Source organism: Micromys minutus (assembly GCF_963924665.1).
Source record: "Micromys minutus genome assembly, chromosome: 25".
NCBI classification, from domain to species: Eukaryota; Metazoa; Chordata; class Mammalia; order Rodentia; family Muridae; genus Micromys; species Micromys minutus.
In genome coordinates, this window is record NC_137960.1 from 30686312 (window position 1) to 30830490 (window position 144179).

General features: G+C 38.2%; 4 protein-coding genes and 3 pseudogenes across 10 annotated transcripts in view; 5 read left to right on the forward strand and 2 right to left on the reverse strand.

Moving 5' to 3' along the window:
• Positions 1 to 2630: 2630 nt before the first annotated feature.
• On the forward strand, positions 2631 to 14981 carry RSPH4A (radial spoke head component 4A; the record flags this gene model as incomplete). Its single annotated transcript, XM_080937764.1, has 6 exons — positions 2631 to 3313; positions 5383 to 5617; positions 9281 to 10018; positions 11948 to 12086; positions 12772 to 12889; positions 14750 to 14981. 6 exons carry the CDS (start codon positions 2631 to 2633, stop codon positions 14979 to 14981), a joined length of 2145 nt encoding a protein of 714 aa, XP_080793890.1.
• Positions 14982 to 19889: 4908 nt separating this feature from the next.
• ZUP1 (zinc finger containing ubiquitin peptidase 1) lies at positions 19890 to 48514 on the reverse strand. 4 transcript variants are annotated; one of them, XM_080937836.1, is made up of 10 exons: positions 48241 to 48514; positions 46950 to 47507; positions 42336 to 42446; positions 39010 to 39131; positions 34664 to 34832; positions 25440 to 25628; positions 25126 to 25291; positions 23337 to 23488; positions 22704 to 22924; positions 19890 to 20044 (listed from the first exon to the last, which is right to left on the reverse strand). In XM_080937836.1, the coding sequence occupies exons 2-10, from the start codon at positions 47440 to 47442 to the stop codon at positions 19997 to 19999; spliced, it is 1671 nt and encodes a 556-aa protein (XP_080793962.1). In that variant the 5' UTR covers positions 47443 to 47507; positions 48241 to 48514; the 3' UTR covers positions 19890 to 19996. The 4 variants fall into 4 exon arrangements, with proteins under 4 accessions (XP_080793962.1, XP_080793963.1, XP_080793960.1 ...); XM_080937837.1 differs by having other exon boundaries at positions 34664 to 34829; positions 46950 to 47484; positions 48194 to 48514; XM_080937834.1 differs by having other exon boundaries at positions 46950 to 47484; positions 48194 to 48514.
• Positions 48515 to 60006: 11492 nt separating this feature from the next.
• Positions 60007 to 111134, forward strand: KPNA5 (karyopherin subunit alpha 5; the record flags this gene model as incomplete). The annotated part of the gene is made up of 13 exons (XM_080937538.1): positions 60007 to 60137; positions 64148 to 64281; positions 65684 to 65885; positions 69960 to 70054; positions 72469 to 72600; positions 74486 to 74574; positions 81452 to 81551; positions 84703 to 84866; positions 86842 to 86920; positions 88470 to 88595; positions 98728 to 98855; positions 110450 to 110628; positions 110947 to 111134. The coding sequence occupies exons 1-13, from the start codon at positions 60134 to 60136 to the stop codon at positions 111132 to 111134; spliced, it is 1620 nt and encodes a 539-aa protein (XP_080793664.1). The 5' UTR covers positions 60007 to 60133.
• Positions 111135 to 130644: 19510 nt separating this feature from the next.
• Positions 130645 to 131318, forward strand: LOC308437137 (hepatoma-derived growth factor-like; annotated as a pseudogene). The gene has a single exon. The product of its transcript is annotated as a hepatoma-derived growth factor-like (transcript).
• Positions 131319 to 138395: 7077 nt separating this feature from the next.
• On the forward strand, positions 138396 to 139108 carry LOC308437138 (large ribosomal subunit protein uL30-like; annotated as a pseudogene). The gene has a single exon. The product of its transcript is annotated as a large ribosomal subunit protein uL30-like (transcript).
• A 1337-nt stretch (positions 139109 to 140445) lies between these two features.
• On the reverse strand, positions 140446 to 141319 carry LOC308437139 (double homeobox protein 1-like; the record flags this gene model as incomplete). The annotated part of the gene is made up of 3 exons (XM_080938200.1): positions 140446 to 140699; positions 140820 to 141167; positions 141307 to 141319. The coding sequence occupies 3 exons, from the start codon at positions 141317 to 141319 to the stop codon at positions 140446 to 140448; spliced, it is 615 nt and encodes a 204-aa protein (XP_080794326.1).
• Positions 141320 to 141578: 259 nt separating this feature from the next.
• The window catches only part of LOC308437140 (B-cell CLL/lymphoma 7 protein family member A-like), a 9676-nt pseudogene continuing 7075 nt past the window's right edge, over positions 141579 to 144179 (forward strand). Inside the window, exon 1 of the transcript in view lies at positions 141579 to 141638. The product of the transcript in view is annotated as a B-cell CLL/lymphoma 7 protein family member A-like (transcript). The remainder of the gene's footprint in view (positions 141639 to 144179) is intronic.

Consider the following 144179-nt stretch of genomic DNA (forward strand, 5'->3'; position numbering starts at 1 on the left):
GGGGGTTGGAAGACATTTAATGATTGCTTAATGGTGTTCCTCAATGTTGTGCTTAATGCTGTGCCTTCATTTTTGTTAAACTCTAAAATGTCTTTATGTTTTCTTTATTTCTTCCCTGACCAAGTTATCATCGAGTAGAGAGTTGATACTAGATACACTTGAAATTGCTATCTCCAGGTTCACATTGGCCTCCCCAATCCCAGTGGACATGGCTAGAAGCCTGGAGCAATAGCAATCAGCGGAAGCAGGCCTGGCTGGCTCCAGTCTTGCAACAAAGCTTAGCGTGAATCAAAAGCCTCCTGGAAATCAAGGAATTTGGGATAAAATTTGATGCTGGGACTGTTCTTCATACACATTGACTGATTTGGAGAGACTAGAAAAATAACGGGCACTTCGTGACACTGGGTTTGCAAAGAGTGACAAAATCATGGTTCCTGTGCACCAGGCTCTAGCTAGCAGAGAGTTTGGTCCATTTCAGAGCAGTAAAAATTCATACAGCAATCTCTCCTTCAAAGAAGATTGCCAGATTGTGTTTTACAGTCATTTGTTAGAGGAAAAAAATACAGAGAAGATGGGAGAATGTGCCAGCTTCCCAGTCATTACAAATGAAAGACCCCAGACAAGAAACACAAGACCTGTAGGAATTGTAGGTATTGAAAGGAAACTCAAAGAAGAAAGTAAAAGAGAGATGGGGGGGTGAGAGGGAGAGAGGGGGAAGGTGGGGTGGGGAAGAAGAGGAGGAGGAGGAGAAGAAAGAGGGGGTAGGAAGGAAGGAATAAAGAAATAAAGAAACAAAAAAAAAAAAAAAACCCCAAGATACAAAGAAAGTGACAAAAACATTTTGAAGCCTTTGAATCCCTTCACAAGCTAATAATCAAAACTAAAGAAAGGGAAATGGTGGTGCTATCAAAATTGATCATCAATGAGATTCAAGAGAAGCAGGGTGAAATCTCAGAAGATGAGACCATCAGGTTTAAGCCCTAGTTGCTAAGTGTGGGAATAACCAACTTAGTTGGTGAAAAAGCTAATGCTTAGGCAGGTATTACCTCATGCAGCTAGTCAAACAGCTGACTGGAATATTACTTTGGTGCCATGGTAACTGAGCTTCAAATCTACAAGGAAGACGAAACCATGGCCTGTCTCACTCTAAAGACCATTTCAGAAAAGGATCCTTGACTTTGGAAGGGGTTGAGAATGTCTGTCTTCCTGACTAATGAAAGCATGTTTCTCAAAGAGAAGATGGCAACTCCATGGAAGGCTTTAGGGTTTCCTTAAATATATTTGTGACACAGAACTAACAATTTTGTATCTGAATAATTTTTATCTGAATACTTTTTATCTATACACTTGCATTATGTCTAGGTCATAATGACATTGATTTGAAGAGATAAACCCAAATAAACAAACAATTTGTTAGAGATTCACAATATAATATAAAACTTGTAATCTTTCCCTAAAATTATGGTCTCAGAAACTTATTGAGGGAACCTATAGGGAAATAGAGAAAAACAAATCTGCATATGCACTTAGAGTCATGCTACGGTTATGAAGGACTCCTATAAATTAACTTGAAACATGGTGTGTTTTAATTTAACCCATGAATTTAGGTCCTTGGGGGGGGGGGGAAGAAAAGTGAATCTGTATATTTTAATAGACTAGGTAATCATTTTGGTGTGACTAAACGTCCCTGAGTTATAAATGTCTTTCTCTACATCTGATGTGCTCATCTTTGGGGCATTCGTGAAGGAGGTAATAGGTACACTCTAGTTTAAGACCTGATAGCATTGAAATAAAGAAACCAATGTAAGAAATACTGTGCCAGGCTCATCCTTTGGTCTTCAGAAGCAGAGAGAGGTGTGTTTCCAACAGATCAAATAAAACTACCTTTGAAAAAGTAGAGTGCTACAGCATCATGTCCTATTAGGGAACGTCCCTAGAATGGAGAGGCCTTGGGCTTCATACCACCCAAATAACAGGGAAAAGAGAATGAGGAAATACTATTTGATTTTATGCATTTATCCCCCAATTGTTTTTATTTAAAACTTTTAACTAATTTATTTCTATGTATGAGTACTCTGGCTGCATATACACCTACATGTCAGAAGAGGACACCAAATCACATTATAGATGTTGTGAATCATTATGTGGTTGCTGCGAATTGAACTCAGAACCTCTAGGAAAGCAGCCAGTGTTCTTAACTCCTGAGCCACACGTTGCTCATACTTCATATCCATAACCTGGATTAAGCTGTCATACCCGTAAAGACCTCCAGCCTCGGATCACAGGTCCACCTTTGCTCTCATCTTGCAGGTCTTGGGTTCCCAAAACAAAACAAAGTAAAACAAAACAAAACCGAAAGGGTCGAGTTCAGATTGGCTGAGCTAGGAAGAGGGACAGAGACTTCACCAAATCACAAAGCTAGTCTCCTCCCTAAAACCCTAGCAACCGGGCTGTTTGATTTTACACAGAGATGGCTAGCCTGGGGTTGCTATGGAGACGGGACGCTTGCAACCTGTGGAGGCAGGTTGATCCAGAAACTGATCACGTAGAAGATCTCAAGAAAATCTCATATTGCTTCCTTTTATATCTTCACACTCCCTTCAGAGGATTTTTTTTATTTCTTGACTCCTATGGAAAACTCTACCTCTCTGAAACAAGAAAAAGAAAACCAAGAGCCAGAGGAAGCAGAGAGATCATGGCAAGGTGAGTCAGAAGCTTCTCTCCAGGATCCTGGTCCCCCATCACCTGAGTACCGGGAAGAGGAGCAAAGGTCAAACACCGAACCCTCACCCAGAATGAGCCCCTCTTGGGGCCACCAGTCTAGAGCCAGCCTGTCTCTGGGAGACTTCGCCACTGGACTAGGAGTGTCATCCTCCCCTCCCCCGCCTCCTCTGGAGTTTCATTCCACTCCTCCAAAGACTGCACCAACTCAGGATCCTGTGGCTGCATTACACGCAGAGAGGGCCCCTAGTCGGATTACTGACACTGGGACGCCTTATTCTGATCCTTGGGAACCATCTTCTGCTGCAAGACAATCGACTTCTCACTACACAAGCCATGCAGAGGAAAGTGCCTTGCCCCCGTCTCCGACACCCCTCCCTGACCTGTATGGGCTAAGGGATGCCAGCCAAAACAAGTCCAAGCACAAAGCACTAAGATTTGACCGTTTACAAGAGGAAGACTCAAACAGTAACTGTGATCCAGACCAGCCTGAGGTTGGAGCCAGTGAAGCAGCTCCCAGTAAGCTTGAGGTGGCCATTCAGAATGCAAAAGCATACCTGCTGAGTACCAGCAGCAAGTCTGGCTTAAACCTGTAAGTATTCCATGAGGGTGGGGGGTTGACAACGTGGGACAGGGACAGGGTAAGGTGAGTGTTTCTGTGAAAATATGTTGGAGGCACAAAGAAATAGAATTGGAAAGGATTTCATTTGAAAGTTACTGGGTATGGTTGCAGAGGCCTTTAATTTCAGGACCTAGCAGGGGAGGTAGAGGTCAGCCAGGTATGCACAGCAAGTTCCAGGTCACCTAGGGTAACACAGTGGGACCCTATATAAATGCAAATAGTTGATAGACAGACATACATATGTAAAAGAAGAAAAAATAAAATAAAAAGGAATTAGTGAGTTAACTGCATTTAACACTTAAAAACTGGGCCACTGGTGATAATTCTTTTAGGTCTTTAAAGACCCTAGGTCACAGTTTGGTTGATTGTTTGGAGGGTTGGGGTTGTTCTTTTGTTGTTTGTTTTGTTTATTCTTGACTTAGAAGAAATAGTAAAGTCACGAAATTTAAGCATGTTCCCAGGATGTTTGTACACTGTATAATTGCTGATAGTGACAGCATGTGTTCTTGTGACCACTGAGGACTTGTGTGGCTAGAGTGCCACGGTGACCTCCCATCCTCGCTTTCCTAAGACTGCCCTAAGATTTGAGCACTGAGAGTTCCACATCTACAGGAAAGCAGGAAACCTGGCTACTTTTAAAACATGCTTGTCCTTTTTTTTTAACCACAGCAACCAACCACCCAGGTATGTTCTTGACATCCGTGGCAGCTTTAACACGAGAACTCATAATAGTGTAGCTTTCTAGAAATTCTTGCTTCCAAACAACTGAACTGTGTGATTAGGGTCTTCAAAGACCTATAAATCTGGTGCTTAAGAAATACAGTGTCATTGGTGGAGGGTAAATGAAGTTCTACTAACTCAGTTGTAAAATACAAGAGAAGAAAAAGCTGCAATCACCACTCCAGAAGAAGGCCACACATCTAAGACAATTTGTGCAACACAAAAGGAGACAAAATTGGGTGGTGGAGGAGGGGCCATGATGGTGTTGGGAGAGGGAAGGTGATTCGGATCAAACACAAAGAATTCTAAAAGAACTAACAGACAGTTTGAAAAGGGGAGAGGGGAGTAAACAACTTGAAGACTTGTCTTAGTGTATGTGGGTAGATGGCAATATGAAATGCATTCTTTGGGGACCTAAAAACATTGAAGCAAATTGTTATTTTCAGAATATGATGTAGGGGCTGGAGAGAGGGCTCAGTGGTTAAGAGCACTGGTTCTTCTTGCAGATAAGGGTTCAGTAGGCAGCACCCACATGGTGTCTCACAACCAGCGGTCAACTCCAGTTCCAGGGGGCATAGGGGTTACAATAACATCCGGCCTCCCCGGGAACCAGCATGCAAAAGTTGCACACGTATACAAGGAAACGCAAAGGAAAACACATCAATTAAATAAATTTTTAAAAAAAAAGTTTAAAATAGAAGCTGGAGAAATGGCTCTGCAGTCATGAGTGTGTACTGTCCTTTCAGAGGACTGGAGTTTGGTTCCCAGCACCCGTTTCAGGCAGGTCACACACAACCGCAGCACAGATTCCAGGAGATCCGGCATGTTCTAGTCTCCATGGGCACTTGCTTTCACATGCATATACCCACATACATAGGCATAATTGGAAAAAATATTCTAAAATGTATAAGATGGTAAGGACATAGCTCTTAAAGTGTTAGCAGGATTTAGATATCTAATTATATTTGGTGTGGGCAAAGATTGGGAACAAAAAAAAGTTTAAGTAAGAGAATAAGAACTGTTCATCACTGATGGTATATAGGTTACAGCTAAGAAATTCCATTTTCAGAACTCAAATGTGAAAGTAACGGATGTGTACTGTGTATTGTGCTACTGTGTTTTGCTCTACTATCTTAAATATCTGCATTATAGTAGAGGATTTACTTAAGCAAATTCTAGGTACTATCTGGAGTGATAAACAACACCTTAAATTCTCCTAAGCATTCAACATTTTTAACTTCCCTAAAACCTAACTGGATTTGAAATCCATTTTACTTGTTCATGATGTATATGTTATCTGGAATTTTCTATTTGCATAGATATGATCATCTTTCTAAAGTGCTGACCAAGATACTAGATGAGCGTCCTGCAGATGCTGTTGACATCATTGAGAATATAAGCCAAGATGTGAAAATGGCACATTTCGATAAAAAGTTAGATACACTCCGCAATGAAAATGAGATGCTTCCAGCATATGAAATAGCAGAGACACAAAAGGCTCTTTTTCTCCAGGGACATTTGGAAGGAGCTGATTCAGAACTGGAGGAGGAAATTGTAAGTGATTAGCAACTCTCCGAATACTATTAATGAGCACTGGAATCTCAGAGATGAGTAGGGTTTGTCTCATGAACACACCATGTCTAACGAACACTGGCATCTCAAGGGGAGAGAAAATTTGCTTTATAAACATACCAGCTGTTTTTAAGCTCTGTAAATAGTATTTGAATCAGATTTTTTCTGACATCCCTTCAAGCCTTTAATAATCAATGCTTTTCACTATAATCATATGGCAACTTTTCTGTCCATAAATGTTACATTTTTTTTTGGTAATTTTATGGGACCTTTGCCATATATGATGTCTGTCATTTTCTAAAAAGTCACTAATAGGTGCATAATTAAATGTGACATCCAGTCTGTCTAGTCACTGGTGTATTGCTGAAGAGACACAAGACGCCTATAAAGGCAAACATTTAATAGGAGATGACTTACAGTTTCAGAAGTTTAATCCATTACCATCATGGCAGGAAGAATGGCAGCATGCAGACAGACATGGTGCTGGAGGAGTCAAGAGTTCTATATCTTGATCTGAAGGCAGCCAGAAAGAGATTGTCCTCACAGGCAGCTAGGAGGAGACTAAATTCCACACTGGACAGAGCCTAAACTTAGGATATCTCAAAGCCCACCTACACAGTGACACACTTTCTCCAACAAGGCCACATCTCCTTCAACGAGGCTACACTTCCTAATAGTACCTCTCCCTATGGCCAAGCATTCACAAGCATGAGTCTGTGGGGGCCAAAGCTATTCAAACTACCACAAGAAACTATGAACAATGTAACTCATAAAAGAAAGCCATTTAATAGAGGAGCTGCTTACAGTTTCAGAGTCTATCATCATGATGGTTGGAAGCACGGTAGCGGTGGGTAAGAACTATATTCTGATCCACAGGCAAGGAGAGCATAGGCCTGGCATGGGTTTTTGAAACTTCAAAGCCCACTCCCAGTGACATAGTTCCTCAAACTAGCCCACACCTCCTAATCATTCAAATCCTTAAGACTTTCACTCCCTGGTGACTAAGCATTCAAATATAGAAATTTATAGGGACTGTTCTTAATTCACACACTCATCATTAAGTGAGTACTTGATAAGTAGGTATAAACCCATATCTGCTCCTGGATATTTCAACAATAAAAAATGTAAATAAATAATTTTCATCAATATTAAGAAACTAGACCCCCCAAAACAGAACAAAATCTGAGCTTTGTAAAATGGGGGGAGAGGGGCAGGGGATGAGAGCCCACTATAGAAGGAGGTGCTATAAAATGAGGTGCAAACCTTGTGTGTTAGGTGGGTGGGGGGAGCACCCTCTTCGAGGCAAGGGGGTGTTAGGGGAGACCTGGAAAGCAGACATTTTAAATGTAAATAAATAAAATAATTAACTTTTAAAGTGGGTTCAAAGAATAAAAATATAAAAAAATAAACCCTTGTGTGTTTATGGTGATGGATCCATGAGCAAAAAAAAAAAAAAAAAAAGCAAAGCTAGAGCATACATTTAGTCCCAGCATGAGCCAGAGGCAGAGGCAGGCGTCTGAGGAAACAGGAGGCAGAGGTAGGGAAATCTGTATGAGTTCAAGACCAGCCTGGTCAATACAGTGAGCATCATACCAGCAATGGATTCACAGTGAGATTCTTTCCTTACAGTGGAGGTAGAAAGCTGGAGAGAAGGCTCAGTGGTTGTGAGCACTGGCTACACTTTCAGAGAACCTGGACTTGATCTCAAGCTTTGGCTTGGAGGTTCTCAACCATAAGTCTATTTCCAGACGATCTAACACAATGCATGTGGTACATAGATATACAGGCAGTCGACATACCCATACAGGTTAAAAATTAAAATTACCGTTAAAACAATTTAAAGTATACATAACTATGGACACTGAATATTTGGGAGGCTATGTCATCTGGGTTTGAAAAGATTTGCTCCATGATATTTCCAAGACCAACTTGCTGAATGAAATTTCTCCAAATGTATCAGTATAAAGTGATACATGACTGTAATTCAAAAATTTTAAATCATGTTACATATATTCTTTTAAATTTAGTACCAAACTTAAATGTACTTCGAATTTGTCTTCCAGAATATGTTTGTTCTTTTTTTTTTTTTTTTTTTTTTTTTTTTTGTGGTAACCTCCATTTGTCTTGATATTTAAATATAGGAAAGGGGCTCCCAGTTGTCTAAGGCAGCTTTACTAGGTCAGGGTCTGCATCCCAATCTAATCAGGTGGATCAGACTACACATAACCATTTTGAATCTGGAGCCTGACCACCCTTGACCATATTCCAATAATCTTCCAAATAAAGAAAGGTTCAGGTTAGCAGCCATGGGACAGGAGGGTTATTAGATGAAGAGTAAAACTTCCCTTCAGTGACCAGCAAGAGTAAAGGTTCCTGTTGTCATACTTAAAGGCCTAGCTGGGATCAATCCAGAACCTAATGCTTAAGGACAGAACCAACTCCAGAAAGTTGTTCGTTGACCCCCAGAGTTGTCCTTTTGACCCTACAGTGTTGTAGATAAGTGCACAGGGCTAAGAGCAAGTGATACCCTGCATGCCAAGGAAAGAATTTTACAATCCCATGTCACAGGAGAGGACTTTAAAAGGTATGATAATAGCCACGCCAGGGGAGTTTCAGTCCCAGTACTTGAAGGCAAAGGCAGTCAGATCTTTGTGAATTCAAGGTCATCCTGGTCTACATAGCTGAGTTCTAAGCCAGTTAGAGCTACATACTAAGACTTTGTCTTAAAAAAACAAAACCAAAAACCAAAACAAAACAAACACAAAGCCCCAATATTTTTATATTTATCTTGAGTCCACAGTGAGAAAAACATAAATAATACCAGGTCATTTATAAGAATAATAAGTATTCTCAACTGCTCTAGCCGGTGAGTTAAGACTGGGAAGCACCCCGCCTCAGTTGCCTTTGCTCTGGTAAATGTTATTCTATTGTCTACTAGGCGTTTTGTGTTCATTGTCCTGAACTTCTTTTATGGAATTATGTTTGTCTTTAGTATCTTAATTGTTATTTACTACAATGTCAAGTATTTATATTTATATTTTAAAGCATATGCTACACCAAGAACTCCCAAAAATATTTTCCTTTTTAGCCTTCACATTAGCTTATGTGTTACTATACAGATTGTTACCTGACATACATGTAGAACATGAATTTTATACTTGATTTTAATAGTATAACATAAATGTATATAAACATGTCTACAAGCTATACTACATTTTATTTCGGCATTAGTCACTTACTTTATGTGAAAAAAGTATTGTTTTTTTTTTTTTTATCAGTACAGTCTCACTATAGGGCTAGCCTGGAACTTGGTATTTAGGCCGGGTTGGTCTAAAATTCACAAAGATCTACCTGCTCTGCCTCCTGAGTGCTGGGATCAACTGTGTGAACCCCCATGCCTGGTTTGAATTTTTATTAGTAGTAATTATTAGTTCTTTCTAAGAGTCCTGTAAAATTGTCATATCAGCGAGTATAGTACACAATTGGTGTAAGAAGTTATATCTTCGAGGGAAAAACTGAATTTGAGGATTAACACAATTCGGTGCCTATCATGAAAGAAACAGCAGCGCTCGAATCAAGACACAGAAAACAGGCAAACATTCCCCTTATGAATGCAACTTTAACCATGGATATTTGTCTTCCTAGGCAGAAAGCCCTCTGCCCAATGTAATGGAATCAGCTTATTATTTTGAACAAGCTGGCGTTGGTTTGGGGACAGATGAGACTTATCGAGTATTTCTTGCCCTCAAGCAACTTACTGACACACACCCAATCCAAAGATGCCGCTTCTGGGGCAAGATCTTGGGTCTGGAAATGAACTATATTGTTGCTGAAGTGGAATTTCGTGATGGTGAAGATGAAGAGGAGGTGGAAGAGGAAGGGATAGCTGAAGAGAGGGACAATGGAGGAAGTGAAGCTGGTGAAGGCGAGGAGGATGAATTACCAAAGTCATTGTATAAGGCCCCACAGGCTGTACCTAAGGAAGAAAGAGGAACGGGTGCCAACAAGTATGTCTACTTTGTTTGCAACGAGCCTGGAAGGCCATGGGTAAGGTTACCATCAGTTACACCTGCACAAATTGTCACTGCAAGAAAAATCAAGAAATTTTTCACCGGACGACTGGATGCAGCCATTGTAAGCTATCCCCCCTTCCCAGGAAATGAGAGCAATTATTTAAGAGCACAAATTGCCCGAATTTCAGCAGGGACCCATGTCAGCCCTCTAGGGTTCTACCAGTTTGGGGAAGAAGAAGGAGAGGAAGAAGAGGTGGAAGGTGCTCGTGACAGCTATGAGGAAAACTCTGACTTTGAAGGCATCCAAGTGATCGACCTGGTGGAGTCTCTATCCAATTGGGTTCATCATGTGCAGTATATTCTTCCTCAGGTAATGGAGAATTCACATTTAGAAATAAATTCAACTGGGATCTAACATTACTCTATCTCTTATATTTTAAATATTGATGTGTATTAACTTTGTCAATAGTTTTTATCCTATTATACAAAATGTTTATGTAAGAAGACATTATGGCAGAAACAAACAACAGTTTTGTACAGTGCTATACAGACAGACCTTCTTGTACTAAGTATACTACATGTAATCTGTGTAATGCAAGCGATTCATTCCTCACCACAACCCAATGAGGGTTGCAGCACTACCTTTATTTTTATACGAAGGGGTTGAGGCAGACTTGTTGGGAGAAATGGTAAAGCAACCTTAGCCAATACATTCATTATAGAGTGAGATGAAAGACAACGGACTCAGAGCCATCTGAGACATCTGCTACACTTCTCCATCACAGTAGAAAATCTTCATCCCAAATCCATATAGATGAAAGCTGTTTCTGAATACTCCAAATAAGAGTTATTATCAGAGAAATTAGAACCCCAATCTTATCCCATTTAGAGTTTTATAACTGATAATTACCATTGGAAGGGGATACAAGAGAAGGTAATGGGCTAAATACCATCAAAATACATTATATAACTTTATAAAAAACAGCAAAATAAAACATTATTTTGTTCAGTTATTATCTGCTAATAAAAAACAAATACTAAAAAAAGTACCGTAAAGGCCATATATGTACCATTAGTAACCATTTCACTGGCGCTATCATGGCAATACTCCCCCCAAATCGTTTTAATTGAATATCCTCTGCATTTACATTTCAGATGTTATCCTCTTCCCACAGTCCCAGACCCTCTCCCCCTCCCATTGCCTCCATGAAGGTGCTTCCATCCCAACCACCCTCTCCCACCCCAGCACCCTGTTGTACCCCCACACTGGAAAAATGAGCCTTCACTGGACCAAAGGCCTCTCCTCCCATCAGTGTCAGAAAATGCCATCCTTTGCTGCACACATGGAAAGTCTTAAAACCGTTTATATTTTAGGAATATTTTATAAATAAGGAAGTATAGGAATTGGACATGAGTGTTCATCTGGTAAGAGTATTTTCTGCTTTCCTAGAAGACCCAAATTTGGTTCCTGGTATCCCTGCCAGACACCTCATTGCTTTAGGTTTGTAACTCCAGCTTCAGGATATCTGATATCTTCTTCTGAGCTACATGAACACCTGCACACATCACACACACACACACACACACACACACACACACACACACACACACACAAACCTTTAAAAAGGAGGGAATAATAATGAATCTTTTTATAGTCTGATTATGAATCTGTAGCTAGATTGGTACTTGCTATATAGATCAGACTAACCTTGAGCTAAGAGATCTACCTGCCTGTAGAATACGGGAATTAAGTGTGTGTACCATAACTTGATCTTAATGGTGAAATTTTACAATGTTTAATGGTCTTTAAATTTCTGATGATTTCTAATCTAAAATAATATATCAATAAAATCCTTAGAACATTTCAAAAGAAATGAAAAATGTATTTTTGGAAGTCATTTATTTCATTTATATAAAGAATTACAAACTAGTAAAATGGATTACTACCATTTCCACTAATTTTGTGCCCATTTTAAAACATGCACAGACCTTCAAGTTCTGTAACTCCAAGAATAGAAAATATTTGAAATAACTGGCTTAGGTTTGTTGTTTGTCCTGTAGTCACCTAAATGGAGTTAACACTTGGCAGAAGTATATAGAATGAATAAGCTGTGTGTGACGGTGTCAGCAGGCCTGCCACTCTAAAAGCTGAGGCAGGGAGATCATATAAAGCGACTCTTCAGAATAGATGACCCATTTCTCCCACAGAGAAATCTCATCTTGACAACTATGAATATGAATATTCTGAGATTTGTAACATTCTCCCTAATACATCAAACCTTGCAACATTTATCTCCAGGGTCGCTGTAATTGGTTCAACCCTATACAAAAAGATGAGGAAGAGGAAGAGGAAGAAGATGAAGAAAAAGGGGAAGAACCTGACTACATAGAGCAGGAAGTGGGGCCTCCTCTTTTGACACCAATCTCTGAAGACTTAGGTAAATTTACATGACTGTTAATGAGGGACTCATAAACTATGATACACACATTGTGTAGTAAGTATGCCATCATTGGAGACTCAAAAAAGAGGGCAGGGAGGTAGGTCTCATCCCTCTCCTCCTGGGTTCCAGTGGGTGGAGTAAAGAATGCTTTGGCTACAGTAGCATGCCTTGAAAGAGCTGAGGGGGTCATACACAGCAAACATGAATGGGCTGTGACTAACTGGAAAGGTTGGCACCACTCGTCTTGTATTGTGCATACCACACATAGCATAGCTACAGCAAAATGAGGTCTGTAGTTCCCTCTTAATGTACACTTGCTTCTATATTTCTCCCTATACTGATTTGCTTGCAACCCATTAGTCTCTTCCACAGTAAGGAATTGCCTTTCCTTTGGTTTTCACTCTTATCCCTGTCTGTACAAACCTTTTCTTTAGTAAAAATCTTTGTGTGTTATGCAAATTTGTTGTACATTTATACACAACATATACACATGTATATATGTGTACTACACGTGCATGCTTAAAATTATATTGATCCAGAATATTCATAAAGTACTCTTGGTTCTATATCAAGCTGTTTTTATAGCAAATGTTGATTGCTTCATATTTATAAGTCACTTCAGTTGCCAGTAGATTCTTAACTGTTTAAGAGTTAAGTCTGTAAATGTCTCTTTGGGTTCCAGAGATTCAGAATATACCCCCTTGGACCACACGGCTGTCCTCAACTCTCATCCCACAGTATGCCATCGCTGTCCTTCGATCCAATATTTGGCCTGGAGCATATGCCTTTTCCAATGGCAAGTAAGTATACGGCCACTTAGAAAGCCATTTGTAACAAAACTCAACAGCTTATATCTTGGTTGAGTGGAAACCCAGTGCAAGCTTCACCAGGACATAAAGTGGAAAAGGGTTACATTTACCCACAGCAGGTAAGCAGAACATCAAAATCCTTTTCCCTGATCAAATCTATTGACCACCTCCCTGGTCAAAGGACGGAAGGATAGTTTTGTTCAGGGAGCTCATTTCTTCATCCAGAGCAGGCACAGTCCTGAGTGTACTGAGTTGTAAGCAGCACATTCCCAACCATACTCAACTTGCAGTCATAATCAAAGAAGTAAAGATAACACATGTTGAGGCAAGTTTAGCTGAAGGTCACAAATCATGTGGTTTAAGATTAAGTCCTAGACAGAAATGACTTAGCATAGTCATAAACTTTAGATTGAAACAAAGGACACTCTTGTACATTCATATATGCATTTGGCTTTGAAAGTGCTTTCCTAGCTCAGTGTCTGGCAATTTGTGTAATGATTTAGGCTCTTAAAATTATGTTATTACAAGAATGTTAAGCCAAGTTTATCTCATCTATGATGAGTTAACTCTAACATCTTTGGCATGTTAGCTATATATCCTATCCCTTATTTAAATGACTTCTGTCATGTAGGAAAGCATGACATTCAGAGCTAGAGTAATTCAGGGTTGCACCCTTTCATTTTAATTATCCCATTTATCTACAATAGACACGATTTTACATTGACTTACTTACACTTGTGGACTAATGGAGAATTTAAGATACAATTGAATTAGATATTTTGGTTGACCGTTTTGATAAGTTGCTTTATTTATGCTATCACTTTCATGGGAATTAGGTTCAACAGACTACTAAATTCCTTTATCCCTTACTAAGAGCACTGTTGCATTTGTTTCTGTTTCTTTGTGTCAAAAAGCTCAGCTGAGCAGGTGAGAGCTAAACTACTAAAGCAAGCCTCATGCTCAGGAGTGTGGGGGTGTAGAAAATTGGGTTGGATGGATGGGTGGTGGATGAAAAAAAAAAACCAAAACCCACACAAAGACAGAAGTGAAAGCCAAGCTTTTAATTAGTTATCATGATACCATGAGGAAAAGAAAGTTTGACATTTTACCCTCATTGTTCTCCTCCCAGGATCAGACAGATTTGAAGAAATATGTATGTCACAGATATATATGTGGGTCTCATGAGGTCACCTCTTTGAGAGGAAATTCCATCACCTTGCATGCAGACAGAATCTTTGCTGAAACTCCCTTTAGCAAAGGGTGTGTGTCACTTGGTTATGCATTGTATCTGCTGTGGGATGGGGTGGGGCCTACAAGGTGAAGCCTCGGCCATTTCCTATGATCAGGCCTGAAACAATAACACGCCCGTTTTAAGCCACACCTCTTATTCTTCACCCACCCAAGAGATAATAACTTTTGGATTTTTGTGGAAAAATCTAAAAGATTAAATAATTGAAAAATTGGAGGCCCTTTTTTGAGGGTCTAGATGTAGGGTATAAATCTAGAAAGAACTTGGCCTTTTGTTTTCCACAATTTGATCAAAGAATTTCATGTAATTGGAAACTCTTTCACTTTAGCATTTTAAATGCCATTTTAAAAAATTATGGTTCCGGGCTGGAGAGATGGCTCAGTGGTTGGGGGCACTGACTGCTCTTCCAGAGGTTCTGAGTTCAGATCCCAGAAACCACATGGTGGCTCACAACCATCTCTGAAGACAACTATAGTGTGCTCATATAAATTAAATAAATAAATATTTTAAAAAATTATGGTTCCAATATATATTAACAACACATTATTACTATAATGAGGTCATTTTTGTAAGAAATATAACATGTTTTTTTTTACTTATAGGAAGTTTGAAAACTTCTATGTAGGCTGGGGTCATAAGTACACTGTGGAGAATTACACACCCCCGGGACCACCACCAGTTTTTCAAGAATATCCCAGTGGGCCAGAAATTACAGAAATGGATGATCCCAGTGTGGAGGAGGAACAGGCTTTCAGGATTACACAAGAGGCAGTTCTACTGTCAGCTGAGGAGAATGAAGAAACTCAAGATGAAGATGAGGACAATGATGATTAATACAAAAACTAGCTCAAACTTTTACAGCACTCACACAAATCTTTTATGAAAGACTGACTTTATATATATACTGGATATATAGACACACACATAATATATATATACACACACATATTTATACATACATATATATATATTTGAAAACAATGTTGCAAAATATTCCTTTAAAGTTACCGTGTGTGTGTGTGTGTGTGTGTGTGTGTGTGTGTGTGTGTGTGTGTGTGTGTGTGATAAACAAATGTCTCAAGTGTTTATAAAAATTTTGCTCTTTCTGAAGAGTTCAGTTACTAGGACCTACGTCAAGGGGGCTCTCTACTACCTGCAACTCCAGGTCTAGAAAATCTAATGCCCTCTTCTGTCTTCCACAGAAGCTGTACTTGTGCATGTGTGCTAACACAAGTAAATCTTAAAAGATATTTTAAAAGCTAGATGTGGGATCTTCAACCCCAACACTTGGGAGGCAGAGAAAGGAAAGATTCCTGAGTCCTAAGCTAGCCTGGTCTGGATAGCAAGCTCCAAGGAAGCCAACAAATTAAGAGAGAAAAAAAAGGACTTCATATATAGAACTGTCAGTATTTACAAAAAGTTGCCAGTGGATTTTCCAGAAACTCCTGATATGATCAGATCACCATTTTAATGACTACGGCTTATGTAATTAACACTTACATAATCCTGCCTTGAAAAGATCTCAATTTCTTTTTTCTTTGCTCCTTGCCAAGGGTCTCACTATATAGCTCTGGCTGTGCTGGAACTTACTGTGCAAACCAGGCTGGCCACAAAATTACAGATCCAACTGCCTCTGCCTCTCAAGTGCTAGGATTGAAGGTGTGAATGTTCAAAGTTAGTTTCTAACGTGGCAAGTATTGATTGCTGTAATTCACAATGCTTCTTGGAAACTTCCAGTTCTTGAGTGTCAAAACTTTGATAACCTGGACTAGAAAGATGATTGGTGGTTACAAGTACTTGTAACTATTGCAGCAGAGGACATGGGTTCAATTCCTATTGTGATCACTTGAAATCATCAGTTCTAGGGGATCCAACATCACTTTCTGACATCCATGTGTAACATACACACACACACACACACAGAGTATATGTGCATATATAGGCGAAATAGTCATACACATAATATAAATGCAAACAACAAACCTCTGATAACCTAAAGCATTTATTTTAGCCTCTCAGAACTAGATGGAGATGTATTAAATCTGTAGTTGCTTGTGCTAAAACCAATGATACTGTGTATAAATACTGTACATGCACACTCATTCTCTTTCCTGGGTGAGTGTTCACAATTTCATACGTGGAGTAAAATCTGCAAGGGCATTCAAATATTCAGTTTTTGTTTTCCCCACCTTCTCCCCAAACTCCTCATTCATCCTAAATTAGTTGGTAGAAACGAATTACACAGAGATGGGAGGTAGTGGTATCTAGACACTTCAGACTTACATTCTCTACCACTCAGAAAAAAAAGTCATTCACTAAAAAGGCACTGAAAATCATTGTATTACTTTATGTGTATGAGTGTTTTGCCTGCATCCATGTAAGTATACCACATGCATGCCTGAAAGATACCAAGATCAGAAGAGGGATCCCTGGAACTAGATGGTTGTGAGCCACCAAATGGGTAGTGGAAACTTAATCCAGGTCTTTCAGCAGCACAAGAAGTCTTCTTACTCACTGTGACCAACTCTTCATCCCTTACATTTTAAAATCTATATGTACTAGACATCATGAAATTGTGAATAAAACCTGGGGACAGCTCCTGAGTATCCTGTGTTTTTTAAGATTGATTGATTGATTGATTGATTGATTGATTTATTTATTTATTTTATATAAGTACACTGTAGCTGTCTTCAGACACAGCAGAAGAGGATATTAGATCTTATTACAGATGGTTGTGAGCCACCATGTGCTTGCTGGGATTTGAACTCAAGACCTCAGGAAGAACAGTCAGTCCTGAGTATTGCTTTAATTAAAGAGGAAATATAAAATTAAAGAGACTAAAATCTGATGAGTAGTGTGATACAACAAATTCAGAGTCGCACAAATCAGCACTTCTCAAACTCTGTACTAAAGGGTCAATTAAACACAATTCAATAGGGTGGAGAACTGGCTCAAAGGAGCACTTATCAGTCTTGCAGAGAACAAGAGTTCAGATCCCAGAACTCACATTAGGCAGATTGAATTACCTGTAACTCCAGATCCAGCAGATGTGATAACTCTTTTTAGCTTCCACCGAGTCAAGTGCACACAAACCCACAAATAAAATGTAAAAAAAAAAAAAAAAAGATTCAATTTTGTAACTTTTAGAAAACAATCATAGCAATTCACAATTTTCCATCTACCTTGTCATAGAATGGAACTTTGTAGATCACTGGTCTACATTTACTGATAGTGAGGTAAAGTAATTAGGTGTGTGTGCCCCATATATAAGTACCACCAGATGAACTGCTACAGGGGAAGGCCTCCCAGCATCAAGGGGTGCATTTTGGGAGAGACTTTAGGCTAAACACAACTTCCAGTAAACAGTGTGGGGCCAGTTGAACCTGTAGAGGCAAGGAGAGACTGGATAGTGTAGGAAGGTCATGCCCCAAGGACTGATCTGACAGGGGTGAGGGGTTGATGAAAAAAGATCATAAACACACAGAAAAGCTTAGACTCTGATAGACACCTCAGCAACCTGGAAACCTGGTGTCTTTATTACAGAGCTGAACAGGGAGGCAGGATTTTTCACAGAGCCAGAGGAGGCAGGGTTATTATATACACCTGAACAAGAGATCAAGTTTGACTAATCTTAGTGGGAAGGAAGGGAAGACTGAAGGATAACAGTCTTCAGACCATAAACATGGGGTGGCGGATGACAAAGCTACAGTGATAGTTTCTGCACTCACTGTCAATATTCTGAACCTAGGAAGGTTAGTCATGTCCTCTGAGCTTCATCAGGGCTTTGACATCCCAGTGGGGCTGAAGCACTGGTCCTGGATACACCATGCCCGTGTCAATACACATCCACTCAGGAACTCATGGGCCTCCTATAGACTAGATTTTACAAACCAAGAAAATGTGGTAAAGCAGTTCATATAAATACATGTAAAGGTTACAACACTTTAGCTTTAATGTTAAGGGCAAACTATAGAGAATTAAGACTGGGATACTCATTTGGAGGCTATCTGATAATCTAGGTGATGGAAACACAACTAATCAGTAATATAAAAGAGGAATTGGATGTCAGTCAGGACAGGTGGAAAGGGACCTCCCAGTGTTACATTTTTGTTCAGAGTCCAGTCTTTGCTGGGTAGCTGAACTTAATGTATCTTTAAGCAGGTTCTTGTTCTTTTTAGTAAACATCTTTTTAAATTGCTTAATATCTATTTTCTTTCAATTCCTTCTGAGAACTTCTGTTCTGCCCCAATCAGATGTACTCTTTGTAAGCTGAAATTTGAGTATTCTGCAACTTCTACCTTGGTTGTTCTTGCTATAATAATTGACACAAAATTGCCACCTCTAATTGACTTGGTTTTAACCATGTAAAGTAAATTATAGCCCCTTTATCTTCACAGTAAATAACATGGAGACTTGATATTTTTATTAAAAATTTCAGGCACTAAGCTGGGCATGTTCTGAGCTATTCTAACCCAATTACGCTGGCCTGGCCTACTTCCCAGTCATGTGCCCATTACTCAGCATCTTAGTCTTGCCCTGGCTGCTCCTGTGCCATCAGTGTCCTCATGGTGAACCTCTATCTCCCATCTGAGCACCTACCTACCGACCTTCCTTCCTTCCTTCCTTCCTTCCTTCCTTCCTTCCTTCCTTCCTTCCTTCCTTCATTACTCAGCATCTTAGTCTTGCCCTGGCTGCTCCTGTGCCATCAGTGTCCTCATGGTGAACCTCTATCTCCCATCTGAGCACCTACCTACCTTCCTCCCTTCCTTCGTCTCTCTGAGTACAGAAGTTTCACCTTCTCCTTTCCTGCCCAGATAGTCTGATCATTCTTTATTGACCAATCAGAAGATGATGGGGAACAATGTTTTACAAAACACTAAATCAGGAAATGCTTCATAATAATGACAATAACAAAACCCAGACTGCATCCAGATCTGAGTACAGAAATCAGAGATGTAAGGTAGTGGACATATTTAAAGAAGAGAACCCTTGATTTTAGAGTTTGTTACTTATTAAAGTGATTACTAAGCAGTGAGAAGGGAATCTCATGACACAGATAATAGAAGTGCCCCCCAAAACAGCTCATGTGTTCAAAGTCTGGACTCAATTGGTAGATCCAGTTATTGAGTTGATTGTTCCTAGTTAGTGGATTAGGCACTGGATGGGTTTACCTGACATGCCAACTGGAGAACCACGTGAGGAAGTAGGTCACCGTGGGCGTGCTCTAAGGAAGCTTCTCCCGGACACCTTGCTGCCTCTCTCTCTGCTCTGTGGTCACAGTGAATAAGTGTCTCTGCTCCAGCATCACCACTGGCCTAGTCTTACCACAGTGGGCCTACCAAGCACCGAAATCTCGGAAGCAAAATAAACCTTTCCTCCTTTAAACTGGCTCTCCTGTCCCTGTCACAGCAATAAAACCCTGGTTAACAAAACAGTAGACAATTCAGTGAGACAGCTGTGGGCCGCATCCTGGAGAATAGTTATATTCTTGGACAATCACTAATCTCTCAGAGATTCATTCAGCTTCCTCATGGGGCTAATCTTGCCTCAAACAACCATTCTAAAATAAACATGAATAGGCATTAACTACTAAGAGTAGCTCACACAAGTAACTCATATTAGCTCTTCACTATAAAACAAGTTTCTGAGACATGGACAAGAAACCCAAACCAACGATGCAAACAAGAAATTTTATTCAACTAATTATTAGACAATGAAATACTAAGAAGTATAACAGGCATTTATAACTTAAATAATATATCAAGGACTTAAGTGAAATCAAATTCTTCAACTGTATCAGAGTTCAATATCAGAAAAAAGATAATTACAAAATCACAAAAATATTTGTGTCAAGGAATCTTCTCTGCTGTAAACACTTGAGAAGCTTGTATCCTGGCCTTGAAAAAGAATAAGAAAGACAAAAAGGCTTTGAATTATAATCTAGAAATTAACTAATTATTCTATATTATCACTTTACAACATTTAGTATCATTTATTGTTCTCTCCCCGCCCCCCGGTGAGTGTGAGTGTGGTGTGTTCACATATGCCATAACATATGCAGGGAGCTCACAGCACAGCTGTGGAAGTCAGTTCTCTTTATACTGGGTGGGTGCTAAGGATCAAGTTTGCCAGGCTTGGTAAAGTACCTTTGACTGCTGAGCTATCTTGTCAACCTGTATCTTATTATTTTAACGTGGAAAATAAAACCCAGATATTTTCCAACATAGCAATGAAAAGTCCTAGTGAAAATTATAACCTAAAACTTAAAAAAATACAGTAAATATATTTTTAAAAGTTTAGTCATTAAAGAAAATTCTAGATAAAGAGAAAAGAATAAAACAAAATATTATGTGTCAATGGACTATATCAAATGTAAAAATATGGACACACAAAGAAATACAGATATGTGAAGGAAGCAAGACACACCAGGAACCAAAGAAGTAGCTAAAAGAAAGACAGAGCAAAGAGCTTTTTGAAAACTTGGGGTACCTCATTAGTACCCTAAACATGTCCCTTAAAACTTATTAAACCCTACCACTTGGGAGGCAGAGGCAGATGGATCTCTATGAGTTCAAGGCCAGCTTGAACTACATAGTGAGTTCCAGGTAGCCTGAGCCCCCTTTCCTGGCTGAGGAGCTAGCGACAGTTGGCTTTGGGGTGAGGGAGAGTCAGTTTTCTTTAAGAATATGGCTCTTGGTAGACTGACCATGCTCCAGTGGCTGGCTGGTCTCACACTCAGGAATGGCACACACTGGACTCCATGGGTTATAAGAAAAAGAAAGGACAAGATTGGGGTATGGTGGGAGCTGATGTGGGAGGAGTTTGTGGGACTAGGGGTAAAAACCACATGATCAAAACATATTGTATACATATATAAAAAAAGTCTTACAGAGTTAACAAATACTTTTTATAAAGGAAATTTTTACTGTTTCTGTTATTTCCAAAGTTTAGTTTATAAACTAAAGCATATTAAACTAAGCTGAACTGAACAAGATTAGGTTGAGTCCAGTTCAAAGTACTGGGGTAACACAATGAAAAACTAAGATAGAGGTAGTGAAAATAATCAGGACGTGTTATATACATGTAAGTTAATAAAACTTAATAAAAAGTATGAGAACTAGGGCTGAAGCGATGCCTCGGTTCCTCCAAGAGGCAACAAGTCAAAGCTCTGGATGACTGGCCAAACTGCAGGGCTGACTTTGCTACTTGGTATAAGCATCCCTTTTTATAACATGTTTGAGAGTAATGTTGTATGCACTGATATGTTTAAAGCGCTTTCAAGAGCTACAATTCTTAAAGGCACAGTTACCATCTAACACTCCCTCACCCCAAAAGAACAATGTCAAAAGTAAAGAAAAAAAAAAAAACATGTTTAATGTTCTAACAGCAATAGTGACCCACTTTCCAAAATGAGAACATTAAAGTCAGTTAACATTTTGTTCACTCAGAGCCCATGACAACATGTATGGGCTATACTCAAAACTTACTGTGTAAGCGAGCATCATAATACTCAACAATAATTAAAATGAGCCCTAACTTTATCTGGCCATACTTATTAAAGGATTGCAAAGAAGCCAGCCACATAGGATTAAACACATTGTAGAAAAATCTTTTAAAGCATAACTAAATAGAATAACCTAGTACACTGTCTTTCTGTTTCAAGCGAGTAGCTGTAGCTAGCTCCCATTTCACACGTTGGTTCTTTCCCCCAATTCCATTATTTCCAATGTCCCCCTCAAGTATTCTGCTTCATTTTTAGAGGGAAACAAAATGAGGTAACCAGTCCTTTTCCTTTTCCCATACAATCTCCAGACCCTGGCTGGAGAAGTACTCAATAGTTGAGGGCACAGTGCTCTTGAGAGGGCCCAAATGAGTTCCGCAGCACCCACAGCCAGCAGCTCACAACCACCTGTAACTACAAGCCCGTGGGATCTAATGCCTTTTCTGACTTCTGTGATCACAGCAGTCACATGCATAATCCAAATATAGGCATGTATAAGTACATACAATTAAAAATAAAACCAAAATGAAAACTTTTAAGATTCTGGGGTCCTATGTACTTGTAGGCTTCATGTGCTGTGATGTGCTGCAGCCTTTACCCTCAGTGGAGGTAATGCTAACCCCTAGAAATTCCTCAGGAATGGAACTCATCACTTCCCTACAGAGGATAAAGGCAAGAGTTATTCTAGAACTGAGCGTAACCAGAAGACCAAGACAGAAAATATCACTTCAGAACCTCATTTTAATAAACAGTAAGACCACATGAGTTAGGCTATGAACTATTTTTATAACCATGTTATTATTATTTATCACTCACTATGAAAATTTAAATTTAAATTATAAAATTGACGTTTTATGAAGATGAGTTAAACAACTGAAAGGCATTTAGATACCATCTAACTTTAAAAATGTCCATTCCAGAAACTCAGTGGTATTAAAGACAAATGTATTTGTCATTTCATGAAACAGAATGAGTTACGAGGAGATAAAATAAAAGACAACACTGATTTTTAACTAAAAATTTTGAACTACTTCACTCAATACAGAGGTACTTACAACTTTCTCCTCTGGGGAAAGAACACCTTCTACTGCTACTATCTGGTACTGCTTATGTTTTAGATTTCCCACCGACTTCCGCAGCTGCCTGAGACTACCAGCCTCCATATCCTGCTTTAACAGCTTCTGCATTTCTCGAGAAGGACATCCAGGATCAAATATTAGCAAACATAATGTTCGGTTTTTTCTTTCTTCAATTCCAACAACTGTCCGGCTGTGACCTATTTAATGCATAAATAGCAGTTAAAATGTCACACCTATACACAGACATTACTATATACATTCGATTTCTCTGTAGGCTTCTGTGTGCTTAGCACACGAGCACACACACACACACACACACACACACACACACACACACACACACACACACATACATGTTCACTTTTAAATAAGTGTGGTCTGAAAAGACTTAAGTGACAAATGGGCAAAAACTAGAGGAGGACAGGAATAAATAATCAAAGCAGTGAAGCAGAAACTGAGGACAGGAAATGCAAAGGCCTCAGGACGCTGGTCCCCAAAAGGGACCAGACGAGAAGTAGCTCTGACAATCACCACAACACTCTTTGTCCATGTGCAAGAGTCATCTGCTAACTTAAAAATACCACAGCTGTATATGGGACATCTACTAACCCTGATGCTGGAGATAGATAGGAGGTTTAGATGTACACACAACCTTAGGAGTCCCTTCTGTCTCTGAAGAATAGTAATTCAATATCCATTCAAATAAGCGAGGGTGTGTACCCGAAGGACCAGTTGACTTATGAAAATCAATAATTCGGCACCTAAACAATTGACAAAGCAGATCATTTAGTGAATACTTTACAAATTTTTGCATAAATGTAATTATTCTAACAAAAATGCTAATCTAGAACAAATTGTGTTGCTATTACTTCCTTTGAAGAAAAAAGTAAGCACAAATATTTACTCTTAATTAAGAGATCATTCTGTGGGAAAAATAATTATTCAAATCATCACAAATTTTCAAATCATTTGTAGTAAGACTGACAAATGAGCTAAAGGTTACAAGATTTCATAACATATCAAGTACTCCTTCCTGAATAGCAAATAAAGACTATACTTGACTTTTAAACCTCATATACAATAACCTGAGACATTATCACCTTTATTCTAATGTCTAGTTCTGATAATCAACTAGAAGCTGACAGTTTTGCTGGCAAGATGGGTCAACAAGTAAAGGTGTTTGCTGTGCAAGCTTGGTGACCTGAGTTCAGTCCCCAGAGCCCGCCTCAACGTGGGAGGAAAGAACAGCTCCACAACTTTGTCTTCACATACACAGGCAAACACACACAGTCAGAAAGTAAGGTGCTTAGGGAAATAGCTCAGTTGCTAAAAGCACATATACTCTGCAAAAGACCCACACTTAGTCAGAAATGCCTGATAACTCCAATGCCAGGGGATTCCAAAGGCACCTGCACTCGTACGCACATGCATCTCAACATGCATCTATACATATAACTTCAAAATAGTCAGTTTTTAAGTTAAAAAAACTGATTCTTGTAGGATTGTTCTGTACTCAGCAAATTTACAACAGTACAAACACAAAAACAGATTAAAAAGTCAATAAGTTTTTGTATATCTTTATTTAAAAGAAAAAATAAAGAAGCTAAATTCTGGTTTTAATCCCCAGAAATCATTTGTACTAGTCAAAATTATTCTAAATATTTTCTTCCATAAATAAATAAATAAACATAAGAAGAAATTCTGAATATGTTCCATTTTCTTCAATCCCACAGAGAAGAGCATAGGAAAGTGTGGCAATTCACATTTCTACATCCATGTATCCCCTATTGGCCCCAGGCTAAGGTGTAGTCATCTTGAATAAGTGAGATTGTTGAGCTCACTTCTGGTTACTCCAAAACTATTTTAAAGTATAACCAAAAACATTTAGTATTTTGATTACTACAAGCTTCTATGTACACAGCCCATTTTTGTCTCTAAGTTATGACATATAGAAAATATTACAGGTTTTTGCTGTAGTTTGAATGTGAAGTGCCCCTCTTAGGCGCACATGTTGGACTTGGTGAACTAGCAGTGCTGTTTGGGAAGGTTGTGGAAACTAGAAGGAGAAGCCACCTCGCTAGAGGGAGCAGGTCACTGGAGACAGGCCTTAAGCCTTTTTAGCAGGTTTACATTTCCTACTGAGGCACTGCTTCCTGACTACCAAAGCAATGTGAGTAACAGCCAGTCTCCTATTGTCTGCCACCATGTCTTCCCTGCTTCCCACACGATGGAATGTATCGGTTGAAACTGTAAGTCAAAAGAAACCCTTTCTCACTGAAGTTACTTTTATCAGCATGAAAATATAAGCTAAGACAGTTGCAACTTTAGTCACACTAAATTTAATGCTGACAATTTTCAATGAACACAATAATGTTAGCTGTAGTTTACAAGTACATACTTTACTCTCATTGAGGTCAGAAGTATATAAATCTCACATGCTCCAATCCAGGCCTTGGTTCCCTGTAATTTGTTATTAAGCTGAGAGGCCCCCTGAGGATCAAAACCTTCATTCCATGCATCTTCAATCATAGACTGAATTTTTGGAATACAAGGAACTGACATACCTGAAATTATGTAAGCAAATAGGTCACAAGGCAGGTACCAATACACTGAACAATAATATAATGTAATCACATATGAGTTTCTAAGGCATAAGTACTCCTAATACGTTCTATATATCATATGCTGAGATGGTAATTGTACTTTACATACCTTTCAAGCAGTCACCATACACATCATTTTGCAGTAATGATGAAAGCAGCATCTGGAAATTTCTATAACCGCAACCCCAACCTTTGTCCCCAAAAGATGAGTGAAAGTGGTCCACTACTGTAGAGAGCCACACACACCTCACATCTGTGGCAATGTTCTGATAATATCTATGGAGGGCTTCAATGATTCCTAAAATGTAAGAGATTTAAAACACTTCATTAGAAAGATTCATTTGTCATCATTAAATGGCTGCTTATATATCTCACATTGGCCTCAAGCTCCAAAGAAAAACTCTTGCAACTCAGCTTTAATTTACTTCTCATTGCTACAACCTTAGCTCATGTACTGTCCCCACAACCCAAGTGTTCAACACTAAAATAATACTTCCTGCATCTCTAAGTCCTTCGACTGCAAAGTCTAGGACACAAAAGTATATTTGTAGAATAAATACTCTTCTTATATTTCTATTGATTACATGCACTACTAGAGCTTGCTCAGTCTTAGCCGACCAGTTTCCACTTAAAAGAAAGTACCTCCTGACAACCTATAAGGTATTTATTAATCTACAGCTTATATATAGCCTGTTGCAATGTGGCCTCCATCTCTTTTAGCATTCTTCTTGACGTAAAATTGTTTGTGATCCAAAAAGCAAATTATGCCTATGGGTTTTAATTTAATTTCAGCATTACACTTTGCATACATAACAGGATAGTAAGCCATAAAAAGATAAGTGTGACAACATCCCTGGAAAACAACTCTAGAGCAAATGCTAGAATTTGATTAAGCAAGGTATTCAGACAAGTTACACATGATTCTTCCTTTTAGAATATTCCCCCATTTAGAATCCTAAAAACCCTTTAAGAACAAACACCATCTTTAACTACTTTTTCTGATTCTCAAGAATAAAGACTGCACTTAATTTTTTTATGTCCCCTTCTTATCTAGTCACACTTTGTCATAGCAGGTCATTACAGGGTTTTTGTGAATATTTGGTTTTCTTTAAAAACTCTGAAGTTACCCACTTCAGTGCAGTGATGTCTGTTAAGTAGTTCATGCTTTTTCAGACTATGTGGCATAAAAAAAGTCAATACATGTATTTTATTTGAATGAAACACACACACACAAAATGTCTTTAGGGAGATAGATAAAAAACAAAAACAAAAAACAATCATGTAACCAGTAGAGATAGCTATCCCTACTACCATAAAGAACAGAAATTAGTTATAAATTAAGAAAAAAACAAATAAAATTCACATCAAAGAAAAAGAAAAAGAAAAAAGAATAATGGAAATGACTCGTTACTGAGTACAAGTTTATATATGGAGAAAATAGTGAAGTGACATGCAGGAGTCTAAGTGTCTAAGTTACGCAGAGTAGGTAGGTACGTGGTAACAGAAAGATGAATGTCGACTTGGATGAGACAGTCCTTTAAGAAGGAAAGGGGGAACCTATAAGTAGTATATATTTGAGTGTGCTCTGCCATGCTTGTTACATGTACGACAGGAATAATTTCATTTCCTGGTAACCTTCATCTTAGCAATAATTCCACACAGCCACAGTTTCCTGGGGCCAGAGAGATGGCTCAGTGGTGAAGAGCACAGACTGCTCTTCCGAGGTCCTGAGTTCACTTCCCAGCACATGGTGGCTCACAACCATCTGTAATGGAATCTAATGCCGTTTTTTGGTGTGTCTTACAACAATGACAGTGTACAGTGTACTTACAGAAAGCAAATATATCTTTAAAAAGTAAGTTTTTATTTTTTTTTACAAAATGTTTTTCATAGAAGTATTTTTAATTCCTGAATTTCCTTAGATGTTTTCTAAATAAGCTACCTATTGTTAAATTATACGTTACTGTTTAAAATACAAGGCTATAAAATGACTATTCTAATAGACACCTGTATAATTAACAAAAATAAATAAAATCTTTGCCACAGAGCTGGTGAGATGGCTCAGCAGAAAGAGATCCTTGCTACTTTTACAAAGGACATGACCTCAGTTTCCAGTGTCCACACTGGGCAGCTCAAAAACAACACAAACTCCAGGGCCTTTGACAACTATGCAGAAGGAAAACAAACTCAACAACTGGTGTCAGGAAAAAAAAAACCCAAAAACTTGCATTAGTTAGATGTAAGTGCATACAAATATAACACTGGTATAAGTAAGGACCAAAAAAAAAAAAAAAAAAAACCCTAGATCTCCTCTTTCCTTCCAATCTCAGCCCCACTCTATCCCCATAAACAAAGAAACCAGGTAGATTAAAAATAAAAACATAGGGACACAGGCTCTATTCTCAGCACACATATAGTGGTTAAAACATCTATAACTCCATTTCTAGAGTATCTGATGCCCAGTTTTAGCCTCATGGGCACCAAGCATGTAAATAGTACAGACATATATGCAGGTGAAATTTAAATCAGCATATTTAAAGAAACGCACATTTGTGATCTAAAAAAAAAAAAAAAAATCAACAAATAAAATAAAAACAAACCTTCCACCTAAAACACACACGATAAAAACAAAAACTGAGAGATTTGCTGTGTGTGGTGGATTATAGATGTAATCCTAGCACTGAAAGTCTGAGGCAGAGGGCCGCTGAGAGTCTGAAGACAGCCAGGGCTAACCAATCAATTCCAGGTCAGCCTGTGCTACCGAGTCTCAAACTAGCCTCCAAAAACCATGAGACATTTAAAAAATATATTCAAATTTAAAACTTTTAAGTAAAGATACCATACACAAGTCTGGTACAGCAGTCCATGGATTTAAATCATAGAACGTGAGAGGCAGAGGTATATAGATCTCTGTGAGTTTAAGACCAGCTTAATCCACAAAGGGAGCTGTAGGACAGCCTGGGCTATCTAGTGAGATCATGTCTCTAAAACAACACACACACACACACACACACACACACACACACACACACACACACACACACACACACAAGATGTGTGTATTTATATGAATAAACATTCTTCATACCTTGGATCTGGAGTTAGAGACTGTGTTGAGCTACCAGGTGGGTGCTGGGAATTAAACCTGGGTTTTCTCCAAGAGCAAAAAGTGCTCTAAACCTCTTAGCTATCTCTCCATATCTAAGAGATCATATCTTTTTTTAAAAAAAAAAAAGTCTAGTCATAAAAATGCAACTGTTGCTGCACCCAGAGCTAACCCTGTGCCAAAGCTCTCCATACCCATATCTCAAGAGGAGTGAGCTAGTTTCCCAGGAGTGCTAAGACACATGAGAGCACACGTCAAACCACTATTTCTGCTCCAAAAGACCCCCAACCCAGAGCCCTCAGGACCCAGGAACCCAGGAGCTGACCCTGGGCCACAGCTCACCATACCCAAATCCCAAGAAGAGAGAGCTAGTTTCCCAGAGTGCTAACACATCTGAGAGCACAGGTCAGACCACCATCTCTGCTCAAATACCTGGCCAAAGAGGCAACCACCCAGAGTCCTCAGGACACAAAAATTAAGGAACAGCCTGGGACAGGAACCTTTCCGTTTCTGTCTGTACCCTGGAGTTGACCCTGAGCCACAGCTTTCCATACCCAAGAAAGAGCTCATCCCCCAGAAGTGCTGCCAAATGGGCTTAGAGGAGGAACAAGGCTGTACAGCAAGACCAGCAAACACCAGAAATGACCAGATGGCAAGAGGCAAGTGCAAGAACCTAAGCACAGGAAACCAAGGCCACATGGCATCATCAGAGCCCAGTTCTCCCACCACAGCAAGTCCTGGAGACCCCAACACAACAAAAGAGCAAGGTTCTGATTTAAATTTACAGGACTTTAAGAAGGACACAAATAACTCCCTTAAAGAAATAGAGGAGAACACAGGTAAACAGGTAGAAACCCTTAAAGAGGAAACACAAAACTCCTTTAAAGAATTACAGAAAAACACAATGAAAGAAGTGAAGAAATTAAATATAACCAAACAGGATCTAAAAATGGAAATAGAAACAATAAAGAAATCACAAAGGGAGACAACGCTGGAGATAGAACACGAAGGAAGGAAGTCAGGAGTCATAGATGCAAACATCACCAACAGAATAGAAGAGATGGAAGAGAGAATCTCAGGGGCAGAAGATACCATAGAAAACCTTGACATAACAGTCAGAGAAAATGTGAAGATCAAAAAGCTCCTAACCCCAAACATCTAGAAAATACAAGACACAATGAGAAGACTAAAGCTATGTATAAGAGGTACAGAAAAGAGAGAAGTTTCCCAACTTAAAGAACCAGTAAATATCTCCAACAAAACTATAGAAAAAAACTTCCATAACCTAAAGAAAGAGATGCCCACAAACATACAAAAAGCATACAGAACTCCAAATAGACTGGACCAGAATAGAAAATCCTCATTTCACATAGTAATCAAAACACCAAATGCACAAAACAAAGAAAGGATATTAAAAGCAGTACGAGAAAAGGTCAAGTAGCATATAAAGACAGACCTATCAGAAAGACACCAGACTTTTCACCAGAGACTCTAAAAGCCAGAAGAACCTGGGCAGAGGTCATATATAACCTAAGAGAACACAAATGTCAGCCCTATATCCAGTAAAACTCTCAATTATCATAGATGGAGAAACCAAGATATTCTTTGACAAAAACAAATGTACACAATATCTTTCCACAAATCCAGCTCTACAAAGAATATATGGGAAACTCAAACACAAAGAGAGAAACTACACCATAGGAAAAGCAAGAAAGTAATCTTGCAATAAACCCAGAAGAAGATACCCACACAAACATAATACTACCTCTAACAAAAATAACAGAAAGCCAAAATCACAGGTCCTTAATATCTCTTAACATCAACGGACTCAATTTCCCCCAAAAAAGATACAGACTAACAAACTGAATATGTAAACAGGTCCCAGCATTTTGTGCATACAGGAAACTCATACCTCAGTGGCAAAGACAGACACTACTTCAGAATAAAGGATTGGGAAAAAATTTTCCAACCAAATGATCTCAAGAAACAAGCCGAAATAGCCATTACAAAATCGAATAAAATCGACTTTCAATCTTATTAAAAAATATAAAGAAGGACACTTCATACTCTTTAAAGAAAAAATCTACTAAGATGAATGCTTATTTCTAAAGATCTATGCCCTAAATGCAAAAGCACTCACATTCATAAAAGAAACGTTACTAAAGTTCAAAGAACACATTGCACAACACACAATAATAGTAGGAGACTTCAACACACCATGCTTGTCAATGGACAGGTCATGGAAACAGAAACTAAACAAAGACACAGTGAAACTAACAAAAGTTATGAAACAAATGGATTTAACAGATATCTATAGAACATTTCATCCTACAACAAAAGAATATACTCTCTTCTCAGAAGAAGAAGGTATCTTCTCTAAAGTTAACCATATAATCAGACACAAAACAGGCCTTAACAAATATATGAAGATTGAAATAATCCCATGAATCCTATTAGATCACCATGGACTAAGGCTGGTCATTAATAACAACAAAAACAACAGAAAGGATACATACACACGGAAGCTGAACAATGCTCTACTCAATGATAACTTGGTCAAGGAAGAAATAAAGAAAGAAATTAAAGACTTTTAAGACTTTAATGAATATGCAGGCACAGCATATCCAAACTAATGGGACACAATGAAAACAGTACTAGGAGAAAAACTCATAGCTCTGAGTGCCTGCAAAGAGAAACTGGGAATACCATATACTAGCAGCTTGATAACACACCTAGAAGTTATAGAACAAAAAGAAGCAAATATACCCAAGAGGGGTAAATAGCAGGAAATGATTAAATTCAGGACTAAAATCCACCAAGTAGAAACAAAAGAACTATACAAAGAGTCAACAAAGCACAGAGCTGTTCTTTAAAAAAAAAAAATCAATAACATAGGTAAACTCTTAGCCAGACAAACTAGAGGGCATAGAGACAGTATCCAATTAACAAAACCAAAAATAAAAAGGAAGCACTAACAACAGAAACCGAGGAAACCCCCCACCAAAAAAAAATCAGATCCTGCTACCAAAGCCTATACTCAACAAAACTGGAAAATTTGGATGAAATAAAAAATTTTATAGACAGATACCAGGTACCAAAAATAAATCAGGATCATATAAACCATCTAAACAGTACCATAACCCATAAAGAAATAGAAGCACTCATTAAAAGTCTCCCAACCAAAAAAAAGTCCAGGGCCAGATAGGTTTATAGCAGAATTCTATCAGACCTTCAAAGACTAATACCAATACTCTTCAAACTATTCCACAAACTAAAAACAGAGGTAATATACTACCAAACTCATTCTTTGAAGCCACAATTACGCTTATTCCTAAACCACACAAAGACCCCACAAAGAAAGAGAACTTTAGACCAATTGGCCTCATGAACATTGACGCAAAAATACTCAATAAAATTCTTGCAAACCGAATCCAAGAACACATCAAAACACTCATTCACCATGATCAAGTAGGCTTCATCTCAGGGATGCAAGGATGCTTCAATATTCAAAATCCATCAGTCATCCACTATATAAACAAACTCAAAGAAAAAATCTCATGATTATCTCTTTAGATGCTAAGAAAGCATTTGATAAAATTCAACATCACTTCATGTTAAAAGTCGTAGAAAGGTCAGAAATTCAAGGCTCATACTTAAACATAGTAAAAGCAATATACAGCAAACCAGTAGACAACATCAAATTTAATGGTGAGAAACTTGAAGCAATCCCAGTAAAATTAGGGACTAGAAAAAACTGTCCACTCTCTCCCTAACTATTCAATATAGAACTGGAAGTCCTGGCCAGAGCAATAAGACAGCAAAAAGAGATTAAAGGGATACAAATTGGAAGGAAGAAGTCAAAATACCACTATTTGCAGATGGTAGGATAGTATACTTAAATGACCTCAAAAATTCCACCAGAGAAATCCTACAGCTGATAAACAACTTCAGCAAGTGGCTGGATATAAAATTATCACAAACAAATGGTAGCACTCTTCTACTCAAAAGATAAACAGGCAGAAAAAGAAATTAAAAAAATAACACCCTACACAAAAGTAAACAATAATATAAAATATCTTGGGTAAGTGGGGATGGAATAGGGGATTTGCAGAAGGGAACCTGGGAAAAGGGATAACATTTGAAATGTAAATAAATAAATTATTCAATTTTAAAAAAAGAACACAACTCTTTCCATATAAACTGTATTATCACCCTAAAGAGATACAAAACCATAATTGGATAAAAACAGGACAAGCAAACAAAACAGTAACCAGAAAAAATAGCATACCATCTTTAACAAGGCAGATCTGCTTATTAATACGGGCTGGTCCTATAACTAGCGAACTATGCAAGTCCCCAGAATGTTATATACACTCTAACTGTCAAGTACATAACAATCCTCATTTAGGCCCGAAGAAACACTATATAAAGCTTTTAGTATTAAAAATGAAATGAGTAATAGGGTGGCCATTATATACATGAGGCTAGTGTATATTTCAATTGTGGTGTTTCCAGTGTGATACAGATTTGGAAGATTATACAATGAACATAAAATGTTTCAATTAATAGTTTTTGTGAAGTGAAGATGATTACTGTATTATGGAAAAAACCCTCTTGATACTGACAATTTTTCAAAATGTACCATAGACACTGTGTTTAAATTTTTAGATGAAATTTAGACTCCTGATAGTTCAACAGGAGTTTTATAAATTTTACTGTCAAAGCAATACATTCATACTTTGTCTATTTAAGTGTTCCTGAGCTATGGAACACTGAGCTATAGTGCTTACAGTCAATCACCATATTAGGAAAGAACAATTTGCTAAGCTACAATGTTTAGTAGTTTAGATATATATAAAATACAATTTCAACTTATAATATTTTAACTTATAATGAATTTATCAACACATAATTCGGTATAAATGAAAATGCTTCTGCAATTTTATGTTAATTTTTACTTTATTGTGGCTCTAATAGATGTAAAATTCATGTAGTTTATACTATGTTTCTGTATTGTATTCAGTTAACCAATAATTTAGGCTAAAGGTTCAGCGACATGACTGCTTTGGCATAACTGAGCACTTTTTGCTTAGATTGAATGTGCATCCATAAGAGGGAAGAAGTCTTGTCTGCTACTGAAATATGGTCAAAATCCCCCTAGGAAAGTAACTCATGGGCCCCATAGGAAAGCTACTATATTATCACCAAATGGACATAATATGCCTATTAAACTCATGCCTTCTAACTGTTACGGTTACATCCATAGATTAGTATTGCTGTACATTTCATCAGAGAAGATTCTTTTGATAGTGAGTATCAGTAACTACTCAAAGAACTGAATGAGAATAAATGACCATTTGATAGTCAGTCCTAAATGGGTTATCTACATTAATCCCTCCAGGGCTCAAGAAAAATCGAGTTAAGAGGACATTGTTAAACAGCAGAGCCTGAGGAAGAGATAAAATGTGAAATGCTGTCTTCTAGGCATGGCACGGCATGCCTTAGTAAGTCTTACCTTACTAAGACTAAGCTTGCAAACACTGTCACAGAGATAAGAGGCATTCACAGGGATCCGCCCATCTCTGTGGATTTACAGACATTAAACCATGATTAGATGTGACCTAATAAGGTCCTTCCCCTTCCACAGAAGCTAGAGAAAGTTAAAGGTTACTGGGGGTGGAGAAACATCACTTTTCTTACCCATGTTCCTTTAAATACCCTTCATTCATGCTCTTGTAAGCAACCTGTAACTCAAACCAAATAAACCCAAACAAACAAAAACCATGTGAAAACAGGGATGAATGGGGTCAAGGGGCAATGGTGGATATGAGCTGGGAAGAGAAAAAGAGAGCAGCAGAAGTCGGAGGACAAAGGGGTAAGGAGGTGGTGGTAAGTATGGCCAAAATATATTACATACATGTATGAAAATATCATATTGAAACATTATTATATATAATTAATATATGCTAATAAAAATGAAAATAATCCAAAAGGGTCATTTTCCATTGTTATAAGTTAATATAATTGAAACCAAATTATTTTAAGTGAATTATTTACTATAAAAATAGTTTAGAAGTTTTAAAATGTTTTGTAAAAGATATGTGAACATACAATTTCACCTCAAATTATATGAACTGTTGATTGAAAATTCATTAAATTCAAGTGGTTTTGTTATTCTAGTGGTATATGCAATATTAAAACCATGGCTTGGATTTTTAAGCACTCACCAGAAGTTTTTGTTTTTCCATCATCAATACCAATAGCTATTGATTCCAACATGGCAGCTTTTCTGCTATGAAATTCAGATGGATGCATTCTTCCCCTATTTACTTCTAGCTCCATATGTCGTAGCTGCTGTTGTTTGTATCCTCCAGAATTATCTAAACCATACTGCTGCTATTGAACATAAAAACAAATAACTTATTTTTATGTCCCTGTACTTCAACCACATGGAAACTTAGAACTCTCATTTCTTTGGAAATGTATGTAGAAATATTTTGGTTAATGGATTTTTCATACAAGGTAAAGATTTAATGAAAATGAAACCATACACCCATAACAATAATTAGATATTTCTGTAAGCTTCTGTAATTCTTATAAATAATTAGTTGCTTTTCTTACAATATATAAATGAAAGACCCACCTTTCTGTTAAGGCATTAAGAAAAGCAAAATTCCAAAGATATTAATGGTTACAAAAGAACTTATGGGAACTTGGTATTTTATTCCAACGCTAAGTAAGATCTACTTAGTTCATACACCACTCAATCAAGCTACATCATAAATGAGCTGTGTTTTTGCAAAATGGACTAAGAAACTCAAGCCTACAAACTGCCTTTATGGATAAACTTCCTGAGATCTAAACCACTTACAGAGTTACATCATTGTCATGGTTAATCTTGATTACCAATTTGAAACAATTTTAAAATCATCATGAAAACAAACTTTTAGGCATGCCTGTGAGGTTGTGTGTTAGGCCTCTGGAAATGGTTTATGAGGACTGTGGAAGATTCAAACTTCAGGCTTAAAAAGCCCTTGAACACTGTAAGCAGAGCTTATAGGGCCATGCATGTAGAGTGTAAAGAGCACAATGCCAGGAAGAGTGTAAACAGTGGAAGCTGGGCTCAGTAGGTGTCAGAGACAAGGTGAATTCCCAGCTCCTGCTCTTAGCACCACCATGCCTTCAGGTATGTCCCCACACACTCTACCACAGGATAATGGACTAACTCTTTGAAACTGTAAGCAAGCCCAATTAGATGCTTTTTTTCATGAGAGTTGCCTTGGTATCATATCTCTTCACAATAATGGACGATTAAGATAATGTAAAAGAGATAAGCACTTTAGCAGAGATAATGGGTACTGTGCATCGAGATCAAAGGAACCTCTATTCTATCCACTATAGGCTCCATCTAATAAAAAAAAGGACAATTCATTTGAAAGGAGGAGGCCAAAAATGAGACTGCTATTAAAGGGCTGTCTAAATATAAACAAAAACAAAGAGCAACAACAAAAATCCTATCATATAGGAAAGAGTTTTCCCATCGTTGACACACTAGATTAATTTCGTCTGTGGTCCAAGGGGCAAGGCTCTATCCCAAGATGGTAGCAGAACTTGAATGTTGTCCAAGTGGAACTGATAGTGCAGGTAGGAAAGATGCAGGGTTCATTGGATTTTGCACTGTGGTTCGAGTGAGCCACTGAGGACATGAATGTGCAGAGTCCTCCCATAGCTGACTTCCTGCAAAAAGGCCCCAAGAGGTCAGGGAGTAAAGCTGTGAAGGTAAAGCAGAAGTTGTAATAGAGATCCTAGGATGCTGCCAATGACAGAACCATAGGCTATCTACGTAGGCATGGGTGAAAATGGTCCAAAAGAAGGCTACTTGTGCTACAGGCAGCAGAGCAGGAGAGGAAGGACTACCCAAGCCTCAAGCCCCAAATGCCTAACATGAAGCTACAGGTTTGGTGCTTGCTCTGCTGCACTGTGTGTTTGCATTGGTCTGATATTTCTTTTATGTCATCATTCTTTCGTTTTAGAATCAGAACACCCACTCAGCACCATCATATAGTAGAAGCACAGAATGTGTCTTATAACATTATACAGGTTAACAGTTAAGAGACTGGTTAAACCTCACAAGAGACTCTGCACTTACACTTTTCAAAAAGATCATGAAATCCTTTGAAGTCATGTACTTACATGCATAAAACAAGTAAATACATCTTTTGTAAAAATGATGTGTTTGGTGTCAAGGTGACAAATAGAGTTGAAATAGTACATTTTGACTGTTAACTTGATGGGTTTTTGGATAAGTTCGAACAGCTGGTGGAATAGTTCAGTGTGTAAAAGTATCTACCATGCAAGGCTAATGTACTGAATTAAATCTCTGAAACCCATAGTGGAGGGGCAGAACTGATTTCCACATATGGTCTATGGCACTGGGGAAGAAATACACACAAATGCACAGAAGTAGTAAATAAAATAAAATAAAAATCACATGGAAACAAACCCTGGGAAATGAATATGAGAGAGCTTATAAATTTGGTTAACTGAAGTGGGAAACCTGCCTTGAATATGTACTGGATAATCCCATGTGACCTACCAGACTGAATAAAAAGAACAAAGTGTACCCCGAGACCTGTAACCACTTTGTTGCTTCCTTAACTGAGGATGCAGAAAAACCAGCCACCTCCTATTCCTCCTGCCATGTCTTCCCTGCGGTGACAGAGTGTATCCCCTCAAACTGCATGCCAAATGAGCATGCTCCACTTTATGTTGCTTTTTGTCAGACATTTGAACACAGCTACAAGTACCTAACACAATAACAAACCTCTTTAAATGTTAGGGACTTTCTGTATTGTGGAATTCAAAAGGCTTTTTATACTCTATGGTGCTGCATTTTACATGAAACCAGAGGCCCTGTTTTGAATACCTGTGTCTCAGACCAAGGTGCTATTTTGAGAGGCTTTTGTGGAACCTGTAAGAAGTTGTGCTTCCCTGGCAAAAGAGGCCAGTAAAGAGCAGGCCTAATTCCGGTCATACCATCGGCTTCCTATTTATTCCACTATAATGTGAATGGCCTCTCTATGTGTCTCCCACTATGATAGCCTGAAATTATGAGTCCTAATAAAAAATTCTTTCCTTTAGTTGTTTCTATAGACAAGTAGGATCATAGTACTGTATAAAACTAATACATATGACAAAAAAAAAAAAAACCTTAGGAAAAAACCATTTTTTTACTTTTGTGAATTCTGATATAAAAAACAATTTTTGGAAATAAATAAATAACCAATGAATTGTGAGGAGTGGGGGATCCTAAATTAGATCTTCCAAAACACATTTCAAGGAAAAACAATCATGAGTAAGATGTCTGAAAAAAAAATAGAATAAAATTATATATATAATACATAATACTAAAGGCTTTCAAAAAAAAAAACAAAAACAGAAGAATATGCTATGTATAATACACAATACCAAAGGCTTTCAGATGTACATAAATCTGGAGACATTTTTAGGTCTGTCCATAAACACTTTCTATTTATAGCACCCTGTTAACACATACAAATGACAGTATAAACTCTACAAGCATTATCAGCACAAATAACATAGTTCACAAATTAAAAAAGAAAAGGAAGAAACATTAAAAATTTTAATGCATTACAATCCCTCAGATGGTGTCACTTTATTCTACTAGATACTACAATCACATAAAGAAAATGTGTCCTCAAACCACTAAACTCTGAATAATCACTAAAATAAAAAGATGTCTTACCTGTATTCTTTAAAAAAAACTTCAGACTAAGGATATACAAAAGCTTTAAGTAAACAGGTTCTCAGTACAGTGACCAGCTTCACATCAACAACATTTGCATAGCTTTGCGGGGCACACTTTACTAACATTTGTCTAATCTGGGGGCTGGGGAATCACTAAATATTTATTTTCCAGGAAAGAAGAAAAAACAAAACCCTGTTTGTTTCACATAATTTACCTGCAAATGATTATTCTAATATCTGAACACTGTTTTTTTTTTTTTTGTGTTTGTAATGTGTCCCAGGTTAGTCTCAAACTGAAGAGCTTCACCTTCCTGTTTCCCCAGTGCTAGGAAGGATTAAAGGCATGTGCCACCAGTCAGAATGACAACTTTACTTTTTTATTTTTACTGTGTACCCATGTGTGTGTGTGTGTGTATGTGTGTGTGTGTGTGTTTGTGTGTGTACACGCATGTGTGGGTAACGATAAAAATGGAATTCCCTGCAGCTGGAATTACAAGCAGTTATAAGCTGCCTGAAGTAAGAAAATGAACTCAGGTCCTCTACCACAGCAGTAAGCACTCCTAACCACTGAGCCATCTCTCCAGCTTTGGAAATAGCTACTTTTAAATGCCCCCCCCCCCATAAACTATAATATCCAGAGGTAAAAATAAGTTTTACATAACATGGACAAACTAGTAGAAATCTTTTTGCCTGTGAACCTTAGTTTTTAATGGCAGACCCATATTTCTAAACCTTGGCAGACATCTCACAACTATATTTAGGAAACAAGAACTCTATTCAATAAAACTGTTACTAATCTTTGTACCTGCAATTTCTGAAACTCCTCCCTTTCTTGTCTTGACTCTTCAGATTTCCTCTTTCTGTCTTCTTCTTGCTGAAGCTGGTGAGCTAATTCTCTATCACTAGAACACTGGACTCTGTCCAAGCCTATTGGAGAGTAACAAACCAGATTCAGTCAGTGCTTAGGCTCTAACAAGCATTTCTCATTAACTAGCTAATGGGAACATCCTAACACCTTCACCTGCTGAGAAAGACAAAAGGTAAGAGGATGAGTGACCCTTGTCATTGACATCTCTGAACACAACTAACAGAGAGAAAGAAGAAAGTAATAAAAGAATATAAAATACACATTTACAACCTCCAACCTTTATTACAGTTACAGTTTTTACCTGAACAAGCTGAATAAATTTATAGCATAACGCCTTGCTTCCTCTCTCTCAGTGAAACTCAGATTCCTTAGTCAATGGCTTCTGTGTTGTACCTTGTTTGTTTCCTAAATTCTTTACTGGTTAGGGTCCTCCAGTAAAACAGGACTGAGGGCAAGATAAGGAAACACCACACACACATGCACCCAGACAGATATAGAGAGAACATCATTAAATATCATGAATCATATGGGAATGGATCACATAATGATACACACGAAAAGTTCTTGATAGCCTGAGAGACAGAGCAGTTTGGCAAAACCAGAGATCTCAGTATGAAGTCAAAGGCTCAAAATTTCTGGTGGAGATTATCACAAGAGTGCCAGAGTCCAAAAGCCAAATCCCTGGAGTATAATGGCAAGGAACAGCAGCAGGAAAAAGAAAAATCTCAGTCAAGAAGAAAGAGCCGAAGTGAGTTTGCCACTTCTTTAGCTTTCCTGGTCCATCTAGAATCCTAGTTACATAGGATGCTACCTGCCCACACTGAATGCAGATCTTCTTCATTCTGTTTGACAAAACACACATCAGTTTCACTTGGAAACTCCCTTATGGACACACCCAGAAGGTACAGTTAAGGAGTCTTCTAGGTATTCCTCAATTCATACGGTATAGTCCACAAACCTGTTGATTTAGTTCCAAAACTGAATATTCTCTTGCAAACAAACCTCTCAGCTGTTGTTACACCTTCCTACTAATTCTCCCTTTCATTCTTGGGCATGTAATTCACAACTGACTTTTAGCATGCCCTGAGACTATTTTCATTGGTTTATAGAATACCAAGCCTATTCATAAAGGAAGAATTACCAGACATTCTGCTTTGAAAAGATTGCCCCTTTTACAGCATCCTCTTATAATCTTACTCAAAGGAAGATAGTTATGCTGGCTAGTTTTATGTAACTTGACATAAGCTAGAGTTTACACATAGACAGCCAGAGCTACATAGTGAAACTCTGTCTCAAGAAACAAACAATAAGGAAAGACTGAGCATAGGCAAGTCTGCAGTGCATTTCATAGTGACTGGTGTTAGAAGACCCAGCCCTTGTGGATGATACTGCCCTGGGCTGATGGTCTTGGGTACTCTAAGAAGCACTTCCTGGCCTCTGCATCAGCTCCTGCCTACAGTTTCCTGCCTAGAGTTCCTGCCCTGACTACCCTCAATGATGAACTGTTACCTGGAAATGTTTAGGTAAAATAAACCGTTTTTGTTACCCAGGCTGCTTTTGTTGGTAGTGTTTTATTACGGAAACAGGAACCCTAAATAATGACAATGACATGTCAATTGGCGTAGACATAGAAAACCACTGACCTGAGACAATCCTCCATTAATGCTCTAGTAATTTTCCTCTTGTGGTTATGAGCAAGGGAAGTACATGATCACAGTTATTGGTAGTAAGTCACTGCACACTACAGTTTCTTACTTTACTAGGAGTTGCCTACATACTACCAAATACTGACAGAGTCATAAAAATATAAACAACTTCTCTATTTTTCAGTGGCCCTAGGTGAGTCATACAAGACCCTACCCCTTCTAGAGCTCTGTATGAAGTATTTAATATTATTTAAAAAGACAGACAACAGGCTCAGGACATAACTTAGTCAGGAAAGGGCTTTCCTCATAGACATAAGGACCTAAGTTCAGTGCCCAGAACCATGTAAAACATGTGGGTATGGTTGTTTGTGATTGTAATTCCAGCATTAGAGAGGTGGAGAAGGAAGCAAACCTGGAATCAGTCCTAATGGGTGTGCTCCAAGATAGTCAGAGACCCTTCTTAAAGGAGCTGTATAGCATTTCTGAGGATGATATCCAAGGCTGTCATAGGGTGTCCACATAGAAACATACCCACTCACAAGTACTTAGACACATATGAACAAACATACAATGTAAAATGAGAGAAAACAGGGAAACTGTTGTAAAGTCAATTTTACACTGATTATTTTAGAAGGCAACCAACTGGAAACATATATTGAGACTTTTAAATTACTACTATGAAACAGTTTCCTTGCGATTGAAACATTCCAGCCTGTACAGGAGCTCTTTTAACAGGAAAGTTAAAAAAAAAAAAAAAAAAAGCTTTAGGAAGTCCCTGAAACTTACCAGATTTACTAGGCTCCTCCCTGCTAGAATAAGTAACAAAAGCTGACATCCCTCTGACAGAAGGGAGAGCTAAAACTGCAAAAACTCTCAGACAAGCTCCTGTTGCCTAGAAAAGGTTTAGACCAACTGAGCACCTTAGAAAGAACTCTCCAACCACCTGAGCTGCTTGCAGGCTGTCAGTATGCTCCAGGTTTTGTGAGCTCTCCCCCATGACTGAGTGGGCCTTGGTAATACAGCTGTCTTTGAGAAATATGTACAGCTGTAAGTAACCCCTCACCCATACTCCTGTAAGTGATGCAAATAAAACTCATCAGTTCACCACAGTAGACTCTGGTGACCACTACTTTGGTTTACTGTGGGTTCCTGATCTGGGCTAAGTAGATGTGTGTGTTGTATCTCCCCAGGAATCATTTTGTCACACAATAGTTACAAGGTCCACATAAATTCAGTTTTTAAAATTGACAGCTTCTTACTTCAAAAGTTTTGCTGGCTAAATGCTAACTTCGTTACTTTAAACCAATGAGAAAACAGTCTTGGCTTGTCAATGAAAACTTTATAAGGACACACAGTTTAAAAAGTACTATCTTAAAGAGGAGCCCTCCACATATCGGAGCAAAACCCAGGATATATAAGCTTCACTGGGATGTTGTTACCACAGTTTATAATTCATAACTTTTCTGCAAAACAAATTCAAGGAAAGCAGTGCAGCTACATGAGAATTATCTAAAAAACAGATTTACTTTAAAACAGTATGACTCTATTCATGGTATTAACCTGAGAGATGTGTATTAAAAGAAGCAGAAGTTGAAATATTTTTAGACATAAATATACCTTGTTGAAAGCTGTTTTCTTCTAAGTGCAAGTCCACATGTTCTTGGAGAATATGGTAATTTGTACAGACAAGCCCACACATGGGACAGTCATAGAGTGGTTGATGGCAGTCTGTATTAGAAACAAAGGTAGGATAGTTTAATTTGCTGGATTTTCAGAGATTTCACCCTATGCCAAGGACTATCACTTTATGAGTAAAATGGTTTTTTTTGTAGTTAGCATTAAGCATATCACCAGGCATAGTGGTACACACTTCTAATCATGGCACCCAGGAGGCAGAGACAATCAGATTTCTGTTTGCTAAAGTCAGCCTAGACCCACATCAATCTGCAGCCAGCCAAGGCTATACTGAGACCCTGACTCAATAAATACATAATCCAAACACATCCAAGACTTTCTACTACTTTCTACCCTTGTTTTAAAAGCAAAACTCCTTATAATTGGATTTAAAAGCCACATCTCTGGGGCCAGTGATATTGGTGAGTACATAAAGGTGCTTGCCATTAAGCCTGACGACCTGAGCTTGATATCTGTGACCTTCACTGTGACGAAGGTAACTCCCAAATGTCACCCCCTGACCTCCATATGTGTGCTATGGCAAAAATACAACAGATGCAAAATAAATATACGCAACTTATATATAAAAAAAATACAAGAGATGCAAAATATATATATGCAAACGATGTTTGCATAGTTTCACAATATTGTTTGAACACTGTTGGTGCTTATGTTGGCCTTGGATGATGAGTACACTGGATGATGATAGCTCATCTGGGAGACTTAGGGTTTGGGTAGTAGAGTATACAGTGATGTGAGTAAGGCATAATGGGTTAAGGCCTAATTTTTGTAACTGACTAAAATTACTTCTCTGCTTCTACAGACTTAGTAATTGCATCTTTGGGAATTTATTTAAAAATTATTAAAATATCAATAAGTAGAATTACATGTTAAGAACACACATTATTACTGCTTAATAACACATACACACAGTTCCCCAAAATTACTGCAAACTGAAGAAGTTAATGGGAAGCTGTAAAGGAATATAACCTAATGTGTATAAAGCTGGGCAGAGTACTACATTACTGAAACGAAGGAGAGAGCTGAACATGTTCCCAAACAGCACTATGAGAGAAGAGTGGCTTCTATAAAGCAATGATGCTATAGGGGATGAGAGGTCTCAGAGCCAGTGCAAAGAACTCCTTGCTTCTCCCTGTGGTCATTGTTTTACAACAAACCAAGCTCTCATTATTTTCAGTTTGAATTGATCAGCCTTTTAACTTTTAACTCACGTACCTCTTCATTCCGTCCTATACTCTCTTTTGCCACCAGAAGTCTTCCAGGTTAGCCATCACTGTTCAACAGACTCATTCAAGGCTGACATAAGCACCAACACCATCCATGACTCAGTGGCCAGCGTCTGAGTCAGTGTTACACTGTAGGCATTCCTTTCACCCTTTCACATCCCCCACTTCCTCATGCCTCAAGCCCCAGAAATCACAGCATGCCACCATTCACCAGCAAGGTAGCGTTTGTTTATTTTCTCTGTATACTCCTCTTCTTGTGTTAACAGGCTCTGCTTTCCCCATTTTCTAACACAGAAAGAATTTCTAATTTGCATTTCAAGGTCCCAAACAAAAAACATGTCTCCTTTGCTCCCTTTCAAACCACTGGTTTTTCCTTCTTCAAAAGCCCCACTGCTCTGCTAGTTTCTGTCTCTACACTATGGAAACATAAGCCTCATTACCTAATCTTCTCTTAAATACTCAATACTTATTTTCATTTACCTGGACCAATGTCTTGCCCTAGCTCTTTTATGAATAGAAATGGGTGCTTATCTCGCCCCACTAATCTTTTCCTTTACTCCAATTTAACCAACAGATATCCCCAACCTATCATAACCAACATCTGTCAACCTCTGCAGTCTATTCATAACATCCACTTTCTATTTTACTCTACCACCACTCGCGATTCGATTCTTCCCCTCTAGCCACTGGCCTGATTACAGTCTGCTATATGAAATATATATATAGGCACTATACTTCTCATTATTCATCCATCTCTCGTTTTCCTGTGCCTAAATGTTAATTAAATTGAGCTGAGCACTCTACTCATGAGCAACAGGTTCTTTTTCACGACAAACCACACATCGAGGCTGAGAATCCAGCATAGCAAATGTCTGCTGTCTTTGTCAGTGGTGCTCCAGTATTGGTTCATGCAGTTTTCCTGTGTAGTGGGTAATGAATTATCTACAGAGATTACTGAGCTAAATCAATGGACAACTATCAAAATAAGAGTGGAACAAAACTAAACACCTTCATTATATGTGAAGGTTGACAATGCTCCTATAAATTTGCAAAAGTTAATTAAATAAAACAACAAGTATAATGAAAAATGTGAGAAATTTATATAGAGAGATAAGTGATAACCTGAATTAATGTAAAAATGGACAATAACTTAAGATCAAACAAACAGTTCACAGAATTTTCATGAAATTTAACAAAATGATTCTAGGAATTAAGCAAAAATAAATAAATAATGAAGGACTGGAGAGATGTCTCATCTCTTCCAGAAGACCACAGGGACTCTCTGGACACCTGCACACACACACACACACACACACACACACACACACACACACATGCACACACACACGCACACGCATACACACCAATAATAAAAACAAAATCTTAAAAATTAAATGAGAATGCCCAAGGAAACAATAAAAAGTAAAGTCAAAGAACTGTCCTCTCTAATATTGATGATATGTTACAAAAAAATCACAATTATAAAAATAGAAAAATAGTAAGAAATATCTAAGTAAATGGGAGCTGGAAGACCAGAAACTGACTCATACAGATGCAATAACTTAAAAAGTTGAATGAATCAATAATTCTTACATTCCAAATTCTCATGATACATGCTACACGCAACATATACATAGCCCAAACATATCAATCTATAGAAAAATGTAAGTTGTTATTTTATGACTTCAGAGGAAAACTCGCCACTGTAGTTAATATACAGAAAGCAAAGACAAATCAAATTTAAACCGTACAAAAATAAAAGGGTTTGCAATATTGGTGGATAACCACTTAAGTCAAGGATTACTACTGAGAATATATATGTTCAAAGCAACTGAATAAGATATGTCGACAAATAGATGGAAGAGAATATAAAAAATATAAATATGCAAAATATAGAAGAATGAACAAAAAAAGAGAATACAAAAAACATATACATTGCAATAGAGGAAATCAACTAAAATTACTGGTAATCATGGAAACAGACTTAAAAGAATAGACACTGGTGTTAGGCCCTTTTCCAAGGCTATTTGTAAATTTTTTTTTTTTTTTTGCAAAAATTCATTTAAAGAAGTCATTGTTCTAAGTACAAATTGCAAAATTCTAAAAACTTTTAGAAATTGTCGGTGAGTTTTCAAATACAACCATAAAAGGTCTATAAGGAAGAAATTAAAATAAACCTCAATAAAATTAAAATGTTTATTTTGGCAAAAAATAGTTAAAATAAAAATACAAGTCATACATACACAGGGAGAAAATATTTTTAAAGTACTTATCTGATAAAAGACTTATATCTAGACGTGTGTGGTGGCACACACCTTTAACCACAGCACTTTGGAGGCAAAGGCAGGTGGATCTTGTAGAGTGTGAAGCTATCCTGGTCTGCATAGGGAGTTCCAGGCCAGCCAAGGCCCCGTACGAAAACAAATAACCCTTATATACAAAAATACATGAAGCCCCCTAAAGCTTAACAATAAGAAAATGACTTAATATTCTCAACCTGTGTAGCGAACAAGTCTCAAAACACAAGAAGCTGCTGAGATGGCTCAGCAGTTAAAAGCACTTGCTGCTCTTGCAGAGAACCCAGGATCAGTTCCAGTAATTCTGGTTCTGGCCTCCCTGGGCAGCAGGCACAAGAGGACATCATGTACTTATGTAAGTATGTAAGCAAGGCAACACTCTTGCGCACATAAAAATAAAGACAAAAACAAAACTGAAAGAGCTAAAAGGAAAAAAAAAACCAACATTACAATTGTAAATGAGAATTCTAACACTCTCATAAAACACATTAAAAAACTACTAGATGGAAAATAACCACTGGAAATAGATGTGAACACAAACAGTATCCAAGTGATAGGTACTGAATGATAAGAAAACGAACACATTTTTCAGAGTCTCATGAACCACGATCCAACATAGACCTTATCTCTATCTCCAGCTATAAAATAAGTCTCAGCAATTCCAAACGGCTCAGCATCAGTGTGTTTTCAACACCATGGAGTATACACTAGAATTCATTGACACAAACCCAGAGTCTAGGGCAAACTAGATGTCCGAGGCTAGTGCAAGTGCGAAGGCTCTCTAGAAACTAGAAAGTTTCTAAAACTGTTCTCATCTTAGCTAAACTTTGTCTATACATCAAGATGCCGGTAATTTACTTTTATATTGGAATGACAGCAAATGAAAAATACTATGAATGTAAACTGGATCTTAAAAGCACATTTGTAGCAACTGAAGAGCTAAGTCTTTGGACATCACATATTAAACTGAGACTACTGCTTTCATGACAACGTAAATAAATCGAGTACTTTACCTTCTGCCGGACTTTCTAAAAGACTGGCATGCTTTGTTTTCACATGAATTTCCATATCTTGACTGTACCTCTCAATTTTTCCACAAAATGGACATTCAGGAAGACTGTATGTTGTTTCATAAATTGATCCTTGGGCCTCAGACAATGCAGACTGCTTTTCTCTGCCTTTCTGGTACTTTCTAGATTCAGTTATGTTCTCATGTTTTAAAGTCCTATCTTTAGGAAGGCTTTCAGATGACTCTTTTGGGAAGCTAGAAGCACAAGCTGAATGAATGTCGGAAGTAACTTCCACTGTGCACTGCAGGCTGGTGTTCTTTCGGTCTGACTTGTCATATTGCCCGGCACCTAGCTTCTCAAAGTTATTTTCTGGTGTATTTTGTTCAAAATGCGCAGTTTCAATATGAAAGCGCATTTCGTTGTAAGTTATACCCGACAACTTGCAAAATGGACAGATAATTTCGTTTTCCATGTGAACAATTAGGTGAGCCTTCATATCTGGTTCATATGTTGCAGGAAAGCATGGTGGGGCATGGACCTAGAATTAAAAGTAAAACAAAACTGAAAGTTTGAAAGTCAGAGTTGAAGAAAAGCACGTTTCATAAAATGATTCACGATTCTTCTGTGGAGTATTCAGAGCTATATTAGCTTCGGCAAAGAAATGTTCAATGTATTTATCATTCCTTAAATGTACATACTTATTTACAAGTTCCAAGAAAGACTAACTACAGATTCCTGATCCAAAAATCTAAACTCCATATACTCCAAAATCCAAAACTTCTGAGCTGATTTGTCACTAGTGGATCAATGCCTGATCTCATGTCAAAACACTGGCACACTTAAAAGTATAAATACACAGATAAATATGTATTAAAACACAAGTTATATATGACACAACCTTACAACAATACTTACTGCCTGAATCTAGGAAACTACGTTATAAACGCTGGTTTCATTATGTTAGCTAACGTAGAGTTATGCTGTAGATTTGATGGGCTAATGGGACATGGACTACTTATAAGCAGCTGCTAAAACAAAACCTTTTAAAGCAATCACAAACCCCTAGACTATCTTCACTTGTTTTAGTAATAGAAAGAGAGAGAGAGAGAGAGAGAGAGAGCAACTAACTAACTATTCCCTGCATCTAAATTCAGCTTTACAAAAATCCCTCTATATTTCCCTTTTCTTGTTTCTCTTCAGACAAGTAAAAATAAGTTTCTGTTTCTAGAAGGAAGTTCTCTTGATACCCTGTTTCGTTTCTTCCAAGGCCTGGGGCGCCGCTGTTAAAGGATACACGGCAAGTTAGCGGGAACCTTCGAAGGACTAGCCTGGGTCCGGGATGGCGACTGCGGTAAGGCCCCGACTCGGTGGGGAGCCGGAAACCGGACCTACCACCACCCGGAGGCGGCCCGCAGACCCGCGCCTGCACCGCCGCTCCTCCCCACCGCCCGCAAGCGCACCCCACACACCCCGCCCGACCGCCACGGGCCAGGCCTCCCGGGACTCTGCCCTGCCGCGACCCGGGTGAGAACCGGGGCCTCGGAGCCCTCCGCAGTACCGCAGTCACAACAGCCCTCTCTCACTGGCCGGGGACGAAAGAGATCCCAGCATGCCCCGCTGCAGATCCGTCCGAGTTGCGATGCATTCTGGGACTTGCGAGGGATTTTTGTAACTTTTGCCTGCCTGTTAGAGCATCACCGCCTCTCCCACCCTCCGGTCGCGTTTTCCACTCCAGATTTGCTGAAACAGTAACTCGGTTCTGAGTACATTTATCCGTTTGGGCCTGCGGCAATCACGTGTTCATGTTTACACAGTGTCTGGGCTCTAAATTAAGATCTGCAGGTTAATTAAGGCAGGTTCCTTTGTCAATATTACAAAGTTGCTTCTTAACAGTCTCTGTTTCTCCCTCTCTGCCGGATGGACCTATGAGGCAGCTACTGAAGTAAAATGTGAGGATGACATAATCTGACAAGTATAATATTTTAAATGATGAGGTATCATTGAACGTGGTATTTGGAGCAAATATATATATTGTTTCTCGTTCTACTAAAGGAAAGTAAAAAAAAAAAAAAACCAAATAGAAGTCATTCTAAGAGTGAAAGTATTTTTACAGAACATTGCAAGCTAGAAAAATGAGCACATTAGTAGTCATCAATTAGCTGCGAGGCCAGCAACAAAGTCATTTCTCCAGAGGGATAAAAATGTTCAGAAAACAGAACTTTGTGGACTGTCTAAACAAGGGGTAACTAAAACTCTGCTTCCAGATTTCCTCCAGTACTAGCTTCTCACGTGGCTCATCTTTTCCTCCAAGACAGGATTAGTTAACGAAGAAGGGTGACCAGGCCATCTTCTGTAACCAGACAAGGTTTCCAGTGGACGAGAGGAACACCAGTCCAGCTACAAAAGCTGCTACCTACAGCCTGCCGGTAAGACGTGCTGAAGCAAACGTGGCTCAGAACTCAGAACTTGAGGCCAATGACTGGTCTAATTTCAGGCCTAGGCCACTAGAGGGAGCACATTCCCGAAACTGCCTGGATGACCAGGAACCACAAGCTACCCAGGGACCTATGAAAGATTTAAAAAAAAAATCCTAATGATAATCTGCTATACTCATAGATCGGTGCCTAGCCCAATCATCATCTGAGAGGCGTCCTCCGGCAGCTGATGGGAGCAGATGCAGACACCCACAGCAGAACATTAGGCTGAAACAGAGCCCAAATTGGAAATCTCTATCTGGTTCCTCTTCCTTGGAGCTTGGGGAAGTTCCTGAAAGAGATCGGAAGACTTGTAGAAACCAGAGGGGATGAGAACCAAGAGGTCACGGGGCACAGAATCAACTAAACTAGCTTATAGGAGCCCACAGAGACGGAACAGGCAGCCACGGAGCCTGCATGGGTATCTGCTAGGTCTTCTATATACATGTTATGGTTATTAGCTTGGTGTTCTTGTGGGACTTCTAACAGTGGGAAATGGGGTTGTCTCTGACTCTTTTGCTACTCTTTGGACCCTTTTCCTCTCACTGAGTTACCTTGCCCAGACTTAATATGAGGGTTAGCGCCTGGTCTTATTGTATCTTGTTACACCATGTTTGGCTGAAATTCCTAAGAGGACTGTTGTTTTTCTGAAGAGAAATAAAGGAGTGGATCTGAGGAAGAGGAGAAGTGGGGCTTCTGAGGAGTCGGGGGAGGGGAAACTGGTCTAGATGTATTAAAAAACAATATATATATATATATATATATATATATATATATATATATATATATATATATAAAAGAAAAATGTTTTAAGAAAGAAAGAAAAGTTTAGAAACATGCAATTTGAAGAAAAGCTAAGTTTTTGTATTTACTTTATGTGTAGATTTTGACTAAAGGCACATAAATTCAGGTCAGACTCATCTTTCTCTCCAATACTGGATTAGTGAGGAAGTTAGCAGCAGGCCTTGACACAGGGGAAGGGATTACCCGGATGTGGGGGACGAGGGACTTGCAAATCTAAACCTTGTCCCTGAAGTGGCCTTGGAGGGTGGGGCTTAAGGTGTGGATACCCTAAGTTGAGTGTTGTGTGAGAAACACCCGTATATGTGTGCCACCAAAATTGGAGAAGCTGGCAGCTAGGCCATCAGTGTGTGGGTGGAGGGCAACCACTTCTACTGTGCTGCCTGGGGATGGGAAACATCAGGAAGCTCTTCATGGGATGTGATCACAGTGAGGAGGAACCATAAGGGGCCAGCCCCACTAAGAGCCAATGTGAAGAATATCAACAATCCTCAGGATTTAGTGACCAACCTAAGGGCACTTGGAAAGGAGAATACTCCTATCTGTCCCTCACCTGTAACCCTATTATTATCCAGTTTACTCAACATGGAAAGGAAACCCAGGAGTGGACCAAAGGGGCCTACAGTTCTACAAGGGATGGTATGATGATGGATTCCTTTTCACCGCCAGCATGAAATTAGAAGTTCTCTCCATATCACTGGGATCTAACCCAGTGCTGGCTCCCTGCCAGTCTGTTTCAGTCCAACCCACTGTTCTGCCCCTGATATCTGCCTCAGTCCTGGAAGGGGGTCCAGGTGACAGAGCAATCCCCCTGACCATGTTCATAAAAGAAGACCTTCCAGGTCCTCAGTGAAATCAACCCTAATACCACCCACTTCTTTTGGCTTTGCTATGCTGTGGCCTATGAAGGAATAGCTTTCAATGGCTCAGTGACCTCATCAACTAATGCCTCACGGTGCTGATGGCAGCAAAAGACCAAGCTGACCCTACAGGCTGTAACAGGGACAGGGCTTTGTGTGGGTAAGGTCCCACCAACCCACTGCCACCAATGTTCACAAATCGTAGCCACTAGTTACTCTCTTATCTACTACCTGTCCTCTCCTCCCAGTATGGACTGTGGGCTTGTGCCTCAGGTTTGGCTCCTTGTGTGTACTCTAACATCCTTAATAAGGCCTCTGATTTCTGTGTATTGGTCCAGTTGATCTCAAGGCTTGTTTACAACCCTTATGGAAGCTTCTAGGTAGATGGGACAGTTCCCTCTATTGAACAAGAAGGGAACCCTTCACAGTGCTTATGGTGTCATTGCTCTTGGGGACTGGCTGAAGTGGCTACTGGTACCTCTTCCTTGGTGCTACATGGTCACCAATACCAGAACCTCAGGGCCACCATAGATCTGGACATTGAAAGGATGGAAACATCGATCTTCCACCTGCAGGAGTTTCAGCCTCTCTGTTCAAAGTGATCCTAAGAATAGAAGAAGGTTAGATTTACTCTTCCCGCCCTCAGTGAAGAAATGTTGCTTTTACATAGACCATTCCGGGGTAATTAAGGATTCCATGGCAACCTAATCTCTACTTTATTGGGTCCATTTTTATTTTGCTGCTTGTGCTAACCTTTGGTTCTTGCATTATCAACAAGCTGATTGCTGTTGTAAAAGATAGAATACATACTGTGCAGCTGATGGTTTTAAGGCAACAATATGAGTCCCTAAAATCAAGAGAGGAAGAATATGAGCTAGCAGAGGTGTATTTAACCCAATGAGAAATACCTTTAAGTCTGTACTTAGAAGATAACCTGTTGGAATAATATTCTTGTATACTGTATAAAGGTTGCTATTGCATTATTTAAATGTTGATTTCTGTACCAGCAGAGAGCCGAAGATACTGTCTGAATTTTGGTATTGTTATTCTAATTGCTCAGCACCTTTCATCACATTTTGTAAGCATTCTTTTCCATCACCTTCTAATTGGTTTAATAAAGAGGTGATTACATCCAGCCAGAGATAGAAAACATGAGAAGAATTGAAAGGTACAGGATTTGCCAGACAGACACAGAGAAACTCAGATGTATGGAGACTAAATGAGAGGTAATGGGCCATGTGACAAATGTGGACTAATATAAATGGCTTATTAAGTTACAGACACTAATTGGGAACAAGCATGAACTGTAAGTGTTAGCATTCCTTTTAGGCTCTGCCCCACAGTTAACTGGCAGCAGCCAGGTATGTCTTACGCACTATAAAAGGGTTTTTTGTCCCCTCCTCCCTCTCTTACTTTCTTATCCTCTTACTCTGTCCCTTTTCACCCCATTTCCCTCCCCCACCCCCTCTCTCTCTCTCTACATGTCCTGGTTGGCTTCTTCCCTCTTCTCTCTCTCTCTCTGCTCACCCTCTTTCTCTTTCTGCCTTTCTCTGTCTCTACTACCCCTTCAAGTCTCCTCCCCATGCCCTAAATAAACTCTATTCCATACTATAACCATTGTATGGCTGGAACTCAGGGGTAAGGAATGCCTCAGCATGGGCCTACAGAGGTATCCCCTCCGCCACACCATACACATCCTTGGCTTCCTTTTCTTTTTTATAAAACACAACAATAAGGCCTAAGCTTTTGTAGATAATAAAAAGTCTCTATGTCATTACTGGGAGTTGGTGGATCAAGACAGTCTTAAAATAACAACCAAGGAAACTTTAAAATCTTGAGACTGTGATTGAATAATAAGTGGTCAGTGCTCTACTAACCAGCTTATCAAAATTCCATTAATCAATGTTAGAACCCTGAACTTTTGAAATCTAGTAAACAATAGCTTAGAAGGAGGTGTTTCCCATTTTTCATAGACATTAAATAATTTTAAACACTTTTTATTAATTCTCTGTGCATTTCATATCAAGTACCCTACTCACACTCATCTCCCTATCCCTCATATCCACCATTTGCTTTTGCAACCTCACCCCCAAAATATAAGACACCCCCCCCAAAAAAAACAAAGCTTAGAAAACGTCTCAACACGGAAGTTGTTGTATGTCACAATGTGTGTTCCACAGCATATTTCTTTGCCCACACATCTTTACTTGTAACGGTTTGTTGCAATGAGTCATTGGTCTGACTTCTGTGACACCATCAATATTGAATCCTCATTGGGACTCTTTCTGGTTATCCAGTTGTGTTGCCCTGTGTCATCGAGATCCTGCCATTTTGGATCAACAAGATTGGCACTTCCACACATCTGAAACCATTTGCAGACGATATAGATTTTGGGGGTGGGCCAACTCAGAGCCCTAGATCTGGGCCTGGGTTATAGCCGAGCTACTCAACAGACCAGCTCTCTCTTATCCACACCACCAGGGTGAACTCTCCAGCACTGCCCTGGCTAGGTCACCCAGTGTCACCATCAGCAGAGGCAGAGCCAGCTCTTCTGTCCTCATGCCCTCCCAGCTCACCCACACCCATGCCTCCAGAGGCAGCTCCACTGTGCAGCGGAGTCAAGTATGGGGCTCACTCTCCCAAGTGCTGCAACCTTTGAGTGACAGAGACAGCTTTTCTGCTCTAGCACCTTCAGGGCGTTCTCACTCATGCCTTTGCATTCAGAGCTAGTTCCACTGTGTTGGCCAGAGGAGGTGCAGGCTAGCTCACCCAAGTGCTATAGCCAGCGAGAGGCCAGGGCTAGCTCTCACACACTCATGACCCCAGGGATAGCTCTTCCAACTTGTTGCAAGAAGTGAGGGGTTGGGGGAAGGGCATCACTCTTACACCAAAGCCACTTCACCATAGATGAGCTCTCATTATTGGGGCTAGCTTATCTGTACCCCCCTGACCAATATGGGGCCCCAGTATCCTGAATGCTGCCCCCAGTGAGAGGTGAGGTCAGCTCACCAGAGCACCACAATCAGTGAGGGATGGAGACATTGAGGTGGCCCTGTCGAATCTGCACATTTTAAATTATTTTCTTGGACCCTCAGAATTTACTTAAACTTTTGTATTTTCAAGACTTTATACAACTTAGAATACTTTTTTTTTTCAACTTTTAAAAATATTGGATATTCTCTGCATTTACATTTCAAATGTTATCCCTTTCCCACAATCCCATCCCCACTCCCCCTTGAATTGCCTCCATGAAGATGCTCCTTCTCCCAACCACCCTCTCCCACCTCAGCACCTTGGCATTCCCCTACACTGGGAAAATGAGCCTTCACTGGACCAAATGCCTCTCCTCCCACTGATGTCAGACAATGCTATCCTCTCCTGCATATCATCTGTGGCCATGGGTCTCTTCATGCGAACTCGTTGGTTGGTGTTTTAGTCCTTGGGAGCTATAGTGAGTTTGTTTAGTTGATCATTTTGTTTTTCCCATGGGGTTGCAGACCCTTTCAACTCCTTCAGTCCTTTCTCTAGCTCCTTCACTGGGGTCCTTCTGTTCAGTCTGATGGTTAGCTGCAAGCATCCTCCTCTGTATCTGTATGGCTCTGTATCAGGTTCTTGCCAGGAAGCACTACTTAGCATCAGCAATAGTATTTGGATTTGTTGAGTGCATGTGGGGTGTATCCTCAGGTGAGGCAGTCTCTGGATGATCTTTTCTCCAATCCCTGCTCCTCTATTTGTTCTTTTATTTCCTCCCATGAATGTTTTGTTCTTCCTTCTAAGAAAGACTGAGGCATCCACCTTCAGGCCTTCCTTCTCTTCGAGCTTCATAAGGTCTGTGGATGGTTTCTTGGGTATTCTGAGTTTTTTTTTTTTGGGGGGGGGGCTAGTACCTGCTTATAAGTTTACATACAATGAGTGTTATTTTGTAACTAGGTTACATCACTCAGGATAATAGCTTCAAGTTCCATCCATTTTTAATAGCTGAGAAATATTCCATTGTGTATATGTACCAGGATTTCTGTATTCATTCCTCTGTTGAAGAACATCTGGGTTCTTTCCAGCTCCTGGCTATTATAAATAAGGCTGCTGAAAACATGGTTGAGCATGTGTCCTTGCTAGATGGTGGAGATTTTTTTTTGGTATATGCCCAGGAGTGGTATAGCTGGGTCCTCAGGTAGTACTATGTCTAATTTTCTGAGGAACTGCTAGACTGATTTCTAGAGTGGTTGTACCAGTTTACAATCCCACAAACATTTGAAAAATGTTCCTCTTTCTCCACATCCTCCCCAGCATCTGCTGTCAAGTGAGTTTTTGGTCTTGGCCATTAGGAGTGGTGTCAGGTGGAATCTCAGGTTGTTTAGATTTGCATTTCCCTGATGACTAGGGATACTGAGCCTTTCTTTAGGTGCTTTTCAGCCATTCGATATTCGTCAGTTGAAATTTTTTTTTTGTTTAGCTCTGTACCCCATGTTTGAAATAGGGTTATTTGATTCTCTAGAGTCTAATTTCTTGAGTTCTTTGTATATATTGGATACTAGGCCTTTACCGGATGTAGGATTGGTAAAGATTTGACAGTCTGTTGGTTGCCCATTTGTCCTTTTGACAGTGTCTTTGTCTTACAGAAGCTTTGCAATTTTATGAGGTCCCATTTGTTGATTCTTGATCTTAGAGCATAAGGTATTGGTGTCCTTTTCAGTAAAATTTCCCCTGTGCCTATATGTTTTAAGCTCTTCCCCACTTTCTGTTCTATTAGTTTCAGTATAGCTGGATTTATGTGGAGGTCTTTGATACACTTGGACTTGAGCTTTGTACAAGGAGATAAGAAAGGATTGATTTGCATTCTTTTGCATGCTGTCTGCTAGTTGAACCAGCACCATTTGTTGAAAAGGCTGTCCTTTTTCCATCAAATGTTTTCAGCTTCTTTTTCAAAGATCAAGTGACCATAGGAGTGTGTGTGTTCCTTTCTGGGTCTTCAATTCTATTCCATTGATCTACCTGCCTTTCTCTGTACCAATACCAGGCAGTTTTTATCACAATTGATCTGTAATACAGTTTGAGGTCAGGGATGGTAATTCTTCCCAGAAGGTTTTTTATTGTTGAGAATGGTTTTTGCTTTCCTGGGTTTTTTATTATTACAAATGAATTTGCAAATTGCTTTTTCTAACTTTATGAAGAATTGAGTTGGAATTTTGATGGGGATTGCATTGAATTTGTAGATTGCCTTAGGCAAGATGGCCATTTTTACTATGTTGATCCTTCCAATCCATGAGCATGGGAATTATTTTCGCTTTCTGAGGTCTTCTTCAATTTTCTTCTTCAGAGACTTGAAGTTTTTGTCATAGAAATCCTTCACTTGCTTGGTTAGGGTCACATCAAGGTATTTTATATTCTCTGTGACTACTGTGAAAGGTGTCAATTTTTTATTTTTTTTCTCAGCCTGTTTATCCTTTGAGTAAAAGAAGGCTATTGATTTGTTCATGTTAATTTTATATCCAGCCACTTTGCTGAAATTGCTTATCAGCTGTAGAAGTTCTCTTGGGGTCACTTAAATATACTATCATACCATCTACAAATAGTGATATTTTGAGTTCTTCCTTTTCAATTTGTATTTCTTTTACCTCTTTTTGCTCTCTTATTACTCTGGCTAGTACTTCCAGTACTATATTAAATAGGTAGGGAGAGAGAGGGCAGCCTTGTCTAGTGTCTAATTTCAGTGGGATTGCTTCAAGTTTCTCACCATTAAGTTTGATGTTGGCTACTTGTTTGCTGTATATTGCTTTTAGTAATTTTAAGTATAAGCTTTGAATTCCTGACCTTTCCAAGACTTTTACACTAAGGGGTGTTGAATTTTGTCAAATGCTTTCTCAGCATCTAGAGAGATAACCATGTGGGTGTTTTCTTTGAGTTTATTTATATAGTGGGTGACATTGATGGATTTCTGTATTTGAACCATCCTTGCATCCTTGAATTGAAGCCTACTTGATCATGGTGAATGATCGTTTTGATGTGTTCTTGGATTCTGTTTGCAAGAATTTTATTGAGTATTTTTCATCAGTGTTCATGAGGGAGATTGGTCTGAAGTTGTCTTTCTTTGTAGAGTCTTTTTTGTGGTTTAGGAATGAGTGCATTGTGGCATTGAAGAATGAGTTGGGTAGTATTCCCTTTGTTTTTATTTTGTGGAATAGTTTGGAGAGTATTGGTATTAGGTATTCTATGAAGGTCTGATAGCGTTTTGCACTAAACCCATCAGGTCCTGGGTGATTTTTGGTTGGGAGGCTTTTGATGACTGCTATTTCTTTAGAGGTTATAGGACTATTTAGATGGTTTATCTGATCCTGACTTAATTTTGGTACCTGGTATTTGTCTAGAAAATTGTCCATTTCCTCTAGATTTTTCAGTTTGTTGAGTATATATAGACTTTTGTAGTAGGATCTGATGCTTTTCTGAATTTCCTCAGTTTCTGTTGTTATCTCTCCCCTTTCATTTCTGATTTTGTCAATTTGGACACTCTCTCTGTGTCCTCTAGTTAGTCTCGCTAAGGGTTTATCACTCTTGGTGATTTTCTCAAAGAACCAGCTCTTGGTTTTCTTGATGCTTTGTTTTTCTTTCTATTTGGTTGATTTCAGCACTAAGTTTGATTATTTTCTGTTGTCTGCTCCTCTTAGCTGTATCTGCTTCTTTTTGTAGAACACCTTCTTATGTCCTCAGGACTTGCATAGCCTTTTAACCTCTTCCCCCACATCTAATCATTTACCAGAGACACCAGTAGTTATTATTGAGAACAGTGATGGCAAAGTAAGCTGTTTTAAATAATGGGACAATAAAAACTTATATGTGAAACCTGTTTATTCTTTAGTATGAAGCCTGTAGCAGGACAAACTTTCAAATGAAGACCTCAAATTAGGGAACAACTTCTGTACACAATTTCCAAGCATGGAAGGAACATAAAGGGCTAGACATCTATAATTACATTTTTTCCATCCTAATTTTTATAAAAAGCCTTTTAAAAAAATGCAATGATATGAAATGTAACATTAACAAATAAATTGTTGTTAGAAATTTTTCCTAAGGGGTGTTAGATATTATCTAGAGCTCATGCCCACTCTATATAACAGCTTTTTTTTCTATTGTGTAGGTGGACCTTGTCCTTGTTTTTAGTTATTAACTTATATATGCTAGTTTTTCTAGAAAACCTTGAGACTTTATGCATTTGAGGCCTAATTGCATACAACCAGATACAAGGAATGACTGGATTCTTAGGTGAAGGTCCATCGACCTCAATTATTTCCTTCTTTTGAAGAAATATTAACTTTGAACAAGTTAAGCTCTTATTATTTTAAGCAAGAATATCTAAGAGTTAATATTGATAGACTTCACACAGAAGATTTTATTTTCTTTTATAACAAGTTTGTCTGTGTGTGTTCCAATAAAGGAAGACGAGCAGAAAAGTTTAAAGGTATTATTTCTTATAATAATTATTTCTGTTCTGTTCTCTTCTGTCAAATTAAGTGATTAAGGCAACTCAAAACCAATCTTTGGATATCTACATATGCAAGTTACAAAGAAGAAAAAGTAGCTAGTTATATCATAACAAGTAGTCATAGTTGTACATTTTTTGGGTAGATATCAGTGAGTCAGGGTTACTGGGAACATCCATGGACTAGAGTCAGAGACAAATGGGTGGTGGGTATCAAGATATGTATCTAGCATACAATGTAGCTTCTTTAGGTCTAACAAGTCATGGACAGTCCAAAAAATATCTTTTTATCCTTTATAATTTTACTTAGTGGACACAACAAACTTAGCTACTTTTTTTCTGGCAGGAATCATGTTGTTTACATTGTATATTCAGAGCTCAGCATTCCTCATGGCCTGAGTCTACCTCTACTACTGACTGTAACTCTTCAGAGTGGATCGTTAAACTTGTGTGAGTTTAGTATAATTTAGACCATTTCATCTGGAGTTAATCCTGGTCTTTATAGGAAAGTACATTTGTTGAAAAGCTTCAGGTGTAATATAAAATTAGTTAAAAAATGGCAAACTCAAAACTTCAAACAAGCATTCAAGCAGCGGAGGCAGGAGACTTGTAGGTTATTTTTTTCTACAAGATGAATTCTAGGCCAGCCAGGGCTACTTAGCAGACCGTGTCTCATGATTAAATTTGAAATCTGTTTTTTTAGGGTAAACAAACAAAAAAAAATCATAAGATCTTTGTAAAGCTGAAGAAGGCAAAAGACTGTGTGGCTTTCCTAAGTCTTGTGATTTTTGTTTTGCTTTTTAAAAACCAGTATGGGTTGCTTCCTGATAGTAAGTCCGTTCTTTGGTATGCACAGCACTTCCGATTTAATACTGTACTATAGAAAGGTAGATGGACTCACAAAAGGGAGCTGTGTTTGCAGGCACAGGGAGGACCAAGGACAAGTTTAGCAGGCAGTGACTACTCAGGGTTCTTAGGAGGGCAAGCTGCCCAACACTGCGGTTCCTTCATGGCCACCAGCAAAGCAGTCACGCACTCTCCGCGACCACGCTCGCTGTCACGCCCCATCCGCGATCACGCTCGTGTCACGCCCCCTCTGCGACCACGCTCGCTGCCACGCCCCATCCGCGATCACGCTCGTGTCACGCCCCCTCTGCGACCACGTTCGGTGTCACGCACTCTCCGTGGCCACGCTCCCTGCCACGCCCCCTCCGCGACCACGTTCGGTGTCACGCACTCTCCGCGGCCACGCTCGGTGTCACGCACTCTCCGCGGCTACGCTCGGTGTCACGCACTCTCCGCGGCCACGCTCGGTGTCACGCACTCTCCGCGGCCACGCTCGCTACCACGCTCCCTCCGCGACCACGCTCCCTGCCACGCCCCCTCCGTGGCCGCCACGCCTGCAAGGGCTTCTGGGAGCCGGCTTCGGGTCTGAGGAAGGGGCGCTGGAGGCCGCCATCTTGGGTTGCTTGGCTGCTCACCGCGGACAGGCTGGAGGCGGAGGGTCCACCCAGTGCTGTTTGCAGCTGAGGTCACAGCGGGGGACTGCGAGCTAGGGCTCGGGAGAGCACCGCGTGAATGGGTAAGTGCGGGGGATGCGGGCCGGCCGCGCCAGCGCGGGGCTGGGAGCTCCTGGTGCTGCCGGTGTGTACACCCCTTTTCTTAGGAAGGCATGAGACCAGGACTCCCAGAGGGCCACCGCTGCGGGGGCGTGGCAGCGATGACTCCGTCCTGCTCACGGTTCCTAGTCAATTTTCCCTATGTAGTTTTCTGGTCATCCCGGTGTGCTACGGGATGCCTTAAGGAATATCTCAGTGCCTACAGGGGAGACAGGACCTGAGGCGGGGGGGTGTCTCAGATCCAAAGCCAGCACCCCTGCCTGGGTTCCACTCTTCCTTCTGCCAGCTGCCTCCCTCCCCCTGGTTTTCAAAATAAAAATGTAATGCATAATAGTTGTAAGGACTGGGAAACTGTGAAAAGTCGTAGCGAGGGGGACGTCAAATATGACATTTACACGTGAGTTTATTCCGAGTTACTTTACATCATAAAAGAAGGGAAAAGACAGAGACTTATCTCTCAATGTCGGTACTCAATAACTGCTAATGCTTTGTAGGAAACAAGCTTGTTAAAGGTAAGCAAGGAACTCTTATGTTTTGGTTGTAGGGGATTAAAGTTGACGCTTCTCTTTCCCTGTACTGGCTTGTCATCTTCTAACAAGATGTCCAAGTGCAAAAAAATGAAGGCTTTCCTAAGCCTTGAGAAATTGCATTAACAAATATCAGAAAAACAAAACCCTTGGCAATTTAGATTCCAATTATGTGCCTCAGTTTATTCAATTTTTTTTCTAAGAACTGGCTAAGTAAATAAGTTTATGAATGGAAACAAACTAACATCTTAGTCTGACAACTTTAAAATGTCTGAATAGCATTTCTTATATTTTAAGTATTTTTTGTGAAATCCAAACCTTTGAATTCCAGTTCTTAAAAAAACTTACTTTTCAGCAAAGTAAGTTTCTTTGAGTGATACAGTGAAGTTACCAAGGTGCAGAAAGTTAGTGTCACTGAAGAAAAAGAAAGAAAATAAATACGTGTTTTGAGGACTGCATTTTATTTGGATTGCGAATTTAAGCCGAAATGTTTTAGTGTAATTGACAAAGTTAATAGTCTAAGAAGTAGCTAGAATGCAGTGGTGTGATGGGGTTGAAGGGCCCAAAGTGATCCAAGTAAATGTGAAGATAAAAGATTAGAACTTTTATTCTTGTACATTTTTAATTAATTTCTTGAAGAAAATGGCTATTCTTGTAAGTTTCACAGTGGAGTGACTACATTATGATGGTAATACATGTATAATAGTTGAAGCAACCAGGGAGTCCCACACTACTTACTAGGTAAGCATGAGGACCTTTGTAGTCCTCAGCACCCACATAAAGGACAGGGCTTGGGCATATGATGGTGCACACCTGCCTTTAATCCCAACACTTGAAAAGCATAGCTCTGTGAATTTAAGGCCAGCCAGGACTATACAGGGAGTTCTGAGCCAGCAGTTTCTCAAGGCTACTGCTGTGATAATACATTATGACCAAGGTAACTTACAATAGGAAATCACATCTTGAGACAAAGACAAGGCAGAAAGGGAGACACTAGCAATGGTCTATGTCTTTTGAAACCTCAGAGCTTGCCCCTTCCTCCTGATCCTTCCCAATTAGTTTTACCAACTGGGAGCCAAGAATTCAAACATCTGAGCCTATGGTGGCCAGTCTCTTTGAAACTACCACTTAGGCATATACTAAATGCATTGAATATATTAACATTGGATTTTGAATAGCTATACATGTGTCATATATTCTGAAATTGTTCTCTTGTCATAACCAGCTGAACGCTTTTCTACATTCTTGAGTCCTTAGCCCATTAGGTTGTAATCCAAACTCCAGTAGTAGTGAGCTTTGTTTCACTGTCTTTACCAGCGATGTATGATTACCAAATCTGATACCTGGCTTGATACTTGCCTTAATTTCCTGATAACTCAATGAAAGAATAAAATAAATGTAGGCTATGTTGTTAAAGCCAGTACAACTCAGATACTTCTCCCCCTCATTCCCTTGATTTGTCTTCCCCGCTTCTTTCTCCTATTTTGGTTTCTTTTTCTTGTGCCCCTTTTCATGAATATATGAATACTATCAAGAGTTTACCTGGTCACCTTTCTTTTTGTGACTCTCCATGATGTAGGATGATCAAGTCAGGACCCTTGTTCTATGTTTTGACCTTTATTTTAACCATCTATATAGTGAAAAACAGTTTCCTAAAGTCAGTGCTCATCTAATAAAATGACTACAGTGGACATCAACAACATTCTTATTGAATGCACTTTTTTCCCTTTAATTTCTTTAGTTCTTTTCTATAGGATCAACTTTGAATTTCACCTGGATTTGGTAGCTATATTTGTTTTATGTTAATAGCCTCAGTGTCTGCCTCTTTCCCTTTAGTGAAACATACCTTATTTCTTACTGCTCTGACTTCCTTCAAATCTTTTGTCTTTATATCTTTATATGTTCTCTTTGTTTGAAATACTTGTCTTTTACCCCCCTTTTCTATTCTTTAACACAGATTAACAGTGAAGCCTTTCTGAGCTTCCTAAGGTCCACTTGATTAATTGCCTTACTGTGATCTCACAAGACTTTATATTTTACTGTACTTCATTGCTTTTACACCTACAAACTAGTGTCTTATATCAGATGTGACAGATGAAAGTATCTTCCGTTTACTTTGTAAGCCAACAGTAGTCTCTGGTCAGACCCAGGTATGTTCCTTAATATTGTAAGAGTGTATGAAGTAATCACTAATCATACATCTTGTTTAACTTACCATTGAAGAACTGCTTTAGACTGCTATTCAGTCTTCAGCCAACATAAACATATAATTCATATTGTCTACTGATACCATGTTGCTATATTAAAAGGTTAAAAATTTTACAAATGTAAAACTAATATGTATATTTCAAACATGATATTTCATATTTATGTTTTAAAAATATTTGTGTATGTGTTTGTTTGTTTGTTTTGAGACAGGATCTCACTGTGTAACATCTCTGTGGCCTAGAACTCTCAACATAGATTTAGCTGGCCTTGAACTGACAGAGATTCAACTGCCCTGTCTCCCAAGTGTTGGCCTTAAAGGCATGTGCCAAGACACCTGGTTTTGTGTTGTCATTTTAAAATACATTTGTAATACAAATAAAATCTACAAACACTTCATTGCTTTGAAAGAACTAATTATAGTAGAAGACTAAAAACTGACACAATGACCTTCATGACCTTGGGAATATTTAAGTGAAAGAAGCCAGACTCCAATAAATCCTTGAAGTATGCTGCATACTGATGCTAATAACATATTTTATTGAAAACAGGACTGTATAATACTGTCTCTTTCTTGATTTTGCCAGCAGAAAAAGAGTTTCAAGAGTTTCTTTTACCCAGATGGTTGATGAATTTCATGAAAGTGATGTATGTCCTCCAGAAATGTTAACATACCACAAAGGGCAAAGATGTTGCATATGGGGTTCTTTTAGACCCAAATTTGTTACTCATTTAATATTGTTAAAGCATAGATTTGGTTTGTTCCTGCCAAATTTTGTATCCACATTTTATTGGCAATATAGAAGCCCTTTCATGGGGTAGCATCTTTGTTCCCCTCATCTTTTCTATAAATGCCTGCTGGCTTGCCCTTCTGCTTCTCTGCTGTGTGAATCAGCCTAAGGCTTCATTGCAAGTGGGATATCTGCTGGCACCTTCTTGACCTTGATATCTGTGAACTAACTAAACCTTTTTTTTTTTAATTTATTTTTATTTTTTTTTAAAGGAAGTTGCTTGGGTCTCAGTGGTCTTTAAAGCATCAGGAAATGTTCTATGACTAAGAAGTTATTACTAATATATGTGTTCATTTTACTCCAGTGTATAGAGGAGTGAGAAAATGTATTTTTTGTCTGTAAGTTTAAAGTGGTTTTAGTGGTCTGTTTCAGTGAGCTTAAGTTTAGTTGCCTAGAGTAAGCCTCTTATGTTGTTTTGAGGATTATCCCTGTCTGTTTTCTTCCCCTAAGATTCAATGGCTAGTCCTGGGAAGGATAACTACAGAATGAAAAGTTACAAGAACAAAGCCTTAAATCCTCAAGAGATGCGAAGGCGAAGAGAAGAAGAAGGAATACAGCTTCGAAAACAAAAAAGAGAAGAACAGGTAGGTGTTCTTAGACACTTAGTTTTGCTTAGCAGCAACAGATCCATCAGTATCTTGTGTGGAGATTTGCAACTTTAATTATCATTGCTGTATGTTAGAAAATTTAAATGCTAAGTGTTTGGGAAAGCTTGATTTGCTAAATCTATTCTTTAATTAAGTTTCTGGAATAATATTTATAAATTAATTAATTAGAATTCTGTACTATTTTAGTCACTGACTGGAGAGATTTTTCTCTTGTGTCAATAAACATTTTCTTCTCACTGCTAAAATGTTTACTTTGAGAAATTTAGACCACCTCCAGTTTGCAGTATAGAATTTGTCTTCAGAAAACACATTATATGTCTGTGGATTTCATAAGTCTTAAGGTACTTAGTCATCTTTCTATGTCTTATTCTGTGCTTTTTATATTTCTTAACATATGTCTATTTTTCATACCCTCTATTTATACTTTGCATATACAACATAAACAATATAAAGTCATTTAAGAGCACTTGTCAGAATTTTCCATTCCAATGTATATTTGGAAATATTTATAACTAACCAGTCCTTATGATAACAGGTTAAAAGTAATATATGAAAGGGACTAGTGAAAAAAGTTCAAAAAGGCCAGTGTAGAAATATAATAATTTTGTTTGTAAGCTCCTATATGTAGTATCTTGCAGGACTTAGCATCCAAAGAGGAATAACAAAAAAAAAAAAAAAAGGTATTGACTAAGCAAAGTTCATACAGACTGAGGAAAAGCTGTGTTAGTCATCAAAGCACAAGGAACTTTTGTTGCTTGGGTTGTTTTGTCTTTAGATTTTTATGAATGATGGAACTAGCAAATATAGGGCTATCTTTCCTGAAATTTTTTCCTGTTGCTTGTTTTACTTTGTTTCAGCGTCTTATGTTGTTTAGGGTGATTTAAGGTTTTCTTGCAGCTGAGCATCCCTTTGAGTTCTAGATCCTCCTGCATCTACATCTGGTGTTAGGAATACATCCATGCGCCACCGCACGCAGCTTCCTCTCTAGCTTGTCATTTCTTCTGTGTGATTTACTTTGTAATCAAGATTTCCCTTTTTAGGAGTTTTTATTTTACTTATGCGTATGTTATGTGTTTGTTTGAGGGCATATGCACATGGTCACGGTTGCTGGAATCTAGCTCTGGTTCTCTGCAAGAGCTGTGTGTACTTTTAACCATTGAAGCATCACTCCAGTCCACAATGAAGATGTTCTAAGAAACATCTTCAATGATTAGTAATTTAATAAAGAAATACGCCTTTTCAAATCCTATAAAATATGTGTCTGTTTTAAGGTTTTTGAATAAAAACATTTTTTTTTACTTTCATGATAGAAGGAATCCTCTGACAGGTGACTGTTCTTTGAAAACTGTGTGTATAAAATAATTTCTCTTTGTTGCAGTTGTTCAAACGCAGAAATGTCTGTTTGCCCAGAAATGATGACTGTATGTTGGAGAGTCCTATCCAGGACCCAGACATTAGTTCCACTGTGCCCATCCCAGAGGAAGACATGATCACGGCAGATATGATTCAGATGATTTTCTCGAATAGTGCTGAACAGCAGCTGACTGCAACACAGAAGTTTAGAAAGCTGCTTTCTAAAGGCAAGAGTTATTTTCAATGTCTTATTTGAGCTTAAGGATTTTTATAGTAGAGATTTCTACTTTTTAAATTTTTGAGGCATTTTTTTCCCTTCTTCTCTCTCTCTCTCTCTCTCTCTCTCTCTCTCTCTCTCTCTCTCTCTCTCTCTCACACTGTCTTTTTTTTTTTTTTTTTTTTCCAGAGACACGTCTTAATTTTTCTTTAATCCATATTGTCCTGGTATGGTTGTATACACTTTATTTTGTTTTGCTTTTTGATCTTTGAGAGGGGTTCTTTTTATTTAATCTTGGCTGGCCTGGAGTCCACTTGGTAATTCAAACTGGCCTTTAACTCATAATGGTAGGCCCACTTGCCTAAGCAACCAGGACGTGTATAAGTTTTATTCCAGTACTTGGCAGACAGAAGCAGGCAGATCTCTGTGAGTTAAAAGCCAGTCTGGTCTAAGTCTTTGAGTTCTAAGCCATCCAAGCCTATATAGTGTGATCCCTGTCTCCAAAAAAAAAAAAAAAAAAAAAAAATACCCAAAACAAAAAACCTAATTTAAAGTAAATTGTTAAGTAATTGTAGAAAAGTATAAATTGTAGAAGAATTTTAAAGAAGCAAATACAAAAATAATTTTGCTACCAACCAATAAGGCTATAGTTCCTTATAGAAATAGTTTTTAGACATACTATTTGCTTGCTCACTTTTGACTTGGAGACAAGGTTTTACAGTGTAGCTAATGCTGGTCCCAAACTCTTTGTGGTACTGTCACACCTTACCAAGTGCTGGGAGTTCGGATATGTGACACTGTACTCCACTCTTTCATTATTTACTAACCATTTGTAATTCATAATGGACAATGGATCCAATTAATTTTAATATTGCTTCAGAAAGGAATTTTGAACCTGTTAAGATTTTGCAGATGAGAGCAGCAAGAGTGCCCAGTGGGTAAAGAAGTTTACCACCAAACTCTGCGATCTGAGGTTGATGGTTGAAGAAGAGAATTAACTCTCCCAAAAGTTGTCCTCTGTCCTCCACACTTGCACAGTGACATACAGTCCTATGTAAACATGTATACATAACCATGTAAAATAAGTGTAAGAACATTTAATAAAAGAAAAAAATCACATAGATTTTACTTTTTAATACTTTTAACTTTATTTATCTTTCAATAGCTCAGCATTTTAAGAAATTTTTATACAATCAAGAACAGCTTCTTTGTATCTCAGTATTTTAGTATGTTTTTACAATTGATTTTTAATTTTCCTGATTCAGTTTTTTCATTAGATTCTCTTTAAAGATTTTTTTTGACAAATGTATAGTATCATATCAGATTGGTAGGATTTCTGTAGATTATGTTTGATGATTTTAAAGTTGCATTCCTCATTTTTCTACCACATCTTTATCAAGTTTATTTTGATTCTTGAAAGTAAAAAGTTAGTTTGAAAGAAGTTAAAAAGTCTGTTATCTATGACTTCATTGTCTGAGCTGAGGCGGTTTTAGAACGAAGACTTTATTTTCTGTTTCTATTACCAAACTATTCTGCTTCCATCTTCCTTTATTAAATCATAAACAACCATCTTCACTGTTTCTTAATAGTTGGATTTGTTAGCCTAGATCGGACATAAAACAGGAATTATAAATATTTCCTTGTACTGATTGGCATGATCCCTGCCAGATGTATCAGGGCTAGAAGAATATTAGAGCTACTATACTTTTATCTGATCCATCAGTATAGAAAACAAGCAGTAAATAGAACTATTAGCAAAATCAGCTGGAAACTTGTATTTCTTCATCACTAAGTAGTAGTCTAACTGTTGGTACTAGGAAGACAACTTACATCCCTGGCTACTGCATAGCCTGCCATTAACTCCGGCATGTCCTGGTGTTTTACGTCAGGTAAAAACCTTTCACTGGAACCCTATTCTCTGTCTCCCATCATGACCACTTTTATAATATAAGTCGCTAGTCACACTTCTTCAATCCCAGTTTTACAGAAATTTCTCCAAAGCTTTTTTGTTTTGTGTTATTCCTTATTTTTGCTGCTGAAGCATATAGTTTGTTGTTTTGCTTATTTTTAAATTGCCAAAGTAACTATGAGTCTTATTTATGACAGCTCATTACCTTTGTACGGTTTTACAGACTATGTTATTATGTACTATTCATAACAGTTCATGGGATGTGTTAAATTAGCTGATAGTTCTAGTCACTTTAGTTGGTTCCTTTTAGATGCAGTGATAAAAATGTGTTGCTTTAACTTTGCTAGGAGAAACTGCATTTGTGTTCTTACCTAAATGACAGATCTGTGTGTGTGCTGACCTGTAGATACTAATGTAGCTGAAGTTCAGTGTCCATTTCTCGTGGACTTCTGACCACATAACCTATTTCTTCTCCCACTTTATCACCTTTGTCCCCAAAAGAAAAAGCAACTTAGAATTTTTGTCTTTTAAATTAAAACATAGGACAGTTTAGAGTTTTTTTTTTCAGAAAAAGAAAGATGGTGAACCTGGTGACTATACTTCAGAAATTCTGACCTTTTGAAAGGTAGTGGGTGAGCTGGAGAGATGGCTCAGCACTGACTGCTTTTCTGGAGGTCCTGAGTTCAAATCTCAGCAACCACATGGTGGCTCACAACCATCTGTAATAAGATCAGATGCCCTCTTCTGGTGTGTCTGAAGACAGCTAAAGTGTACTTATATATATAATAAATAAATAAATTTTAAAAAAATTTAAACAAAAAGGGTAGCAGGTAAAGGGGGCTAAACATCTGCTGAGGCTTTGTGACTAGAGCAGTTGTTTAAGGTGGAGGATGGAAGGAACATTTTACAAAGTTACTTTCATTTAGAATACTTGGAAAAATTTAATGAATATAATTTTGTCATCTGTACAGAAGTCACAGGGGAGAACAAGACTCTTCTCTTGTGTTAACACCTACTTTAGTACCAGTCAGAGCCAAGAGCGATAGTGATTTGTAGTTGGTTTGGCTGTGCTGTACACACACACACACACACACACACACACACACACACACATACACACAACACATCTAATAAAAACACAAACGTGTGGTGTGGAACATTGGAGAAAATTCAGTTAAGAATGTCTGTGAAGTTTTATAATTAATAATAATGAATGACTAATGAATTTAACAAAATAGGTACATTTTTTTATGAAGACAATAGAAGACTGGTAGGAACACCAGCTCAGAAACTATTGAGCCACTGAAAGCACTTTTTACTGAAGCAGAGGTAGTAGAAAGATTTCCTTGTATTTAGTTGGTTAGTATTGAAATATGTTTGTTTAAATTTTATATGAATTTTAAGAGGATTTGTGATTCTCAAAGTAGGCTTTTCATTAAAAAATGAAGGTTTTTAGATAGTCTAATAGCAATTTCATAAATAATAAATGATCTCTAGACAGAGTAAAGTCTTGAATAGTCACAGTGAGGAAGCAGCCTTAGGAATGGAGGACAGTGCTATAAGGGAGGACGTCCTCAGGTGGTGGTGTGGATGTTGGGCCTGTATCCTCTCCATCATGTAAGAGTGATCTCTCCAGTTTAGGAAATACATTTTTATTTTCCATCATTACAGTTACTGAAGAGGTAGAGTTTGCTTGTAAAAAGTATTGTGGTAATGACACCATTTATCTGTAGTTACATCCAGGTAAGAGTTTAAGCTTAGAGAAATCTAGGGAAACTGTTTCCCGTGCCGTGTATGAGAGGTACATTACTTGCCAATCTGTTAAACTCTAGAATCACCTGAAGACAGTTCTCTGGTCATGCCTGTGAGGCAGTGTCTTAATTACTGAGATGAGAAGACCTGCCCACGGCAGTCTTGGACTGTATGAATGAAGAGGGGCATGGTTATAGGCAGGCATTTGCTGCTCTCTGTGGATGCCCAGTTGCTTCAATCTCCTGCCAATGGGACTTCTTCCTTATAATGGACTGTAACACTTCTTTGTTAAGTTTCTTTTGTCAGGATATTTTATCACAACAAAAGGAGAAGGAAAAGGAAGTAACGTGCCATGTTGCATAAAACAGGAATAGGTTAATTGTTTTTTGTGTGTATGTAACAGCCTTTCTTTTTAAACCTTAGAACCCAATCCGCCAATAGATCAAGTTATACAGAAACCAGGAGTTGTACAGAGATTTGTGAAGTTTCTTGAAAAAAATGAAAATTGTACTTTACAAGTGAGTGAAGTTTTTTTAAAAAATTATTTTCTAGAAATGACTGAATTTCTTAGTGAAAATGACTTCTTAAAATGGCAACTATATTGTAAGCATTCATTAAATACATAATAAAGGAAAAGTAGGTACCACTCTTGGCTAAGGCATGGCTATAGTGCTAGTTTCTGAAAGCATGAACTGACAGCTGATACTAATGATGTTCTACAGTTGTCAGCCTTCATTAACCGTTTTCTTTTAGAAAACTCCAAAGTGTTAATCTCATTATTAAACTTACTTCTTACACAGGAACTATGTACCCTTCCCCAGTAATGTAGAGTTAAAGCATGAGGTACCATATCCAACTATGTTGGTTCTTAAATTACTACTTAAAATATTTTCAGCTCACTATTTTTTTAAAAAAGAATTGTTATAATCTACAGAAAATATGACCAAACTTAGATTTTGTTTTTCTAAAGAGCATTATCTTTCAAACTTGATATGGTTACAGTCTCCCAAATAATTACCTAGTGATGTTAACGTTCTGGAGTTTGGTAACATTCTAATGTTATAAAACACTCTTCCACTCCAATATCTGTGTACTCTAGAATCAGATGTCAGGAATTGGAGAAGTCCTGTGTCTAACATCAGCGCTGTAGATGAAATGAAAGACTGTGAAGAAGAAACACTTGATGAAATTGCCGCTGAGAGTAATGGTCTACTTTTTTGAGCATTTTGGGAAAGGCACCCATTTTAGGCATATGTAGTACATGTGAATCTGAAACAAAATTTTAGAATTCTGATCAGTCTCTGAGGAAAGGGCTGTTTTATTCAGGTCAATTATTTTGGATTCAAAGCCATAGGATTTAATTTCTGCTTTATTTAAGCTGTGAGTACAAACTAAAACTCTTGGTCTCTGATAATCTATAATTATGTGGCTCTTTACTTCCTGTGAATAAAAGAATAAGTGAATGGCTATGAATAAATAAAATTGAGTGCTAATTCGAGAGCCAGGTATTATATAAGATAATATAGTTCTAAAATTAAGACATTGTTTCTGCTTTGAGAAGTTCTTCAACTATCTTGCAGTAGGTAAATATACCAAAAGAAAAGAAGTAACAGTGTGCTTAGCACTGTAACTGAACTAGAAAAAAGTTCTCTGGGGACATATAATATGTAACATATTGATTCTGTATGTGAAGTAAGGAGTATTTAATGAAGGTATTTTTGATTTTCCAAAGTGAAAACAGAAATTTTAATTTTAGATTGAGAGTACAGTATATGTGCATTGTGTGTTGTGCTAAAAAACATTGGGAACTTGAATCTTTTTCCATCCTGATGAAATTTGCTAGTGTCGTATGGGGATAACTCCAGGCTATGGTTGTTACCCAAATGGGTATTGATCTAGTAGTTCAGACTAGCAGTCTTAGTTCAAACTATGTTCCTGTGGAACAAATTGTTCTGTAAGCAATTTTTATAAGGCATGCACACATTTTAAAACGTGAAGTAGTTATGAGACTTTTAAAAACTGGAGGATTTCAAATGAATATGCTGTTACTTTACATTTTTAATAAATCAAAACAATTGTCATTACTATCACATAATATAGTTGTGTATATGTGTGTAGATATGTTGCACATGGATGCCAGTGCCCTCAGAGGTCAGAGGCATCACATCTGCAGTTACTGGGAGTTTGAGCCCCATAGTTTAGTATTGGGACTCAAATCTGCTATAAGAGGATATGTGCTCTTCACCATTGAATGATCACTCTAGCTCCCCCTGTCTTGAAAATCATAACTGCATTCCAAGTTTTGATATGTTTGTGGCTTTACTGGTCTTCATTGATACATTCTCCTAGAGAATAGCAAGGAGAAATTTGTAAACTTGTAGTTTTCTATTTATATCCTTATTTAGAATTGGTGAGGGTTACCTCCATTGATGTTAAATATAAGTTATTTCCTCGGGTTTTTCTTCTTAGTCTATCAGAGATTCTGTTATATGAAAGATTAGCAAACATGTATTCCACATATGTTAGTAATAAAACCTCCATGTTAAACAAATACTTAAGTATCTGGCATTGCAAATTACTTTCTTAAGTAAGGTTGGGAAGTCAGTACTGTCACGACTCTTTTCATTTCCTTTTGAACATCTTGCTTTACAATACTGTTCAGAAATAGTGAACCTTAGGAGTTATGTGAGTTAAGTTGTATTTTTATTATTTGGCATTATAAAATATATGCTCTTTTGGGTTTTGTTTATATAGTCAGAAGAAGAATCTGTTTGCTTTCTTAAATAAGGTTCCCTATCTATAAGGCTTACTTGTAAATGAGTTTTCAGAATCATAAGTCAGCTTTCCTTTCAGATTTGATTAACTGTTTCTTCCTTCTCCTCCTCTATGAGAGCTCCTCCATGCTTTCATTCATTTCCCTTTCTTTCCCTAGTTTGAAGCTGCTTGGGCATTAACTAATATAGCATCTGGAACTTTTCTGCATACCAAGGTAGTGATTGAAACTGGGGCTGTTCCAATTTTTATTAAACTTCTCACTTCAGAACATGAAGATGTACAGGAACAGGTAAGTTTCTAACTTGTGCAGCGTGTTGTATATAGAGATTTTAATTTTCTCCTGAAAGTATTACTTGTAACTTTGACCTCTACTTCATTTTATATGCATAATTTGCCTAACATTCATTTATTAAAACACATTAGCTTCTTTTCAGTTTCTGATTAGAAGTGGGAAAGATAAGCCACTTTTGGCATGGTTCTGGGTTTCTAATGGGAATATTCTCAGCACAGGATTCACTGTTGTATTTATGAAAGAGCACAGTGAGGCATAAGAGGGCATATACCTGAAGTCACTGTGGGTAGCTCCAGGTTTAACATCTGGGATGCTCTGATTGTTTAGGGTTGTGGAACCTGTGTCCACTCAGCCACTGGGCATGGCTTCTCGGAGAGATGGAATGCAAGAGTTGACTGCGCTTACCCCAAGCTGTCGCTGAGTGTTGGGCCATAGGAAGCTCCGGGATACAGCTTCAAGGGTAGGGAAGTGCAGTTTGAGGCGCAGGACAGCCAGAGCTGGTTCAGGCATCCTGGGGCCTGCCAGGCGGGGACCAGGGACCATCTCAGGTGCTAGGACATCCAGGTGCCACTGGAAGCCTCTGAAGAGTTGAGAATGAAGTTGGGGGCTCCTGGGCTGGACCTAACTTGGGAGGAGGGAAGGGGGGCAGGGAGCTCTGTCTGGTCCCTTGGGGAATGAGTCCTTGGCTTGACATCTGTAGACTTGAGCTTGACTTGATAGCAGTCCTGGCTGGGAGCACAGAGAGGACTTCTATGGGAGATTAGACGGTGGTTCTATAGGCAAAAGCCTTCTCCATGGCTCCTCACGGTTGATCCCGATGAAAAGAGACAGTTCATGGTTCTAAGGCATTTATTGTTATAGCAGAAGGTGGATATGTAAAACTATACCGGACTTCTCAAGATGGGCTTGAGATTAAATACCTTATCTGGGAGGAATGTTTGGGAAGGAAAGCTTATTGGTTAAGCCTCCAGGCTTTTAGGTACCTCATTAAAATGGAGATCTGTCTTGAGCCTAAGTGACATCCTCTACAAGTGGAGGGGCTTGGGGCATTGTCCTGATGCAACTGATGGCCACAAATCTATGGGGGGCGGGGCTGTGGCTAGTGACAGGGGCCTGGTACCCAAGAACAGGCAAAACTCTTACCATCCCTTCAGGGTCTCCCAGGCTTTTAGCCTTAGCTCAACCAGGGACCACATTACCTTTCACGGTCCCACAGTTTAAGGCAAACAATTTTGTTTCTTAAAAAAAAAAAAGTGTTATTTTGAATTGAGTCATTTTAATAGAGTTCAGGAGTAAAGTTTCAAAGTCTTGTTCTAAGAGGGACCATTTGATAACATGATTAAACCATAGAAAGAAACTCAAGTCTTGAGTACTTTTGTTTTATCTGTTGATCTCCTGTTTCATTCATCATTTGGTTTTGTGACATTTTGTATTTACTTTATCATTAATATCAGAAGGCTTTCATATAGTATTAGTTTTCCAAAAAATTGTGGCTAATTAACACAAATGTTTTCATATTTTTCAATAATTCATTGTTTCTTAATTGTACATTTGCTATTCTAGCTTACTGGTATTAATAATATGGTTGTGAACATCATTGTATATTGGTTTCTATGTGCTTTTGTATTACATGGTTATTTTATTATGGGAAAAAGACTATCATTCATTAGAATGTAAGGGAAAGCTTTTAAATGTCCTTGTTTTAAAATATTGTAGAATTTCACTTAATATTTTTCTTCCCCATTTCCTTGCTTTTGTTTTTTCACATGTTCTTGACACTCGTTTTTCTTTCTTTCTTTTTTTTTAATAGTAAAAGTCTCTTAACACAGAGTGTCTGTCTGGTTTAGGATATTGTCTTAGGAGAACTGTTGAATTTTTTCAGGCTGTTTGGGCACTTGGTAACATTGCTGGTGACAATGCGGAATGCAGGGATTTTGTTTTGAATTGTGAAATACTTCCACCTCTTTTAGAGTAAGTATTTTGTTTCAGTTTATCATAATTGAGTTAATTTTACATTTGGAAAGGAAAAATATATGCTTTTACATTTCTGTATAACAATTAAATTCCCTAGTAATATTTTGCAGCTTTTGCCTATGTTGGCCAGGCCTAAAATTACCTGAAAGCAGGTAAAACCAGGGGGGAAAAACAGTCAAATTGTATTCTTTTTAAAAAATGTCTTTTATGTTCTTTTAATCTGTTCTTATTGGTATTCATCACTTACTTGATACGCTAAAATAATTCTAACAGGAACATGTACTACTTTATAATATAATAACACTTAAGTGTTCTCATAGTGTGAAATCATTTTTCTGTAAGATTAAAAATGTTGTGAGTATATTATGTGTGTGTTTGGGAATAAGGTGTGTGCACTTGACTGCAGGAGTCCACAGAGGCCAAAGAGGCTGTCAGGTTCCCTGAAACTAGAGTTACATGCACTTGTGATCCATTCAAAATGTGGGTGCTTAGATCTGAACTGAGGTCCTCTGTAAGCACAGCCACCACTCTGTTCTACAGAACCTCACAGCACAGAATCTTTAAGAAACAAATTGTGTATTTATGATGTCTGCAGAAGTTTTTATTTGATTTAGAAATGTCCACATAAGAGATTTTTCTTTCAGTGCTTGGAATTTACTTTTTACTTAAAGCAATTGAGCAAGAGACTTCTCCTCTGGCTGCTTTACTTATAAGATTTACTTATTTATGTTTATTGTCTGTGCTGGGAGTATGTTCAACTGAGTGTAGGAGAGCAAAAGAGGGTGTTAGAACTTCTGGAACTAGAGTTGCAGTGGTTGACTGATGGGAGGACTGGGAAAGGAACTCCAGTCTTCTGGACGAACAGCAAGTGTTCTTAGATGCTGAACCTCTTAGCTGCTTCACAGTTAAAAATCAGTTATACTATGACTAAGGACCTTTAAAGAAACAGCAGAAAGTAGTTTGAAAAAGAGTTTTCCTTATACAGTGCCATTAGCATTCACTGAAAGTACATTTAGAGCAGGTGTCCGTTACAAGTATGAACGAAAAATAAGACTAATCAAAGAGATGGTTGGAAGAAAATAAACTATCACTCTTTGTCATTCTCCATCCTTTTCAGGGTAGGAGTTAAATAAAAAAATGTAAACATTTAGACTGTAGTTTGCAACCCTTTGTTCTAGTAGACAATAATATAGAAATGATTTCTTGGCATGACTTAATACTATTAAACTTAATTAAGAATCAGTTGCATGCGGTCCACTGAACTGTTGCTCCAGTTTTACTGTTTTGTGCCTTCTTGTTTGCCATTGTCCTTTCTAGGTGACCTTTCTCTGATCTGATTATTTGATTTGTAGATAAATTATGTAGTTTGGTTTTTTTTTTTTTATGTTTTTGGTGCTATTTTTCTAGGTAATTTTGTCAGATTGGCAGGGGTTTATGTAGGAAGTAGTAAGCTTTTGTTAGCCTCTGATCTCTTTTCAGTGTTCTACAAAGGTCTTTGTTGGTAACTGAGCAAACCTAAGTTAACAGAGGAGAAAAAAAGCCAGTGCATAGCTGTGTACTGCTAGGTGTTCACATAACACATTTTAGAAGGAATGTTAGAAAATACCAGTTTCATTATAAAACCTGACTGTAAAACATTGAAACTTGTATTGAAAATTTGAAAAGTGTGCATCGAACAGTGAGGCACACCTGTAATTCCCTCACTGGGGAGACTGAGGCAGGAAGACCAGAGACTCAAGATCATCCTCTATTGCGTGAGTCCCTGTCCTGGTCGGGAGCAAGAGGGGAAGAGAACCAAAGAAAATATTGAAAAGTTGAAAAAAAGAAGTAAAGCAGGCTAGCTACCAGCCATTGTCACTTTAAAGGAAGCTGCTAGCTTTAAAATGATGGTGAGTTATCTGTCTTATTACATTGAAATTCACTCAGCTAAAGTAAATAAACATTTTCTAGTAACGTCATGTGATCATTTCTGGTTGAAGTTTTATTATGTTGCTAATTTGACTCAGTATATGTAAATCTTTCAGTTCTATAGACTATATGTTAATGCAACTTTATATAACTGTAATTTAACTTCACTTTATAATTTTGTATTGTTGCCCTGTATTCTTCTGCTGTACATTGTATTAGTAGAATTAAGTCTAAACCACTTGTTGAAAAAAACTTCCAAATCATAGTATGCAATATAGACAAAAGAAAACAGTTTTATCTGTTTGTTTTAAAATGAAATGTATTTTTTAGAGGTTTCATCTGTTTACAGTAAAATCTTGAGAACAGAGTTTTAGTTCTTTCTCAAACACAGATAAAATAAAATTCATGATGTGTGGTGGTGAATACTGGTTAACCTGAGAAGATGCAGAATAACCTAGGAGACAAACTTCTGTGCGTGTTTGTGATGGTCTTTCTAAATTGCTTTAATTGATCCTGGAAAACTTTGTTGAGGTGTGGCACTGTTCCGTAGGCTGGAATTTTATTCAGGCCTGGGCTCAGTACAACTGATAAATGAGGCGAGTGCCAGTATTCACCACCGTCTGCTCCCTGTGAACAGGGATTTACCACGTGCGCTTGCCGCCCACTCTTACCACCAGGCCTTCCCACCATGCTGGGCTTTACCTTCAAGTTATGGCCTAATATAGACTCTTTCTTCCTACATTTTTTTCTTTTTTTAGATAGCATCTTACACTTGATTAGCTTACTTGGAACTTTTGTATTTCCTGGGATGGCCTCATGGCAGTCCTCCTTCCTCAGCCCCTTTTGCTGGGGTTACAGGATGAATGAGCTCCTGTGCCCAGCTCATTTTAACCATTTTATGTTCTTCTGTTCAGTAGCACCAAGGATAGTGTTAAACAGTTTCAACACTAGGGACTTTCTGAACCTTTTATTCAATTCAGAGACCTAGTACTATAACACGGCCTTTGTGTCTGGCTTGTTTCTCTTTCAGTATCGTTTCCAGACTTCACCTATTTTGTTTCATGTATTAGCACTTCATGTTATGTCTGAATAACATTTTGTTTTTGCAAAAAAAGTAATTACCACTTTAAATCTGTAAATTGTATTTTTAACAATAGAAAACATGGGTTGCAATATAATTTATTTAGATCTTTAATTTAGATGTTTTCTAGGTTTTAGCAAACAGTCTTATACCTTGATTAAATTTTTAAGGCAGTCTCCAGTTTACATTTGGTTGAACATATGATTGGTTTGATGGTTTAACGGTGAAATCCATTTCATAGAAGCTGTTTTTTGACTTTTGGCCTTTTCCTGGATTAGCAGTATGTGAGTGATACTCTTGTGATTCCAGGAAGTAGTGGCAAACCGCAGCTTCTAGTCAGCCATAGATGAGAGCAAAACAGCTGATCCCATGTAAAGAACTGTATTGTTATGCTCTTTTGGGAGGCATGTACAACCCTGGGCTTTTCTATGCCTGCTCAGTTCTGAATAATGACACTGAGACTATATGTATTTATATCCTTTTGGCCTTATAACTACGCATTGTTTTCTACTAGCTTCTAACTAAACTATCCAGTTTATACTAAGCTAAGTTCTGCCACATGGATGGTTAATTACAGCTTCTTCCTTCCTGGTCTGCCCTCCCCCTAACCACACTCTTTGCCACATTCCAACCTTACTATTCTGCTTTTTGCTGTAGGCCATAGGCCTTTTTAATCAGTAAGAAGGTGATGGAGAGCACTGTTTACAAAATACTAAGGCAGGAGATGCTGAACAATACCAGACTGATCTGTAATCAGATCTCTGTTGGTTCAGCAATTAGCATTTCTATAGTAGAAACATGATTCATACACAGTGCACACAAATATTACTCCAACATCTATGCTTGTTTTCTATCATTGTTACAAATTTGTAGGGAGGAAAGGCTGACTTTGAGTTTGGCTCACAATTTTGGAGGCTTCAGTATATGATTACTTGGCAGAGTTACTTTGATAACACAAGAGATACAACATCATTGCAGGGAAGTGTGATAGGGTAACCCTGTCAACTTTCCTTTCAGTGGTCAAGAAACAAAATTAACATGCAGAAAGGACCAAAGTCCCCAAATCTTGAAATCATTCCTTCAGTGAGTTAATTTACTTCTACTGTGTATCACCTTTTACAGGTTCTATTATTCTTTGTATCATTAGCATGACATTTGGAGACTGTTTAAGATCCAAACTTGTAATAGGTTAGATGAATTATGTATGTGTTTTTTCTTTCAAGGTTTTAAACTTGTGATAGATTTGTTCATATTTAACCCTACCATAACCAAAGGATTTATTCATATTTAACCCTGCCATAACCAAAGGAACATATTTTTATTATAAATAAAAGTTTCCTTAATTTAAAAAAGTGTATTTATAGGAAATGTCTGGGGATTCCATTAATTTGAGGTGTTGATCTTAAACCTAGCAACTTTGTGAATTTACTTCTATAACTAGTAGCTTTCTTTTTCCTTTTTGAGACTGGGTATTACTCTGTGTCTTTGCTTTATAGATTATTAGATTTCTGTATATGAGATTATATCATAAATATGATGGTAGCTTTATTTTCTGTTCTCCAGTTAGGGTGTTGTCTTAGTTAGGGTTTTATTGCTGTAAAGAGACACCATGACCAAGGCAACTCGTATACATAAAACATTTAATTGGGGCTGGCTTACAGTTTCAAAGGTTCATGTAGATCCTGAGACTGAAACCTGGGTCCTCGAATGAACAAGTGCTCTTAGCAGGCAACTTTCCAGCCCTCTAAAAGAGATGTTTTAAAAACTGTTCTGTTGTTACCCTTGTGGCACTTAGTTAAGTCAACTTCTATGACTCAGCCTTATACTTTGTTTATGCTAAGCTTGAAGGTGGGGTCTTCCCAGGTGTTTTCCTGAGGGTATACTCTGACCTGATGATGTGGATGGCTATTTAGATGTCTGGTACATGAAACTGTTCAAATGGCTTACTCCTCCAAAGTATTCCACTACCCAGTTTTTCTTCCATGTTTTCAATGTCTTTCATTTGCTATGGATTCTTTGCTCTAGGTTTCTGCACTTAATGAAGAGACATTAGCTACTTTTCTACATCTAGAGCATTCTTAGATGGGCAGAATAAAGACAAACACATATATTCTTTTTTTAGAGTCCCCACAAAGCTGGCAACATGTGTATAAGTGCTTCAAACAAGGCATGTGTTCTTGCTCTGCTTCCTCTGCAATAGGGAGCCACCAGCTGAATAAATAGATATCAGAAGAAATGTACAATTTACTTTTGTACATCATGAAAATGCTACATTATGTAAAATCAGAAAGCAGGGAATCTGCCAGGCTACAGAGATGGCTTTGAGCAAGGGCAAATTAAAATACCAGAAAGGTTCAATGTTATATTTCAGTTCTTCCAAGGCTGTAAACTTGACAACCTTCCAGAACTTGTTTGCTTGTTTGTTTTTTTCAACCCAGGTTCTCTATATTTCTATCAGGTTTATGAAGGCCCTTAGCAACTTAATAAACTCATAGAATTGCATAATCACGTGGCTTATTTTAATGTGTGTATTCTTTTTGTAAGGTATAAACACTTATGATGTCACCAGGGCCCATTTCTCCCTAAAACTTTCTATACACACATATACTATGTTGGGGAATCTCCTATAATTTATTTAGTATGTGTTTGTAGTGTTTAACGACAGCTTGTTGGACTCAGGACTCTGCCTCCATCCTGTGGATGGAGCTCCCGGTTGTCATGCTTGGTGGCAACCTCTACTTGTTAAGTCACTGTCTTGAAAGTGTCTTATTTATTCACATGGTTTTATGTAAAATTTATTTTAATGTCTGAAAAAACAGTACTGACAAATATGTATAATTTTAAGCAAAAAATGTTTAAAATCTTTACATCTATCTTTGTTTTGAAAAATAAAATCGTTTAAAAAAATTTTTCCTATTTCTGATAAATAAAAGGAAAGGAGAAAAAAAAAAAAAGAAAGTGTCTTATTTAGACGTAATTAACATATAAATAATTGTGTTAGTTAACTTGAATTGCTATGATAAAACATTATGGTCAAACTATTTTACCAAAGAAAGAGGTTAATTAGGCTTATAGTTTCAAAGGGTTAGAGTTTATCATGGCAGAGAGAAGGTATGGTGTGGCTGGAACAGCAGCTGAGAGGTCATATCCCATTCACAAGGAGATGGCCCATGAACTGGGGATGATGGAAGGTTTTTAAAAGCTTAAGACTATTTCCAGTGGTGTACCTCCTCAATCAGGACCACACTTCCTAATTCTTCCCAAACCTCCACAAGTTGTGGGGAACCTGAGTATTAAAATATAAGCCTGTATGGGCCAGTCTCATTCAAGCCATCAGAATAACTTTTATATATTCAATATAACATCATGTTGAATATGTGGGAAGATCGTTAATAACTTCTTAGGGAGCTGAGAGAAGAGACATTTTTGTTTCAGATACTTACTTTCTTAGCATCTATCAGGATTTGTTGTAAATCAGCTTACACACACACACACACACACACAGAGAGAGAGAGAGAGAGAGAGAGAGAGACAGACAGACAGACAGACAGACAGACAGACAGACAAAGTAAGACTTGCTAAAATAAAATCAAAGAGTGTCCTTTGCCAGTAACTGAACTTCACTGAATTTGACAATCTATTCCCTGCTTACTGATTTTATATAATGTAGCATTTTCATGGTTTTAACAAAAGTAGTTTTGTATATTTCTTCTGTTATCTCTTCAATTTGTTAACAACTTAAGTGTTTAGATCTAATATAATACATTTTAAGTTCCCCCTTTTGTTTTATCAGTTTAAATATTAATTATAGCTAAGAATTTTAAGGAAGTAGTTGAAATGAAAAAGTGAATATAAAATGACAGGTTTTTTTTCTTTTCTTGACAGGTTATTAACAAATTCCAACAGACTTACAACCACCAGAAATGCTGTATGGGCCCTCTCAAATTTATGTAGAGGCAAAAACCCTCCTCCAAATTTTAGTAAGGTATGAGCAAAATAATAAGAAATTTACTTCCATAAGTTAGTTTAGGATAGATTTTTGTTACTTTCTCTATCAACTAGACACTATTTTAACATTCAGCAAACTAAAGTTTATAGATTTCTATTCTTCCTTTGCCTCTCTAGTTTCTCTGGCCAGAAGGCTCCCACTATAACCAGATATTTATGTGTCTTAAAATTGAATTGGCAAAATTATTTGTAGTCTAGTTCTTTTTATTTGCAGGAAAGTGAAGTCACCACCCTCATATGATTAAGATCCACTGTTAGGCACTGAAAAATGGCACAGAGACTTTGGAGATAAGTCATCTAACATTTTATTGGTTGATAGTTTCTAAAAGATGTTCAACAGTGTAATGATAAAGAAGTCTATGTGCAAATATTTAGGGCAACATTATTGATAATTATAAAAATAATGTAGAGACAGTACATGTTCTTTTTTTGTTCAGTTTTATTGGATATTCTCTGTATTTACATTTCAAGTGTTATACCCTTTCTTCCCTGCTCCCCTCTCTCCTCCCCATCAACTTGATTCCATAAAGGTGCTCCCTCTTCCAATCACACTGTACACCTCAGTGCCTTGGCTGGTTGATAATGTTGTTTTTCCCATGAGGTTGCAAATCTTTCAGCTCCATCACACCTTTTTCTAGCTCTTTTATTGGGGTCCCCATATTCGGTCTGATGGTCAGTTGCATGCATCCTCATCTGTATCTATATGACTCTGCCAGAGCCTCTGAGGAGACATCCATATCTGTTTCCTGCCAGTAAACACTTCTTGGCATCAGCAGTCATGCTTGGGTTTCGTGGCTGCATATGGAGTGGTTCTCCAGGTGAGGCAGTCTCTGTAAATCTTTTCTTCAATTCCTGTTCCTCTGATAGACCTTGTATTTCCTCCCTGTTTTGTTCTCCTTACTAAGAAGGACTGAGGCATTCACATTTTGGTCTTCCTTCTTTTTGAGCTTCATAAGTTTTGTAGATGGTTTCTTGGGTATTCAGAGCTTTTTTTGGGGGGGGGGCTAGTATCTGCTTATAAGTGAGTACATACCATGAGTGCTCTTTTGTGACTGGGTTACATCACTCAGGATGACAGCTTCAAGTTCCATCCATTTGCCTAGGAATTTCATGAAGTCATTGTTTTTAATAGCTGAGTAGTACTCCATTGTGTAAATGTACCACAATTTCTGTATCCTTTCCTCTGTTGAAGAACATCTGGGTTCTTTCCAGCTTCTGGCTACTATAAATAAGGCTGCTGAGACCATAGTTAAGCATGTGTCCTTGTTAGATTTTGGAGCTACTTTTGGGTATATATGCCCAGGTATAGCTGAGTCCTCAGGTAGTACTCTATCCAGTTTTCTGAGGAACCTCCAGACTGATTTCCTGAGTGGTTGTATCAGTTTACAATTCCACCAACAGTGGAGAAGTGTTCCTCTTTCTCTGCATCCTCGCCAGCATCTGCTGTCATCTGGGTTTTGAACTTAGCCATTCTGACTGGTGTGAGGTGGCATCTCAGGGTTGTTTTGATTTCCATTTCTCTGATGACTAGGGATGTTGAACATTTCTTTAGGTGCTTCTCAGCGATTGGATATAACTCAGTTGAGAAGTATTTGCTTAGCTCTGTGACCCATTTTTAATAGGGTTATTTGATTCTCTGGAGACTAACTTCTTGAGTTCTTTGTACATATTGGATATTATCACTCTATCAGATAAAGGATTGGTAAAGATCTTTTCCCAATCTGTTGGTTGCCGGTTTGTCCTTTTGACTGTGTCCTTGGCCTTACTGAAGCTTTGCAATTTCATGAGGTCCCAGTTGTTGATTCTTGATCTTAGGGCATAAGCCATTGGTGTTCTGTTAAGGAAAATTTCCCCTGTGCCTGTGTGTTCAAGGCTCTCCTCCTCTTTCTCTGTTAGCTTCAGTGCATCTGGTTTTATGTGAAGGTTCTTGATCTAGTTGGACTTGAGCTTTATACAAGGTGGTAAGATTGGATTGATGTGGGGGGAATGACTTGGTATTCGAGTAATTCTTGTATACTAGGCATCTTTTCTTAACTACTATAAACATTCTTACACATCCAACAGTTCTTTATTATGTATGTTTTACAAGAGAAGACATTTGGATATACAGATATTAGGAATTTTTTTCCATGTCACAGAAATTAGCAAGTAGTATTTGAGCTAAGGCTGTCTGGAAGGAAGAGAGAGAAGATCACAGAATTGATGTGATTTAATCTTCTGTCCCTAGGCTTGGAAACAGTGAGAGCTGTAAAGTGCCTTGCTCACTCTTCACTATGCTCAGTTTTAGTAATAAGAGGGATTAAAGCGCTCATGGTGCTGGAGGGATTAAGACATTTCTTCTGTCACGTTCTTAACTGGTGTTCTCTTTGCTTTATGTTTGCTTATTTCAGACAGTATTTCATTATGTAGCAAGGATTGGCCTCAAAGTCTCTGTCTTCCTGCTTCAGCCTTCTGAGAACTGGGATTACAGGTGTGCATCTGAACACACCTATTGATTTTCTTCCTTCCTTCCTTGTTTTTTTTTTTTTTAAGTTGAGGATGTATAACATTATTCATTACAGTAAGAAAACTAGAGCTAGGCTTGGTGGCACATGACTGTAATCCTACATGAGGTAGGAGACTGAAGTTTGAGACCAGGAAAGATAATTTGTTTTAGGACTCACTAGCATGTGCTGGGCACTAAGTTTGAGCCTCAGCATCTTAAAACAGAACTAAGAAAAGAAAAGAAATATATATTATTAGTAGTGGCTCCTTTTAGAAAACCTTTCAGATCATTTGTTTTTACACTTCCTCTATCTTTGCTATTGTAAATTTTGCTACGTGTAATTTTTTAAAAGTAATTTAAAACAGCTTATAAACAGGAAGCATTTAGGCTTTTTAGTCTTGATATGTGTATGACTTAAATATTAAAAAGAGATATCAAATACACATTTTATTGTTTTAAAATATTTCATTTAATACCCAATAGCAACTATAATCATTTTGATACTCATACCTCGAGTAATCAAAATAATAGAATTCTCTAACATTAATATTGTATTAGATTTTGGTTATAATCTAAATTTCTACAATTTGCTAATGAACTTTGATTTTAAATGAGGAAAATAATAATTCATTTTTTCTTTCAGGTTTCACCTTGCTTAAATGTCTTGTCACGGTTGTTGTTTAGCAGTGATCCAGATGTGTTAGCAGATGTGTGCTGGGCTCTTTCTTATCTCTCTGATGGACCCAATGATAAAATTCAAGTAGTCATTGATTCTGGAGTCTGCCGAAGATTGGTGGAACTTTTGATGTAACTATAATTTTTGCTCGGTAGCTGTGTGATTATGTATTAAGTTTAACAACTAACATCATGGTCTTAAACATTTCAAAGTCATCATTTTTAGGAAGAATTAAAGTTACCAACTCTACCCTTTCTAGAGTAGCTATAATTCTTTAATTTATATCCTAAAATGCAAGAAAATTATAAATTTATCTCTGTATTAATAAACCTTTTTCTTTATGAGGGAGCTTAATTCAGCAAGTATTTAAAGAATGTCTTTTGGCACCAAAGGTGACATGTGAAATGTTATTAGTGAGAGAACACAATTCTTGCTCTCCCAGAACCATTAGTCTTAGTTTATTATTCATTGCAATGATTAACTTATTCATTTAATTGTCCCCATTATGGTTCTTTTACAGGCCAGTTATTATTACCTGTATTTAAAATCAGAGCTTTACTGTGCAAAGAAATTAAAAGAAAATTTTGTTTAAAAAGATGTTATAGTCTTCTTTTAAACTTGTCTTTCTTTGTTGTGTGAAAAAGCCATTAGTAGTAAGCTTGGCATGGTAGCTCATGCCTTTAGTCCCAGCTTGGAGAGGCAGGAGCAGGCAGATCTCTGAGTTTCAGGCACAGCAAGTGCCAGACCAGCTAGAGCTACATAGTGAAACCCTGTCTCAAAGAACAACAGACCAAATCCAAAAAGTCATTAGTTATGCCCAGTAAGGCAAGTGGCACAAAAAAAAAAAAAAAAAAAAAAAAAAAAAAAAAAAAAAAACAACCAAAAGGTTGTCATTCCAATATGAGGACAGTATCAGAGAAAGATAGATAGGTACAGTGGAGTGGCCAAGACCTAGCTTGAGAGTGATTTCTACTTCAGTGGACAGACAAGCAACCAGAACAAAGTTAAAGCTAAAAAATCACGACCTGGTAGCCTGTCTGTCAGATTTTATGTAGGAAGATGTAAAATAAAGCAGCTAACTTCTAGTCAGAAAATGTGAAGGGAAAAAGCCTTTAGATCAGAATATGATTCCCTCAGTGTTAAACTCATTGCTGTCAAACTAAGGAGCTATTTAAATATGTGTGTGCATATGTGCGTTAGAATTCTTGGAGCAAAGACCCCTCTAGAAATATGTGGAGCACACTGGGGGCACAATTCTTGGTTTGTAAATATCACTTTATTTAAGGAAAGTCTTTTTTTAGGGAATGATTGGATTACGGAGGAGGAAAAATGAGATGAACACAGAAAATAATGATCTTGGCAATAAATTACAGCACTGTGTTATAAATTAATAAATAGCAGCAAACCCAGAGTCCATATTAAAGTAGGTGGATGGATCAATAGGTAGATATGGCTGAGATAATAGTATTACAAAATAACTAGCAAAAACATAATTACTAATTCAAATAATGAGTATACATATATAAGTATGTATACTAGTGTTTAAAGCAAGGGGCAGGGGGTTCCCTGAGAACATACATTATATGGATTGAAAAAAGTTATATTTAGTAGGTATATGTGTAGAATGTACATATGTGCTTGGAATGACAACTTGTGAAAAAATAGACAATGAATTTGAAAGATAGAGGGGATGAATATATGAGAGGGTTTGGAGGGAAATAAAGGAAGGGAGAAATGTAATTATAATGTTCAAAATAAAGTAAATAGATTAAAGAATGGGATTTTTACATATTTTCAAGTATTTCTGCATCAATACTGAATATAAAGGAGAAATTAGGACTAGTGAAGAAGAATAACATGATCTTAATGAGTGACAAAGTTACGTACCACAGTAATGGGACAGAGCATGCACGGTATGTCACTCAGTGAGATATAATGAGATTATATTAGTGTTTATAATATAGGATTAGATTTTTGTTTTGTTTTTAAAATATCAGATGTCAAGTGAAAATTGAGAATGGTCTCTGAATGAAGAATATTGAAGTTTTCAGTACAATTTTTGCATCTTTATATAAGTTCTAACTTATCTCTTATTTTTATTTTTAGGCATAATGACTATAAAGTTGTATCGCCTGCATTAAGAGCAGTTGGTAATATTGTAACTGGTGATGATGTTCAAACACAGGTGAGTTCAAAATTTATGATACATTGTTAACATCTTTCATATTACTTAATTGTATGTTCATGAAGGCCTTTGTACTATAATTACACAGGTGTCTGTGGCAGTAACCACAGTTTTGAACTTCATTTACCTTATTGGGAATATACTATCATAAAGCTCTGTCAGTGCAAAGTACATTAGGTGTTCTGCTTGCAGGATTGAGAATCTTAAGTGGTAAAAGTCATATTGAAGTAAAGTAAGGTGTCCAGTTAGGTCAGTCAGTATAGCTTGAAACTCTTAAAGCAAACTAACAAGGAAATACATGTGCTCTGAACTGATCACCAGAAAATGCTGCAAAGGTTTTATAAAGAAAGACAAGTGGTGAGAAGCTATAATTTCTGTAAATGAGGGGAACTGAGCAAGTAGAATAGTACTAAGTACATGAGGTGAGGTTTATATGGGCATAGCAAGAGATGCAGGTACTTTTAGGTGTGTTTGAAAATTCTTAAACTCAACTAGAATAGAAACTGTGATTTATTATAAATAGGTTATAGGAGTTAAGATTCATAAGATTCAGATTATGAGACCAAAGATTATTTATACCATGGAAGCAATTCTAGAATTGATAGTCAACTGTGTGTAAGTGTGCCTGTTTTGGAGAATGGTAAGATGTAAGGATTGTCTCATGATTTAGGATAGAATTCTATTTAAATACCCACCAAAGCTGTTAAGCAAGTAATCAGTTGCAATTGATAATGCCCATTTTTAAGTAACACTTTATATTGGTATACAGTGCGCTCACTAGCTACATTTTCGAGTGTACTGCTGCTCCAAACTTTCACCTTCACTAAGTCAAAATCACTGCCGGTAATTGTGAATATAAGGACAAAGCAGACACTTTTGACTGGTTGGGTTTTTTTTTTTTTGTTTTGTTTTGTTTTGTTTTGTTTTGTTTTTGAGACAGAGTCTATTAGTAACTTCAACTGAGTTTGAACTCAGAGACTGGGATTAAAGGAATGTGCTACACACTTGAATAGACAATACTTCATATAAAAGTCAGATTGTGAAATCAGAGCAGAACAGATTTGTTCTGTGCTTGAAAATTGTTCTAATGTTACAGAAATGTATGTTGAGAATTAATATTCAGTCAGTTTTGAAAATGAGGTTGAATCTTCTATCACTAAGTCATTCTTCAAGTAGTTTTGTATATCTAACTTCACAAGTATTTCTAGAGTATGACTAGAAATCATAACTTGTTCACATTCTTGGATTTTAATTTTTATCTCCTTGGTAATCTTCAAAATACAATCTATGTTGATAATGCCTAGCTGAATTACTTTAATTTGTGTATTTGAAGCACATGTTCACACCTTATGGAAAACAGCCATTCACTACACCAGCACTAAGTAAGCTTGGCTAACAGCAAGGTTTAAAAAGTTAACAGTTGGCCTAGATTTTACTTTGAGAGGAATTTATTTCTCATTTTTCAGATTTATTTCTGCACTTCTTAGTAATTCATAAGATTCCTGCATTTATACTAAAATACTTTCTGTTTTCTGTCTTACTTATTTAGGTCATTTTGAATTGTTCTGCATTGCCCTGCCTTTTACATTTGTTGAGTAGTCCAAAGGAGTCGATTAGAAAGGAAGCCTGCTGGACCATTTCTAACATCACTGCAGGAAACAGAGTGCAGATCCAAGTAAGTACCTTTCAAAGTCGAAATGACAAAGAGCAAGTCTAAAGTAATGGCATGTGTATTTAGCTCTAGTAAGGAATAGCAATTATTTTTTTTATAAATTGAACAACTTTATTTTTAAAAAAACAAAGATAAATGTACAGATTTTAAGCATTTTTGCATGAAAGTATATGATTACATATTTGTCAGTACTTGGTTTTTTTAAAGGTTTGATAGTATGCATTAAAATCTTACTAGTTACAATGACCATAAAGTACATGTAAAACAAGATGTAACCTGGAAATAGTCAAAGTTTTCTTGGTGTGTAAAGATTAAGCATAATGGTTTTTCATTTTCTTTTTTTTTTTTTTTTTGGTCTTTGTTTTTTCTTGAACTTCATATAGTATGTGAGTTGTTTCTGGGTTGTGCAGAGCTTTCTGGGGTTAGTATCCAGTTATCAGTGACAGCATATTATGTCAGTTCTTTTGTGACTGGGTTATCTCACTCAGGATGATATTCTATAGATACATCCATTTTCTTAAGAATTTCATAAAGTCATTGTTTCTGATAGCTGAGTACTACTCCATTATATAAATATACCACAATTTTTGTATCCATTCATCTACTGAAGGACTTCTGGGTTCTTTCCAGCTTCTGGCTATTATAAATAGGGCTGCTATGAACATTGTGGTGCATGCATCTTTGTTGTATGTTGGAGCTTGTCTGGGGTATATGCCCAGAAGTGGAATAACTGAGTCTTCAGGTAGTACTGTGCCCAATTTTCTGAGGAATCACCAGACCGATTTCCAGATTGGTTGTACCAGTTTACAACCCCACCAATAGTGGAGAAGTGTTCCTCTTTCTCCGCATCCTCGCCAGCATCTGCTGTCATCTGAATTTTTGATCTTAGCCATTTTGGTTGGTGTAAGGTGAAATCTCAGGGTTCTTTTGATTTGCATTTCTCTGATGGCTAAGGATGTCCAGCACTTCCTTAGATGTTTCTCAGCCATTCAGTATTCCTAAATTGAGAATTTTTTGTTTAGCTCTGTACCTTATTTTTAATAGAGTTGTTTGATTCTCTGGTGTCTAGTTTCTTGAGTTCTTTGTATACCTTGGATATTAGGCCTCTATCTGATGTGGGGTTGGTAAAGAACTTTTCCCAATCTCTTGGCTGCCATTTTGTTTTTTTGACAGTGTCCTTAGCCTTACAGAAACTTTGCAATCTCATTAAATCCCATTTGTCAATATTTGACCTTAGAGCATGAGCCATTGGTATTCTTTTTTTTTTTTAAACGACTTTATTTTACAAAACAAAGATAAATGTACAGATTTTAAACATTTTTTTGCTTAAAATTATACATTTTTGTCAGTACTGTTTTTTCAGACATTGAAATAATTTTTACATAAAACCATGTGAATATATTTTTTTAGTCAGTACTTGATTTTTTTCAAGGGCTTGACAGTATGCATTGAAAACCTAATAGTTACAATAAGCGTAAAGTACATGCAAAACAAAACACAACATGGAAATAGTCAAAGTCTTCTTGTTTTGTAAATATATGTATATTTTTTTTGTTTTCTTTATTTCTTGGACTTCATTCAGTCTGTGAGTTGTTTCTGGGGGAGTGCAAGCCTCTGGGGTTAGCATCCCACTATCAGTGACTGCATATTATGTCTGTTCTTATGTGACTGGGTTATCTCACTCAGGATGATATTCTCTAGATGCAGCCATTTTCTTAAGAATTTGGTTAAGTCATTGTTTCTGGTGGCTGAGTAGTATTCCATTGTGTATGTGTACCACAATTTTTGTATCCATTCATCTTCTGAAGGACATCTGGGTTCCTTCCAGCTTCTGGCTATTTTAAATAGAGCCGCTATGAACATTGTGGTGCATATATCTTTGTTGTGTATTAAAGTGTCTCTGGGGTATATGCCCAGAAGTGGAATAGCTGGGTCTTCAGGTAGTACTATATCCAATTTTCTGAGGTATCGCCAGACAGATTTCCAGAGTGGTTGTATTAGCTTGCAACCCCACCAACAGTGGAGAAGTGTTCCTCTTTCTCCGCAGCCTCACCAGCATCTGCTGTCATCTGAGTTTTGGATCCTGGCCAATCTGACTGGTGTGAGGTGGTATCTCAGGGTTGTTTTGATTTGCATTTCCCTGATGGCTAAGGATGTCGAGCACTTCCTCAGGTGTTTCTCGGCCATTCGGTGTTCCTCAACTGAAAACGTTTTGTTTAGCTTTGTACCCCATTTTTTAATAGGGTTATTTGATTCTCTGGTGTCTAGCTTTTTGAGTTCCTTGTACACCTTGGATATTAGGCCTCTATCTGATGTGGTGTTGGTAAATATCTTTTCCCATTCTGTTGGTTGCCGTTTTGTTTTCTTGACGATGTCTTTAGCCTTACAGAAACTCATTAAGTCCCATTTGTTAATCTTTGACCTTAGAGCTTGAGCCATTGGTGTTTTGTTCAGGAAATTTTCTCCTGTACCTATGTGTTCTAAGGTTTTCCCTACTTTCTCATCTAATAGTTTCAGTGTATCTGGTTTAATGTGGAGATCTTTGATCCACTTACACTTGAGCTTTGTACAAGGAGATAAGTGAGGGTCTATTTTCATTCTTTTGCATGCTGAGTGCCAGTTGGACCAGCATCATTTGTTGAATAGGCTGTCTTTTTCCCATTGAATGTTTACTGCTCCTTTGTCAAAAATCAGGTGACAATATACCCGAGGGCTCATTTCTGGATATTCTATTCTATTCCATTGATCCACATGCCTATTTCTGTACCAGTACCATGCAGTTTTCAGCACAATTGCCTTGTAATATAGCTTGAGGTCAGGAATAGTGATTCCCACAGATGTTTTTTTGTTGTTGAGGATGGATTTCGCTATTCTAGGTCTTTTTTTTATTCCATATGAAGTTGCACATTGATTTTTCCAATTCCATGAAGAACTGGGTTGGAATTTTGTTGGGAATTGCATTGAATCTGTAGATTGCTTTTGGTAGGATGGCCATTTTTAAGATGTTGATTTTTTCCAATCCATGAGCATGGGAGATCTTTCCATTTTCTGAGATCCTCCTCAATTTCTTTCTTTAGTGGTTTGAAGTTCTTGTCTTACAGGTCCTTCACTTGCTTAGTTAGAGTCACACCAAGGTATTTCATAGTTTTTGTAACGATTGTGAAGGGTACGTTTTCCCTAATATCTTTCTCCACATGTTTGTCCTTTGAGTACAGGAAGGCTACTGATTTGTTTGAGTTAATTTTGTATCCAGCCACTTTGCTGAACTTGTTTATCAGCTGTAGGAGTTCTCTGGTGGAATTTTTGGGGTCACTCAAGTACACTATCATGTCATCGGCAAAGAGTGATGTTTTTATCTCTTCCTTTCCGATTTGTATCCCCTTGATCTCCTTTTGCTGTCTAATTGCTCCAGCCAGGACTTCCAGTACTATGTTGAATAGGTAGGGGGAGAGTGGGTAGCCTTGTCGAGTCCCTGATTTTAGTGGGATTGCTTCAAGTTTCTCGCCATTAAGTTTGATGTTGGCTGTTGGTTTGCTGTATATTGCTTTTATTGTGTTTAAGTATGGGCCTTGGATTCCTGTTCTTTCCAGGACTTTTAACATGAAGGGGTGTTGGATTTTGTCAAATGCTTTCTCAGCATCTAGTGAGATGACCATGTGATTTTGGTCTTTGAGTTTGTTTATATGGTAGATTACATTGATGGATTTCCTTATGTTAAACCATCCCTGCATCCCAGGGATGAAGCCTACTTGGTCATGATGAATGATCGTTTTGATGTGTTCTTGGATTCGGTTTGCAAGGATTTTGTTGAGTATTTTTGTGTCAATGTTCATAAGTGAGATTTGTCTGAAGTTCTCTTTCCTTGTAGGGTCTTTGTGTGGTTTAGGTACGAGGGTTATTGTAGCCTCAAAAAATGAGTTGGGTAATATTCCATCTGATTCTATCTTTTGGAATAGTTTGGCGAGTATTGGTGTTATATCCTCAATAAAAGTCTGATAAAATTCTGCACTGAACCCGTCTGGACCTGGGCTTTTTTTGGTTGGGAGGCTTTTGATGACTTCTTCTATTTCTTTAGGTGTTATAGGGTTATTTAGATGGTTTACTTGGTCTTGGTTTAACTTTGAGACCTTGTATCTGTCTAGGAATTCATCCATTTCCTCCAGATTTTCCAATTTTGTGGAGTATAAGTTTTTGTAGTAGGATCTGATGATTTCTTGAATTTCCTCAGTTTCAGTTGTTATGTCCCCACTTTCCTTTCTGATTTTGTTAATTTGGATACTCTTTCTTTGCCTTCTAGTTAGTCTGGCTAGGGGTTTATCAATCTTGTTGATTTTCTCAAAGAACCAACTCTTGGTTTTGTTGATTTCTTCAATGGTTCTTTTTGTTTCTATTTGGTCTATTTCTGCCCTAATTTTGATTATTTCTTGCCGTCTACTCTTTTTGGGTATATCTGCTTCCTTTTGTTCTAGGGCTTTTAGCTGTGCTGTCAGGTTGCTGATGTGAGCTCTCTCCAGTTTCTTTTTGGAAGCACTTAGGGCTATGAGTTTTGCTCTCAATACTGCTTTCATTGCATCTCATAGGTTTGGGTATGTTGTGTTTTCGTTTTCGTTGAATTCTAGAAAATCCTTAATTCCTTTCTTTATTTCTTCTTTGACCCTGCTATCCTTTAACAGAGCATTGTTTAGTTTGCGTGTGAGCCATTGGTATTCTATTCAGGAAATTTTCTCCTGTGCCTATGTGTTCTAAGGTTTTCCCTATTTTCTCTTCTAATAATTTCAGGGTACCTGGTTTAATGTGGAGATCTTTGATCCACTTGCACTTGAGCTTTGTACAAGGAGATAAGAAAGGGTCTATTTTCATTCTTCTGCATGCTGAGTGCCAGTTGGACCAACACCATTTGTTGAATAGACTGTCCTTTTTCCATTGATTGTTTACAGCTCCTTTATAAAAAAATCAAATGACCATATATGTGAGGCCTCACTTTTGGATGTTTTATTTTACTACATTGAACCATGTGCCTATCTCTGTTCTAGTACCATGCAGTTTTCAGCACAGTTGCCTTGTAATATAGCTTGAGGTCAGGGATAGTGATTCCTGCAGATATTTTCTTGTTGTTGAGGATGGATTTCACCATTCTAGATCTTTTCTTATTCCAGATGAAATTGCACATCGTTCTTTTCAACTCCATGAAGTATTGGGATGGAATTTTGGTGGGGATTGCATTGAATCTGTAGATTGCTTTTGGTATGATGGCAATTTTTATAATGTTGATCCTTTTAATCTATGAGCATGGGAGATCTTTTCGTTTTCTGAGATCTTCTGCGATTTCCTTCTTTAGAGATTTGAAGTTCTTGTCTTACAGGTCCTTCACTTGCTTAGTTAGAGTCACAACAGGGTATTTTATATTGTTTGTGACTATTGTGAAGGGTATCATTTCCCTAATTTCTCTCTCCGCATGTTTGTCCTTCGAGTAGAGGAAGGCTACTGATTTGTTTGAGTTAAATTTATATCCAGCCACTTTTCTGAACTTGTTGATTAGCTGTAGAAGTTCTCTGTTGGAATTTTTGGGGTCACTTACATACACTATCTTGTCATCTGCAAACAGTGAGGTTTTTACTTCTTTTTTTTCCAATTTGTATCCCTTTGATTTTTTTTTGCTGTCTATTTGCTCCGGCCAGGACTTCCAGTACTATGTTGAATAGGTAGGGTGAGAGTGGGCAGCCTTGTCGAGTCCCTGCTTTTAGTGGGATTGCGTCAAGTTTTCCACCGTTAAGTTTGATGTTGGCTGTTGGTTTGTTGTATATTGCTTTTATTTTGTTTAGGTATGGGCCTTGGATTCCTGTTCTTTCCAGTACTTTTAACATGAAGGGGTGTTGAATTTTATCCAATGCTTTCTCAGCATCTAGTGAGATGACTGTGTGGTTTTTTTTCTTTGAGTTTTTTTATACAATGGATTAAGTTATTGGATTTCTGTATATTAAACCTTCCCTGCATCCCATGGATGAAGCCTACTTAATCATGGTGAATGATCATTTTGAAGTGTTCTTGGATTTGATTCAATTAGCAAGAATTTTGTTGAGTATTTTTGCATCTGACTTTCTCTTTCCTTGTAGATCTGACTTTCTCTTTCCTTGTAGGGTCTTTGTGTGGTTTTGAACCAAGGGTAATTGTGGCCTCAAAAAATGAGTCAGGTAGTGTTCCATCTGACTCTATTTTGTGGAATAGTTTGGAGAGTATTGGTATTAAGTCATCAATAAATGTCTGATAGAATTATGCTCTGAACCTATCTGGACCTGGGATTTTTTTGGTTGGTAGGCTTTTGATGACTCCTTCTATTTCTTTAGGTGTTATGGGATTAATTAGATGGTTTACCTGGTCCTGCTTTAACTTTAGTATCTGGTATCTGTCTAGGAAATCATTCATTTCCTCCAGATTTTCCAGCTTTGTTGCGTATAGGTTTTTGTAGTAGGATCTGATGATTTCTTGGATTTCTTCAGTTTCAGTTGTTTTGTCTCCACTTTCTTTTCTGATTTTGTTAATTTGCATACCCTCTCTTTGCCCTCTAGTTAGTCTGGCTAAGGGTTTATCAATCTTGTTAATTTTCTCAAAGAACCAACTCTTGGTTTTGTTGATTCCTTGAATAGTTCTTTGTGTTCCTGTTTGGTCAGTTACTGCTCTGAGTTTGATTATTTCTTGCAGTCTACTCCCTCGGGTGTATCTGCTTCCATTTGTTCTAGAGCTTTCAACTGTGTTGTCAAGTTGCTAGTGTATGCTCTTTCCAGTTTCTTTTTGAAGCACTGAAGAGCTATGAGTTTTCCTCTTAGTACTGCTTTCATTGCATCCCATAGGTTTGGGTATGTTGTGTTTTCATTTTCATTAAATTCTATAAAATCCTTAATTTCTTTCTTTATTTCTTCTTTGACCATGCTATCATTTAATAGAGCATTGTTTAGGTTCCATGTGTGTATGGGCTTTTTGTTGTCTTTGTTGTTATTAATGACCAGCCTTTGTCCATGGTGATCTGAAAGGATGCATGGGAGTATTTCAATCTTTTTATATCTATTTAGGTTTGTTTTGTGATTGAATATATGGTCAGTTTTGGAGAAGGTGCCCAGAGGTGCTGAGAAGAAGGTGTATTCTTTTGTCTTAGGATGATATGTTCTGTAGATGTCTATATTCCAATTGGTTCATAACCTCTGCTAGTTTCACTGTGTCCTTGTTCAGTTTCTGCTTCCATGTTCTGTCCATTGATGAGAGTGGGGTGTTGATTTCTTCCACTGTTATTCTGTGGGGTGCAATGTAATTTTTGAGCTTTAGTAGGGTTTCTTTTATGAATATTGGTGCTTTTGTATTTGGAGCATATACGTTAAGGATTGAGAGTTAGTTGCTCCTGACAAATTTTCCCTCTAATGTGTAAAAAGTGTCCTTCCTTATCTTTTTTCTTAACTTTTGTTTGAAAATCTACTTTATTCGATATTAGAATGGCCACTCCAGCTTGCTTCTTGGGGCCATTTGCTTGGAAGTTTTTTTCCCAACCTTTTACTCTGCGATAGTGTCTGTCTTTGTCTCTGAGATGAGTTTTCTGTATGCAGCAAAGTGCTGGAATCTGTTTATGTATCCAGTCTGATAGCCTATGTCTTATTGTTGGGGAATTGAGTCTATTTATGTTAACAGATATTAAGGAATAGTGGTTGCTATTTCCTGCTATTTTTGCTTTCAGAGGTAGAATTGTGCTTGTGTGTCTTTCTTCTTTTGGTTTTCTTGCTTACATTTTTTTCCCCCTAGGATGTAGTTTTCTTCCTTGTATTGGGTTTTCCACCTACAGTTCATTGTAGTGCTGGGTTTGTGGTCAGATATTGTGTAAATTTAGTTTTGTCCTGCAATATCTTGGTCTCTCCATCTATGGTCATTGAGAGTTTTTCTGGGTATAGCAGCTTGGGTTGACACTTGTGCTCTCTTAGGGTCTGCATGATGTCTGTCCAGGATCTTCTAGCTTTCAAGTCTCTGTTGAGAAGTCGGGTGTGATTCTGATTGATTTCCCTTTATATGTTACATGACCTTTTTTCCTTACTGCTTTTAATATTCTTTCTTTGCTTTGTGCACTTAGCATTTTGACTATTATGTGTCGGGAGGAATTTCATTTCTGATGCAACCTATTTGGAGTTCTGTAGGCTTCTTTTATGCTCATGGTCATCTCTTTCTTAAGGGTAGGGAAGTTTTCTTCTACAATTTTGTTGAAGATATTTACTGTTCCTCTTAGTTGATATACTTCGCCCTTTTCTATTCCTATCATCCTTAGGTTTGGTCTTCTCATTGTGTCCTGGATCTCCTGGACATTTTGGGTTAGGAGCTTTTTGGTTTTTGCATCTTCTCTGACTGTTTTGTCTATGTTTTCAATGTTGTCTTCGGCCCCCGAGATTCTCTCTTCCATCTCTTGTAGTCTATTGGAGATGCTTGCATCTGTGACTCTGATATCTTCTTTAGGTTTTCTACTTCTAGGTTTATCTCTTGTAGTGTTTTCTTTATTGTTTCCATTTCCACTTTAAATTTTTTCTTCCATTCCTTCATCTCTTTGGTTCTGTTTTCCTCTAGGTCTTTGAGTTCTTTGAGTGTTTTTCTTGTTTACTCTTTAAAAGCTTCTGAATCTTTTTGCTTTTCCTCCTGTTCTTGTTTAAGTATCTCTATCAACGTCTTGAGGTATGTATTTAGGTCTGAGTCTTCTTTTTATGGAGTGTTTGGCATTCCACTGTTTGCTGTGATGGGAGAGCTGGGTTCTGATGTTGCCAGGTTGTCTTGGTTTCTTTTGGGTAAACGCTTTCACTTTTGTCTTGCCATCTTGTTGTCTGTAATTATAAGTGGTCTTGTCAACGATTAGTTCCTGTCTCTGTCGTGTACCTGGCCTGTGTCCCTGGATCTCTGCTATTCCTCGTTGCAGATGGGCTGAGGGTTTTTTCTGCATCCAACAACCCTCCGGGTGGAAACGGTGTTCCTACAGCAGACTTCCTGCTCCCCTGAACCAATGGGGGAATTGTGAGGCTTTCCGCATGCTCGGCCCAGACCTTTCTGAGCCCGGCTACTCACAGTGCTGTCTCATTAGGCCTGTGTCCCTGGATCTCCATTGTTCCTAGTGGCAAATGGCCTGAGTACCTACCTGTTCTGTGCCCAAGGACCCTCCAGGTGGAAACTGAGTACCTAAGGCAGAGTTCCTGCTTCCCTGAACCAATGGGTGGGGGCACTTTCCGGGCTCTCGGCCCAGACCTCTCTGTGCCCGGGCTATTCGCAGCACAGTCTCACTATAGTCCGCAATAATATTTATAAAAATATCTTAAACATAAAGTTAGTCTTGAGTAATGGATGTTTCTGCTGAATATAGTACACACATCTGTAATCCAGCACTTGAGACTCTGACACAAGATAGTATTATAATTTTGAGGTCAGAATGGGATATTTAGGGATACCTCATCTGGGAAGAAGAATATATATTAAAAAGGTATTTTATCAGGTTTAAATTGAGAGCCTGAGGCAGGATGATGGTTTTTTGAGGCCAGAATGGGCCCTATGGAGAGACCCTGTGTAAGCAGGGGGTTTGCTCAGCTTCCAATGTTAGCAATTATCTTCCTGTTGGCTTTAAATGATTATTAGGATCTGTCAGTTTTCTTGAGCCAGAGAATACTTACCCATTTTGGTTAGTTGCTGGCTTATAGTGTATCACTTTAATATTTATATTTTACTGACAAATTCTCCATTCTTCGGAAAATTGTTTTTAAAAGCTCATGTCCTTTTACAAAAGAAAACAGGAAAAATGTGCTAACAGATTAAAGCTCTCCCATTTTAAGATTAAAACACAATTATCTGTATGTGTGTGCCTCTGTGACTTATGTAAAGCAGGAGAGCCGGTGCCTGTGGAGGCCAGGTTGCCAGATCCCTGGAACTGGAGGGGCAGGTGTCTGTGAACCACCTGATACGCATACTGTGAGCCAAACCCAGGTCCTCAGTGAAGAGCAACAATTGCTGCCGGCTGCTGGGTTATCCTCCACCCTGTAACCTGTTAAAGCTTCTGTGTTTCAGTGCTCCATGGGGCAGTCATTATGAAACAGCATTTGCACTAATTTTGCTGAATTAATTTTCTTTTTAGGCTGTAATAGATGCAAGTATTTTCCCTATTTTGATTGAAGTCCTCCAGAAAGCAGAATTTCGTACCAGAAAAGAAGCAGCCTGGGCTATAACCAATGCTACATCGGGAGGCACTCCAGAGCAAATAAGGTACATTCAGTTTCTAAGTACTGTCTTGTAAGTGTGAATTAGATAGTTTCAAATAAAACATACTTAATTTATTGGTGAAACTGCATTTTTATGTTTGTTTGATATGTATTAATATTAAATCACAGCATTTGGTGTATCTTCTTTTTGGTTTCTTTGATTATTTTTACTTTTGGGAAAATTAACCTCATCCTCTTTGGCATAGCTTAGAAATTCAAAGGGGAGCAATTTGTTGATTTTCAGGATATACTGTCATGAGCATTAGATTTTTTTAAAGCATTAAATTCACCAAATTAATTTTATTATATATAAATAACACAAAATCAGTGTGTTTAAAGTAAAATTAAAATTTACATTTGTTTAATGGTGTCTTTTCTTTATTGGCTGGTGTCTTGCCAGTACACAGCATAATGCTTTTATACACAACTTGTTCTTTTTCTTCTGTACTAGGTTTTATAATCTGTGCCTTTTATTAAGTCTATTACTGAGTCATAGTTAATGTGGCTTTCAGTAAGCCTTGGGCAAGTCCTGATATAGTTATCATCCTTCAGTAAAAGTTGTGATAGGATCAGTCTTTACAGATCACTTAACCTTTGTAGTCCAGTTTTTTACCCTTCTTTCCTTCCTTCCTTCCTTCCTTCCTTCCTTCCTTCTGTCCTTCCTTCCTTCCCTCCCTCCCTCCCTCCCTCCCTCCCTCCCTCCCTCCCTCCCTCTCTCCCTCTCTCCCTCCTTCCTTCCTTCCTTTTTTTCTTTCTTTTTTCTTCTTTTCTTTTTTGGTAAATGCAGTAACAGTATCTAAAGTGCAATGAGCATTTGATGTGCTCAACACAGTTTTTAATGAGCATTATATTCTCAGTTAAAATGAGATCCGGGCATCCTTTGTAATAGTAGATCTTTCCAAGTATTGATTCTGGTCTCCTTGTGTTATGCATCTTCCGATTCTTCAATTTCTATAGCAAAGATACACTTTGTATCTCAACTCCACTTGACTTCTTACATAATCTTCTCATTCTTAAGAATCCTGCGACAGAATAAAAGAATATATTTTCTTCTTAGCACCTCACAGTACCTTCTTCAAAATTGACCATATGGTTGGTCACAAATAGGGGTCAACTGATATAAGATAGAAATACTCCCATGTATCCCATCATATCATCCTGGACTAAGGTTAGTCTTCAATAACAACAAAACAACAAAAAGCCCACATACACATGGCATCTGAACAATTCTCTACTCAATGATAGTATGGTCAAGGAAGAAATAAAGAAATAAGGATATTTTTAGAATTTAAAGAAGATGACAGAACAATGTAGCCAAACTTACTGGATGCAATGAAAGCATAACTAAGAGGAAAACTCGTAGCTCTGATGCCTCCAAAAAGAAGCTAGAGAGAGCATAGACTAGCAGCTTGACAACCAAACAAAAAGCAGACATACCCAAGAGGAGTAGACAGCAGGAAATAATCAAACTCAGAGGAGAAATCAATCAAGTAGAAACAAAAAGTATACAAAGAATCAACAAAACCAGGAGCTGGTTCTTTGAAAAAAATCAACAAGATCAATAAACCCTTAGCAATACTAGAGGGCACAGACAGAGTGTCAAATTAACAAAATCAGAAATGAAAGAGAATACATAACAAAAATTGAGGAATTTCAAGAAATTATAAGAACCTATTACTAAAGCCTACACTCAACAAAATTAAAAAATCTGGAGGAAATGGACAAATTTCTAGACAGATTCTAGGTACCAAAGTTAAATCAGTATCAGATAAACCATCTAAACAGTCCCACAACACCTAAAGAAATAGAAGTAGTCATCAAAAGCCTCCCAAACAAAAAAAGCCCAGGACCAGATGGATTCAGTGTAGAATTCTATCAGACCTTCATAGAAGACCTAATACCAATACTCTCCAAACTATTCCTCAAAATAGAAACAGAAGGAACACTACCCAACTCGTTCTTCAAAGCCACAATGACTCTAATTTCTAAACCACACAAAGACCCTACAAGAAAAGAGAACTTCAGACCAATCTCCTTTATAAACATTGATGCAAAAATACTCAATGAAATTCTTGCAAACTGAATCCAAGAACACATCAAAACAATCATTCACCTTGATCAAATAGGCTTCATCCTAGGGATGCAGGGACGGGCAATATCTGAAAATCCATCTACACAATCCACCATAAACAAGCTCAAAGGAAAAAACCCACATAATCATCTCTTTAGATGCTGAGGAAGTTTGACAAAATTTAATACTCATTCATGTTAAAAGCCTTGGAAAGATCGGGAATTCAACTTTAACTGTACCTTATGTGTCTAGTGTTGGACTTTAATATCACTTTGCTTCAAATTATGAGGACTCCAATTTGATTTTAAAGCTTCCATTAAATGATGTTTTCTTTTTAATGTAGTTTACATCAGATGCTAAAGTCTTGCAATATCATATACCCATTAAAGCTATTGATTTTTTTCAAGTGTTTCTGCCTATATTGACCACCTATCATTTCATTCTAAGATGGTCCACAAAACAAAATGTTTTCCCATAATAGCAGAATGATTCCTGGTTGCTTTCTCAAGCTCCTAAAACTCTTCAAATTGCAGACAATTTCCCCCAGTCCACATACATAACATCAATTAATACTAGCCTCAAGTAGGATGTGTTCTATGTGTTCCACGCTTTTCCCTACTTCTTCTTCTAATAGTTTTAGTGTACCTGGTTTTATGTGGAGATCTTTGATCTACTTGGACTTGAGCTTTGTACAAGGAGATAAGAAAGAATAGATTTGCATTCTTCTGCATGCTGACTGCCAGTTAAGCCAACATCATTTGTTGAAGAGGCTGTCCTTTTTCCATTGAATGTTTTTGGCTCCTTTGTCAAAGATAAAGTAACCATATGTGTGAGGGTTCATTTCTGGGTCTTCAATTCTGTTCCATTGATCTACCTAGGTTTTTAGCACAGTTGCTTTGTAATATAGCTTGAGGTCAGGGATGGTGATTCCTGTAGAAGTTTTCTTGTTGTTGAGAAAAGATTTCTCTATATAAGTTTTTTTTTTTGTTATTCCAGATGCATTTGCAGATTGCTCTCTCCAACTCTATGAAGATTTGAGTTGGAATTTTGATGGGTATTGCTTTCAATCTGTAGATTGCTTTTGGTAAGATGGCCATTTTTACAATATTGATCCTTCCAATTCATGAGAATGGGAGATCTTTTTATCTTATGAGATCTTCTTCAGTTTCCTTTTTCAGAGATTTGAAGTTTTTGTCATACGGATCTTTCACTTGCTTAGTTAGGGTCACACCAAGGTGTTTCAATTGTTTGTGACTACTGTGAAAGGTATCTTTTCCCTAATTTTTTTCTTAGCATGTTTATCCTTTGAGTAGAGGAAAGCTACTGATTTGAGTTAATTTTATTTTATTTTATTTTATTTTATTTTATTTTATAAGTTCTAAGTTTTACTAACAGTAATTCAATTAAAAATGAAAGAACTAGTACTTAAATCAGACAATAGCACTTGAAAGACAAAAGAACATTAAAATACAGCTTTCATCTATAAAATTGGATGTCATCTATTACAGACACAAAAAATAACATCAACAATTTATATAACTTAGCATAATAATAAATAATAATAGAAATATTTTACACAAACTGATATAAAAGTATACCCTAGAACCAAATCATTAAAAGAGACAAAGGGAAATATTTTATATTTTTACCAGAATAAAATAAACTAGTCATAATAATTGTAGGGTTCAGTAAATCATTAATAGGAGTAATTCAACTAAATAGAGAATTGAAAAAGATACAAGAAACTTAAAGAAATATTCAATACATAGATAAAAATATTTCTGCTAAGATCAAATATTTGTGTTCTAAAACTACAAATAATTTATTAATCTACAAGGGTTATAGAGACAGTATTTTTTTTTTAAACTGTATTATAGAAAACAAAGTTAAAAGAAAAAATTTTTAAACATTTTAGCATAAATGTATACAAATACGATTGTTTCAGGGCTTGGCTTTTTTTTCTTCTTTTTTTTAAGGTTTGATACTCTGCATTAAGGTCTTACTAGTTACAATGAGCAAAAAGTACCTGTAAAACAGGGTGTAACCTGGAATTAGTCAATGTTTCCTTGGTGTGTAAGGATTGAGCATGACTTTTTTTTTTTTTGTTTGTTTGTTTTCTTTTCTTTTCTTTTTTTCTTGAACTTCACACAGTCTGTGAGTTGTTTCTGGGGCAGTCCGAGCCTCTGGGGTTAGCATCCCACTATCAGTGACTGCATATTATGTCTGTTCTTTTGTGACTGGGTTATCTCACTCAGGCTGATATTCTCTAGATGCAACCATTTTCTTAAGAATTTGGTTAAGTCTTGACAATGTGCTTAGCCTTACAGAAACTTTGCAATCTCATTATTGAGTTAATTTTATATCCAGCCACTTTACTGAATTCGTTTATCAGCTGTAAAAGTTCTCTGGTGGAATTGTTGGGGTCACTTAAATATACTCTTATATCATCTGCAAATAGTGATATTTTTACTTCTTCCTTTCCGATTTGTATCACTTTGACTTCCTTTTGTTGTCTTATTGTTCTGGCTAGGACTTCCAGTATTGTATTGAGTAGGTAGGGGGTCAGCAGGCAGCCTTGTGTAGTCCCAGATTTTAGTGGAATTCTTCAAGTTTCTTACCATTTAGTTTGATGTTGGCTACTGGTTTGTTGTATATTGTTTTTACTATGTTTAGGTATGGTCCTTTGATTTCTGCTCTTTCCAAGGCTTTTAACATGAAGGGGTGGTGAATTTTGTAAATACTTTCTCAGCATCTAATGAGATGATCATGTGGGGTTTTTTTTGTTTTGTTTGTTTATATGGTGGATTACTTTGATGGATTTCTGTATCTTGAACCATCCCTGCATCCCTGTGATGAAGTCTACTTGATCAAAGTGAATGATCGTTTTGATGTGTTCTTGGATTCAGTTTGCAAGAATTTCATTGAGTATTTTTGCATCAATGTTTATAAGGGAGATTGGTCTGAAGTTCTCTTTTCTTGTAGAGTCTTTGTGTGGTTTAGAAATTAGAGTCATTGTGGCTTTGAAGAACGAGTTAGGTAGTGTTCCTTCTGTTTCTATTTTGAGGAATAGTTTGGAGAGTATTGGTATTAGGTCTTCTATGAAGGTCTGGTAGACTTCTGCACTGAACCCATCTGGTCCTGGGCTTTTTTTGTTTGGGAGGCTTTTGATGACTACTTCTATTTCTTTAGGTGTTGTGGGACTGTTTAGATGGTTTATCTGATACTGATTTAACTTTGGTATCTGGTATTTGTCTATAAATTTGTCCATTTCCTCCAGATTTTCCAGTTTCGTTGAGTACATATTTACATTTTTGTATTAGGATCTGATAATTTCTTGAAATTCCTCAGTTTCTGTTGTTATGTCTCCTCTTCTATTTCTGATTTTGTTAATTTGGAAACTCTCTCTGTTCCCTCTAGTTAGTGTGCCTAAGAGTTTATCGATCTTGTTGATTTTTTTTTTTTTTCAAAGAACCAGGTCCTGGTTTTGTTGATTCTTTTTATGACTCACCCTGGGTTCAGGTGAAAACGTGCCTGTGTAGCTGTTCTGGGAACTCAGCCTTTTGTGGGCAGATCCTGAATCCTGAGTCCTGATGAAAGAACATCTATATATGTTCTTTAGAAAGTATATACATTTAGGTATATACATGGATGTTTCTGTATGTTTGTCTGTATGTATGCATGTCTCTCTGTGTGTATGTATGTATGTATCCCTCATGATTGCCCACATATCTTTTTAAAAGATTATTGTAAAATAAATCATTTGAAATTCTATTATGGTAATGGGTATTTTTCTTACTCATCTTTCTCCTTTGTAACTTATTTTGGTTATCTTCTTGTATAGCCTTTTTTTATTTTGATATTTTTATGCACCTTTCAAATGCTAACTACTTTACTGTTTTTTTTCTCTGAGCCCCCAATTCCATCCCCTATCCCCCTGCTTCTATGAGGATGCTCACCTACCCACCCGTCCCCTGCCTGTAATTCCCCTACACTAGGGCATTGAGCCTTTACATGTCCAAGGGCCTCTTCTCTCATTGATGTCAGATAAGATCATCCTCTGCTACATATGCACCTGGAGCCATAAGTCCCTTCATGTGTGCTCTTTTGCTGGTGTTTTAGTTCCTGTAAATTCTAAGGGGTCTGCAAACCTCTTCAGCCCCTTCAGTCTTTTCTATAATTTCTCCACTGGGGAACCCATGCTCAGTCCAGTGGTTTGCTGCTGGCATCCACCTCTGTATTTGTCAGGGTTTTGAAGAGCCTCTCAGAAGACAGCTATGTCAAGCTCCTGTCAGCAAGCATTTCTTGCCATTCACAACATTGTCTGGGTTTGGTGGCTGTACATGGGATGGATTCCCCAGGTGGGGCAGTCTCTGGATGGCCTTTCCTTCAGTCTCTGCTCCAAACTTTGTCTCCATATTTTCTCTTCTGAACGTTTTGTTACCCCTTCTAAGAAGTAATGAAGCATCCACACTTTGTTCTTCTTTCTCCTTAAGCTTCATGTCCTCTGTGCATTGTATCTTGGGTATTCCGAGGTTTTTGAGCTAATATCCACTTATCAGTGAGTGTATACCATGGCTAATCCTTTGTGATTGGGTTACCAAACTTGGAATGATATTTTCTAGTTCCATCCATTTGTAAATTTCATAAAGTCCTTGTTTTTAATAGCTGAGTTTTTAATACACAACTCCATTGGCAAAATGTACCACATTTTCGGTATTCATTTCTCTGTTGAAAGACATCTGGGTTCTTTACAGACTCTGGCTATTATCAGTGAGACTGCTGTGAACATAGTGGAGCATGTGCCCTTGTTATATGTTAGAGCATCGTTGGGTATACACCCAGGAGTGATATAGCTCAGTCCAATTTTCTGAGGAACCATTGCCAGACTGATTTCCAGAGTGGTTGTAGCAGCTTGCAAGCCCACCAACAATGGAGGAGTGTTCCTCTTTATCCACATCCTCACCAGCATCTGTTGTCATCTGAGTTTTTTGTCTTAGCCATTCCGAGTCTTGTGAGGTAAAATCTTATGGTCGTTTCATTTGCATTTTCATGATGACTAAGGACATGGAACATTTCTTAACATGCTCCTCAGCCATTTGATATTCCTCTCTTGAGAGTTCTTTGTTTAGCTCTGTCCCCCATTTTTAATTGGGTTATTTGATTCTCTGGAGTCTAACTTCTTGAGTTTTTTGTATATATTGGATATTAGCCCTCTATCAGATGTAAGATTGGTAAGGATCTTTTCCCAATCTGTTGGTTGCTGTTTTGTCCTAATGAATGTCTTCCAGAAGCTTTGCAATTTTAGCAAGTCTCATTTGTGGATTCTTGATAGCTTAGAGCATAAGCTATCTGTGATCTGTTCTGAAAAATTTTCACTGTAATCATGTGTTTGAGGTGCTTCTCCACTTTCTCCTCTATTAGTTTTAGTGCATCTGGTTTTCTGTGGAGGTCCTTAATCCATTTGGACTTGAGCTTTATACAAGGAGATAAGAATGAAATGATTTGTGTTCTACTTGCAGACCTCCAGTTGAACCAGGACCATTCACTGAAAATGCTCTTTTTTTCCCACTGGATATTTTTAGGTTCTTTGTCAAAGAACAAGTGACTATAGATGTGTGGGTTTTGTTTTGGGTCTTCAGTTCTTTTCCTTTCATCTACGGGCCTGAGTCTGTATCAATACCATGTAGATTTTATGACTATTGCTCTGTTGTCATGTTGTCAGGGATGGTGATTTGCCCAATACTTTTATTGCTGAGAATAGTTTTTGCTTTCATGGGTCTTTTGTTATTCCAAATGAATTTGCCAATGGCTTTTTCTAACTCTATGAAGAATTGAGTTAGAATTTTTGTGGGGATTACATTGAATCTGTAGACTGCTTTCATCAAAATGTCCATTTTTACTATATTGATTCTGTTAATCCATGAGCATGGTAGATCTTGTCATTTTCTGAGGTCTTCATTGATTTTTTTTTTTCAGAGTCTTGAAGTTGTTGTCATACAGATATTTCATTTCCTTGGTTAGAGTCACAGCAAGTTATTTTATATTTTTTGTGAGTATTGTTAAGTGTGTTGATTACCTAATTTTTTTCTCAGACTGATTATCCTTTGAATAAAGTTTGTTTGAGATAATTCTGTGTCCTCTCACTTTACTGAAGTTGTTTATCAGCTGTAGGAGTTTTCTGGTGGAATATTTGGGGTCACTTAAGTATACTATCATACCTTTTGCAAATAGTGATATTTTGACTTTTTCCCCCCAACTTTTATCCCTTTCACCTCTTTTTGTTGTCTAATTGCTCTTGCTAGGACTTCGAGTACTACATTGAATAGGTAGGGAGAAAGTATACAGCCTTGCTTAGTCCCTGATTTCAGTGGGATTGTTTAAAGTTTCTCACCATTTAGTTTGATGTTGGCAACTGGTTTGCTGTATATTGCTTTTAATATGTTTAAGTATGGGCCTAGAATTCCTGATCTTTTGAAGTCTTTTATCATGAAGGCGTATTGAATTTTTTAGATACTTTTTCAGCATTTAATAAAATGATCATTTGCTTTTTTTCATTGAGTTTGTTTATTTGGTGGATTATGTTGACGGATTTCCATATATTGAACAATCCCTACATCCCTGGGATAAAGCCTACTTGGACATGATGGATGATCATTTTGATGTGTTTTTGAATTCTTTGCAAGAATTTTATTGGGTATTTTTGCATCAATATTCATAAACAAAATTGGCCTGAAGGTCTCTTTTTTGTTGGGCCCTTGTGTGTTTTAAGTATCAGGATAATTGTGGCTTCATAGAACAAATTGGGCAGTGTTCCTTCTGTTTCTATTTTGTGGAATAGTTTGAAGAATATTGGTATTGGGCTTTTTTTTGAAATTCTGATTGAATTCTGCACTAAACCTGGTGCTGGGCTTTGTTTTTTCATTGGGAAACTTTTAATGACTGTTTCTGTTTCTTTAGGAGTTATGGGACTGTTTAGATGGTTTATGTGATCCTGATTTATCTTTGGCCCCTGGTATCTGTTTAGAAATTTGTCCATTTCATTCTCATTTGCCAGTTTTGTTTGGTATAGGCTTTTATAGTAGGATCTGATGTTTTGTTTTGTTTTGGTGGATTTTCTCAGCTTCTGTTATTAGGTCTACATTTTCATTTCTGATTTTGTTAATTGAATAATATCTCTCTGCTGTCTGCTTTGTCTGGCTAAGCGTTAATCTACCTTGTTGATTTTCTCCAAGAACCAGCTTCTGGTTTTATTGTTCTTTGTATAGTTCTTTTTGTTTCTATTTGGTTGATTTCAGTCATTTAGGGCCATCCTACTCCTGTTGGGTGTATCTGCTTCTTTTTGTTCTAGAGCTCTTAGGTGTCCTGTCAAGCCTCTAGTGTATGCTCTTTCCAGTTTCTTTTTGGAGGTACTGAGAACCATGAGTTTTCCTCTTAGCACTACTTTGTGTCCCATAATTTTGCTTATATTCTGTCTTCCTTTTCAATAAATTGTAAAAAGTCTATAATATCTTTATTTTTCTTTGACTAAATTATTATTTAGTAGAGCACTGTTCAGCTTCCATGTGTATGTGGCCTTTCTGTTGTTTTTATTGTAACTAAAGAACATTCTTAGTCCTTGGTGATCTCATAGGATGGATGGGATCATTTCAATCTACTTGTATCTGTTGAGGCCTGTTCTGTGATTGATTATATGGTCACTTTTGGAGAAGGTACCATGAGGTGCAGAGAAGAATGTATATTCTTTTGTTGTAGGATGAAATGTTCTATAGATATGTTAAATTCATTTGTTTCATAACTTCTGTTAGTTCACTGTATCTTTGTTTAGTTTCTGTTTCCATAATCTGTCCATTTACGGGTGTGGTGTGTTGAAGTCTTGTACTATTATTGTGTGTGTGCAACTTGTGCTTCAAGCTTTATTAACGTTTCTTTTATGAATGTGGGTGCTTTTGCATTTAGTTGTTCAGAATTGAGTTTATCTTGGTAGATTTTTTTCATTAACGAATATGAAGTGTCTTCGTTTATCTTTTTGATAACTTTTGGTTTAACCTCAATTTAATTTGATATTACACCAGTTACTGCAGCTTGTTTCTTGGGATCATTTGCTTGGGGGTTTTTTCAATCTTTTACTTTAAGCTAGTGTTTGTCTTTGTCATTGAGGTGCGTTTCCTTTATGTAGCAATGCTGGATCCTGTTTCGATATATAGTCAGTTAGTTTATGTCTTTTTATTGGGGAGTTGAATGCATTGATGTTAAGAGATATTAAGTAATAGTGATATTTGCTTCTTTTTATACTTGTTGTAAGAGGTAGAATTATGTAATGTATCGCCTTTTGTATTAGTTGAAAGATTACTTTCTTTTTCTAGGGTCTTTTTTTTATTGGAGTTTATGTTACTATGTCATTACTATGTCGTTTGGAAAGTTGTGTAAGTTTATATACATTCTTTTTCTAAGGTGTGAGTGTAGGTGTAGTCATGGGTGCCACAGTGCATATGTGGAAGACAGATAATGACACTGTGGGATTCATTTTTCTGTTGTGGGTTCCAAGAATGTACCCAGTGTCATCCTTGTCCAGCAGGTGCTGAGCCACCTGCACAGCATTCCTTTGTCAGAGGAGCAGAAACTTGTCTTAGATACTTTGTGTTGGAAAACTGAGGTAGACAATAGTTGTTCAAAGTTACATAACTAATTAAAAATGAAATTTTGATTTGAAACCATGCAGTCTGTCTTCATAGCCTTTTCTTTCCCTTTCTCACTCATATGAGCTTTATGTCAAGTGAGAAAAAAAGTCAATTTATATAAGCAGAAATGGGAAAGTAGGTAATAATAATGCACTAGAAAATTTATGGTATGTTCCTGTGAACAGTACTTAACATTTATTTATTAGGGTAGCCTGTTTTCTTGGTGATCTTTTGGAATTCTGAAAAATAATGTATGTTTTAGAGATTGTGTATGATTGCTATTTTAAGAAATCGTCCAAAATTTAATTTGGGTATTTTTTCCCCCTTTCCATTTGTAACTTTCAATCAAATAAACCAAGAGGGAGGGAGGAAGGAGATGGGGTAGGGGAGCATGCACTTAAAAAAGAGCAGGCAGAATCCACTATCTTAAGCCTTCTTTGCAAAGTCATCTAAGTGCTTGACTGCCTGTGTGTATACTTTGTAGTATTTTCAATTCCATTATTGCTAATTATGTGAAACTGGAGAAGCTTGACAGATTGTAGTGTAAATAAAACACTTCCTGAGTTTAAAACAGGCATGGTGACTCCAATCCCGAACAGTCAGAAGGGAGAGGCAGTCAAATATGTGAGTTCAAGCCATCCTGGGCTACATAGTGAGTTTCGGGCCCGTAAGGCCTAATTGCCTTTTGGACCTTAACCCCAAAAAAACAACAAAAAGTATGTGTCGAAACACTTTAATGATTGGTAATATAACATTTTATTCTGGTTTTGTGTTATAATATTCAACATATGTTATAATATAAAATATTAATATTTTATTAAATCCTCCCTCCTTTAAATTTTTGTGAAGGTATTTGGTAACCTTGGGCTGCATTAAACCACTTTGTGACCTTTTGACTGTCATGGACTCCAAAATAGTTCAAGTTGCTTTAAATGGACTTGAAAATATTTTACGTCTTGGAGAACAAGAATCTAAGCAGAATGGAGTGGGCATCAATCCATACTGTGCTCTCATTGAAGAAGCATATGGTAAGCAGGCTGTTGGAGGTTTGCAGTTATAGTTAATTCTTAATTATCTGCCATTGATGGCCTCTCCTCAACCTGTACCTCCACCCTTCCCCATTTTATAAGTTGTCTTCATTATAAAAGCTAGTCCCTAGTTCCCTATACTCATAATTCTTAATGAATAAGATATGTGTGAACTCATTGATTTGTACAAAAAATAAATGTAAAGAGGTGTCCCAGTGTTTGTGGAGTGAGTGGATGCTATTGGTTTGGTATTCTCATATAGTATATGCTGAAGCCCTAATAATAATTTGTTTCTTGTATGTGTTCTTTCTGTGATAGGCTTGGATAAAATAGAGTTTCTGCAAAGTCATGAAAACCAGGAAATTTACCAGAAGGCTTTTGATCTAATTGAACACTATTTTGGTGTTGAAGATGATGATTCTAGTATTGTACCTCAGGTGGATGAAAACCAGCAACAGTTTGTATTTCAGCAGCAGGAGGCACCAATGGAAGGGTTTCAACTCTGACAAGTGGTAGGGAAAATTACTGACAGAGACGAGTAACTTCTGATAGCTCTTCTACATGACCAGTACTGATAGAAAGGTTTTTATGCAATACAGGAAAGAGAAAATCAGATGCACTTTTAAAAGCAAATATGAAACAAAAGTTTTCATTCAGATACACTGTTTCTTTATAGATTTTCTGTTTGTTGGTTTGGTTATTTGTTTTGATGTAGCTGTATTTGTCTTCCATTTTAATTTTTTATGTATTTGTGAATATACATTATGCAAATGTTTTATTCGAACTTGAAAAGGAGAACTTGGTGAATATTAATTACATAATGGTTCTGAACATTTCAGGTGTTCTTAAAGTAGCAGTGCTGTGAATATGAATAGTTGCATTTTGTCAGAAAGACTGACAGTGCCCCATCTTTACTAAATCTACCTCTGTCTTGAAGCAGATGTAAGAACAGAAAGCTTCAGAAGCATGAAATCATGTAAGAGCTGAATTAGAGTGTGATAATCTTTATTACTTTGGATTATAAATCACTGTGCTGTAGGTTATATTTCACAAACAATTGCAACAGAAAACTTTAAAAGTTTTTATGAAATTTATGTATTGATAGATAAAATATAGCAGTTATGAAGAGAGAAGCTGTTCTTGTTAATCACAATACAAATCTATAAAATAATTGTCTGTGTTGCTCACATAAAATATTATTATTCTAGTATATCTTATATTTTATCCAGAGATGCTACCCACTTTGGAATAGTATTTATTTTCACTCTTTATTTTAAAGAAGATCATTACAAAGAGGTGATCATGAATCTAAAGTAGTGTTGTATACCTAAAACTTATTATTTCCTCTGATTTTTTCAGAAGATCTTGAAACATTTTGTTCTTTGTATAATAATGGACTAAAGTACTTAAATGGCAAAAGTATTCTGAAGAAATAACCTTGTTATGTAGTAAACACTGTTACATGCATTTAATGTTTCAACTAGATGAGTGATGCTGATGAAAACTGCTAAGGATTATGGAATGTGAAGTCTGTATTAGGAATCTGCATTTTAGGGATGTGCAGAGTCGTAGTGCTGCTGACTATGAACTGAGTGGTAGGTGACCTTTGCATCAGATTGGTCAGTCTCATATATGCTGTCTGAGTTAACAGCAAAGACTCTCTTGAAATATGAAAGTCTAAAGGTTTTGATAGAAAATTTATATTTATTTACATATGTGTATATTATTCTCATAGAACTGTGCTTGGTAGAATTTTCTAAGCAGATATGGTATTGTTGAACTCAATTTTTTATTTATAGTTATATACAGTTTATGTATATATTAAGTTATATACTTAAGAATACTTAAGTAAAACCTAAATTACAACTCTTGTAAGATGGGAACTAAAACAATTTTGATATGATTTATAGTTTATTCTGTAAAGAAAGATTCATTTATGATAGCATTTGTAATGTTTCTGCTGGGAATCAGAGGCATGTGATAGAAGGAAAGTGTATATAGGAGTACTGTTAAATAGTAGGACACTCTCTAAACTTTATATCATGAATCTAAGTTTTTGGCAAGACACTTAAAACCCACAACCATGAAATTTAGGTTTAACTTGTTTCTGTAGTGCTTCCTGCATCTGTCAGTCTTTTTATGGCATTAAGTAGAGGATTGTGTCTGCTCTTTTTATGATAATGGACGTTGTAGAGTTTAAGAACTTTCCTTCTTATGTTGTATACATTTAAAGAAACAGGGTACTGATATAAAAATTGTTGAGTTGATGGGTGAATTTATCAAATAAACACTTTTTTATGGTGCCATTGTTTCTAAGTATAAAATCACAGGGTATTTGACTGTTAGTAATCAATTGCTGATCAGCATAATTCAAAGTTAGCCAGCCAGTTGTGCCTGCTTTGAGGATGCAGTAGTCACTGCAGCAAGCCTCTCAGCCAAATCTTCCAAAAAGTAGTTCTTAACAGAAGAAAATATGTGTGTGTATACATATATATATATATAATATATACATATATACATATAATGTATATATTATATGTGTGTATATATGTGTATATGCATGCACATATATGTGGAGCTATGTGTGTGTGTATATATATATATATATATATATATATATATATATATATATACACACACACATATATATTCTTGAAGGCATATAGGATTTATGTCCTATCAAAGGAGAGTTTAGAACTTACCAGTGGGACAAATGTTGAATTTCTAAGTGCAGAACTTGGTCATACTTTGAATATTTAAGTACAGGTTTAATTTCTTGGATTAGATTTGAATACAAAAGGCCACTTTAAAGCCTAGTTTGTTTTCGTTGCACTAAGAGCAAGAGCTGGCTCTGTAAGAGTACCATTTAAAATGCTCAAATGTTTGTCTTCATCATCATTGTGACACAACTCATTAAGTTGCTTTTCTTAGATTTGTGACACTTATACTTGATAGATACCGTGCCAAATGCAATAAATGTGTGACATTAATGCAAATACCAAGAAAAAGCTGAGTCTATTTAACTAAATTTAATTGAATTTACTTGAACTTGAATTTCTGCTGATTGAACTATGCAATCACATTTATTGTTTTATAAATACTTGATGCACTGGCCTAGTGTTTCCTGTCTGTGTTTTAAGCTTTAATTTGAAAGATTTTTCTAACCTAATTGTTAGTGTTCTTAACTTTCAGTGTCGTCTGTCACTAACTGGTATTTTGGTTTTTGTTTTTAAAGTAACTCTGCTGGCACAGAAATAGTTTCTCATTTGGTCTCTGTAACCTGTTTGCAGTTAAAGATGGACTCACAGGGTAAAGAACTAAATAAAAGCATTTACCTCTGGTAGATTTCATTTTCTTCTTTATAAGGGAGTATTATAGAAAAAAGTAAACATAAAAGTTTCTTTGTGGATTTTGTCATTGTTATAAACTTAGCAATCTACTGGTTGCTTAATTGTGACACTATGAAGTAAAATGAACTCCTGTGCTTTTCAGTACATAGCAAGCACTGCTGTTTGTGAAATGTGACAGACACGTTGTTAGGAGCCAATATAATAGGGCTCTAAAAAGCTGTTGTCTCCCTGATAGGAAAGCAAGATAGGATGAGGCGAGATGAGGCAATTCCCACATAACTAAGTAAGCAGACATTTTAGCATTATGATGCAAGATTATGAAATGTTATACTCCATGAAACACAATAAAATACTATTTTACAATCACATTTACCTGTGTGTATTTTTATTATTATTGCTAAGATTATATGTTTTCAACAGAATAAAAACAGATGCCACCAGCAGTTAAGAGTTGCTTTATAAAACAAGAATCATAAAGAATAGTAGATAATTCAGAACTAGGTAGGAAAAGAGGAAAGAGGGGACCCCTTGATTTAAAAACTGTCCTCCAAATCAAGCAAAAAGGAAGATAATAGATGTAAACTCAGTTACATCAGTAATTGCAGGACATTTTAATGAGTTGAAGGTGTTTAAGCAGTGGTGCCTCATAAGTACCGTAGACAGCTGTACTAGACGCTTTTCTGTTGCTATGTATGATAAAGCACCATGGTCCAGGTAACTTACAGAAGGAAGGCACACACTTCCAGAGGGATCGGAGTTGTCAACATCAGTATTTTTGAAGCCTCAAAGTTCATCCCCAGTGACACACTTCCTCCAGCAAGGCCTCACCTCCTCTGCCTCTCAAATAACCACCAACTTGGGAGCACACATTTAAATGCTAAAATTATGGAGGGGGAGCATCTCATTTAAACTCCCTCAGTAGTGTGTATCTCACAAAGACTAGTTAAAATGGACAAATCGTTCAGCAAAGTTGGCAAGTCCTATATGGGTAGATTGTTGCTTTTTAGAAATTTGCATACTTTTCTCCAGATTGACCTTACTAATTTTACCCCCATCAGTAGCACATCAAAGTTCTTTTCCCCAAATCCTCACCAACACTTGCTGTTTCATTTTCTGCTTAAGAAGGGCCACTCTAGTGAAGGAGATAGTATCTCATTTTGCTTTGATCTGTGCCTTTGATGGCTAAAGAAGGTGACCCCTTGTGGTCCATATTCCAAACAATGAGATCAGGATAGCAAAGAGCTAACTGCACCCAGAGTTACCTCAGTACTGATTTCCTAACAGCCAAGATGGAATCAACCCGTGTGCTTTGTTCTTGAACAGATTGCTGTTACTGTGTCACTATACAGGCTACTATTAAGTTATGGAGAAAAAAGGTTTGTTTTCTTACAAGCTTGTTTAAACTTTGTAAACAGCCTTGGCTGCTGAAGCAAATTCTGGCCATCAACATTTCCTGTGAATTACAAGGGATTGATCATTGAGCTGATGTCTGACCCAGCCACAGTGAGTTTTAAGGATTGTTTTTGATAACTTGTCCTTTCAGGTAGTTATTTTGATTTTCTTGGGCAGTAATTACAATTGTTCAACTTGGCTGAAGACAGAAGGGAAACCTCTGCCTGTGTGAAGCAAACTGTTCTTTTTCTCCTGGTCTACCATATGCTATTGTGGCTTGTCTTACTCGGATCTCAAGGGTTTGCTGCCTTGTTGGTCATTTTATATACCCTGTGAAGGGAATGAGGCACTCATAAATCCCTTTGATTTACAAATCACTGCCCACAGTATTTATTTCCCGTTCACATTTTCCTCTGGTGGTTTATGCTAGAGTGCAAATTGGGCCCTTGCTCTGCCATTTTGTCAGGAAGCAGAAAGTGGACCAGTCCACCATTTTCTCTCAACAATCTGGAAGGCAGGGTCTGTCTGCTTGCCACTTGGAATATTTTTTGCTACTTGGAATATCTTGTTTTCTTTTGTCATTTATTTTCAGATAATTTGGTTACATTGATTTGTGTGGCTTCATTTATTTAGGTTTCTGCCCTTAATTTTACTCATTGCAGAAAAGCTGGAGTAGGTGCAACGTGCACCCGATGGCACGGTAGCTACTACCACCACACCAGATGATTGCTACAGCACAGAAGGAACTGTTAGCTAATCTCCTGGGGAGCCGTTATTGGGCAGGCTGTCTCAGGCTGTAAACCTCTGGGAAGAGGAAGCCTCTGTTGCTAGTGCACTGATCAGGCCTCTGTAAACACTGGCATTTGGAACACAGGAATAAGGCTTTACCCACTTGAGCCTGACCCATGTGGGGAACAGCTTTGCTTATTTCCTATGGGTGCAAGCCCCCTGGGTCTTCATGGCCTTGTTCATATTGACAATACATTCTCTCAGGACTTAACTCACTTAAAGCGTCCTTCCCCGTTTCCTGTGTAAAAGTATATATGGTAAGTGTATTTTTGTGCACTATTTTTAAATGGGCTTTAGTAAAGGTCTGCTAAGAAATTAAGACCCTAATGTATTTGTTACTAAGGAAAAACCTATAGCAAATATTTTGTTAATCATTTATTTTATGGCCAATGTAAAGGCACCCGAGTACATTGACATCATTTAGCCAAAAGCATCATTTAGACTTGGACTGACAGCCAATGTCCCTTCTTCATGCCACTAAGCCTTCTTTGCCAGATTCCAACTTGTTAAGGATTCATGCCATTCCACAGCCTAAAAACACAACACAACACAATACAATCAAACTCATTGGTTGGTGTTTTAGTCCCTGGGAGCTGTGGTGGGTTTGGTTAGTTGATCATTTTTTTCTTCCCTTTCAGCTCATTCAGTCCTTTCTCTAGCTTCTTCATTGTGGTCCTTGTGTTCAGTCTGATGGTTAGCTGTGAGCGTCATCCTCTGTATCAGTATGGCTCTGGCAGAGCCTCTGAGGAGGCATCCATATCACGTTCTTTCCAGTAAGCATTACTTGGCATCAGCAATAAAGCTTGGGTTTAATGGCTGCATATGGGGTGAATCCCCAGATGAGGCAGTGTTTGTACCAGCAGTGGAGGCGTGTTCCTCTTTCTCCACATCCTCACCAGCATCTGCTGTCATCTGAGTTTTTTATCTTAGCCATTCTGACTGACATGTGGAGGAATTTCAGGGTTTTGTTTTGCATTTCCCTGGTGACTTGGGATGTTGAGCATTTCTTTAGGTACTTCTCAGCCATTCCATATTCCTTAGTTGAGAATTCTTTTTTACCTCTGTACCCTATTTTTAAATAGGATTATTTGATTCTCTGGAGTCTAACTTCTTGAATTCTTTACTTATATTGGATACTAGCCCTCTATCAGATGTAGGATTGGTAAAGATCTTTTGACAATCTGTTGGTTGCCCATTTGTCCTTTTGACAGTGTCCATTACCTTACAGAAGCTTTGCAATTTCATGAGGTCCCATTTGTTGATACTTGATCTTAGAGCATAAGCCATATATATGTTCTGTTAAAGTTCCCCTGTGCCAGTGTGTTCTAAGCTATTCCCCACTTTCTGTTCTATTAGTTTTAGTGTACCTGGTTTTATGTGGAAGTCTTTGATACACCTAGAATTGAGCTTTGTACAAGGGGATAAGAATGAATTCATTTGCATTGTTCTGCATGCTGACTGCCAGTTGAACTGAATGAGCACTATTTGTGGAAAAGGCTGTCCTTTTTCCATTAAATGTTTTAGCTCCTTTTTCAAAGATCAAGTGGCCAAAGTTGTGTGGGTTCATTTCTGGGTCTTCAAATCTGTTCCATTGATCTACCTGCCTGTCTCTCTGCTAATACTGTTTTTATCATAGTTAATCGGCAATACAGCTTGAGGTCAGGGATGGTAATTCCCCAGAAGTTTTTTTTATTGTTGAGAATATTTTTGCTATCCTGTTTTTTTTAATTATTATTCCAAATGAATTTGCAAATTGCTCTTTCTAACTCTATGAAGAATTGAGTTGGGATTTTGATGGGGATTGCATTGAATTTCTAGATTGCCTTAGACAAGATGACCATTTTAACTATTATGATCCTTCCAATCCATGAGCATGGGAGATCTTTCCACCCTTTGAGGTCTTTGTTTATTTTCTTCTTCAGAGACTTGAAATTCTTGTTGTACAGGTCTGTCACTTGCTTGGTTAGGGTCACCCAAAGGTATTTTATAGTCTTTGTGACTATTGTGAAGGGAATCAATTCTCTAATATCTTTTTCAGTCTGTTTGTCTCTGAGTAGAGGATGACAGTTGATTTGTTTGAGATAATTTTATATCCCGCCACTTTGTAGAAGGTGTTTATCAGCTGTAAAAGTTCTCTGGTGAAACTTTTGGGGTCACTTAAGTATATTATCATATCATCTGCAGATGATGATATTTTGACTCTTTCCTTTCCAATTTGTATCCCTTTCATCTCTTATTGCTGTCTGATTGCTCTGGCTAGTACTTCCAATTGAATAGGTAGGGGAAGAGTGGGCAGCCCTCACTAGTCCCTGATTTTATTGAGATTACTTTAAGTTTTTCACCATTTAGTTTGATGTTTCTTCTGGTTTTTCGTATATTGCTTTTACTGTGTAAGTATGAGCCTTTAATTCCTGATCTTTCCACGACTTTTAACATCAAGGGGTGCTGAATATTATCAGATGCTTTCCAAGCATCTAAAGAGATGATCATGTGTTTTTTTTTTCCGTTGAGTTTATTTATATAGTGGATTAGGTTGATGGATTTCCAGATATTGCACCATTCTTGCATCCCTGAAATGAAGCCTATTGATCATAGTGAATGTTTATTTTGATATTTTCTTGGATTCAGTTTATAAGAATTTTATTAAGTATTTTTGCATCAATGTGCATGAGGGCAGTTGGGTTAGCATTGTCTTTTTTTATATGGCCTTTGTGTGATTTAGGAATGACAGTAATTGTGGCTTCAGAGAATGAGTTGGTTAGTGTTCCCTTCGTTTCTATTTTGTGTAATAGTTTGGATTGTATTGGTTTTAGGTATTATATGAAGGTCTGATAGAATTTTGCACTAAACCCATCTGGTTTTAGGTTGCTTTTTTTGTTTTGTTTTGTTTTGTTTTCCGAATGGGAGGCTTTTGATGATTGCTTCTATTTCTTTAGATCATTAGGGCTGTTTAGATCATTTGTCTGAGCCTGTCTGATTTAACTTTGGTACCTAGTGTCTGTCTAGAAAATTGTCCACTTCCTTTAGATTTTCTAGTTTTGTTGAGTATAGGCTTTTGTAGTAGGATCTGATGATTTCTTGAATCTCTTCAGTCTGTTGTTATGTCTCCCCTTTCATTTCTGAGTTTGTTAATTTGGATACTCTCTCTGTGCCCTCTACTTAGTCTAGTTAGTTTTATAGGTCTTGTTGGTTTTCTCAGAGAACCAGCTCCTGCTTTTGTTGATTCTTTATATCATTCTTTTTGTTTCTACTTGGTTGATTTAAGCTTTGGGTTTGATTATTTCCTGATGTCTACTCTTCAGTGTATCTGCTTCTTTATTCCTTTCTTGACCAAGCTATCACTGAGGAGAGTAGTGTTCAGCTTCCTTGTGTATGTGGGCTTTTTGTTGTTTTTGTTGTTATTGAACACCAGCTTTACTCCATTTTGATGTTCTTCTATCTGTTGATGCCTGTTTTGTGACCGACTACATGTTCAATTTTGGAAAAGGTACAGTGAGGCGCTGAGAAGAAGGTATATTCTTTTGTTTTATGATGACATATTTTATAGATCTCTGTTAAATCCATTTGACTCATAACTTTTGTTAGTTTCACTGTGTCTCTTTTTAGTTTCTGCTTCTATAATCTGTCTTATTGGTGAGAGTGGGGTGTTGAAGTCTCCCACTCTTATTTTGTGGGTAAAATATATGCCTTGAGTTTGTTGATTTATTTTTGTTTTGTTCTGTTTTTATTTGTTTTTTGTTTGTTTGTTTTTAATGAATATGGGTGCCCTTTTTTGGAGCATAGATGTTTAGGATTGAGAGTTCATCTTGATGGATTTTTTTTTTTTTATTGATGACTAAAAAGTGTTCTTCCTTATCTTTTTTTGGTGACTTATTTTGATATTAGGATGGCTAGTCCAGCTTGTTTTTTGGGACTATTTGCTTGGAAATTTTTTATTTCAACCTTTTACTGTGAGGCAGTGCCTGTTTGTTGCTGAAATGAATTTTCTGTATGCAGAAAAATGCTGAATTCTATTTACATGTCCAGTCTGATAGTCTATGTCTTTTTATTGGGGAATTGAGTTCATTAATTTTAATATATAGTAAGGAATAGTGATTGTTATTTCCTGATATTTTTGTTGTTATAAGTAGAATTATGTGTGTGTGCTTTTCTTTTTTGGGGGGTTTGTTGCAAGAAGATTACTTTCTTGCTTAGAGTGAAGTTCCTTTCTGGTGGAGTTTTTCATCTATTATCCTTTGTAGGGCTGAACGTGAGAACAGATATTGTGTAAATTTTCTTTTGTCCTTTAATATTTTGGTTTCTCCATCTATGGTAATTGAGAGTTTTGCTGGATATAGCAACCTATGCTGGCATTTGTGTTCTCTTAAGGTCTGTATTACATCGGTCCGGGATCTTCTAGCTTTCATAGTCTTTGTTGAAAAGTCGGGTGTATTGCTGATTAGTCTGTTTATATGTTATCTGTCCTTTTCGCTCACTGGTTTTAGTATTCTTTCTTTGTTTTGAACATTTGTTGTTTTGACTATTATGTGTCGAAAGAATTTCTTTTCTGTTTCAATCTATTTGGGGTTCTGTAAGCTTCTTGTATGTTTGTGGTCATCTCTTTCTTTAGGTTAGGGAACTTTTCGTCTACAACTTTGTTGAACATACTTACTAGACCTTTTAGTTGAGAGTATGATTTTTAGTCTAGATCTTGTTTTTCTGGTGAGTTCAGATATCCACTATTTGCTGTGGTGTTAGAACTGGGTTCTGATGCCAAGTTGTCTTGATTTTTGTTTTTTAGATTCTTGAGCTTGCCATCTTGTTATTGGAGATGCTAGATGATCTTGTTGTTCTTACTGGAGCTTGTCTCTCTTGCGGGTCTGTGGGCCTGTCATCTCCAGAAGGAGATTGCTCCTGGGTGTTCGACTCTCCGGGTAGGCTGTGAGTTCTGATGACAGTGCCCAGTCCTGATGCATTTGGGCCAGAAGTGTCTGTTCCCAGACAGTACTGCTACCTGGGTCCTGAGAATTCCAGGTGGCCTCTCCAAGATAGTCAGAGGTGAAGGAGCGTGGACTCACCCCTGGTTTCAGTAGTGAGAGCCCTTCTGCAGCTTTCTCAGGTGTCCAACAACTTGTGGGCAGGCCACCAGTCCTGATGAAACTGGGCCAGCTCTGGCCTTGGGTCAGAAGTCTTCTTTCAGTTCTTTTGTATGGCACATTACTTTGATGAGTTTTTGTAAATTCAACCATTCTGCATCCTTGGGATGAGACCTACTTGTAGTAGCCTCTTCAACCCATATAAGCCCGTGTAAAGAAAACAACTCAATTAATATGAATACAAGAAGAGTGCCTAGATTGGGCAGAACTATCCCTTCACTACTCTATTCTCTAGCTATGAGATACCTTATAACTTGTGGTTTCTTCAGGCCACAAGCTTCACCTTCATCTTCATTCCACCTCCTCTTTTCTTGTAGCCTTCTTTGTCTCCTCATTTTCTCCCTTTAAGTCGTCAGGTCCACCTTCCCTTCTCCTGCCCATTCACTTGCTCTCACCTTTATTCTACAAGTTAAAATTGGAAGGAATTTTAATTCTGATAGTCACATGAGTATGTGATTCACTCCTTGTCTTAGGTAGTCCCTCTTGGGGAAGCATAGTTAGCATCAAATACAAACAGCATCACAGTTGTCCCCATTTTTGTCTAGTTAAAATGTTCTTTTTTCTCAGATATAAATTGAGTACAACTATTATCATTCTAAAATTTGACGTGTAAGATACACTTAACACCCAGTCCATAAATTTTGTCCCATTTAAAAAGAAAGTACTCTGTCATCTATCATAAAAGCCTTTAATTCTACACCTGTCTTACATCCTTGTTTTAGATTGCATGTCATCTAAAAATTACCCTCTCAAATCTATGTTATCTTTTCAATACTGAACAGCTTGGGTTGGCTATCAAACAGACTACCAGTCTTCAACTATGTCAGAAATCCGAGAAACTGCTATTACCTGAAATTAATGAAAAGCACATAATATCGCTTCCAAAACTTAGCCAGTTTATACAGACTGTTGATTATAGGGACAGTCCATAATTCCTCAAAACTTTGGAGGATCAGTCTTCAGCCTTCTGGCTCAAGATAATATTACAGACTTCTATAATGCAGTATTTTGAAAGACTGATTATACTGTCTCGGTAGAGATTATTAGTCAAATACTCTGCATATTTTTGTTGTTGTTTGTTTTGGACAGTATTTTGTCTGTAGGTGAATTGAGTCAATTCTATTTGACTTAGATACTCTGTATTTACATTTGAGATGTTATCCCTTTACACCACCCCACCTCTATCATCCCTCCTCTTCTAGTTGCCTTCACAAAGATGCACTCCCTTCAGATCCCCCCTCCACTCCATTGCCTTGTCATTCCCCTACATTGGGAAAATGTATCCTCTCTGGAACAAAAGCCTCTTCTCACATTGATTCCAGACACTGCTATCTTTAGCTACATATGCAACTGGATCAGTAGGTCTCTCAAACTGCACACAAAGGTTGGTACTTCATGGGAGTTTTGGAGGGTTTGGTTGGTTGATAATCTTATCTTCCCATGATAATGTTGCAACCCCTTTTAGCTCCTTAGGTCCTTTCTTTAGCAACCTCATTGGGATCCCAGTGTTTAGACCAATGGTTAGTTGCAAGCATTCTCAGCTGTAGCTATATGACTCTAGCATAGTCCCTGGGGGGCATCTGTAGGTACTTTTTGGGATCAGCTATAGTGCTTGGATTTGGTGACTGCATGTGTTGGATCCCCAGGCGGCTTCTGAGTGATCTTTTCTTCAATCCCTGCTCCTCTCTTTGACCTTGCGTTTCCTCCCATGAGAGTTTTGTTCTCTTTTTTTTAAGAAGGACTGAGACATCCCCATTTTGGCCTTCCTTCTCTTTGAGCTTTATAATGTCTGTGAATTGTTTCTTGGGTATTAGGTATTCAGTGAGTTCATACCATATGGATTCTTTTGTGACTGGGTTACCTCACTCTGGATGATAGTCTCTAGTTCCATCCATTTGCCTACAAATTTCATGAAGTCATTGTTTCTAATAGTAGTACTGCATTTTGTAAATGTACCACACTTTCTGTATCCATTTATCTGTTGATGGACATCTGGGTTCTTTCCAGCTTCTGGCTATTATAAATAAGGCTGTCTCACCACATTTGGAGCAACTCCACTGATGCTCAGTTTTGTCTTAGACTCCAAGAAGTGGTGCCGTCAGGTGAGCCGGGTCTTTAGTAAACAGATCTTTAAAAAGTCCCTAAATGTCACATTTTGTGGACTTCTGACATATTTGAAGATTATCCATGCAAAACATTTCTGAACTATTAAGCCTTAAGTATTCTTGCCTATATCTAATTGAATGATCTCAAAAATACCTTTTTAATTACTCAGAACCATGAATTTGCTGTCTGGCCCTTAACTTGTATTGCTTAATCATCTAAAAGCAGTTTATAATCACAGTTATAGAACTGGGTCTGAGACTTGTATACTTCAGTGTGATGTATAGGCACAATCCCTATATGAGAGTAAAGTTATTAACCTCAGTTTTATATCAATGAAACATTCATACCAATCAAAATCTTAAATTTGTATAAAAATTTTAGCAATGTAAGAGAATATAACATCAACTTTGTATAAATTACAAAGATTTCTTACAATGTAAGATACAACTATGAAATATTTTCTTTTAGAGTAAATTTGTTAACCTTTGCGTATTTATCAATTTCTCTAACTTCTATGTTATACTATAGCCCCTTTGTTGTCCATCCTCCTCACATTTTTTTTAGAAGAGAAGTTAAAGAAAAGGAAAGGTAGAAATTCCTGAGTTTAAATTCTCTGGTTCTCTTCCTGTCCAAAGCTACATTCCTTAAATGACAAGCTATCTATAATTCATAAATCATGAAAGTAGAAAGTGAGCAGAGACACAATGAAACTTCTAAAGTTATGAATAAAATGGATTTAACAGACATCTATACAACATTTCATCAATAAAGAAAAGAATATACCTTCTCAGCACCTCACAATACCTTTTCCAAAATATAGTCACAAAACTATATAGTCACTCACAAAACAGGCCTCAATAGATACAAGAACATCAAAATAATCTGAACAAGAACAACAAAAGGCCCACATACACATAGAAGCTGAACAATGCTCTACTCAGTGATAGCTTGGTCAAGGAAGAAATAAAGAAAGAAAATAAAAGACTTTTTAGAATTTCACGAAAATGAAAGTACAACATACCCAAACTAATAGGATATAATGAAAACAGCATAAAAAGAAAATTCTGAGTGCCTCCAAATGAATCTGGAGAGAGCATACACTAGCAACTTGACAGCACACCTGAAAGCTCAAGAACAAAAAGAAGCAGATACACCCAAGAAGAGTAGACAACAGGAAATACTCAAACTCAGAGCAGAAATGGAACAAGTACAAACAAAAAGAACTATACAAAGAATCGACAAATCCAGGGGCTGGGTTTCTGAGAAAATCAACAATATTGATAAAGCCTCAACCCGACTAACTAGAGGGTACAAAGAGAGTATCCAAATTAACAAACTCAGAAATGAAAGGGGAGACATAACAACAGACTGAGGAGATTCAAGAAATGATCAGATCCTACTACAAAAGCCTATACTCAACAAAACTGGCAAATCTAGAGGAAATGGACAATTTTGTAGACATATACCAGGTACAAAAGTTAAATCAGAGTGCTCCTGAGGCTCCTCTGGGTGCTCTGCTCTCTGTGGGCAGACCATGAATTCTGACTTCTGGGCACAAAGCCAAACAGTAGAGGCCAGAATAGTCAGTTCTCAAATAAGAGCTGTATACCTTTGCACTGAGATTTCTAGGTGGTCTCCCTAGGGATAGTCAGTGGAGAGAAAGTGTGGACTCACCCATGGGTTCAGGAGGGACAGTGCCCTTGAGGCTCCTGGGAGTTCTGCTCACTGCAGGCAGGCCTGTTGGCCGTGGGCAGGCTGTATCTGAATCTCAAAGGGCCTTTAATGTTTTTCGTCCTTCCCCTATTTTCTATTTTACCTAGGCCTGCATGCCAGAGCTGTGGGTACTTGCCTCTGCCTGTCTCTCCGAATTGGCTGTTCTAGCTTTCCTTTATCTGTTCCTAACACTATACACTACCTCATCTTCCTTGAGAGATATTCTTCTCTACCCCCCACCCCCGGTTTCTTACTAGGTAGTAATCCTGTGTGGTCATTCAGATTGTAGTTCTCAGATCCTTCTTAAAAAAGAACATATGAGTAGTGAACTGAGTGCATCATGATGTAGACATGGGGCTTGCATGACCCACAGGAACAAAGCGGAGAAGCAAGTGGAGCTGCAGATCAGCAAGAAGAAGCCCTCCATGACACCCAAACACCCTTCCACCCGCAGCCTCCTTCAGGAGCACCTGAGGCAGTATCCAGGAATCCAAGAAATTTCTAGAAAAGATAACAAGCTGCTGTCATTACTAAGAGATGCATGTGTCTATTCCAAAGATGGGTATCCTCCTTGCTGGTAGAAGAGGAACCAAAGCAAGAACCAAAGCAATTCAGACTGCTGATAGAAGATGTCTTTGACAAGAATATCATGGACATTCCCAAAGGCAAGATTACTGTTGTAGAAGCCCTGACCCTTCTCAATAACCATAAACGGTCTCCAGAAACATGGCCTGCTGAGAAAATCACCCAAAAATACCATATAGAACTGCAAGTTGGAAATAAACTATTTGTGGTATTGGGTCTGAATTTACTAACTCATGATGATATTTATTGCATCGTCAGGCTAGTCTTAGGGCCACATATTGCCAGGGCTTCCAGGCTGCAAATGATAACAACCATCACCTAACTCCCCTTAGTAATCTCTTTGAAGGCCATACAGGTAGATCTTCCTAAGAGTCAAAATTGACAGTGCTTTGCACAAGCCCCGAGGAGGGTAGTCTCCTGCCACTGGAGTCTGAGGCGGGCATGCGTAGAGCATAAGCATAGGGTCCAGCCTCTGAATCTTTGTTTCTTCCTTTTCCATAGACAGCCACTTCTCCTGCACGGCCAGCCTCATCCCTTCGACAAGGTGGTAAACAGATTTGGCCATATTGGACACCTAGTTACCAGGGCTGCTGTCAGCTCTGGATCAGGCAAAGTGGGACTGTTGCTATCATGACCTCAACTACATGGTCTACATGTTACCCATGTCAAATTCAATGGCACAGTCAAGGCTAAGAATTGGAAGCCTGTCATCAATGGGAAGCCCATTACCATCTTCAAGGAGCGAGATCATGCTATTATCAAATGGGGTGATGCTGGTGCTGAGTATGTCATGGAGACTGCTGGCATCTTCACCATCATGGAAAAGGCTGGGGCCCACTTGAGAAATGGTGCCATAAGAGTCATCATCTCTGAACCCATGTTTATGATGGGTGTGAACCACTTGAAACATGACAACTCATTCAATATTGTTAGCAATAAATCCTGCAGCAGCAACTATTTAGCCCCCTGGCTAAGGTCATCCATGAAAACTTTGGCATCATGGAATGGCTCATGTCCACAGTCCATGCCATCACTGCCACTTTGAAGACTGTGAATGGCCCCTCTAGGTAGCTGTGGCGTGATGTCCTTGGGACTTCCCAGAACACCATCCCTGCATCTACTGCTGCTGCCAAGGCTGTAGGCAAGATCATCCCAGAGCTGAATGAGAAGCAAAGTGGCATGGCTCTCTGAGTTCCTTCCCTTAGTGTATTTGTTGTAGATCTGACATGCTGCCTGGAGGAACCTGCCAAGTATGGTGATATCAAGAAGGTGGTGAAGCAGCCAGCCAAGGGCCCACTAAAGGGCATCCTGTACTAGTCCCCCAAAGCTCTAACAATTCACAGATGTTATAAACTTAAGAAAGATATAAGATCAGAACGTGGATGGCTCAGTCCTTTTTAGAAGGGAGAATAAAACACTCACTGGAGGAGATACAGGGACAAATATCAGAGGAGGCACTGAAGAAAAGATCAGAGACTGATCCACGTGGGGAGCTACCACATATGCAGCCAACAAACCCAAGCACTATACTCATGCCAAGAAGTGCTTACTGGCATGAGCCAGATCTGGATGCCTTCTTAGAGGCTCTGCCAAAGTCGTACAGATACAGTTGAGGATGCTTGCAGCTATCCATTAGACTGAACACGGGGACAGCAATGAAAGAGCTAGAGAAAGGACTGAAGGAGCTGAAAGGGTTTGCAACCCCGTGGGAAGAATATCTATTACTATCAAACACTCCAGAACTCCCAGGGACTAAAACACCAACCATTGAGCACATTGAGAGACCCAGGGCTCTAGCTGCATATGTAGCACAGGATAGCCTTTTCTGGCATCAGTGGGAATAGAGGCCTTTGGTCCAGTGAAGTGTGTTTTCCTGGTGTAAAAGAATTATGAGGTATTGTGTTGGAGAGAGTGGTTGGGAAAGGGAGAGTCTTCATGGTAGCAAGTGGTGGGGGAAGGGAGATGGGAGTAGGTTGAAAGGGGATAACATTTAAAATGTAGATATAGAGAATATCCAATAAAAACAAAGGGCATCCTGTGCTACATGGAGGACCAGGTTGTCTCTTTGGACTTCAACAGCAACTCCCACTCTTCCACCTTTGATTCTGGAGCTAGCATTAATCTTAATGACAACTTTGTAAAGCTCATTTTTTTGGTATGACACTGAATATGGTTACAGCAATAGGGTGGTGGACCTCAGGGCCTACATGGCCTCCAAAGAGTAAGAACCACTGGACAACCCACCACTCAGCAGAGACTGATAGCAAGAGAGAGGCCCTTAGTTACTGAGGAGTCCTCACCCCAACTCAGTCCCCAACACTGAGCATCTCCCTCACAATTTCCATTCCAGAACCCCATAAAGACAGGAGAGGCATAGGGAGGTCTCCATACTGTTTGAATACCATCAGTAAAGTGGGGGGGGGGGCGGTGACACCATTGTGTGCTCACAGAATGTCACTGATGTCACTGTGGTGGTGCCAGCACAGCTGAACTGGAGGAGCGGAAGTTCAGTTCACACTGAATGATCAGGAGGTTCCTAATCTTTGCTTGAAAGACTTGCGTGTTTTAGAAAACTCTTATTGTAGAATTTGGGAGGAAGCGATCAGCTAAAGGGGAAGGAATAGAGGGGAAGAAAGACCTGGGCAGCGCTAGGTCTCAATAATGGAGGAAGATCTCAATTACGATGTGCAGACATTAAGACTGCCCAGAAGGCGACGCTGGCACACCCGCTTGCAGCAATCATGTCTGGGATGCTCATTCCTGCGTCCTCAGGGACAGCCGTGCTTTCCATTCCATCTGATCGGCTATGAACCTGTTGGAGGATTACATCGAGCTGCCAGTGTAGGAGACCTGGAGAAAATTGAGAACTTTATCCACTCCAGAAAATATCAAATCGATGAATGTGACAGGAGGGTCAGGTAATAGGACTTGAAATTGTCTAGGGGGTGGACGGAGAGGGGTGGGAACTGTTTGGGACCCGAGGCCAAGTTGAACTCAGGGTTAAATAGGGAGAAAAATCCGTCTTCCAAAACTAAATCCTCAGAGACAGACAGGTCATACTTAGGCTCATTTCCACTGGGGACCTCCATGTTTTATACCTGCTAAATGCTCTTAGGCGTATGAGACCAGCACACCTTGCAACAGCATCTGCTAGGCCTTAATCTACATAATTGTATTTTTATGGTTACACTTAAATTTTGTAGACACACAAATACACACACCTACCCATGGGTGTTTTGACTGTGTGTATTTTCTTTGCACCATGTATGAGAAAACCTGGCGCTGGATAGCCTGGAACTGGAGTTAGACAGTTGTCAGCTGCCATGTGGGTCCTAGCAATCAAAACGGAGTGCTCTATGAAACTAAACTAGAGCTGCCAACTGCCAAGTCACCTGTCTAGGTTTTCTTACTATGTAGGCCATTAATCCTAATATAACACTAGAACCTTTATCATAAAATAAAGTGTCAACTTTAATGCAAAAAGACTCACTAAGGAATATTAGATCAACGTGACCTGTTTGCTAATGAATTAAACAGAGACATTTTGAACTGGAACTGTGACCCGGCTCCCCCCGCACTCACCCTGTGTACACGTTGTGTGTGCACACATGTGAAGGAGAGACTGGCAGTGTCTTCCTCTCACTTTCCCGAACCCACACATGTGGTGTGTGGTGGTCAGAGGGCAACACCACTTGACAGTTGTGTTCTGCCACATTGTGGGTTCTGGGAACTGAACTCAGGTCATCAGACCTCCCCGTGTGTTCCACCCCATGTCCCTCAGTTTTGGAGTCATGTTCCCTCACCTGTTGTTACTAGTATGTTTGTTCGACTGTCTTGAAGCACACTGATTCTCAGACTTGATGGCAAATAAGTTTGGGGATCCCCTTATCCCCACATCTGCAGTCGGACTTACAGGGCAATTGTTTTTACCAACTAAGTTTCACCAACCACCCCAGCCCCTTGTTTTTATTTCCTATGAAGGAAAATCAACGACACAACTGTAGATTTTCTGTAGCTCACCTGCTTCTTGATCATTTTGTAATTCTAAGGAATTAATTAGTATTTAAGTTGGAGCTTCCTATAAATAATAGAAGAAAAATTATAACTTATAATTTCCAAATATTCCTTTGCTTATTGAATGTTTTCTTTAAAAACACTGAATTGTCTACCTGTAGTTTTTCATTCTTTCAGTCCATGTTTTCCCACTGCATAACTTAGATATCTACTTTGAGAATACACATTCTACTATCTCTCATGATCTTCCCATTCTTAAAAGTGTGTTTCTCTGCCCAGGCAATCTTTCTTATATTCTATAAATTTAAGTATGTAATGAAATGAATCCTGATCTTAGGAACCCTGGTTTCATTTTCCTTAAAGCTTTATGAATCTCAAGCAAGGGAGCTGGGGTGCCATAGGGTACCATCTTGAAGGGATACTTACCCAGTTTTGGTGTGAGTCTAGGGACACCATGACCATTATATGTCAAAGCATGCAGGAGGTCCCTTTGCTACCATCCAGTGCCTGAATTACTATGGATACTGTATTACCTAAGGACAAGGTTGTGCTCATGCTGGTACCAAGTGTAGAAACATTACTCATGTGCATAAAAAAATTAATGTAGAAATGAAAATAAATCAAGTATTGATGGCTGAGGGCTTAGATTTTTGCTGTTAAAAATCTAAATGTAGGCAATTGAGTTTCAAACACAAACAACCACAAGTGTGTTCCCTGAGCCCAGCGTTTGCCCATCATGCCTGCCCCGTCTGAGCAGCGCGTGCACAGAAGCCATGGCTGCTCCGGAGCTCCCGTCGGGGACCAGCATTGAGGCTGGTGCAGCTCGAGGGCCAGAGCAAAGTGGTACCTCAACTGCTGCATGTGCAAACTTGAGCTCCTGCTTCCCCGGTTGGCGCGGAACTCAGGGTGCCTGTGGCCCGGCCTTGTCGCGATCCAACGGACAGAAAGAGTACAAGTGCCAGGACCTGGTGTTTCTGAAGATGAAGGGATACCCACATTGGCCGGCTCGGATTCATGAGATGCCTGAGGCTGCAGAGAAATCAACGGCAAACAAATACCAAGTTTTATTGGGGGGGAGGGGCATGAGACGGCATTCCTGGACCTCAATGACCTCTTCCCTTATGAGGACCCAAGGAGAAGTTTGGCGTTTGGCAAGCCCAACAAGAGTTCAGCGAGAGGCTGTGGGAGATCAACGACAGCCCTACAGTCAAGGCCTCTGGCTGCCTGTCCTCCCAGAAAAAGGGCTGCGCAGAAGAGCCGGAAGTGGAACCTGAAGTCCAGGAGGGTGAAGGTGGTAAGCAGGGCAACGCAGAGGTAGCAGCGATGAAGAAGGGAAACTGGCCATCGATGCGCCAGCCAAGGGGAGGAATGAAAAGGGCATGTTGAAGAGGAGGGCAGGGGACATGCTGGAGGACTCCCCACGAAGAGGAGGACCAGGAGATAGCTGTTTGGAGGGTGAGAGGCCCCTGCCTGTAGAGATGGAGAAGAGCAGCACCCCAGGGAGCCAGACTTTGGCCAGGTACCTCCCCCAGAGGAAGAAGAGGGGAGGAAGAGGCTGCCGTCCATACGGAAATCCTTGGGGATCTTTGGGAACACTGTCCCCTGACCACAGGGTCAAGGAATTGTAGACTAACATCTGGACTTTGTATTGTCCAAGTTGTCAGGGCCTAGGACCTGGAGAGAGCTGAAGGTCAACTGATTTGCAAAGAGGAGATGTCGCTAGATCTCAGGGCAGAGATGACAACCTGGGGAGACACTTCCCAATGCTCAAGGCCAGCCTGTTGTCACATATGTCACCCAGACATACGGGAAAAGACACATTTTTTTTTTAGGAAATTTTTTTTAACAACTTTATTTTCCAAAACAAAGATAAATGTACAGATTTTAAGCATTTTTTGCATAAAATTATACATTTTTGTCAGTACTTTTTTTCAGATTTTAAAATAATTTTTACATAAAACTGTATGAATATATTTTTTAGTCAGTACTTGATTTTTTTAAAGGTTTGATAGTATGCCTTGAAAACTTAATAGTTACAATGAGCATAAAGTACATGTAAAACAAAATGTAACATGGAAATAGTCAAAGTTTTCATGTATAAAGATTTTTCTGTTTTGTTTTGTTTTCTTTATTTCTTGAACTTCATACAGTCTGTGAGTTGTTTCTGGGGCAGTGCAAGCCTCTGGGGTTAGCATCCCAATATCAGTGACTGCATATTATGTCTGTTCTTTTGTGACTGGGTTATCTCACTAAGAATGATATTCTCTAGATGCAGCCATTTTCTTAAGAATTTGGTTAAGTCATTGTTTCTGGTGGCTGAGTAGTATTCCATTGTGTAAATGTACCACAATTTTTGTATCCATTCACCTTCTGAAGGACATCTGGGTTCTTTCCAGCTTCTGGCTATTATAAATAGAGCTGCTATGAACATTGTGGTGCATATATCTTTGTTGTGTACTAAGGTGTCTCTGGGGTATATGCCCAGAAGTGGAATAGCTGGGTCTTCAGGTAGTATTATGTCCAATTTTCTGAGGTATTGCCAGACTGATTTCCAGAGTGGTTGTATTAGGTTGCAACCCCACCAACAGTGGAGAAGTGTTCCTCTTTCTCCGCAGCCTCGCCAGCATCTGTTGTCATCTGAGTTTAGGATCTTGGCCAGTCTGACTGGTGTGAGGTGGAATCTCAGGGTTGTTTTGATTTGCATTTCCCTGATGGCTAAGGATGTAGAGCTCTTCCTCAAATATTTCTCAGCCATTCGATATTCCTCAACTGAGAAAGTTTTGTTTAGCTCTGTACCCCATTTTTTAATAGGGTTATTTGATTCTCTGCTGTCTAGCTTTTTGAGTTCTTTGTATACCTTAGATATTAGGCCTCTATCTGATGTGGAGTTGGTAAAGATCTTTTCCAAATCTGTTGCCTAATGTTTTGTTTTCTTGACAATGTCCTTAGCCTTACAGAAACTTTGCAATCTAATTAAGTCCCATTTGTTAATCTTTGACCTTAGAGCTTCAGCCATTGGTGTTTTGTTCAGAACATTTTCTCCTGTGCCTATATGTTCTAAAGTTTTCCCTGTTTTTTCATCTAATAGTTTCAGTGTATCTTGTTTAATGTGGAGATCTTTGATCCACTTACACTTGAGCTTTGTACAAGGAGATAAGAAAGGGTCTGTTTTCATTCTTTTGCATGCTGAGTGCTAGTTGGACCAGCACCATTTGTTGAATAGGCTGTTCTTTTTCCATTGAATGTTTACTGCTCCTTTGTTAAAAATCAGGTGACCATATACATGAGGGCTCATTTCTGGATCTTCTATTCTATTCCATTGATCCACATGCCAATTTCTGTACCAGTACCATGCAGTTTTCAGAACAATTGCCTTGTAATATAGCTTGAGGTCAGGGATAGTGATTCCCGCAGATGTTTTCTTGTTGTTGAGGATGGATTTCGCTATTCTAGGTCTTTTGTTGTTCCATATGAAATTGCACATTGATCTCTCCAATTCCATGAAGAACTGTGTTGGAAATTTGATGGGGATTGCGTTGAATCTGTAGATTGCTTTTGGTAGGATGGCCATTTTTAAAATGTTGATCTTTCCAATCCATGAGCATGGGAGATCTTTCCATTTTCTGAGATCCTCCTCAATTTCCTTCTTTAGAGGTTTGAAGTTCTTGTCTTACAGGTCCTTCACTTGCTTAGTTAGAGTCACACCAAGGTATTTTATAGTTTTTGTGACGATTGTGAAGGGTACCTTTTCCCTAATTTCCTTCTCCACATGTTTGTCCTATGAGTATAAGAAGGCTACTGATTGAATTAATTTTGTATCCAGCCACTTTGCTGAACTTGTTTATCAGCTGTAGGAGTTCTCTGGTGGAATTTTTGGGGTCACTTAAGTACACTATCATGTCATCGGCAAAGAGTGATGTTTTTATCTCTTCCTTTCCTATTTGTATACCCTTGGTCTACTTTTGCTGTCTAATTGCTCCAGTCAGGACTTCCAGTACTATGTTGAATAGGTAGGGGGAGAGTGGGCAGCCTTGTCGAGTCCCTGATTTTAGTGGGATTGCTTCAAGTTTCCCACCATTAAGTTTGATGTTGGCTGTTGGTTTGCTGTATATTGCTTTTATTATGTTTAGGTATGGACCTTGGATTCCTGTTCTTTCCAGGACTTTTAACATGAAGGGGTATTGAATTTTGTCAAATGCTTTCTCAGCATCTAGTGAGATGACCATGTGATTTTGTTTTTTGAGTTTGTTTATATGGTGGATTACATTGATGGATTTCCTTATATTAAACTGTCCCTGCATCCCAGGGATGAAGCCTACTTGGTCATGATGAATGATCGTTTTGATGTGTTCTTGGATTCAGTTTGCAAGGATTTTGTTGAGTATTTTTGCATCAATGTTCATAAGTGAGATTAGTCTGAAGTTCTCTTTCCCTTTTGGGTCTTGGTGTGGTTTAGGTACGAGGGTTATTGTAGCCTCAAAAAATGAGTTAGGTAGTATTCCATCTGATTCTATTTTTTGGAATAGTTTGGAGAGTATTGGTGTTATATCCGCAATAAATATCTGATAAAATTCTGCACTGAACCCATCTGGACCTTGGCTTTTTTTGGTTGGGAGGATTTTGATGACTTCTTCTATTTCTTTAGGTGTTATAGGGTTATTTAGATGGTTTACTTGGTCCTGGTTTAACTTTAGGACCTTGTATCTGTATAGGAATTCGTCCATTTCCTCCAGATTTTCCAATTTTGTGGAGTATAAGTTTTTGTAGTAGGATCTGATGGTTTCTTGAATTTCCTCAGTTTCAGTTGTTATGTCCCTACTTTCCTTTCTGATTTTGTTAATTTGGATACTCTCTCTTTGCCCTCTAGTTAGTCTGACTAAGGGTTTATCAATCTTGTTGTTTTTCTCAAAGAACCAACTCTTGGTTTTGTTGATTTTTTCAATGGTTCTTTTTGTTTCTATTTGGTCTATTTCTGCCCTAATTTTGATTATTTCTTGCCGTCTACTCTTCTTGGGTATATCTGCTTCCTTTTGTTCTAGGGCTTTTAGCTGTGCTGTCAGGTTGCTGATGTAAGCTCTCTCGAGTTTCTTTTTGGAAGCACTTAGGGCTATGAGTTTTCCTCTCAGTACTGCTTTCATTGCGTCCAATAGGATTGGGTATGTTGTGTTTTCATTTTTGTTGAATTCTAGAAAATCCTTAATTTCTTTCTTTATTTCTTCTTTGACCCTGCTATCTTTTAACAGAGCATTGTCTAGTTTTCATGTGTATGTGGACTTTTTGTTGTCTTTGTTGTTGTTAAAGACCAGCGGTAGACCATGGTGATCTGAGAGGATGCATGGGAGTATTTCAATTTTCTTATATCGATTGAGGCTCGCTCTGTGTCAAATTATGTGGTCAATTTTCGAGAAGGTGCCATGGGGTGATGAGAAAAAGTTGTATTCTTTTACTTTAGGATGATATGTTCTGTAGATATCTATTAATTCCAGTTGGTTCATCATCTCTGCTAGTTTTACAGTGTCCTTGTTCAGTTTCTGTTTCCATGATCTGTCCATTGGAGAGAGTGGGGTATTAAAGTCTCCCACTATTATTGTGTGGGGTGAAATGTATTTTTTGAGCTTTATTAGGGTTTCTTTTATGAATGTGGGTGATTTTGTACTTGGAGCATATTTATTAAGGATTGAGAGTTCCACCTGGCAGATTTCCCAGGTAATGAGTAAAAAGGGTCTTTCCTTATCTTTTTTGATAACTTTTGGTTGGAAATTTACTTTATTTGATATTAGAATAGCCACTCCAGCTTGTTTCTTGGGGCTGTTTGCTTGTAAGTTTTTTTCCCACCCTTTTACTCTGAGATAGTGTCTGTCTTTGTCTCTGAGATGAGTTTCCTGTATGCAGCAAAAGGCTGGATTTTGTTTATGTATCCAGTCTGATAGCCTATGTCTCTTTATTGGGGAGTTGAGTCCATTTATGTTAATAGATATCAAGGAATAGTTGTTTCTGTTTCCTGCTATTATTGCTTTTGTGGGTTGAGTTGTGTCTGTGTCTTTTTCTTCTATTGGTTTTCTTGTTTAGGAGTTTTCTTGTTTTCACTAGTCTTTATTTTCCCTCATTGTATTGGGTTTTCCACCTATAATTCATTGTAGTGCTGGGTTTGTGGTCAGATATTGTGTAAATTTTTATTTGTCTTGAAATATCTTCATCTCTCCATCTATGGTGATTGATAGTTTTGCTGGGTCTAGCAGCTTGGGCTGGCACTTGTGCTATCTTAGGGCGTGCATGATGTCTGTCCAGGCTCTTCTAGCTTTCATAGTCTCTGTTGAGAAATCGGGTGTGATTTTGATTGGTCTGCCTTTATATGTTACCTGACCTTTTTCCCTTACTGATTTTAGTATTCTTTCTTTGCTTTGGGCACTTGGTGTTTTGACTATTATATGTCGGGAGGTATTTCTTTTCTGGTCCAACCTATTTGGAGTTCTGAAGGCTTCTTTTATGCTCGTGGTCATCTCATTCTTGAGGGTAGGGAAGTTTTCTTCTTTGATTTTGTTGAAGATCTTTGCTGTGCCTCTTAGTTGACTCTCTTCTCCCTCTTCTATTCCTATTATCCTTAGGTTTGGTCTTCTCATTTTGTCCTGGATCTCCTGGACATTTTGGGTTAGGAGCTTTTTGGTTTTTGCATCTTCTCTCGCTGTTTTGTCTATGTTTACAATGTTGTCTTCTGCCCCCGAGATTCTCTTTTCCATCTCTTGTAATCTATTGGAAATGCTTTCTTCTGTGGCTCCTGATTTCTTTTTTATGTGTTCTACCTCTAGGGTTATCTCTTTTAGTGTTTCTTTATTGTGTCAATTTCTGTTTTAAATTTCTTCTTCCATTCCTTCATCTCTTTGGTTCTGTTTTCCTCTAGTTCTTTGAGTTCTTTGAGTGTTTTTCTTGTTTCCTCTTTAAAAGCTTCTGAATCTTTTTGCTTTTCACTCTCATTCTTGTTTAAGTATCTCTATCAGCATCTTGAGGTATTATTTCAGGTCTGTGTCTTCTTTTTCTGGGGTGTTTGGAATTCTGATGTTTGCTGTTATGGGAGAGCTGGGTTCTGGTGTTGCCATGTTGTCTTGGTTTCTTTGGGATTTACTCTTTCGCTTTCCTCTTGCCATTTTGTTGTCAGTGATATGTTCTCGCCTTTCCCTTGTATCTGGTCTGTGTCCCTGGATCTCCACTGGTCCAGGTGTCAGATGGTCCGAGCATTGTTCTGTGCCTTGATTCGCCGGGTGGGAACAGAAGTTCCAATGTTGTGTTCCTGCTCCCTGGATCGGGCATGGCGGGGGCATGCTTTCCGTGAGCACTCCGCAGAGATCTCTCTGCTCCCCGGCTGCCTAGATCTCCTCCTCACCAGTTTTTAAAATTTTAGGACCTGCCGGTCCGGGTGGCAGATTGGCCAGGCTCACATTTTTGGTTCTTTTCACTGAAAATGGACAAATTCACCATGAAGATTTGTATGTCATCTTCATCATATCTTGATATATTGGGTAAATAACAATATACTTTTTGAAATACCTTAATTTTTGCACTTAGCAATTACTATTATTTATGGCCCTTATATTACTTTTATATTTTTATTACAAATCTTAATTAAAACATTACATCATGTTAGGCATGATGGTGCATGCCTTTAATCCTAGCATTGGGAGGCAGATGTTGTCAAATCTTTGTGACTTCCGGCATGGATAGATAGATAGATAGATAGATAGATAGATAGATAGATAGATAGAAAGAAAGATAGATAACCATACACTTTTCTTTTTCATTTCCTTTTTCTAACCCTTGCAATTTCTTTTCCCTCTTGATTCTACCATGTGTCTCCCTATTCAGTCTCAAACTGATGGCCTTTGATTTTAATGATCTCTTTTTTCTTGTTCTTTCCCCCTCTCTATATGTATATATGTTTCCAGCTATTATAATTAAAGCTGCTATGAAACGGGTGAAGCATATGTCTTTGTGGTAAAGTAAGGCATCTTTTGTGTTTATGCCCAGTAGTGGTATGACTGGGTCCTGGGGTAAGCGGTTCCAAAAATTTTGAGAAACCACCAATTTTATTTCCAAAGTAATTGTAAAACTTTGCACAACCATCCACAATTAAGGAGTGTTCTTCTTGCTCCATACACTGTCAGTTATTATTTTGATCTTATCTATTCTGACTGTTGTAAGATGAAATTTCATATTTGTTTTTATTTATATTTCCTTGATGATGTTGAAATTTCCTTTAAGTGCTTCTCAACCTTAGACACTGTTGTTATGTTCACGTATTTGTCTCCTGTGCCATTGTGCTTTGAGTATGTTTAACCCAGGGAGTGGCACTATTTGGAGGTATGGCCTCCAGTGAGTAGGTGTGGCCGTGTTGGAGTGGGGATTCAGATTTAATACCCTCATCCTAGCTTCCTGAAAGCCAGTCTTCTCCTAGAGGTCTTCAAATAAAGATGTAGAACTCTCAGCTCCTCCTTGATTCTGGGATACTCCTGCCTTGATGAGAATGGACTGAATTGCTGAACCTGTATACCAGCCCCAATTAAATGTTGTCCTTAAGAGTTGTTTTGGTTGAGCTTCCTCTCCTTTTCTGGCTGGAACCATGGAGGCTGTTCCAGTGATGAAAAAGAAGGTTGTTGTTGTGCCAGAAACCCTTAAGTAAAAGGGTACTGCTATGCCAAAAACCTTTAAGAGAAAGTTTCTTGCTGTGCCAGAAACCCTTAAGAAAAAGTGAAGGAATTTTGCAGAGATGAAGGTGAAGCATCTGAGGAAGAAGTTTGTCCTGAAGACACTGCAGAAGGCAAGCAGGAAGCTCATCTATGAGAAGGCAAAGCTCTGTCACAAGGAGAACAGGCAGATGTACTGGACTAAGATTTCGATGGCTAGGATGTCAAGGAAGGCTGAAAGTTCTATGTGCCTGCAGAACCAAAATTGTCATTTGTCATCAGAATCCGGGTATCAATGGAGAAGCCCAAAGGTGCGCAAGATGTTGCAGCTTCTTCATCTGACAGATCTTTACTGGCACCTTTGTTAAGCTCAACAAAGCCTCAATTAACATGCTGAGGATGTGGAACCATACATTGCGTGGGGGTTCCCCAACCTGAAGTCAGTAAATGTGCTCATCTACAAGCAAAGCTGTAATAAAAAGCAGATCGCCTTGACAGATAATTGTTTGATTGCTTGATCTCTTGGTAAATTTGGAATCATCTACATGGAGGATCTAATTCATGAGATCTATACAGTTGGGAAACACTTCAAGGAAGCAAATAACTTCCTGTGGCCCTTCAATTGTCTTCCTTATGAGGTAGAATGAAGAAAAAGACAACTCATTTCTATTATATTTTCAGATTCTGGCAACAGGGAGGACAGATAAACAGGTTTATTTGACAGAGAAACTAAGATGTTGCCCATGGATTTTTATAATCTGGTCAGTTAATAAACAGTCACATCTTGGCAAAAGGAAAGAAATGAAGGAAGGAAGGAAGGAAGGAAGGAAGGAAGGAAGGAAGGAAGGAAGGAAGGGAAAGAGAGAGAGAAAGGGAGAGAGTGAGAGAGAGAGAGACAAAGAAAGAAAGGAAGGAAGGAAGGAAGAAAAAGAAAGATGTTTTCATTATGGTGTTTGTTTGCAGCAGTAAAACCCCAACTAAGACAGTGTTCAAGGCAGCTCCCTGCTTTCTCTTCTATTAGAGTTAGGTTTCTTTGTTGAAGACTTTGATCCACTTGAACTCTGGGTTTGGGCAGGATTACAAATATGGCTTTATTTGTCATCCTCTACGTGTAGACATCCAGATAGACCAGTACCATTTGTTGAAGATGCTTTCTTTTTCTGTTGTTCATTTTTTTCTTTATTAAAAATTAAATGTTAAGGATCCTTTCTGGCCCAGACAGAGTGCCAGGTCTCCACCATCAGGACTCAGGACCTGCAGGCAGAAAGCAAAGCTCCCAGAATAGCCTGACAAGAGCAGTCACACGTGACCCAATGAAGAAAGAACTGAGTCACTGCCATAAGAATGCACTGCTGCTTTAAAAGATCCGAACACCCCGAGCAATTTCCCTCCTAAACCCAAATGCTCTCAGACTCACTGGAGAGACAAGCACCAGTCAGAGACAAGATCATCTATAACAACAGAGAACAAAATGGCAAAAGGAAAGAGCAAGAACACAAGCAATGAAAACCAAGACAAACTGGTACCATCAGAACCCAGTTCTCCCACTACAGCAAGTAGTGGATTACCTGATACACCAAAAATACCAGATTTAAATTTAAAATCATACATCATGATGATGATGTAGCTCTTCAAGAAGCACATGAATAACTCCATTAAACGATGAAATCACTCAAAGTACAGCAAGTACAACAAACAGTTGGCAGAATGGAAAATGGTAAAAACAATAAAGAAATCAGAAAACAAGACAACTCTGGAGATAGAAAACAGTAGAATCACTTTCTCGGGGCCAATTACTCATTCCAGGGCCCTGAGAAGGCACTCCACTTGTCATCCCCACCTGTGAGCCCCACTTATAATTAACGAGACGACTTCATGTTGGGCAGCCACTGGAGTTGGGTTTTGGATGCAGACCCTTCTCTGGGCTGGGAACCGTCTCCAGTGGAATCTGGGCCTCTTCTGGATTGGGGCCTCTCAGGCTTCTAGAAGCAGTGAAGCCAAGCTGAGAGTCAGAACATATCCAGTAGAGCTTCATATTCTTCTTGACTGAGAAGCAGTTCAGGGATTGTGTCCATTTGTGTCCACCCCTGCATCATCCAGATCTAGGGGTGCTGGAGCATCCTCCTGCACTGAGACTTCGTCCAGCAGTTCATCAAGGTAGAGCTCCAAAGGGCCTGTGTTGTTTGCTTGAGTGAGGGGCTGTGCTAGGCCTGGCCCAGAGGGCTGTGCCACATGGGGCAGCTGGGATGCTCTGCAGAAGATAGCTGGGTCACTAGGACTGGAGGTATGCGTGCCCACAGAAGTTGCGGTGGCTAGTGGCAATGAACCTTCAGGGGCACCCTCATGCTGCCTGCAAAGGGGACCTCCACCCACCCCATCCGGCTCATGTGAAGCCAGCCAGTCTTCATCTTGAGCTGTGGGTCTGCTCTAGCCGAGGTGCGGCACTCTTCTGTTCTGAAATAATATGTGGATCATCTCCTCGGGCAAACCTGTCCTCCGTGCCAGCTCTTGCCTGGTCCCAAAGCCTGGCGCTGGGTTCCTTTCAAAGGCTTTCAACAGGATCCCGAGCTGCTCTGAGCTGAATCGAGTGAGAGGCCTTCTGAGGACTGAGGGCACGATTGTACCTTGTGAACTGGAGTCAAGCTCTTCTTGGAGCTGTTGGGAGGCTAGGGGGCTGGAACCTGTGCTGGACCGGTTTGGGGCATGCCCCACCTCTCCTGTGCGACTTCTGCGGTTCTGAAACCACACATGGATGCAGGACACGGAGAGCCCCCGTTTGCCTGGCCAGGTTTTGCAGGTCTGAGAAGCTCGGATAGGGGCTCTTGGTGAAAGCCGAGAGCAGGTCCTCCTTTTGCCAAGCCTTCAAAACCATCTTCCTGTGCCGCGGTTCCTGAGACGCACAGCTGACACCCACATTACTGCCAGCTTCCATGCTGCTAAGGATGACCTGCCAGGAGTCCTAACCCTGGACAATTTACTCAGGGGACAATAAGGTCAAGAGTTGAAGGCCAGCCTGAGCTAAAGTCGACCTTGTCTTTCTCAAAGAAACAAATACGTGGGCACAAGCAGATACATCCACATACACAGGCACAGACACACACAAATATACACAAACAGACACAAACACACTCACACACCCAATATCTGAGACCACCTCCTAGCTAACTCTAACATTCCATAAAATATTTCAGATGTGGGTTTTTCCTGATGGTGACAAAAAACTCCCAGTGTATTCTGTGGTACTAGAGCAGGTAAGCAAGAGCCCTCAATAGGCAACCACTTGGAGCTTCACCATGGCAATGCAACACACTGCCCACATGACGAATAAACCCTCCCTCTTCCACCCAAACTCACATCCACAGTCGAGGTCTCCAGGGGCCTTTGGAGTTCCTGTAGCATTTCCTCTTTATGCTACTTGCCGGGTCATCCTTCCTAACCTCTTGAGCTCCAGAAAATGCACAAGATGCAGAAAGTGTCAGAAGTGGGTCTGTGACCACTGCCTCTTAAGTACCAGTGCCTCTGCTCAGGAGTAAGTGCACACTGAGGTACTCTGGTTCTTTAAATCCTCTGGGAGCTACCGCCAAGACCCAAAACTCCCCATTTTCCCGCCAAATGCACCAAGCCTGCCATGTATGACAACTGAGGACAGGGCACCTGTACACAGATCTCAAGCGACTTGTCAGACTCAACAAATGCTCCACACAAGCCCCTGATCACTTGCGCAATGCATTATCTTCATTCCAGAACCAAACACACCAATAAGACAAAAGTCATAGGACTTCTTAATGCAATCAGACATAACTATCACCCAGAGACTACGCTTAATCCAATCAGACATACCTATCATCCAGTGACAACCCTGGAGATAGAAAACCTAAGAAAGATATCAGGAGTCATTGATGTTTGCATCACAAAGGACTACAAAAATGGAAGAGAGACTCTCAGGGGCAGAAGATAACATAGAAAACATAGACAAAACAGTCAGTGAAGATGCAAATGTTAAAAAGCTTCTAACCCAAAATGTCCAGGATATCCTGTACAAAATAAGAAGACCAAATCTAAGGATAATAGGTCTAGAAGAGGCAAAGAATCCCAACTAAAAGGCACAGTAAATATCTTCAACAAAAATCATAGATGATAACTTCCCTAACTTAAAGAGGAGATGACAATGACCACAAAAGAAGCCTAAAGTACATCAAATAGATTGGAGCAGAAAAGAAATTCTTCCAGACAAATACTAGTCAAAACACCAAATGTTGAAAACAAAGTTAGAATTTTAAAAGCAGTAAGGGATAAAGGACAAGTAACATATAAAGGCAGAACAATCAGAATTACACCAGACTTCTCAACAGACACTGTGAAAGCTAGAAGATACTGGACAGACATCATACAGACCATAAGAGAACAGAAGTGTCAGCCAAGGTTACTATAGCCAGCAAAACTTCTATGAATTACCATAGATGGAGAGACCAAGATATTTCAGGGCAAAACTAAATTTACACAATAGTGATCTACAACTCCAGACACATAAAGGATAATAGATGCAAAGCCCAACAAAAGGAGGGAAATTACAAATTAGGAAAAGCAAGAAAATAATCATGCAAGAAAAACAGGAAATAAAAGCACATAAATATAATGCTACCTCTAACAACAAAAATATTAGGAAACAACAATCACTATTCCTTAATATCTCTTCACATCAATGGAATCAATTCTCTAATAAAAGACATATACTACCAGAGGGCATATGTTAATAGGACCTAGCATTTTTTCGCATACAGGAAACTCATCCCAGAGACAAAGACAGACACCAACTCAGAATAAAAGCCTGGAATAAAAGCTTCCAAGCTAATAGTCCCAGGAAAAAAGCTGGAGTAGCCATTCTAATATGGAATAAAACAGATTTTCAACCAATTGTTATCAAAAGGGATAAGGAAGCATACTTCTCACTCATCAAATTTAAAATATATCAAGATGAACTCTGAATCCTTAACAACTCTGATCCAAATACAAGGGCACCTGTATTCATAAAAGAAACCGACTAAAAGTCAAAGAATATATTGTGCCACACACAATAATAGTGGGAGACTTCAACATCCCACTCTCATCAATGGACAAACCAACGAAGCAGAAACTGCAGAGAGACACAGCAAAATAAGCAGAGATTATGAACCAATTGGAGTTAACAGACATCTACAGAATACTTCAACCTAAAACAAAAGAATATACCTTGTTCTCATCACCTCACAGTACCTTCTCCAAAATATACTTGGTCACAAATCAACAGATATAAGATTGAAATACTCCAGTGCATTCTATCAGATCACCACAGACTAAGGCTGGTCCTTAATAACAAAGACAGCACAGATGAAAGCTCTACAACAAAAATACGCAGATATACCCAAGAGGAGTAGATGGCAGGAGATAATCAAATTCAGATCAGAAATCAATTAAGTAGAGACAAAAAGAACTTTACAAAGAATCAACTAAACCAGGAGCTAGTTCTTTGAGAAAACCAACAAGATCAATAAACCCTTTCCAGACTAGAGGGCCCAGAGAGAATATCAAAATTAACAAAATAAGACAAGAAAGGGGAGACATAACAAGAAAAACTGTAGAAATTCAAAAAAATCATCAGATCCTTATGCAAAAGGCTATACTCAACATAACTGAAAAAATCTATAAGAATTGAATAAATGTCTAGACATATCCAGATACCAAGGTTAAATCAGGATCAGGTAAACAATCTAAACAGTCCCATAACATCTAATGAAAGAGAAGCAGTTATCAGA

What these genes read in the sequence shown, in the direction of transcription:
- ZUP1 (XM_080937836.1), bottom strand. Translation starts at nt 47,442, where the DNA reads ATGAAGGCTCACCTAATTGTTCACATGGAAAACGAAATTATCTGTCCA. An exon ending in GTATGGTGACTGCTTGAAAG is followed by an intron (nt 25,292 to 25,439) that starts GTATGTAAAGTA and finishes ACATAATTTCAG; the next exon opens with GTATGTCAGTTCCTTGTATT. An exon ending in CTGACCTCAATGAGAGTAAA is followed by an intron (nt 23,489 to 25,125) that starts GTATGTACTTGT and finishes TCAATTGTTTAG; the next exon opens with GTGCCGAATTATTGATTTTC.